At 40.7% G+C, this 134,414-nt stretch overlaps 2 protein-coding genes and 1 long non-coding RNA gene across 4 annotated transcripts; all 3 read right to left on the minus strand.

Annotated features, from left to right (window-relative positions):
• Positions 1-19,825: 19,825 nt before the first annotated feature.
• LOC140278795 (uncharacterized) lies at positions 19,826-27,219 on the minus strand. Of its 2 annotated transcripts, none has more exons than XR_011909219.1 (3): positions 22,820-27,219; positions 21,730-22,423; positions 19,826-21,637 (listed from the first exon to the last, which is right to left on the minus strand). It is a non-coding gene; the product is annotated as an uncharacterized lncRNA (long non-coding RNA). The 2 variants fall into 2 exon arrangements; XR_011909220.1 differs by having other exon boundaries at positions 19,826-20,173; positions 21,424-21,637; positions 21,730-27,209.
• Positions 27,220-27,378: 159 nt separating this feature from the next.
• fmn2b (formin 2b) lies at positions 27,379-62,521 on the minus strand. The gene is made up of 14 exons (XM_072373331.1): positions 61,918-62,521; positions 61,503-61,647; positions 61,122-61,209; positions 59,075-59,136; positions 55,715-55,794; positions 54,305-54,434; positions 44,222-44,368; positions 37,050-37,109; positions 36,578-36,698; positions 36,361-36,453; positions 35,935-35,986; positions 35,552-35,701; positions 33,764-33,845; positions 27,379-32,583 (listed from the first exon to the last, which is right to left on the minus strand). The coding sequence occupies exons 1-14, from the start codon at positions 62,430-62,432 to the stop codon at positions 32,557-32,559; spliced, it is 1,752 nt and encodes a 583-aa protein (XP_072229432.1). The 5' UTR covers positions 62,433-62,521; the 3' UTR covers positions 27,379-32,556.
• Positions 62,522-113,636: 51,115 nt separating this feature from the next.
• Positions 113,637-120,443, minus strand: LOC140278059 (muscarinic acetylcholine receptor M1-like). Its single transcript, XM_072372942.1, has 8 exons — positions 120,341-120,443; positions 119,715-119,879; positions 118,395-118,524; positions 117,300-117,522; positions 115,855-115,938; positions 115,067-115,362; positions 114,242-114,972; positions 113,637-114,034 (listed from the first exon to the last, which is right to left on the minus strand). Exons 1-8 carry the CDS (start codon positions 120,441-120,443, stop codon positions 113,637-113,639), a joined length of 2,130 nt encoding a protein of 709 aa, XP_072229043.1.
• Positions 120,444-134,414: the final 13,971 nt, after the last annotated feature.

Below are 134,414 nucleotides of genomic sequence, written 5' to 3' on the forward strand. Positions count from 1 at the left end.
TTTTATTATAAAATAACTAAAACATACCTACAAATGAGTCCCTGCACAGCTTTGAAATAAACGAAATGCAGGACCTTTTCCAGCACATGAAAGTTACAGAACCAAAACAGATCCCGACTGTTTACACAGCTGTTGCTGCAGCAAGATTCAAAAGAGGACAGAGGTGGAGAGCTTCTCATTCCATAACTGCCACAATAGAGAGATAAACCACTGAGGAGGTGCTTTTATAATCATGGAGCACGATACCATAACCTCTGTTACGGACACCGACACAGTCGATGAAGATGAGGAGTACCTCCCGGGGGCTTCCTCATCCTCCTCCAGCTCCACCGACTTAGCTGACGGTGGGGAAGGGGAGACACAACCGGACCTGTCATGGAGTCCCAGAAATGGAGAGGTCTACTGAGCTTCAACAAATTCTGAGACACAACAGTTTAACCCTCCAGGCACAGGACTAACCCCAGGGCCCACCCACTATGCCGTGGCCAGAGTCAGTGAGCTGACTTACAGTTTACACTTATATCTCACGTAGCGTCCTTGGCCTCCTGGGGCTCTGAGGGGCAACAGGGATCTGAGGGGAAAAACTAGATGGAGGGGAAGACAGCTCCTACTGTGAGTCTAACTGTGCAGGAGCATGGGGGATTTACACACACATCCCTCAAGGAGAGGGTGAAGAGAATTTCCTCTGTAGGGGCCCATTCTGTCTCTGTGTTGGACCACTTTCCTGCCTCTAGGAGGCAACTGCACCCTATAAACCACCTCCACAACTTGTTCCAGGACACTGCAGGGCCCTAACCAGCTGCTACCCAGTTTAGGACACCATTCCTTTTCTCCTCTTCGGGTTGTAGACCCATACCAGCTCTACAGCGAGGAAGAGCCTCCCTTTAGTGGTGACGTAATTTCTCTTTTGGCGCAGTCCCACCTTTGCGAGCTGGTTCTGGGCGTAAGAATGTGACTCCAGCAGGTACGGCAGCTTCCTCACGTAGTCTGGACCTGGTAGTGCCTCCAGTGCATCAGGGGGCTTTCCAAAAGCTAGCTCAGCAAGGGTCCTCAGCTCTCTCCCTAACATGAGCAGGGCAGATGTGCAATGGGTGGAGTCTTGGACCAGTATTGGCCCTGATAGAGGTGGCGCAGGGTCTTGGAGACACCAAAGTGGCCCAAGCCCATGCCTCCATGGCAGGGTTCCAGCACAGCTGACCTTAGTGACCTTGGCACCACAATCTGCCACCTCTCCTCCCCTGTGGCAGGATCTACTCAGGCACGCTGCAACACCCCCTTGTTCAGCCTAAGAGCATTAAACTTGGCCCACAGTTCCTTGGTGGCGAAAAAAAGCCTGGTGACCTCATCCTGGTGGGGTTGCTGTTCCCTCTCGAGCCATTGCAGGACTGGCTACAGGTTGGTATCTTGTTCCTGCTGTGCCCTCCACTCTTCCATCTACCACTTGGAACACTCTGCAGAAGAGCTGTGCTAAACTGTCCATCGCTGTGAGTTCCCTCTCCCTCACTTCTCACTGTAGCAGCAGCCTGCTGGAGCAGACAAAGCATCTGCGTTGGAATGGCATGGCCCTGCTCTGCGCTCCTCAGGCCAATGAGCTACTTGCTCCTCTGGCTCCCTGAAAGACATAAGCCACTGGAAGGCAGTGTGGTCGGTCCTGATGATGAACGGTTTACCACACAGGTAGTGCTTAAAGTGTCAGAGCCAGGAGCGCTCATTATATGACACACACGCGTGACACACTCTTTGTTCACTCTTATTCAGGACCCAGCTGAAGTCGCCACCGCCTTCTCACCATCGGGCCTGACCTGTGGCAGCACAGCTCCCTGTCCCATGTTACTGCCGTGGCGTCTGGTGGGGTCTGGTGGGGCAAGGACTGGAGACTCTGTCAGGGACCTGTGAAGGGTGTTGCATGCCTGCTGAAAGTCCTGGGTCCACCTAAAGTTAGAGTCCTTCTGCTGCAGGCGGAAAAGTGGCGCAGCTATGGAGGAGTACGGTAATAAGAGGCCAGCCCAAGGAAGCTTTTAAGTTGGACCTGGTCTGTGGGAGTGGGCCAGTCTTTAATGGTGTGGACTTTTTCCAACAAAGTGCTGATGTCCTCACGACCCAGCTTGCAGCCCAGAAACTCCACCTCCCTCCTCGTGAAGTGGTACTTGTCGGGGTGCAGCTTCAGGCTTGCAGCAGACACTCTTCCCAGCACCTGCCTCAGGGAATCCAGAGTGGCGTAAAAGGAGCTCCAGTACACCAGGAGGTCATCGAGGTAGACCAAACACTGCTGTCGTGGGACACCAGCCAACACTCTGTCCATAAACGTCTCAAGGGTGGCGGGGGTGTTGCACAGACCGAAGCTCACGGCCCTGGACTTCCACCGTTCCCTGCACTGCCACAATCCCCTGAACTGCCACAGTCCCCTGTTGGTGCAAAAGCTGTCTATGATCTGTAATCTGGGGACAGATGTACCTGCCAGTATCCACTTCACAGGTCCAGGGTGGAGAACCAGGAGGACCCTGCTACCAAGTCCAGAGACTCATAGATTCCAGGGAGGGGGTAAGAGTCCTTTTTTTCTACTTTGTTGAACCTCAGTACATGCACGGCACACATTGAGATTTGCGCAGCACACGCAAACCAACACACGTACACAGAACCAACAGTGCATGTACACAAAGCAAACGGCGCACACACTAGCACACACCCAAGCTCCTGACAAACAGACTTAATGCATGAAAACTCAAACAAAAGCACACACACAAACAGTCAACAGACAGGTAGCTGACACCCAGACGTTCGCACACTTGACACGCAATCCCACTCATATGTGCATATGCAAGGATATTTTTTTTAGCAAGCATCCAGCACTCACTGCGTTAGTCTGAGCATGTCCACGCTAAGGTTTATTTCATGGAATATACATGGAGCTGGGTCCAGGGAGAAGAGATAAAAACCTCCAAGAGATTAAAGGATCGACAGGTAGACATTGTTATATGACAGGAGATTAATTTATCAAAGACAGCATCTGATTTTCTCAGCACAGTTTTCTTGTGTGTACTCTGTTACTGTTACAGACAAAAAAACAAAGCCATTCTGATAAGCAGAAAAGTACATTTCACCATAAATAACACAGTTATTTATTATATTTTATTATATATTCATCCAGAAGGCAGATTTGTAATAGTTCATTTATCTATCTAAAATTGTGAATGTATGCATTGCAAATTTATATGACCCAAATGTTTTCTCACTCCCCTCTCTGATCACTCAGATAATACTTATCGTAGGAGGGGACTTCACCATGGTATTTGACTCAGGAGTGGACAGGCTCAGTACCACATGTCCACAAATATTGTTAAATAGTACATGAGTGATTTTGGTCTTTGTGATGCTTGGTACTCCCATCACCTCACTCTTAGGGAATACACTTTCTTCTCACCAGTACACCACTCATATTAAAGACTAGAATTAAAAAATAGATTATTTCTTAGTTTCAGACCCAAAATCCATCCCATCACTATCAGCGATCACGCACTAATCTATCACGCTGAAGAATAACAGAGGATGAACCATGGCTAAATATAGAACAAGCACTGTGTCATAAACTTGGGAAACCTGACCTGCCACTCCTGAGTGTAAACAAACATATGTTTTAAAAGCATTGACATCAGCACCTCTGTGACGGCCTGGTGGGAATTTCTTCATTTCTCCAATATAAGCTTACACCCATAAAACACAAAGATAAAAACACTATGAAAGAACAAAGGAACAAAGGAATAAAACAACAACAACAACAACTTAAGTCTATAATAACTAAGAAATATATCTTCCACCAACTAGACTTACAACTTCCTATTAGGGTAGCAGAATCTTTGTATTTTTTAAAATTTAGACCACTGCCTTCATCAAGAGCTTGCATCGGTGAGAAGGAGACTATGCTACTGGAGGGGTAGCTTATTCTGATACAGGCTAGGTGTGACTGACCAGGTGAAGGAGTCCCCCCTTGTAGTCAGGAACATTGTGAGAAAGACAGATCTGCAAACAGATTTGAAATAAGTTAATACACAACATTGGCAACAACTGGCAGGGTTCCAATGACCCTGCACTCCTAACGTTTTGACGGTTGTTACCTCCATGGAACACCTTGGATCAAGATAATGGTGCCCAGGGACTGAAGTGATTAGGTGTGGAGGTGAAAACTTGGGCTCCCTAAAGCCACAGTGCATGGCACCATCAGAGGGGACTGAGGCAAATGGACTTGTACTTGTATAGTGCTTTTCTGCAAAGTTGTATGTGGCAACAAGCCGACACTGGTCAGGTGTCCTAATCTTAACAGCTGCTGGATAGTACACATAGACAGCAGATTTGGCTCGAGCTCCTGCATTGGTTGAAGCTGTATTAAGATCCATGACTGAATGCAGGTTGAAATTATTGAGATGGTACAGGGAAGTTGTGGGTCCTGGGTGGGTGTGAAGTCTGTTACTGGAGGCAGGAAAATATTGAGTCGAGTTCTAAATTGAACTTGTGGAAAAGTGGAAAAGTTAAGTTTATTGCCTCTGTTCATCCCAGTCAACATGCCCCTCACATTCTTCATTAGGAGCTTATTTTCCAACTTGTTTCTGCTCTCTCTTATCTTCATTTTTAGCTGTTTATGTAAGGTGACCAGATGTCCCAGATTTCCGGGGACAGTCCCCGTTTTGAGTGACCTGTCCCTGGTCAAAGCTGGCCCCCGAAAATGTCCCCGATTTTGACACTGAATGGGGGGGAAATGCACGCAGACTCAAACACCAGTTATTACAGTAGCCATTTAACGCATCGTCAGAGAAGACGTCGTATAACGTACAGACGCAGCCGCGTCAACAACAACAATCAGAGGCAGCAAAAAGGAAAGAAAAGGAGACCAGCGGCCGCGATAAATGTTGTGTATTAACTTATTTATTTTGTGTGAACTGGCAGTAGACTTGGATGTGTGTGTGTGTGTGTGTGTGAAGTGATGTAACGTCAAAGTAAGTAGGATTGTTTATCTGACTTGAAGACCTAACGTAACGTTATAAAAGTCAGTGAACGTTAACATTATGACACTGTTTTCATATCTGTCATTAGTGAAACTGTAACGTTAACATGAGCATGAGATTACCAGGTGATGACACGTTTTTCTCATGTTCTCCTCAGCTCTTTTTCTATCCAGGCTCCTGAGGTGGAAGTGGATGAATGAGGAGATAACTGTAATGTCACCCCTTTTTTTTATTGCCATCTTTTGTGTCATAAATATCAGTTCAAATTTCTGACCAAAAAAATCCATCTTAACTTATATTGATATTTTTGACATGGGTTTGACTGGGTTTCTCTGTTAAAGCTGCTGCCCCCGCGACCCGACCCTCGGATAAGCGGCAGATGATGGATGGATGGATGGACATATACATGTGCCTTACAAACTGCATTGAAGTCTGTGGTCTTAAACCCCCTCACAATTCAACTATTCATAATCTATTCATAATCTCTTCAGAGTGGATGCCTCAGGAGGAGGGTTAGGGTTATTGTTAGGGAAATTGTTCCTGCAGTGAATTACTGTGAAAAAAGCAGTTGAAAGCTACACATCTTTGGACTATGGGGCAAACACATTGGATATGTTCTCTTGAGTTGAATCATGTTGGGGGTCTCCATTGTGTTGTGGAGAAAAGACCGAGTAGTCAGACTCATCTGGGAAGCCTCTTAGTGGGAATTTATTATCACACATACATGCTACACGGCGGCATACAAGGAATTCAGTAGACTGTAGATTTATGTGATTAATGTAGAAACACAGTGCTAAAAACACTGAACTGAGAAAGATTTAAGTGTAGAGTTAAGGTGTCCAAAATAAGTAGCATTTTCGATAAAATGGCTTGCTATAGAATATTATACATATTACTATGAGTTAAAAAAAGAAAAAAAACAGTGAAGATAATCACAAATTAATAGCCTACTCATTCACCCGACTGATATCATTACCCATCATAAATGTCCTGCTCAAGTTTTTATAAAAAAGACTTATCAATCAACTTATCTAGCCAAAGATACTATGTTCTCTTTTGGTTTGTCTTTATGGCTTGCCACCAGAATTATGAAGTGCTGAGATTATTTATTTTTTCCACACACAATGTTTTCTGGCCATAGATTTTTCTTTTTTTAGGCAGATTATTCCCAACTAACTAGGGTGGGTACATCTATAAGGCAACACATTATCATTGGTGATTTGTAAACTAATGTCTCAAGTTTTGTTTATGTAGCTCATTTAAAGGATGTTGTGGATTGGGTTGGATTTCTGCCTACTCTCATGGATTTTCAATGGCAGAGGACAGTTTTGACTAGTCATATGATTCATACATCTTAATGATATCAGATTTGGCTGAACAATAACTGTCTAATAATGATCAGATTTAAATTAATTTGCAATTGGTCCCCAAAATTATCCTCTGGAACACAAAATTACAATATGTCGACCACTGTGTCGTAGTGTTGACTCAACATGATGTTGTCTTATTGGCCAGTTCTATACTCAAGGATTTTCACGCAATTGGCAGTGTCTTTGGGGAGGCAATATGAAATGGATAGTAGAATGGCTTTAATTTTCTGCCCACCTCCCAGGGAGGGGTTTGTGAAGTCATTTGTGAAAGGTGTTTTACATTACTGCCTGCAGAAAAGGATTTGGACAAAGAGACATTTCGGTGCAATCTGTTGGTTTCCTTGGTGAGGAAATTGTTTTTGAATTGGCTCTGTGTGTATGAATTGGACAAAATTTTAATTCAATGAATTGGATTTGATTGGATTATGATTACAATGAATTGGGCTCTAATTGACTTGAAATGGACTTTAGTTGGCTTGAATTGAACTATATCATTTAAGTACCTTGTTGTCATTTGGCGCTATATAAATAAACTGAATTTATCATGAGCCCTCCTTTGTCATAGTAACTTGATTCTTGACTAATCTAAGCCACATTCTTATGTGCCCTCTTGTCTTTTGCCACAGACCCAATTCTGGTGTGCCTACTCTCGGAGATATCCTGTTGTGCTCACGCCTTCAAGTAACTTTCAGTAACTATGAACTTGTGAATTCACTCGATGACGAGTGACTCACACTCACCTGCACTCAAGATTGAGGATACCCTCACTACCTCCCCAACCCTAAACCCAAGGACTTCAATTAATATTAAAGACATTTATAACCGATTTCTTTGTTTGTCCTGCATTAGAGTCCTTTCGCACCCGTGTTGTGACAGAATTTAATGGAACTGATTTGAAAAGTGATTGCAATGTGCATTTGTTTTATGTACTATCTTTTGTGAACTTATGTTATCTGTCATTTTATTTCTCACCCACATACTATAGACACTATGGTCAGAGTTATAGGTAATAAAGAAAACCATGAGAAATTAGTAGCAGAGGTTTTGCTTTCATTCATAAGCATGGAAAGTTACTTTATCATAATGAAATATTGTTACGGTTCGAAAAAAACAATTCAGTGCAGACTTTGAAGCAGACACCAATGGAGGTAGCAGTAGGTAAAAATTATGTTTTTGGAACTGTGAGAGGGGTAAGGTTGACAGAGGGTTCTAGGTCTGGTCCAGACACAATGTATGAGTCTCTTGAGAATAGAAGAGGTTGGTTATATAGAACCTAATAGGTTCTGGTGAGTCTTGCAAGATTGATCCAAGCTGTGATAAGTGAAAGAAATTGTTAATCTTAAACTTAGTGTCTTGTGTTTTTAAGGAGATCTTCGCTTGGGAGTATCAAAGTAGGAAGAATACAGAAAAGACATATTTTAGACAGTTATTCCTAAACAATTATTTTACATCAGTTTAGAAAAAAAATTATAGTTGTAATCCAATACACTACACTTCCCTTGTCACATAGCTTCCAACAACTGAGAGCTGATGAGAAACCATATACACATGCACACACAATATCAAGTATTATACCACATGTCATTGAACATATAATACAAAAAAAATCAGTTTACAAGGACTTTCTTCTGCCTTACAGTACTGCTGCTGCACAAATAAATTCTGATGTTAAGAGTCAAAGTCTGATTGGATAGTAAGGATGTAGTGTCGATATGGTGGCATGTGAACACCAATGAAGAGAATGCTGCTATTGAGGTGAGACAGTTTACTCCTGCATTTACAAGGATAGGTCCATGGCTCTTGTCTGTAAAACCCATGTTTCTGTTACTTTTTAACATTAAACGTTACAAGACAGTAAGATCTGCACATTAAGAATAATATGCCTTTTAGCAGCAGTCCCTCCTGTTCTTTGTTATTTCAGTACCACTGTCAAGCTGGCTCTGAGTACTTAGTGATATTACAATACCAGAACCAGTTCCATGAGAACAAATAATGATGGTTATAGGGAACAGAACAGTAATTATTGTTCATAATGTTCATGTACTGCTTAATCATGATGACTCTTATTTATATGACTCTTGTTCCAGCCGGCTCTGGTGGTTAACACAGATCTACTCAATTATTATGGATGTTCATTGTATATAAAAAATCTAAACATTCAAAATGTAGCCTGATGTAGTGGAGTAATATGCAATAAGAAAAAGCTTACCTATGCTTAAGCTGATATATTATACATATGTTTCTATATATTATTAGATATATTATACAACATACGGTTGATATGCGCCGGCCTTATCGGCAGCAAGTCTGTGTAGCTCTCAATTTTGTTCGTCGTTTATATACTTATATGCAATTTTTAGTTTTTATCTAAACTTTTTTAGTGAATTTTAGTAATCTCCTTTTCACTTACATTTCATTTTATTTTATTATTTTTTAAAAAAATATTATTTTAGACAATGTGCATTGCTACCAGTACTAGAGCGGTGTACACAAGAGAAGAACTGTTGGCACTGTCAAGGATTGGACGCGGAATTAAACATCCAATTCCGACCGAGCTAAAAAAGTTACCGTGGATGCAGAGCTGGAGCAAAACGAAAGGCAAAGAGGGACAACAGGAGGTGGAGGTACAAGCCTTTTCTGCCCTTGGTGATTATGGGAAATGCTAACTCGCTACCAAACAAGTGTGATGAGCTAGAGGCAAGTCAAAATCAAATTTATTTGTATAGCACATTGTCTATTTGACTGCCAGACTACAGTATGTCAGGATGGGGAGATGTGTTTCTGTAACACCAGAATGCAGTACTGGGGCTCCACAGCGTACCATTTTGACTCCTTTTCTTTTCACCCTGTACACATCAGACTTCAGGTGCAACTCAGAGTCCGGCCACATACAGAAGTATTCTGATGATACGGCTGTTGTGGCATGTGTGCGCGGTGGACAGGTGAAGGAGTACAGGGACCTTGTGGAGTCCTCCTGTGGCTGGACCAAAAAGAACATTTTGCTCCTGAACACTACCAAAACCAAAGAACTGGTGGTGGACTTCAGGAGATCTAAAACTCCATACCAGTTAGTCTGCATTGATGGAGGGGAGATAGAGACTGTTCAGACCTGCAAATACCTGGGGGTGGTGCTGGATAATAAACTGGAGTGGTCGGTCAACATAGAAGCAGTGTACAGGAGGGGCCAGAGCTGTCTCTTCTTCCTGAGACGGCTCAGGTCCTTCAATGTCTGTAGTGATATGATATGCATGTTTTATCACACTATCATTGAAAGTGCACTGTTCTATGTTGTTGTCTGCTGGGAGAGTTGCACTACAGACAAAAACTGTAGGCGCCTGGACAAACTGGTAAAAAAGGCCAGTTCTGTTGTAGAAGACTAGACCCTCTCAGTGCTGTGGTAGTGCAACGGATGAGGAGGACACTGTATTCTGTTTTGGAAAATAATAAACATCCTCTCCACAGCATCCTGGTGGGTCAGAGGAGCAGCTGCAGTGAGAGGCTCATCTCACTGCGCTGCAAGTCTGCGAGGATCAGGAGGTCTTTTGTCCCCACAACCTTAAGGCTTTTTAATAGTGACTACTGACATGTTCTTCTCAAATTTATTTATTTATTTATTTCGTCATTGATTATCATTATTATTATTGTTGTTGTATGCAATCATTGTAAATATAATTTTTTGAGCTACTCGACTAATTTGAATTTCCCCCACTGGGGGATGAATAAAGTATTTTTCTATTCTATTCTATTCTATTCTATTCTATTCTATAAAGAGAGTCCAACCTGTATTATATGCAAAACACAAGTGTCCTTACTTTGAGCCATAGTTTTCACAGCCACAGTTTCCACGAGCCTGCAGTGAAGCGATCCTCCTGCAGAGCCATCTTGTTTTGTAATTTATTCTTATTCTTATTCTTATTCATAGTCATAGTTTATTTATTCAAAACAGTAAGTTTCATAGCCATATTTTGTTCCTCCCGTTTGGAGAGATTTTTGGTTAGGTTAATGTTTCATAGATACCTACGTTAGTGGAGCGATTTGTGTTTGTTCACAAAGATCTTTGTGCTACCGTTAAAGGTGTGCCTAAAGTCATTGTTTAGTTTCATGGTGCCTCTGTTTTTAAGAGTGCCTCTTTCGTTTAAGTCCGCCTCACTAGGAGAGCGTGAGAGTTTATGTTTGCTATTGTTCATAGCGTTTCTGTTTTCCTCCTGAGTTGGAGCGGTTTATGTTTTGTAACTTTCATAGCTGCGCTCGTCCTCCGCCATAGTTACCGAGGAGAGTGCTTAGGACTTCCACAGCCTGATTACTTTGCTCTGTGAGGAGATCCTCATCCTGCCTTGCCTTGCTGTGTTTATCAAATAAACCTTTTTGAATTTGAAAAGACCATGCATCTGTGTCCTGAGTCCTGAAGCCCTGACATGTTGATTCTTTGGTGACACTTAGAGGTGACGTTGGGAAACTGTTATAATAAATAAATGTGAACGTAATTTGTCCTCAAACTGAGTGATGTGCACATTTGAGACACATGAACAATTAATACTGAGAAACAATTAACACACGTGTCTGCAATTACACCAGTGGATATAAAAGCATGCGCAAAGTGGAGCAACGCATACTATTAAAAACAATGGCTGCTTTAGCGGTATTGACAGACATTGCAAATGGTGCAATTGGAAGAAAGCGTGTGTTCAGAGACAGAGAGTATTTGCTGGCACTTGATGGCAACTGGCTCATCAGCTGTTTTGAGGACAATCCTCCTGGAACTGTGCGCAAAGCTGCGGCCGATGTTTGAGCACAACAGTGAGGAGCCATGCGCTGCTTGTGCCCACAGGTGATGACCACACTGGGGTTCCTAGCAACCGGGGCATTCCAGAGGGATGCCAACCAATTGGGACTGTGTCAGTCGACCGTGAGCCAAGCCATGGCAGTCAAGTGGCACACTTCTGCACTAGGTTACTGTATGAACACGTTTGTTGTGACTTACACAAATACATATGTATTTGCACACGCTCTCCCACCCACTCCTATTACGTTTGCTGCTTATGCCAGAGGTTAGCATGCCAACGAGCACATTTTTGCATTCCTCCACTTTAGAAAGCAGCCACTCCATCTCGCTTTCCGTGAAGTTTTTCCTGTCTTACTCATTCTTTTTTCTTTTTTTCTGATCAGGCAGAGAGGGGAATCACAGGTGCTGGGCTCATTTAAGTATGATTTGCATTTTTAAGTAGGGGCATGGACAGGGAGGAGTCAGGTACTCTGACATGTGCGCTCAATTCTACGTTGATTGGGATGTACAAAGGAAATGTGCTTGGATTCAGGCGTTCGCACAGATACATCCGGATATTTTTGTGCGTGGTAGGGCATTTGGGTTTGAGCGTACACCATATTTCAGTAGGAAATCCACGCAAGTCTTTGTACACGAGGCCCCTGAAGTTTGACAATGGCCCAATCCCTTTTAAACGCCCAATCTCATTGCAAGTTACATGCTAAATTTACAATGCAGAATGTAACAGCCATTGGCTGGTTAATAACACCAAAGAAAACTCACATTGTAATGCTTCCATCACATATCAGCTCAATGTCAGCATTAAAAATGTACAGTCACTTAAAATATATGGCCACTTAGACCCCTTCCCTTTTTGCACATTTTACTATATTGTAGACTCACTCTCCAGACATTTGTCCACATGTCAAAATATTGTAGCGCTACAATCCATGGTTATAAATTGTGAGATGGCAACACATCCCTTGGTAGTTTTTTTTTTTTGGTTTGCCAATGTTCAAGTAAAAAGACAGGTGTCAATAACTATGAATCGAACAATAAGTAACCCATAACCAAGTAAATTTTTGGAACTGTCCGAGTTTTTAATTTGTGACAGGTAGACCTAACGATCTACATGAATTCTTACCATTATCATTTGTGGTATTAGACTACATGAAAAAGGAATAGAAACAGGTAGGGAATAAGAAAAGTGCAATGATTATAGAAAACAAAGTGTGGAGTCTTTGACAAGGATGGCTGCTTGAGGGCAAACTGCTCCTATCCTTATGGGTTTGGCCCAGGAAGCATATTCGGCACTGAGTGCGAGTGAGTATATGAGTTATACTAAGGTAAAATCTGCTCTTCTTGAAAGCATATGAGTTGGTCCATGAAGCTTACCGCCAGTAGTTTGTGTACTGGGAGAAAAGTGATAAATAAATTAATGTGGAATTTGCTCGTGATTTGCTGTGATATTTCAACTGCTGGTGTTCCTCTGCAAATGTTGAGAGTTTTGATGGACTTTGTGAGCTGATAGTGTTGCAACAATTTAAAAATACAATTCCTCAGCGTATGTTGCGACGTATGTAAGTGAATAGAAAGCAACCACTGTACTTAGAGTGGCTGAGCTGGCAGACAATTTTGTGTTAACGTACAAAAGTGGTTTTGGTGAGGTGTGTTTGACCCGTGATGGGAGACGTGGAGGTAACAACCTTGGTAGCACTCGTTACGGGGTCCAGTCTTTAGTAGCTAGTCCCACACATGCATTTAAAGTCTCACATGTGAGAGATGATGGTGGCAAGGGTGGCCTATGTCATTATTGTCACTGGAAAGATCAGTGTTCTGTGTTACGGAATAAATGTAAATCCTATCTACCTGCTCCAGCTCTGTCCTGTTCCAGTGTTCAGGGGCCAAGTCCTGAATGTGTCGATCCAGAGAGTGATGATTTTGAGCCTTTCATTGCTGATGCTGTGGTTTCTCTGGTGGGCAGTGAGGAGTATACCTATAAAGCTTTTGAGAGACACAGGCACTTAGAATTCATACATTTTGGAATCAGCATTGCCTTTTTCAGGTTGATCCGTCTCTGTCTGGTTTGTTGACGAGTGTTTTTGGAAGTGAGTTTGGAAATGTGGCTCTTGGATATTTTTTCCAGGATGAGTTGCTTGCGAGGAAATGGGTGATTTTGTTGGTGAGCCAGTGTTTCAAATTGTTGTGCCTGAAAAATTCCGTGTCACAGTATTAAAGATTGCACATGATGAAGCAGACATTAAAGTCCTTGTGGCGTGAATATTGCAGAGAGATAGGGGGAGATTGGGAGGAAGGCCTACCTTGGTTGATGTTGTCAGCCCGAGAAGTTGTGCAGGAGAGCATTGGGTTTAGTCCCAATTACCTTGTTTTGGCCTTACAGTGCGTAGTCCCTTGGCAGTTCTGCAGGATGGCTTGGGTGACATTGATCCACCCAAGATTTTGATAGATTATGTGAATGGTTTCCACCATTGGTTATATAAAGCTGCTGAAAAGGCGTGTGAAAATTAGGAAGTGGCTCAGTCCAAAATGAAAACCGTGTATGACCACCAAGGAGAGCGTCATCAGTTTAGTCCTGGAGACCAGGTTTTGGCTCTCACTACAGTTGTAAGTTCACCGTTTCAAGCGAAGTTCTCAGGCCCGTACACTGTGGAGCGACAAGTTTCAGAGCAACATTACTTAATTTGCACTCCAAAATGTAGGAAGTCTTCTCGCCTCTGTCATGTCAACTTGTTGAAGCCTTATTATTCACATGATGCTACCGTTGCACCTGAGTCCAGTGTACAGAGTTTGAATGTCAGTCCAGTACTTACTGTTGGTTCTGTGTCCTCAGCTTTATAGGCTCCAGGTATGGTGGACAGGGAGGAGGTGGATGTTCAAGCACCTGATGACCCTATGATGTCTGGTAGGCTAAAGAACTCAGAGATGTTGTGTAATTTGGGGAGTTTGTTTGCTCACTTATCTGACGTTCAAAGCAGGGAGTTGACGGAGGTGATCAGGTAGTATCCAGGCCTGTTTGGTGATACACCATCACGCACACACCTGATCAAATACATGCTGGACAACAACATTGCAGTTCCATCATCATCCAGTTGGGCGTCACCCTATGTTGATCGATAAATCTAACAAGTTTCCTAGATTTTGTACTGATTATCGAAAAGTAAACAAGGTCACTAAGTCAGATTCATTCCCGTTACCTCGAATGGAGGATTGCATAGACCAGGTTGATGCAGCAAAATTTGTGAACAAGTTCGACATGCTAAAAGGGTACTGGCAAGTTCTGTCTGCTCGTGCCAGGAAGATTTCTGCGTTCATAATGCCTACTGGACTGTATGAGTACACTGCCCAAGTTTTGGGCTACGGAATGCACCTGCAACTTTTCAGAGCCTGATGAATATGGTTGTGACAGGACTTGAAAGCTGTGTCGTGTATCTGGACGATATAATTATTCTCAGTGACATTGGATGTTCATGTCCAGCGTGTTCGTGCGTTGTTCAGTCGGTTAGCTGAGGCACAACTCACAGTCAATCTGGCGAGGTGGGATTTCGTCAGGGCGATAGTGACATATCTTGGGAGAGTGGTTGGACAAGGGCTTGTGCGTCCAGTCAAGGCTCAAATCAGAGCTGTTGTTGTCCTGCTCCAGCTACAAAAGAGGAGTTGATGCGTTTCCTGGGCTTGGTGGGTTATTACACGAGTTTTTGTAAAAACCTTTCGACTGTAGTCGCACTACTAACTGACCTGTTGAGGGCGAGGTGAAATTTGTGTGGTCTCCTCTTTGTCAAAGTGCATTCGAGAATGTTAAATCCTTCCTGTGCTAGACTCCAGTCCTGGCTGCACCGTGTTTGAATGAGTCGTTTAAGATCCAGACAGATGCCAGTCAAGTGGGCGCAGGTGTAGTGTTGTTGGAGGAGCAGGTATTGATAAACCTGTGTGTTACTTCTCAAACAAGTTCAATTCATATCAAGTTAACTATTCAGAAGGAAGAGCTGGTCCTTGTTTGGGCATCGGTACTGGGGGGAAACCAGTAGTTGTGTATGCGGATCATAACCCACTGACCTTTTTGAGTTCGCTGCACTGCACAAACCAGCATTTGATGCGGTGGACTTTGTTTTTGCAAAGCCATAATTCAGAGGTCAGACACATTATTGGCAAGGACAATATAATGGCAGATGCTTTTTCTCGTGCCCCTGTGAACAACAAGGCAGCTCTGAACTAATAGTACACGTTCATTCATTCATTCATCTTAAAGTATTGGTGAAATAAAGACAGATAGTGCCTTATTTAGAGGATGTATTGTCTATGGCGCGTTCACTCCTGTTATATGGATATACACGGATCTCGAGTGATCTAAATAGTGTCTGAAGGACGCCGACTTTCACTAGAATGTTATCAATGTGTCAGGGCCTCGGGACACAGGACACAAATGCAGGGTCTTTTCAAGGCAAAAGTGTTTTATTAATAAACAACAGGTTGAGGATCTCCAAGCAGAGCAAATGAAAGGGCTGTGAAATCCTGAAGCACGCTCCTCAATAACTATGGCTGAGGAGGGTGCAGCTATGAAAATTATCAAAAAACAAAAACTCTCTCCACTCTAGGAGGAAAACAAAAAGGGCTATTAAAGATAACAAATTAACTCTCATGCTCTCCTACTGAGGCGGACTGAAAGAAAGGACGCTTTCTTAAACAGAGGCACTATGAAACTTGTCAATTAACTATAAGCATGCCTTTAACGGCGGAATAAAGACCTTAAAGAATGAAACACAAATCGCTCCTTTAATGGAGGTTTCTATGAAACATTAACAAATCAAAATCTCTCCAAACGGGAGGAACAAAACGAGGCTGTGAAACTTACCACGAGTAAAACTAAAGCTAGGGATAAAGAAGTGAGGCTCATGATCGGAGGCACAACACACTGGCACAAGACAAGGGAGACGCAGACTATTTAAGCAAGAGGAGCAAGGGGAACAGGTGGAAACACTTTGGAATCAGGGAAGACAATCAGACACTTGACACAAGAGGAAGGGCAAGGTACCTGAAACGAGAGGGAAGTTAGTGATTTTTCAAAATAAATCAGGAAATGACAAGACAAGACATGAAAAAAAACTAAATCGTGACACAATGTGTAGATGAATGTATTTTATGCCAGAAATAAGGTCCAGGTTAAAAAAAAATAAAAATAATAACTTCCCCTTTAAATGTATCAAACAAAGCAGAGATGTTTGTGTTTATGCATTTGGCAGATGCTTTTATCCAAAGCAACTTACAGGGAGGGTAAGGGGGTCTTGCCTAGGGACCCCTACTGGAGGTAATACCTTTCATGGAGAGAATTTGAACCCAGGTCTCCCTTATGAAAGGTGGCAATCATACCACTACACTATCGCAGTCCCAGTCCTTATCCCAGAGATGAAGCAGGTAGAACGTTATTGATATTATGTGAGATTAACTCTCATATTAGCTAATGTGTACACTCCGAATGTTGATGATCCAACTTTTCTTGGACTGCTAGAGAATAAATTAATTGATATGGGGGATTACCCAGTTATCTTGGGCGGTGATTTTAATTAAGTGATGGAATCAGTACTAGACAGAAGCTCTGTAGTGGTATGTATTTCCAGGGCCCATGTAGCACTTAGCGGGTGTCTGCGGCTTGTGCTCTAGTAGATGTTTGGTGGCTACAAAATCCTTCTGGGAGGGTTATACTTTTTTCTCTTCTACTCATCGCTCATTCTCGAGGATAGATTTTTTTCTGGTGTCCCACTCACTTATGCCAATTGTTGCATCCAGTAGTATTGGCAACACTATCCTTTCAGTCCATAGCCCAGTGTATCTTCACATGCTGACTTTTAGTGTTCCTACCAGGTCTCCTTGATGGAGATAAAATTCCAGCCTTTTATTAGATGAATCTTTTGAAGCATTACTGCCCAACCAGTCGATTGGGGTCTACTGGTCAATCACGGACTGATCCAAAGTCTACCGCGAGGGGTGTAGGAAAAAATTTTAAAAATTATTTTAATAAAGAAATGAAAATGTAAATTTCTCTGGCGCACCTCTATCGCTTTGAATGAAGGCAAGAGTGGGGGGGTTGTTGGACGGGTCTTTCAGTACTTATATTATTATTAGTGTTGTTATTATATATTGGTAGATCTCTCTGAATTTTAGAAATGATTTCCTGGAGAATTGGCGCCTTTATTTCTAAATATGTATAATGAATCTTCTGTGAAGGAAGTGCTCCCATCTTCTTTGTCTGAAGCTCTTATTACTCTCATCCTTAAAAAAGATAAAGACCCCTCTGGTTGTAAAAAATACAGACCAATTAGTTTATCCACCTTATGACAGTAAAATCCTGTCTAAACGTCTAGCTAATCGGTTAGACCGAGTCATAACCTCCCTTATCCATCCAGATCAGGTTGGATTTATACGCTCACAATCTTCTTCTGGCAATATGAGGAGACTGGTAGACATTATGTGGGCAGTTCAGGATTGCCACGATCCCCTGGACACTATTTCATTGGATGCCGAAAAGGCATTCAACAGGGTTGAGTGGCAGTACCTGTTCACTACTCTGGAATGCTTTGGCCTCAGCAAAAACTTTATCAAATGGATCAGGCTAATACACACACACCCCAAGGCTGCTGTATTGACAAATGGTATAATATGCCCTCAGTTTGAACTTGGGAGGGGCACAGGGCAGTGGATCCCCTCTGTCCTCTCCTTTTTGTCCTCGCCCTTGAACCGCTGGCGGTTGCGATTTGGAAAGAGCCCACATTCCCCAGTGTTTGCATACAGGACAGTTGCCACAAACTTATGCTGTATGCAGATGACATTCTTCTTTTTGTATCAGACCCACAGCACTCTTTCTCCTCTCTGCTCACATTAATAAATCAATTCTCAGATATTTCTGGCTTTAAGGTAAACTGGGCCAAATCAGAGGCCCGTTAACTGATAACTACCCTAAAACTCTTTTTCCAAATGGAATGCTTGCTTGGCCTAAGCAAGCGTATCTTGGTATTATCAAATCTATCAAAGGGCTGAGGGCCAAATGCAAATACTTCTTTAAGTAATGTTCTTTTATTTTTTATACAGTTCTTTAACCTTCCTTTCTGTATAAAGAACATTACAGAAGACAAAAATATAATAAATAAGTCATATATAGGCATTTAAAAGCAATATCTAAATTTCAGTATCATCAAAACTTTAAAAAGTACATGTCTAACAGGAGAACAAAAATAACAGCAACAATAACATGACACTAGTGAGAAACATGAAGCTGGTCTTTGGCTTTCATCAGTCTCTCAATATCAGGCTGCAGCTGACTCACTGAGAGGTTGAATATATCCTGTAGGTCAGTCAGAGTGCCGTCAGCCTGGACTTGTTAAGGTTCATTATACTAAAAAATCAAGCAGAGTTACAAGACAGTATGAATGTATAATACTGGCTACACTGTGTATTGATATTATGACCAGCGCCTTCTTGTGCACTTCTGTGTGCCTGCAGTGCATGGCTGCCTTTGTAAGCATAGTTAATGTCTTTCTGACAGAGACTGCACCGTGTTTATTGATCTTCCTGAACACATCTGACAGATGAAATGACAGCTCTTGTCCTTTCAGTGTAACTTTGCCTTCTAGTTTGAGCCAAGACCAGTTCTAACTACACTTAATACCTGCATCCAGCTGTTTGACCACCATAGCACATTTCTATCCCAACACACTCATTCTGGAAATACACTGTTAGCATTAGGATTAATCTATAGCTTAATTAGTAGAACGGTGGTTGTTCACACTTGGTTCAGACGTTATGTTATACAGATATCTGTTCACTTGAAAAATCTGATTTCAAAAAACACATTTATGCCATGTGTAGAAAAGAAGTGTTTCACAAGTTCAGGGAAATAAACTACAAGCCTCCCCTAACCCACAGAGTAAAACTGTGAATTGTTTTAACCATAATATCAGTCCCACATACATAGTTGGATTTCAGATTGAAAGGCAAATGTATTTGCTGTTACAACATAGTACCGTATTTTCCGGACCATAAATCGCTCTGGAGTATAAATCACATTAGTCAAAAAATGCACCATGAAGACAAAAAAAAACATATACAAATTGCACCGCACAATAAGTCGCATTTCCCGGCAGTAGGTTGTTCAAGCACCCACCTGTGGACTCCTCCAGCTCTGACCATCTCGCTTTCAGTCCGCGATTAGCTTTCGTCGTTTTCTTCATTGCAGTAAAAAACCTTCTGGGAAACTAGTGTGGTGAGGTCTGTTTTCCTCACAACCATGACAGGTCCGTCCGTCGTTATACCAACCATTTTCTCCCTGCTCAGCCCATTCATATTCATGGGGTGGCTGTAGCTCAGGAGGAAGAACAGTTGCCCACCAATCGGAAGGTCGGTGGTTCGACTCTGGCTTCCTTGGGCTACATGTCGAAGCGTCCTTGGGCAAGACACTGAGCACGTAGTTATGTATCTTAAGATGTGCTGTGTGTGTGAATGCGGCATGTAGTGAAGCTTTTTGTTGTGCTGTGCAGTATCTCAAGCCCAACCAGCTCCTGCGTAATTTCCATGTTCTCACTCACTCCCCAAATAAAAAACAAAGGTTGTGAGGTGTCTGAAATGTCCATGCTCTCGTCACACGCCAAAGAAAATGCAATGGGGGGGGGGGGGGGGGGGGGGGGGGGGGGGGGGGGAATATGGCAAAGAGAGTTTTTCTTTAATGTTGCAGGATTTGTCAGTGTGAGCATAGCAGGCACACCGGAGTTGGTTCTGTGGCAGAGGAGAACAGGAAACATAAAAAACAGCCAAGATCTGGGCCGTTCCTCAATATGTTTACTTGTCTGTACTTGTGTACTCGTGTACTTGTGAAACGTCATCACTCAAGGACCAAGTACTGTTCCAATTCAAAGTAGGCAAGCATGCTCCACATTCCCAGAAGTGTACTTGCTCCGCCCATTTTATCGAGGATGTTTCTGTGGTGACTTGTGTGGACTTCAGACAGCTTGCTATCCCAGAAAGCAGTGCGGCACAAGCTAAGATGGCAGAGGAGAAAGCACATAACTGTAAGTTCTGTTTAGAAAATTACTCTTATTTCTGATTTATGTAATCTTATTTACACAACAATGTTTTTTGTTTGGTGTTTTACTTAAATTTTGTGGTCGCTTGATAAAGCTTAAGCTGTTTCTAAAAACGGCTTTAGCATTTTCAGAAAATACGAGCTGAACTTTAGCTGAACAGCTAACAGTTATATTTAAATTATTAGATTTAGAAGTTAGATGCAGGGGTACATCTATTACATACATATACATTACACTTTTAATTTTTTTGTGGATACGAATTCAATAAATTTTTTTTTTTAAGGGACAAATGATGAAACTCAGGCCAACAAGAGCCTTTTCACGGGGCGCCGCAACTCCTGTAAAGGCAGGTGGGAGTGAGTATTCATCTTTGTATATCTGTATCTTTACAGGGGGCTTGGAAGCACTTTTGACATGTAGAATGATGAATGCTTTACTGAAATTACTGTTTGTTTGAATATAGTTTATATTTCAGGGACTTTCTTGCTAACAGTAGGCTCAAAGTCACCTGCAAACAAACAAGAAAAAAGGTAACCTGGTTAATTAAGTTATCTTATTCTGTCTACAGAATCTTCATCTTCTTATTTACAGCCAGTATATTAAACTGTTTTCACAATCATTTTCATGTTGAAATCATTTTTCAGGAACTTAGGGACCAACCGACAGGCAGAGGGGTAGAGGCCAGTGGTGTGACTGCTGCCAACTGGCAGTGGTATAGTCTCATGGATGCTGCACTCCAGGGGCAGCACTCAATCAGTCTGCCTCTGGTTGTGGCATCAAATCTGACTTCTACGTCAGGTGGCACAGTCACTACCCTGACCTCTTGCCCATCATCCAGCTGCTCTTCTGTGGCTGTGAGTCCAGGCAGAGAACAGGGCAGGAAGAACAGGAGTTTTTGAGGGAGGAAACTCAGAGAGAGAGAGAGAGTATCTCCTCCTTCCTGTGGAGGTAATTTATAAATTGTCTTTATATGAAGTCATACAAATACCTATATATACATGAGACAGAGTAGTGTTATTAACTATTTTATAACATATATAACAACAATATATAACCAACATGTTTATCTTAAATGTAGTCATGTTCACTGAGACACACAGGCTGCTCTGCAGGGGCAGAGACTTGGGCTGCAAGCCTGGCTCGGAAGAAACTGCCTGACAAATGGCCAGCATCTTTATTTTGATCCTCTCCTCCATCATCATCACCTCTGTCCTCCTCTTCCTCCACTTCTGGATCCCAAATGTCATCTGCTGATACACAGGATGCAACAGGCTGCTACAACTTTTGGAGCAAAGATGGGCCGAATCTCCAGCGCACAAAGGAAAATGGATCTCCAGCGTCTCTTTAGCATTCCAAAGGTGCGCTCGATGATTTTTCTGGCCTTTGCATGAGACCTGTTGAACCTTTCCTCCACTTGGCCTGAATGTAAAAAAAATAAGTTGAATATATCTGAGTCACAATAATCAATGTAGCAGTATCTTGTGTGTGATTGGACCAAAATGTCCACTTACTTGCTACAGGCCTTCGGTATGGGGTGATGACACAGACAGGATGCTGTAAGCAGGGGTATCCACTGTCTCCCAGCAGAAAGAACCCAGATGGTGGATAAAGGGCCTTTTTGTACATGGGCGATTGTCGTAGGACAAGCGTATCGTGCACTGATCCTGGGTTGCCGATGTACACATCAAGAAAGGTTCCTTTAGTATCAGACACACCCTGCATTATTATGGAGTGGAAAAGCTTTCTGTTTTTGTAGCTTTTCTTTTGTGGCTCTGCAGGAGGAACAATTCTGATGTGACATCTATCAATGGCACCAACAGCATGGCGGAACCCCTCATGGCCCGCAAGGCGTGCAAATCCACCTCCTCCAGCTCTTCTGGTTTGGGAAAATGAATGACTCTGTGGAGGATGGTCATCATTTCTTCCACAACATTGTGGACAATCCAGCAGACAGTGGCAGTAGACATAGAAAAAATTTCTGCCGTTACCCTGTAGGAGGCCCCATAGGCAAGCCAGTGGTGACCAGGACCTCAATCTCATGGCTCCATCCATGCATTTTTTTTCTGGGCAACATTTGGACGAACATATTAATGCTGGTCCTAGATAACCTAAAAGCTAGCTCTAGGTCAGCACCAGAAAAAAAAACAGATCCAGGACTGGCACATTCATGTTCAGACCGCAGTACCTCTGTGAAGGGTCTTGCTCCTGTTGGAAGGAAAAAATTGAGAGACAAAGAATAATACTAATTTTACAACTAAAAGATTCATTTATTTAATTTCTGTGTTACCACACCACATTTATTGTACGGTGTGGTAAGACAGATATTTTTGACAATATGTTTTTCTGATAGCTGATGTGATATGTGTTCATGTATTCATGTTTGTGTATTAAATAATTTAATTTAAATGTCGTGCTTGTTCATTATTACATCAAACTGATTGTATTGAAGGTATTTTTCTGTTTAAATCCATCTAAAGCTGGACTGATTATCCTGACATGTAAAGATGTAAAAGTATACAAACAGTACAAAAAGTACTTGATTTCTACTGTTTGTATAATTATTAAATACTAAAAAAGAGATGTTGGGGAGGGGGGACGTACCAAAGTTGGCAAGTATGCTATTAGCCTCCTGCTCCTCCGCATCCTGGCTCTTTGCTCCCGTATCTCCCTCCTCACCCTCACCGCTTCCTCTTCAGCTTTAAAATAAAGCATTCCAACAGCAACTGCAACTGCAAGCACAGCTCGGTCCATTTTCATTGTATCCTCAATGTTTTGATTATTCTTTGCTGTTGCGCACACGAGCATCAAGCAGAGATGCTGAGATGAACAGAAAAATAAAAAATTATCGTTTTTTATATTTTTGTCGGCAACGTCAACGTATTTGACGTAATCAAGTACGCTTCTGTTCCAAATGCACAATGAGTGTACTTGCGTACTCGCATCCACAGAAGTCCGTACTTCCGACAAGTCCAGACTGGCAAGTACACAAGTACGTACTTGGCGTACTTGGTATTGAGAAATGGTCCTGGTCAAAAGGCAAGTTCAAAAGTTTGAGGGCCTTGATCACAGTATCATACAGAGTAGATTAACAATTAGGTGATGAGTGGAAGAAGAGTCCAGATTAAGTACTGTGGTAGATGAATGATGATGGTCAGGTGTGCAGGAGAAACTGGGAAAGCCACGCCTGCTTCTGGAAAAAGTACATAGAGTTGGTGCTCCTGCCCACAGACACACAAGACACAGAGAGGAAAGAGCAGGAAAGATGAGGAAGAAGGAGGGTCAGCACCTAAGAGAGCAAGGGGACCATAACAGTACTCCCCCCCCTCCAAGCTTGTTGGGATGCCGAGCATAAAAGTCCCATATCCAAGAGCGCGGGACCCAAGAGTGCTCCTCTGGACCATATCCCTCCCAGTCCACCAGATACTGTAAACCACGGCCTCGACGATGAACATCCAAGAGCTTCTTCACAGTGTAGGCAGGTTGACTGTCAATGAGCTGGGTGGGTGGTGGGGAATTGGATGGAGGGCATAGGGGGCTGGTGGAAACAGGCTTCAACTGGGACAGATGGAACACATTGTGAACCCTCATAGTTTTGGGCAACTCCAGGCGGCGAACAGACTTTACGAGACTGATGATTTTGAAGGGATCCAATATATCTGGGAGAGAGTTTCTTGGATTCATACTTTAAGGGAATGTTCTTAGCAGAGAGCCAAACTGACTGACCTGGGTGGAACTCAGAGGCCAGGATGTGTTGTCGATCTGTCAGGCGTTTATTTTGGTCTATGATCCATGATAATTGAGAGTTCCAAGTAGGATTAGATGAAGAGACACAGCGAAGGGCGGCCTCCAGATCCTGGTTCATGCGCTCAGTCTGGCCATTAGTCTGGGGATGAAAACCTGAAGACCGACTAACTTGTGCTCCCAGGTAGGTACAGAATGCTCTCCAGACTTGTGAAGTGAATTGTGGACCACGATCAGAAACGATATCTGAGGGTATTCCATGGAGCCGGAACACTTGTTGAACTAGGATTACAGCAGTCTGAAGGGCAGTTGGGAGTTTCTAGATAGGCACGAAGTGAGCAGCCTTAGAAAACCTATTCACCACTGTTAGTATCACAGTGTTACCATGGGAAGGAGGTAATCCTGACACAAAATCGAGAGCTATATGTCAGGATGGTACCGGGAGAGGTCTGAGTAAACCAGAGGTTGGAGAGTTGGATGACTTACTTTGAGCGCAGACAGAGCAGGCAGCGGAATAGGAACGAACATCCTTATGCAACAAAGGCCACCAAAAATTCCACCTGACAAGACTAATCATCCACTGCGTGCCAGGGTGACAGGTGAATTTGGCTGTATGGAATATACAGTAAGTTGGGAGGACCCCCTCCCCATCCCTGTTCCAATGCTTGTTGGATGGCTGACTCTATTTCCCAGGTAAGACTACCAATAATGCAAGTCGGTGGTAGGATGGATTCTGGTTCCTCAGGGGCGTCTGTGGGAGAAAATAGTCTCGACAAGGCGTCAGGTTTGACATTTCGGGTACCTGGGCGGTAGGTGATAGTGAATCTGAATCTCCTGCAGAAGAGGGACTAACGAGCCTGTCGGGCGTTCAAACGTTTGGCGGACTGAATGTAGGTCAGGTTCTTGTGGTCTGTCAAACAATAAAAGGATGTTCTGCCCCTTCCAGCAAATGTCTCCATTCCTCCAGGGCCAACTTGACTGCCAGCAATTCTCTATCTCCAATGTCGTAATTCTGTTCAGCTGGCGAGACACGGCGGGAAAAGAAAGTACATGGATGCATCTTGTTATCAAATACTTGTGATAGGACAGCACCTACCCTTGAATCAGAAGCGTCAACTTCCACAATGAACTGCTGGTTGAGCAAGGACTAGAGCTGCGGTAAATTTTCTTTTGAGTGTGATGGAAGCCTCTTCAGCTGTGGGGTTCCAACAAAAGGGTCTTTTGATGAAGGTGAGTTGAGTTAATAGTGCCACCCTCCTGCTGAAGTCCCAAATGAGTCTTCTGTAAAAATGAGCAAATCCAAGGAATCTCTGAAGCTGCTTGCGGTTGGATGGGCGAGGCCATTCAACAGCGGCTCTCACTTTTTCAGGATCTGTTTTAATCTGTCCATTCTCTATGATGTAGCCAAGGAAACTAACAGAAGAGACATGAAATTCACACTTTTCCACTTTTACAAATGAAGACAAACCTGTTTAACCAGTCACGCAATATATCATTCACAAGAGCCTGAAACCCAGCAGGGGCATTAGTGAGACCAAAAGGCATTACCAAATACTTGAAGTGGCCCAAGGGAGTATTGAAAGCCGTCTTCCATTCATATCCTTCTCTTATCCTAACCAAATGGTAAGCATTGTGTAGATCCAGTTTGGAGAAAATGGTAGCACCCTGTAAGAGTTTAAAAGCTGAGTTAATAAGTGGCAGAGGGTATTTGTTCTTTTCAGTGATGTTATTTAATTCCCTATAGTGTTTTGTCCTTTTTCTCAACAAAGAAAAAAACAGCACCGACTGGGGAGGACGAAGGATGAATGATTCCAGCTGCTAACGAGTCTGAGATGTATTCTTCCATGGATTCTCTTTCAGTCCATGACACCTTGTACAGGCGACTGGAGGGGAGAGGAGCACAAGGGAGGAGATCTATGGCGCAATCATAGGGCTGATGAGGTGGGAGAGACAGTGCACGATCTTTACAAAAAACTTCTGCTAGGTCATGATATTCAAAGAGCACAGAAGAAAGATTAGGAGGTTCAGGCTGGTACAGAATTGACTCCAACCAGTAAGTTTACCCGTGGATCAAGGTTAGGGTTATGTTTATTTAACCAGGGGTGGCCAAGGACTATGGGTGTGTTGGGTGCTTCAAAAACAAAGAACTGAGAACTGATTCTCATGATGACTACCTGAAATGATGTAGTGCACGAGATGGGTTGTGTGAGTTACTTGTGCACGGGATGAGTTTGTTGGGTACTTGTGCAAGGATCATCCCATTTAAAGCAAATGCAGGTATAGGAGTTGGGAGAGGTTCAGTGGGGATCTTTAACTGAGAGACAAGATGGATATCTAGGAAACTTTGCTCTGCCCCAGAATCACTGAGTGCTTGAAAGTCCAGGGTTTCTTGGGCCTAACAGATTTTAGCAGGTAACATGAGTCTACATAGAGGATTTGTGTCTGCAGTGCCCACCAGTACCCCTAAAGAAACCAGTGGGCAGACTCTTTTGGGCGAGAAAGACACAGTAAAAACTTTCCACAGTAAAAACATTCATCAGCTTGTCTCCGTCTCCTCCGTTCTTCATCTGAAAGTCTTGTTCTGCCGATTTGCATGGGCTCCGGTTGTTGCTCTGGCAGCAAGTCTTATCCTTTCTCTACCCCGTAGCTCTTCGAGCCACCCAGGCCAGGAAGCGGCAGTGACTTGGCTTTCCTTGCAATGAAACACGCTGGGAAGAGGATCTAATCTCAGGCATTCTCTCTCAAGAGCCCTGTTTTCCCAACCAGCTTCAGCTGCTACAATTCGGAAGTCCGTGGAGTCGTCCGCTACACTTCGCTGCCCTTGTCATATCCTCAATAGCCGGTTAGAAGCATCATCACGACTTACAGAAAAATCAAAGGCTGAGGAAAACTCCTTCTCAAACTAAGAATAGGCACAGTGTCTGTCTTTCATAAGCACAGCCCATGTTAAGGCTCTTCCCCGCAGCAGGTTAACCATAAAAGCTATTTTAGCTATTTTAGCTTGATCAGTGGAGTACGAATGAGTTAAGTGATCAAACACCAGGTTGCACTGGAGTAGGAATCCCTTTCCAAACTCAACAGAGTAGGCCTCTGGGTTTGGCATTGATGGTTCTCTGACAGGGATCCACTGCGAGAGGGGTGGACGTGGAGTGGGTGTTCAAGGTAGATCTCTCCCAGTTTGGAGAGATTTATGTTTGTAACTTTCATAGCTGCGCTCCTTCTCCGCTTAGTTACTGAGGAGAGTGCTTAGGTTTTTCATAGCCTTTTCTTTGAGCTGCTTGGAAATCGCCCTGCCTTGCTGTGCTGTGTGTGCTCTGTGTGCTGTGTAATAAACCCTCTTGGAACCCATACGACCCTGCGTCTGTGTCCTGAGTCCCCTGGTAAACTGACATAGATAGTCAGAGATAGTTGATTCATTAATGCTAACATGATCTTCCTGCTGCAGCCAGGTTTCTGTAAGGTATGTTGCAGACTGAAGCTGTCTGCAACATACCTCCAAGTTGCTGTAGCTGTTTCACGGCTGTTCCAGGTTCTGTTCGGATAGTGCTTTGAGGGCGTGTTCGTGTGAGCCTAACAGGTTTCCCTGAGTTGCAAGTGCCCTTAGCACAGAGTCTGTGTCTGCAGGGTCCATGTCCTGGCCTGATTGTTCTGTCACAGGGGGTGGTGCAAAAGACTCAATTTCAGGACACACACACACTGGAATATGGCAAAGAGAGTTTTTCTTTAATGTTGCTAGAAGGCGAGAGCACAGCAGGATTTGACAGTGTGAGCGTAGCAGGCACACCAGAGTTGGTTCTGTGGCAGAGGAGAACAGGACACATGAAAAACAGACAAGATCTGGTCAAAAGGCAAGTTCAAAAGTTTGAGGGCCTTGATCACGCTATCGTACAGAGTAGATTAATAATCAGGAGATGAATGGAAAGAGAGTCCAGGTTAAATATGGTCAAGTGTGCAGGGGAAACTGGGGCAGCCACACCGGCTTCTGGGAGGGCACATAGAGTTGGTGCTCCCACCCACAGACACACAAGACAGAAGGAGGAAAGAGCAGGAAAGACAAGGAAGAAGAGGGTCAGCACCTAAGAGAGCAAGGGGACCATAACAAAACACAAGAGGAGCAAATCCAGAAAACTTAAAAACAAACAATTAAATAAAAAACTTTAACTGAACCAAAACATCAAACTATTAAATGTGGTTTGTTGAATATCTCTGTCAGTGAATGACTTGATCATCATATTAATATATTTTGTCTTACAAAAACCTGGCTGCAGCAGGAAGATGATGTTAGCATTAATGAATCAACTACCTCTGACTATCTATGTCAGTTTACCAGGGGACTCAGGACACAGACGCAGGGTCATATGGGTTCCAAGAGGGTTTATTACACAGCACACAGAGCACACACAGCACAGCAAGGCAGGGCGATCTCCAAGCAGCGCAAAGAAAAGGCTATGAAAAACCTAAGCACTCTCCTTAGTAACTAAGCGGAGAAGGAGCGCAGCTATGAAAGTTACAAACATAAATCTCTCCAAACTGGGAGGAAAACAGAAAAGCTATGAACACTAAACAAAACAAAGACACGCTCTCAAAACGAGGCGGAATAAAACAAAAGACGTACTCTTAATAAAACAGAGGCTCTATGAACTTTAACAATAAACTTAAAACTCTCCTTTAACGGAGGTGACTATGAAAAGTTACATAAAAAAACCACTCCTTGCAAATGGAGGAAAAAACAAGGCTATGAAACTTACCGTGTCGAATAAATAAACAAAGGCTAGTTGTAAGAATAAATTACAACACAAGATAGCACTGCAGGAGGATCGCACACTGCAGGCTCGTGGAACTGTGGATCAAGGAACAAGACAAAGGGCTGGTAATAATGCTTGTGTGGAGAGACAACATACTGGCACAAGACAAGGGAAATGCAGACTATTTGAACACATGAGGGACCAAGGGGAACAGGTGGAAACACTTGGGATTCAGGGAAGACAATGAGACGCTTGACACGGGAGGAAGGGCAAGATACCTGAAACGAGAGGAGAAGGTCAGTGCTTTCAAAATAAAACAGGAAATGACAAGACAAGACATGGAATAGAACATAAACCGTGACAATCTAAATGTTCACAATCCTCGAACACAGGCAGAGGAGGAGGAGTGGCAGCTATCTTCAGATTATGGTTAACAGTTAACAGTATTCCTTCATAACCCTGTCTTATCTGACCATTTTTTGATTATTTTCAAGTTTACATTACTTGATTATATACAGCTTCTGAGAAGAAATTTACATATAGAAGGTGTCTATTAGAGAATGCTGAAACCAGATTTAAAGGGTTAATTCCATAATCCGTTTCTTCACTGTCATGAGCAAATATGACAGAGGACGGCTACCTACATTTTATTCCAGCAATACTTGACGCTCTTCTTGACAGCACTACAGTTTCAATGCATACAACACTGGACAATGTTGCCCCTCTGAAAAGGAAGGTAATCAGTCAGGTTGGCTCCTTGGAATAAGGAATAATTCACAGCTTTAAAGAAGACTGCAAGAAAGCTGGAGAGAGAACTGCTTATTATTCATCATTGATAGAAGAGAATAAGAATAATCCCAGGTTTCTTTTCAGCACTGTAGCCAGGCTGACAACAAGTCTGAGCTCCGTTGAGCCATGTATTCCTTTAACTCTCAGCAGTGATGATTTCATGAGATTCTTTATCAATAAAATTCATTCTATCAGAGAGAAGATTAATGGAATCCTACCCACTACTATCACTGATATATCAAGTACAGCAGCTTTAGAAGTATCTTAAGAACCTGATTTGTATGTAGACAGCTTCTGCCCAGTTGATCTCTCTGAGCTGACAACAGCAATAGTCTCTTCTAAACCATCAACTTGTATGTTAGACCCAATCCCAACCAGACTGTTCAAGGAGATTTTCCCCTTAATCAACACTTCTATATGGGATTTGATCAATCTGTCTTTGTTGACAGGCTATGTACCTCTGACTTTTAAGGATGCTCCCTTTTTTGTCTAAAGTTCTTGAAAAACTAGTTGCAGCTCACCTTTGTGATCATTTACATAGAAATAATCTGTTTGTACAGTTTCAGTTAGGATTAAGAGTGCATCATAGCACAGAATCTGCACTGGTGAAAGTAACCAGTGACCTCCTTTTAGCCTCTGATAGCGGACTTGTTTCTGTGCTTGTCCTGTTGGATCTCAGTGCTGTATTTGATACGATCAGTCACAGCATTCTTTTACAGAGATTTGAACCCCATGTTATTGGGAGTAAAAGAACTGCATTAGGCTGGTTTAAGTCATAGTTATCTGATAGATTCCAGTTTGTTCTTGTAAATGAAGAATCTTCCTCACACACTAGAGTAAGTCATGAAGTTCCACAGGGTTCTGTGGTTGGACTGATTCTTTTCACTTTATACATGCTTCCATTTGGTAACATTATTAGACAGCAAGGCATAAATTTCCATGGCTATGTTGATGATATATCAGCTGTAATTATCTATGAAACCAGATGAAACCAGGTTGGTCAGACTACAAGCATGTCTTATTGACATAAAGACATGGATGATTCAGAACTTTCTACTTCTAAATTCAGAAAAAACTGAAGTTGTCATCGTTGGCTTCAGGGAGAAATTGTCTACCTACATAGTTACTCTAGATGGCATTTCCTTGGCTTATCGTACTACAACCTTAAAGTTATTTTTTACCCTTACCCTAACCCTTACCCAGATTTGATATACAATTTGACCAGATTTGATTTACAATTTGACGGACATATAAAACAGGTTTCTTGGACTGCCAATCTTTCACCTCTGGAAATATTGCCAAAATCAGGAACATCCTGTCTATTGAAGTATATTACTATCTGTAGGCATGTTACACTGTTTGTTTGAAGCATACCTCATTGGGCATTCTTTTGATGTGTTGTGGCAAGGACAAATGTTCACATCTAATCGCCTCTCTATAGGGGGTGCCCAATGTCTCAGTACTGGACCCTCAGTACAATCTTCTTGGCAATCATTTTTCTCCAGAACAAAGGTTGAAAAACGCTTGATGACCAGATGTCCCTCTTTGAACTTGCTGTATTTTACTGTCAGTCATGTTATTTTCACTTTACAACATAGGAAAGACCATGGTGTATTTGACTCAGTATGACACTCAAATACTAGTACTATCATGGACTAGTTAATGAGGTTTGTTTATCTCCTGGTTTAGTTTGATTGGTATTGTTTTTCTCATTTTCATTTCTTTTGTGTTTGGGTCCTATTCATCTGTACACCACACTGTGATAGGTACAAGCTGTGATTAACTTTAGCCTTTAACCACTGCAATGGTCTTCGAGCACGTCTCCCAGTTTGCACTGTGAAATCCCTAGAGATGGCCCAAAACATGGCAGCACTCTGGTGTTTGCTCAGACAAAACAGACACATATCATTCCACAACTCATTGAACTTCAGCAGTAACCCATGGCTGCCTGAATCAGATTGAAGTCTTTTTTGCTTATCTATACAGTGACTGTGGGGTCTACACTTACCTTTTCAAGCTCTCTTTCTGAAGTCATACAGGCCGATACTCCTTATTGACCACTCCCATTAAAGTAATCTGGCACTGGCTACATTACCCTACACACAAGACAGTATCAATCCAGACTGGTCTGATTTGTGGATCCATGATGGTGGAGCAAGCTACCAAATGCTATCCCAGTATATGCATCCTTCACTACCTATCTTCAAGACTCACCTCCTCTGAGAATACCTACTCTCTTAACATTTGTAAAAACCTAAACCTAATCCTGCTACTGCGTTGCAATTTGTAAATGTTCTACTTTTACTGCCATTTGAATAGATTGTATTCTTAAAGAATATGCCAAAGCTTGAATGTTGTTCGTCTCTTGTAAATTGCTTCCAGTAAAATCATTTTGTAAATCACTTTACATAAAAGTAATGTCATTTCATAGAGTGGAGGATTGTAAGGTTTGGGGCCAGACAAGGGAAAAATATTCATTTGAACAGCTTAAAAATGACATCTGCAGCAACAACACTGTGAATTAAAGGCATTCAATTTTTCCTCAGACTGCTTTATTACTAAGCCATCTCAATGCTGGTTTTGGCAGTCAGAAAAAAATCCTAAATTACATCTCACTGAACTAGTGCTCACACATCTTTATTGCTCCTCACACTGCACACTTCCTGTAGATTTTACCATTTGGCTGAATAGTCTCGGTAGCGAGACTTTACATTATTTTACACTGTAAATATAGAGCAACAGTATAGGCTGTACAGACAATATGCTGATATTAGAGCTGATGTACTGTATACTTTATGTTATGTATCCTCTGAACAGAAAAATCCTTCCATGACTAAGTAAGATTCATAAATCATGTAAGGAAACAGCCTAATTAGTCAGACAAAAATGTTCAAACCAAACAATAACTGAATGACATACAATGTCCAGAGTGGTGTCTTCATATACATTCCATCCACATGATGCTCTGTCTACTATTTGTCTCCTGTCCCAGCCTCAAACTTCATAGTTTAACTCATTGCTGGTGATCAATGATAGGAAAACAAACATGCCAAGTCCATTGAGTTATATCTTCATGCCCAGCTTGGCTTTCTGTTGAAAAGACACATCACAGAGATTAAATGAATTACACAACCTCAGAAAAACATAATTAATTTTACTAAAAGACAAGCAGCAGGAACAACAGTAGAGAACCCCAAAGAAATACATATTTAACCACAATTTCTTCCATTACTTTGAACATAATTAAATGACAAGGGCCTCAGCACAAAGATGGAGTCTTACCAAGTTTACCTAAGAAGTGAGTGGATGTGCATGTACTGAGCTAATTTTCCACTATTTTAACACTTTCTACAATATTTTTTTCTTTTTAATTTTACAGATTTATTCAACAATATTTTTTCTCCCTTTTTTCCTTTTCATGCACAACATAAATATAATGTCTCTGATGATTGAAACTCCCCAACATTATAGATAACTAGGGCTATTTAGATATGTATATATACAGAATATATGTATATCCGTCATAGAACAGCTGTTTTTGTAATGAGATTAGATTACAAACAGGTGTACTTTATTTAGTCATTAGGTCAACATTCGACCATTCAGCAATCATCAGGCAACATATGAATGCAATTGGTTGCACTCAGAGAAAAGGGGGCTGAATACTTTAGAACACGGCACTTTTCAGTTTTTTATTTGTAAATTTTTTTTAAATCATGTATAATTTTCTTTGTACTTCACAATTGTGTGCCAGTTTGTGTTGGTCTTTCACATAAAATTCCAATAAAATATATTTATGTTCACGGTCGTAATGTGACAAAATGTGAAAAAGTTCAAACGGTATGAAAATTTTTGCAAGCCACTGTATCTCTGGGGAATGGTGCTCTTGTTGACAATGTACAGTTGCTTGTTTCTGAAGAATGCCACCACCATGTTTCAGTGTGGGTTCAATACACTGCAGTATCCTTCCTTGTGAAAAGAAATCAATAGATAGGACTTCTCACCATTATCAACTATGTTAGACCACTAGTAGATGGCCTTTCTGTGACTGTACTGACTGATTGGAAACATGTACACAGGATTTTTGCAGCATTTACCTACAATTGACCAGTTAATGCAGCATTTATGACAAGATCTTTCTTTGAAGATGATTATCAGCTATATTTTGTGTTGAAGGAGCAATCGAAATACTTCATTAATTTTCTGATAGCTTTAGTTCTTTAGCTCAACACTCAACTTCTTAAAGCAACAGATAACAAAATAAACTTACAATGCCAGAAGCATGTTTGGGCTTAACACTGAAGGAAGCCTTTTCCTTGGCCTGGCGGAAAGACTCTTCTGCTACTTTTAATCTGCAAAAGACAACATTTTAATTTTGAATATTTGTATGAAATTCAGTGTGAATTAAACAAAACCCAAGACTTAGTGACACCCTGACATTCACCTGTGGATATATGTACTCACACCCACATGTTTACACAGATGTGGCAAATGATTTCACCATTCAAGGGGAGACACACACACATGACTAGAACCCTACACCCTGGTTCTAGTCAGACCAACAGACCTTTAAATTTTATGTTATCATCTTGAATGTAGAACGACCCAGCTGGAATTTGAAGAGGAGGGGTTTAGGACCACAGATACCTTTGATTCTTTCTTCCCCCCCAGAAAAACTTGTAAATTATGGATTCCTTGACACAACACCTTCCTCCTCTAATGGGGAGATCAAGGTGACAAAAGGCCCTCCTTACTCCTCTCCATTATCTACCACCAAGAGGACAACAAAAGAAAAAAAAGGGGGGGCACTCATTCTGGATTATATTAAACGTGCTTATTAATTTGAGATCCAGGAAAGTATTTGAGAACCATGGAAGTAGAGAAATTAAAAAAAAAAATCAGAAATTAAGTTATAATGGAAAAATGTTTGTGTTTCTTTGTGACTGGTTCATTTGATGTTTTTATTTTCATTTTTTATTCAACTACTTTTTATTTGAACTGAAGTTAACCTTTCAAACTAACTCAAAACACTCAGGTGAATGCACCTATAGTTCTTTTTAATACCAGGTCTTGCAACATCAGCTGAAGCCTGTCTCCTTGGCTACGGGAGCCGAGAGAGGGAGAGAGTACCAACAACTTGCTGACATGGTGAAAGCACACAGGTGACAGACAACTGACTGCAGACTCAAAAACCCCAGGCAACAGAAGAGAGCCACTTGGACACAGCAACCAGCAACCTGCGGTATTCAGTCTGTCCAACCAAAAGGAGCCCCGTGTGAGACAACCTCAACCTCGACCAAAGTAAGATCCGTGCTTTTCCTTTTTATTGTTATAGTTGGTGTCAAGAGATGCAGCATTATAGCCATTAATTACTAAGTTGCTGGACCTTAACCCATATATAGCGGTTAGAATTAGGACCCCAAATTTAACTCAGCTGGAATGCTCTTTTTCTATTCTCTTTCGCTTTTGAAGAACTTCCACATATCCATATGGTTGAATATCATGACTCATCTCACTACACATAGTCATTAGTTGTTTACACACCTTTTTCCTGTATTGTAATTTAAGGCTTATTTTTTTTGGTTTAAGCTTTTAATAAATATTCATTATCTATATCTATTTTTAGGAGTGACTGTTGGACTCTTTTTTAAAAACTGTGGTCAATTCAAGCAAGAACTACTGAGTAGCCCTGTTAGACTGATTAAAATCAATTATAACGACAAAGATAGTACACTTTTTATCAAGGTTTTTTTTTTCCTTAATCAAATAGTGAGTATGCTACAGTTGGCAACTTAGTTTATTGTTATGATGGCAATGATTTGATTGTCTTCACGTTTAAAAAATCTGTCTTATGAGTAAATTTGAAGAAGGAACTTTGTTGTGACTAAAATAAATAAAGTTAAGTTATATTTTGGTTGAAAGAGGGAAATATGAAGAAAGATGAGGGCAATAAAAGACATTCAAGGTAGAAAATGACAGAAAGGGATAGGTGAAAGAACGGGGCAAAGAGTAAGAAGAGAAAATAAAGGTATCACAGAAGTAGTATGTGTTATTGTACCTCTCTTTAAGGATAGCTTTGTTTTCTTTTTTCCACTGGTCCTTAAAATCAGAGGAGAACTCATGCCAGATGGAAAAGAATGTGTTGGGTGAAACTTCCTTCTCTCCTGCCTTGGGCTTCACTGAGAAGAACACCGTGAGCTCCAGGAAGCTGATTGGACAGTGACAGATTCACATACTCGTTCATCAAAAGATTTGCACATGACAAAAGGAAAGAGTATAACTGTACAGCTGTAGTTACTAGCAACAGATTAAGATTTCAGTTTAAGATTGTCCACAGTAATACACAAAGAACTCTACTGTCCTTAGTGTTCACTCCTACTCAAGTGCTGTCCAGGATTGTCAAAGAGCAGAAACAAATCAGATAAAGGAGGTTGGTCTTACAGTTTGTGAGTGCTGCTTAGTTGAACATCCAAGGTCTCCAGTTCACTTTTTGCTAAGAAAGAATAATTAATTTAAAGGGTTAGAAACACATGAAAAAATTAAACGGTGCTTGAGTTTGCTAACAGGACCTGTAGTCAATCCTCTCAGTGAAAAGTATTTTGATGAAAAGGAAATATCGTCCCTTCCACTGTCGTTTGTGGACTGCACAACTGTATATGCTAATCAAAGTCACAGTGAGCCCGCCTTCTCACTTTATGATCACTATGATGATATTTTAATTACCTTATAGTCTCAAGAGAAAGATATTATAGACTTTATCTATGGCAGGGTCTGTGGGAAACACACAGAAGTAGGATTTCCGCTGATAAATTAGAAGAAAGCCTGATTTTGCTGTGCCCTAATCAGCCCTGTGGCTTTCTCATTTACCTTCTTCAAGGAAGTCCTCCATCTTGTCTTTGAAAGGTTGTAGATTGTCTTCATCTGACACTTTACAAACCTTTTCCACTTCTGATGTACATGCTGATTAGATAAATGAAGGAAATTTAACGGTTGCACTTTGGGTTAGATTAAAGTTAGGCTTAAGGTAAAGGTTAGAGAGATACAAATAGAGAAGATCTCCAGCTCATATGCTTTCGTGTCTTACCTCTTAGGTCTTTCCGGTGCTGAGTCAGGTCTTTCTGAAAATCTTCAAACTTCATCTGTGAAGCCTGGAACAGGTCATGGGGCTCAGGGAGAGGATATATACAGGTTTCCTTGCCAGCATCCTTGTGATGTTCAACCCCCCCACATAAACACGCACACACACACATACAACATATTTTAAAGCAATGAGTAAATTAAATTGAAATGTCTGAATTACGTGATGTAGCACCTCTATTGTCAAAAATATGTAACTGATTGAAAATTTGACTCCCAAGATGTTTATATTATGAAGTAAGCACATTATGTAGAAATTAGTTCATACATTGTACATGTTGACTTTTCTTTTCTATGCTGTAGATAGCTACTTTGATGATGTACATATGACATAAAGATGTGTTTGAGATTTACAGGAGGAAAAGATGACAGTGTGAGTCTAAACATTTGAAAAAGCGAGTAAATGGGACGAAGCCTACCTCATCAAAGCGTCTGAGGTAGTAGGCAACGATGTAAGACAGAAGACTTTTTACACTGTCCTACATGTGGAGAGAACAAACAAATACTAGTTTACAGGAGTGGAGCAAACATTGTTACAGGGACTTCTTAAGTAGTTTAATTGAATCAAGAATGTCCTCAGCAAAATGTTTTTTCAATTGTACGTTTTTTGGTCGTACAACGTTTTTTGGTCGCTCTGGGCTGAATTTAATTTACTTATTCAAATTAATTTATTTTAGGATAATAAATAGGATAATAAAACATGTGTAGGAAATACTACAGTTTTTCATATGCAATAAAACAGTTATATACCTTTTCTTATAACAACATCTTTAATGACTAATGCTACACATGGTCAATGTGATGACATACTCTACTTGTTTGTAGTGGGCAGGACTGTAGCTACCACCACTACGCATGGTGGCGACACAGTCAAAAACTGTTACACTGTAACTGTGGTCCTCCAAATGAAGAGACTATCGTTCCACCTGGCGACAAATTTCATACAAAGTGCTTCACAAAATAACAAAATCACATAAACTGTAATAAACAAACAAATAAAATAAATAAATAAAATAGAACAGATAAAATCAAAGAAAATACAAAAAGATCGAGTAAAAAAAGAAAAGGGTCTTCGATGGAAATTGGTTTTAAGGAGTGATTTAAAATAGATCACTGAATCTTCTGAACTAATCTCTTCAGACAGCTCATTTTCCAACTTTTGTGACCTTACAGCAAAATTGCTGAAACCTATGTATTTTTTAGCAAAGTTTCAGAAACAAATAAGAGTTCTTTGCTAGAGGATCTCAGAATGCAGGCAGGTAGCTAGGTTAGATCCTATTCAGATCCCTAAAACTCAACAGTAAATTCCTGAAATTAATCTGAAAACATACTGGAAACAAGTGCAGGGTTGCTAAAACTGGTGTAATATTTAATTGTTTATGTTAGAGGTCTTGTGTTCTGTACAATATGGATTTAAACTATAAATGTATTAATGAGACAGATAAAAAATGAAGGTCCTCCAAATGAAGAGACTATCGCTCCACCTGGCGACAAATTTCATACAAAGTGCTTCACAAAATAACAAAAAAAATATTCATAATTAAATTATTAATAGGTAAATAGACAAAAAAAATTGTTTCTGTAATCAAGGTTGAAAGAAGTGAGAGGACGCATATTTGTATGATTTAAAGATTACGATACAAATATGTTAAAATATTTCTAACCATGTAAAAACATGACTAGACAAGTTTATGGGCTTGGCGGTCAAAGCTTAGACTTCTATTACAGTTTTCCCAATTGTAAACACATATATTGTAAACACACTATACTAAGGTGACCAGATTTCTGAAATGAAAATCGGGGAAATTTTCAATGTGCCGGTAAAAAATCATTAAATATTATCATTATGAAATAAAAAACAGGGACAAGTACTTTTTCATGTATTTTAACCAGCTTTTATTACACAAAAGGTTGCAATCAAACAAATCGGTGACGTCACAAACCGTCCATCCACTGAGGAAGACAAAAATATCAATATAAGTTAAGATTTTTTTGGTCAGAAGTTATTACAGTTATCTCCTCATTCATCCACTTCCACCTCAGGAGCCTAGGTAGAAAAAGAGCAGAGGAGAACATGAGATAAACGTGTCATTACCTGGTAATTTCATGCTTATGTTAACGTTACAGCTTCACTAATGACAGATATGAAAACAGTGTCATAATGTTAACGTTCACTGACTTTTATAACGCTACGTTAGGTCTTCAATTCAGATAAACAATCCTACTTACTTTGACGTTACATCACTTCACACTCACTTACAGCCAAGTCTACTGCCAGTTCACGCAAAATAAATAAGTTATTACACAACATACCATTTATCGCGGCCGCTGGTCTCCTTTTCTTTCCTTTTTGCCGCCTCTGATTGTTGTTGTTGACGCGGCTGCGTCTTGTACGTTATACGACGTCTACTCTGGCGATGCGTTAAATGGCTACCGTAATAACTGGTGTTTGAGTCTGCATGCATTTCGAGTAAGGTCTAGCTGCAGCCAGAGCCAATACAAACCACGCCCCTACAAACTACGCCCCCAGCTGGCTGTAGAGGCCCATGGCGCTTACAACGTAAACAAAAGGGAAACAAAGCAATTATGGGGGCAATTTTAACAACTTTAACGATTGATTCACAACATTAAATGTCTTTCAATGCAAACAGTGCATTTGAAACAATAAATTTATACAAAAATATAAAGTAATGTAATTAAAAATATTAGTTGTTGTTTCCACCGTCCATTTTTCTAAGAGCCACACTATCACAGAGCTTGGCCTACTACATCATATGCCGTAAATATCACTCTAAGGTGATGATTTCTTATGGGTCAACAGAAAAGATTGCTGGACCTTTAACACAAATAAAATGTATTTATTTAGAACTAAATAAAATATTTTGGATTAAGTATACAATTCACAAGACGAATAAAATAAATATGACCATACACAAATCTTTAAAATATGTACCGTAAAAGAGAAAAAAGTTCAGACAAATGAAACAGCCAGCAACAACGTTTTTTGGTAATAAAATAAAACAAATATTCTCACTTCAACATATTTATAATTCTACAGCCTCTTCAAAAACTCCTCCGAGTCCAGAGCTCTTCTGAGTTGTTCTGCATGTGTCCATTTTCTGTTGTGCCTCATCGCTCATGTTTTTGGACATAAAATGGGGTAGCATTTTTTTCTCACTGATGAGACAAAATGAAATACCAATTAGTAAAAGGACATTCATGCCGAGAGGCTGTCATAAACAATGTACAAACAATAAAATTTTCACCCTGTCCTTTGATGTTCACCAGGAGGATGAAACTTTTCCTGCGATGATCGCCTGTCCATATATATATTATTTAGGAGGATGCTGAAAGTAAATGTACAAACTAGGCTAACAGAAAATTATTCACTTAAATAATTAATTTATCATGTGTTGACCAAAATTACAGAATGCGACTCAAATTTAAATTTCAAACTCACTTCAAGATGTTGCAGTAGGCCTTTATCCTGAGTGATGGACATTAATAGAAGGTCACTGGAGACTCTTCTTTGGTGTTCAGCTTGCTGAGCCCTTTCCTAAAATTTGATTAAACAGCATTTAAATGTTAAACGTAATTATTCTGGTTAAGTATATTAAATAAGATTTGTTGTTTCTTGATCCTTTGCACGTTCTTACCACAAGCCTGTCGGAAGACGAGTCTTCACTCAGGATCCCAACATCTCTGCTTGTGGTGACCACATCATGTTGGTCCATGCTGTCATTATTGTCCTTAATCAAAACACACAAAGACATGACTTAGTGCACAGCTGTAAACACGGGATATTTTGTTCTAATGCAATAATCTTCACTCACTCATCTTCAACCTGCTTTCTGGGTGGAAAGCTATAAGGCTGTACATGTGGTCAGTGGCAGGGCCTGTGGACTCTGCAGAAAGCAAACCATAATTGTGTCGTTTTGTTTTATGGGGATCCAGAGAGGATTGACATTTGCACTTATTGCAGTACATACTTAAAAAAAAAAGTAGTGATATCATTTTTTAGGATACTTACGACACTGAAGTCAAAACAAGTATCCATGGCAAAGTACCAGACATACTGTAATGATGATAAATTCTCAATCAATACATGCAAGACACAGGGAATATCTGACAGTTGACTAAAAGTGGGCACATATTTACACTGAAATATGTAGTGCAGATCATTACAATAAATTGCATATTAGAAAATACATGACATACTGCATAGATAGAAAACAGAGCACTGTCTAAAATCCATTTATTTACTTCATAGTAACACTGGTTTAATTTTAAAAAAAAAAATTACTGTATTGATTTCAAGTCATTGAATTGTGTTGTGTTGTATTGCTCTACATGAGCCCAAACGTCATTCTTGAATTGTATTGGAACCATGGAATATACTACATATAATCCAATGTATAATTAAATCAGTACTTCCAGCTTCTATAGCTGGAACAAAATTGACTTAAGATTGAAATAATTCTTGGCTTAAAGATGCAATTAGAAATTAATTATCAAAAAAAGAAAGAAAAAAAACCCCAATCATGTGCCACATTACTTTATAAGGCATTATGCTCACTCATAATTATCATGAAAACACCACAATCATTGCCATGTGTCTGCTTAGGAACACCCTGTATGACAGACAGTTACAGTCAACGAATAGTAGATCATTACAAATCAATTTGATAGTGATATTGCAGGCAATACCTCCAAATCCACAGCAGTCTTCTCCGTCCAGGCTCCCACAGCAATCTGCTGTGCAACACCTCTGAGTAACAAAATGTAAAACGTACATCAATGTAAAACATATACACTGCTATGATTCTGTTGGGGAGACAAAAACAAACTGATGGTATGTCATAATATCAACAGTATCCAAATCTGTAATCCACAGAACAGGGAACATGTCCAAGAATTGGACCATGCAAATAGGTAAATATTTATTATTTCCTAAAGTTCAACAAGGAGGATTTCTTTCTGTCTCCCTTTCCTTTTGATTGCAATTTGTCTATTTTAGTCCATTTCAGCTCTCTAGAAGCAAATCTTGTCTGACCCTATTATAATCTTTCAGTGCTTGGTTCATTTATTGTCACATTGCCTCCTGACTGAACTTATGGATTACTTTAGATGGAATATCATGCCTATTATGTCTACGTGCCGTGTTCCCCCACTGCTTCTGTCAACATCCCTTGCTCACTCATTAATTTGATTTTCATAACACATGTAACAGACACAAAATGGGTTTGAGTTTCAAGAAATGTGTTTTTTTACAAATAGAGTCCGCTGTCTTTGAAAAACAGTCATTAATGCTCTTTCTGACTAACAAAAGATGTCTTAAACATTACATTAAACGTTAACATCTTCCTAAAATATAAATAAATATAAATGTATATAAATATAAATGTGTCTTACCGGAATCGCCATTGCCGTCACGTCTTGCAGGCGTCAATTATAGGGGCGTGGTTTGTATGGGGCGTGGTTTACAGGGGTGGTGGTTTGTACGGCTGCGGTGGCTGCAGTTGGGTATTATTGTGCATTTCCCCCCATTCAATGTCAAAATCGGGGACATTTTCGGGGACAGCTTTGACCAGGGACAGGTCACTCAAAACGGGGACTGTCTAGTCACCTTACACTATATACACAATTCTGAAAAAGTGAAGCTCATTTATGAACACAATGACTCCAAACTACTAAATTCTAAGCACAACCATTGTTCTCTCTCAAATATCATTCTAAACCATAATTTTGCAAAGCTCTAAAAAAACACTCCATTATTTTGCACACTTTGTTCATCTATGAACACAGGCCTTCAAACTGCAACACCCTGATTATCAGTTAGTCCTACTCATGTTGCGCCTGTGCGTTGGAAAATCAGTTAAATCATGTGTCAGTAGAAAAAAAAACCTCAGGTGACTTATACACATGTTAGGCAAGAAGATGGAACAGCAAGAAGGCAGAGGGGTATAAGAGGAGGTCTAGCAGGTGGTGGAGCTCATCTAGAATGAGGAAGAGGAAGACAAAGGCGAGCAAATATATCTAATGAAATGCCTACAACTTCAGTGGACAATGTACTTAATCATGGTCTAACCATCATTGAAGCCAGGAAGTGAGTCCAGTCAAATTTGAGCCGCTTCACAGTACCCTCAGTTATCTGTGCCTTTAGAGAAGACAATAGGTGAGTAACGACTGAGAAATATCTTTTGTCTTACACATATGTAGCTTTACAGTAAAATGTGTATCCTATAAAATGTCACCATACTTTCCACAGAACAGAAAAACGGCCAGCAAGAGGTGGCAGAGGTAAATACAGTAAATACTATTATGAGACAAAAATTCCTACAATTGAAACTCAAATGAAACTCATTTCCACACACCTGTATGTATTTAACATTTATAACATGATCTCATGAGGCCAAAACATGCATAAACAATTCCGATGGTTGTGTTTTGAATTTATTACTGTAGTGTTTAGTTGATGCACTGTCAGACGACCAGTAGGAGGCAAGTGAACAGCATTTAAAATTTGACCAAGAACTGAGCCCTGACGACACAGTATTTAGAAACAATAATTATTCAAAGAAACAGAACCTCTTCTCAGACAGATAAGACGAGAACAATGCTAGAGCAAATTTTGACAAGCCCACCCAGTAGTGTCTTAATCTATCCAACAGAAAGCCATTGTCCACAGTATCAAAAGCAGCACTGAGGTCCATAGGAACCAAGATTGATCTTATCCCCTCATCTGCAGATATTTCTTAAAAAGTCATTGATCATCTTGACAATGTCTGTCTTAGTACTATGATACTTTCAGAACCAAGCTTTTTCAAAGATGTTGTTTGTTACAGCTGCCATTAGTAATTGCAAAGATACACATTTTTCTTTTCTCTTTTCCTTCATAAAGATAATTTGGAAATTAGCCTGTCATTTTTAATGAGGGAAGCAGCAGGATCTAATTTCTTTGAAAGAGGTTGTACACATAAAATTTTGAAATGATCAGTGACGTAACAACTAAGATGTCATATGTTAAAATGTTAAAATGTATATACAATAACTGGACTGCAGAAAGCTTTCATTTGCATGACTATATCTGAACATTCAGGCTTTTTTCAGCACAAGTTCAGATCTTGTTTTAAAAGGGGCAATAACATTCAATATGGATGTACAGACAGAGTTAAAGCAGTTTGTAAGATCATTGGTGTTGCGTTTGACACAGGACCAATAGACTAATTTCTTTAAACAGCAGACAGAAAAGTAATTCCTGCCTATAACTCTGTAACATAAAGTAATTATTTTGAATAGGTTTTAGGTTCAGTAGAATGGCTTCCCAGCCTTGCATGTGCTGGTAGGTATAGATGATATTCAACTGTAGAGGTGAGATGTCAAATAGTCATTTAGGGAGTAGTGGTGAGACAAATTACTTTTTGACTTTCTCTACACATTACACTTACAATAAGGCACATTTGTGTAGACTGCTATGAAACTAAACTGAAAAGGGACAAACATTTTAATTAGGGCTAAGATCCCTTAGTTCGAAGATGGAATAAAAACATTTAAAAAAATGTAACTTTGTTTCAGCTACTTCTTCACTTACGCTGCTCTTGACATCTTTGAGTTTTGGCAGGATGTCAAGGGTGAAGCCATCAGCTTGACCTCTAGTTCGATTACCACCATTCATGAAATTACCAAATGCCAGAACCAGACCTAGAATCTTCTTCACTGTATCAGTTTCCTGCAATGCCTGCAAAAAGATAAAGAAGTATTTAGAGCCTTTCCTTAGCCTTATATGCAGTTGTGAAAAAGTAGAGTTTCACCAAAGTTTTTATGTATCAGCGCAGAATAAAAAAAGTGTCAAGTCCTTGCTAGGTATTGAAATAAAGCAAAGACAGCTTCTGATAAATTTCAACATATTACACATTGTCATTATTTATTCTACAAAAACAAAGCCAAAATGCAGAAGCAGTGTGTAAAAACCTACAAACGCCCCACGATTCAGAAGATCGAAGTATCGATATAAGTAATCTGAACGATTTTGTTAAGCTTGAACAGTGTTATACTGAGTGTGCCTGAGTGAACCCTGAGGTCTGGACTTTGACTGTGAACCCTGCTGGAGCAAGCTCCCACAGAACCACCAGAGTTTGTGACTTTTTCTGCAGCAGAAGCATAAGTGACTGTCGTCACTTCTGGTCTGTTTTCTTAGCAAATTTTCTAAGCAACTTTTTAAAGCAACTGCTGTGCTGAGCATTTATCTGTTGCTCATTTCATATGTTGCATTCTTTCACCTGCTGCTAAAGTTCTTTTCTTACTGATGGTAATTGTGAGACTGAAGTATTTCTTATTGGGCATCTCCTGGTCAATATGCTATAATTAGTGCGGGAAAAGGTAGAGAATGGGAATCAAACCGCCAACTTTCTGGTTAATGGACAACCCACTCTAACCACTGCTTCATGGCCACCCTTATAACGTTAGTTTCATGTCTGAAGGGACCTTGTTAGTGTATAAGAAACAGCAAACAATTGAAACATCAGTTAACTACCAACTCAAGACAGACGCAACATAAAGCAGACAAATATGAAACATGAACCATCCAGCAAGCGTGACTGTTTAAGATCAAGCACCCAGTGTAGTCTTCTGAACAGAACTATATTTAACTGTGTCGGGGTGCTCCTTTGGTGGAGCAAATCTTTCACATACATTTACATTTGGGGATTATTATCTTATCTTTAGTTGTAATTGACACAGACATGTTATAGAACCAGCTAGAAACCTCTGGTCTCTAATTTTCCTATTTCCTTTTATGACATTTCTGATGAAAAAGAAGGTTCTTAATACCAGACATAGTGTCCTTTGTAACATCTTATGAGCTCCCTGGAATTTCAATCCTTAATTATAGATAAGGCAAAACAAATCTTTAGTAAAACATATTCCATGCACACTTGAAAATGTGTTAATGTTGCTCCTCAGCCTTCAGTCTGGCATATTGCAATATTAGATTCACAAAAATGACTGTTGGGTCTCAAAATGCATTCTGGTAGATTTGAACAAATAAAACATAGCAATGTCCAAAGATCTTAATGTTTTGAATAACTGATTTTGAGTATCTTGATGGTGTAGTGAACTCAAGTGTGGATTAACGTGGAACTTAATCTTTGGGAAGTCCATTAACATTTCTGTGTGGGAATGTTGATTCAAGGACAGATTTGGGACACCAGCAAGAGAGAGACATTACCTTTATTTACAATAACCTTTGTCCTTTGGAGATGATTTGAGGGACTCTCTCCCACCAGGTCTGTGCCATGACTTATCTGAAGATATTAGTTCCCTGGTACCAACCTTTCAGTGTATAAACACAAGAAACCTTTCGTGTCAAGGTAGAGTGACGAGCCTCAGATAAACCAAATATTTCTCCCCCTGTCTGGCCATGTCAATCAAAGAATGCCTTGACATATCTCTCACTTTTATCTAAGACAAGAAACAGACCTCTCACACCTCTACCAACTATTTTCTTCATATTTGTTTCATGAAGTTGAATTATTAATTAATTCTTATTTGAATGATTAAAACTGTGTTAAATGTGTTTGAACAGGTTCTTTGAGGTTTTCTGTGATATCTCAAGCAACATTTTGATACCTTTTTCAAGATTGTACAGAATATAATAAGGAAGAAATCATTATTTAGGAAAATTACCAACTTTTTTATAGAGCCACATTGCCACTTAGTTGTCTGTAGCACTTAGCAGTTAAGCCTAAAGTAATTAAGTAATCAGACATTTATATGAATTAACTCAACTGTTAACCAATGTTCTCTTTTTGTTTCTTTTTGTGCTCCATTGTTAAACACAGTAAGATAATGTATCAGTCTCAAGGATGCTCCAGTAGGGGGAAGACCCATTAACATCCCTGTTGCCTGTGTATGTTGTGTCAAATATACAGATGGGAGATCTCCACCTCCAGTAAGAAACAGATATCACCTTATTTACATTAATCTTTGTCCTGGGAGGAGGATTTGAGAAACTCTCCCACACAACCTTTAGCCATTTCCCCGTTGGTGCCCCAACGCAGGTAATGAATATTAAATTAATTTAATAGTGAGAACACTACAATAACATTGTTTGGTTCTTTATTCATATGTCGTAACTTTATAGATATCCATCTGAATTTGAGAGGTATTCAATATCCACCTATAATCCGTTATTTTAGTTCAGTCTGTTGTGTATTTATGTGATTTATTTAATTTATGTTTTATCAAAATGTGAAGAATGTGAAGTCTGAAAATACATTTGTTCAACTTTGAATAATTTGGGGTATTTTTATTGGGGGGGGGGATGTTGGTTATTAGCTGGTTATTTGACCAAACAAATTAAACCAATTCCAACACTCAGGTAAACACACCTACAATTGTGTTATTTTATCAAAACTCTGTCTCCTTGGCAACAAGAAGCTCCAGTGGACAAAAGAGACCCACAACTTGTCAGGCACGTTGAAAGTCCACAGAAATTCAACCACAAATAGCTGACTACCGAGAAAAGCCCAGAGACAGTGAACCCGAGACAGACCAACATGGATACCGTTGGCCATTGACCTGATATTTTCACAGCTGACTAACTAGGGTAAGTGCCAACCAAAGTAAGGTCTACCATCTTTTTGTCCTTTTTGGACAGTACAGTGTTATAGAGAATGATAAATTACTTCAAAGTTGTTTTTAGTTTTTTTTAGTTGTTTTTTAGTTTAGTTGTTTTTTAAGTTGTTTTTTTTTTGTTGTTTTTTAGTCTTTAAAGCGTAAAATAGCATTTTACGCAAATGTTACAAAACTTTTTTGTAGCATTACTGTCCCAAGTCCCTGGGATGAGGCATCAACAGATATTTTCAGCGGTTTGTTAGGGTCGTACCAGTGAAGCACTGGAGGTGATGAATGTTTATATTTGAAGTTGCAAATATTTGCTGCTCTTTGTCATCCCAACACCACTGGTTCCTTTTAGATGGCAAGTCTCACATTTGTTTTTTTTTGCTAGATTTGGTATGAGCTTTCCTAACTGATTCACTATACTGAGGAACCTCCTAAGTTCACTTCTGCACAGATCTGGAGCCTCATGTAGAAAGACTTGCGTGGATTTCCTACTGAAACATGGCATACGCTCAAACCAAAACGCCCTCCCAAGCACAAAAATATCCGGATGTATGAATCTGTGCATACGCATGAATCCACCACATTACCTTGTACTTACCTACCCCCTCTATCTTTGCATTTTATCTTTCTGCACTTCTTTCTATGCCTGCACCCTATCTCTACTCTGTCACCTCTGACATAGTAAGACTAGTGGGTTCCTTCTATGTAGTTTATTGTTAGCTTTTTATATAGCTTGTTATATCTTCATTTGTAAGTCGCTTTGGATAAAAGCGTCTGCTAAATACATAAACATAGACATAAACATCGCATTCAACGTCGAATTGAGCGCATGTCGGAATACCCGACTCCTCCCTGTCCACGCTCCTACTTGAATATGCAAATCATATTTAAATGAGCCCTGCACCTACGATTCCCCTCTCTGCACGATCAAAAAATTTAAAAAAAGTGTTAGATAGAAAATTGGGGGATAGAAATTGGGGGCACACATGCTCAATGCACGTCACAGGGAATAATATTAGGACGATTACACAAATAAAGTTACTCACCAAGAAGCCACCCATCACGCACAGTGCCACCTTATAGTCTGTTCCCAAAAATGCTGTAACTCAGAATGTATGAATCGTGCGTTGAACCAGGCCACCTCGCCACAATGTTGGTGAATTCCATTTGTGCATCACATATGAATTGATCGAATGAAAATTTTTCCTGTTAACATATACAAATTCATCATGTGATGGCACTTTTATAGCAATGTGTGTGCAGTCGATAGCTCCGATTACATTAGGAAAACCGGCTCTCGGTTCAAATTGCGCTTTAATGTTGGTCTGTTCAGCAATGTATGGGGATTTGATATACCTGACTGAGATGCAGATAATTCCGTCCCACTCAGCTGCCATGGCTCAGCTCAGGGTCGACCGGCACAGTCCCAATCGGTTGGCCAGCTCCCTCTGGAATGCCCCAGTTGCTAGGAACCCCAGTGTGCACATCACCTGTGGGCACAAGCAGCGCATGGCTTCTCCTAACTTTTAATCCCCCATGGCAGAAGAGTAATCTGACCATGGACACACCTTGTACAATTTCAAAAATCTGATCACAACGTTTAATCCCCCATGAGTGAAGAGTAAGCACACCAAGTTTAAAGCCGGTAGCATTAAATCGGTAGGAGGAGTTTGACCAGATGTGAGGGGTGTAACAAGGCAAAAACGGCACAAATTTGCTTGTTCAATTCAAAATGGCTGACTTCCTGTGGCCCAAGTGCCATGATGTCAAGAGGCGTTTTTGTGCGCCTGGGCATGATGAAGGTGTGTACCGAATTTGACCAGCCTCCGCAAAAGTAAGCCCAATGGCAGGGGTATTTTGAAAATTTGTAGGGGGCGCTACAGTGCCATTTTCTTCTGGCCACAAACAATATAATTTACATACGTATGAGGTCGTCCGCGTGGACATGTGTGCCAAGTTTCATGACATTGCGATGATGATATAGCTTTTAATCCACAACCGCCATAACACGATCTTCGCTGGCCTGCCACGGCCACAACTTTCAGACTTTGGAAAAAATCCTCTTAACTTTTAATCCCCCATGGCTTAAGAGTAACCTGACCAAGTTTGAAGCCGGTAGCATTAAATATCTAGTAGCAGTTCGATCATATGCGAGGTGTGGAAACAGAGGGACGTTCCAGTCACCAGCAGGTGGCGCTATAGGTGAGTGTCACTATGCGTATATGACCGCAGTCAGAGCACAGTCCCCGACAAGCCTATGAAGTTTGGTGAAGATCAAACAATGTATGCAAAAGTTATGAGTGACTTTGTGTTTTGTGGCAAGCAGTGGCGAGTCGTCAAAGTTTGAGGATCTGCCACGGACACACCTTGTACTATTTAAAAAATCTGATGACAATGTTTGATCCCCCATGGCTGAAGAGTAAGCACACCGAGTTTGAAGACGTCAACATCAAATCTGTAGGAGGAGTTCGAGCAAATGTGAGGTGTGGAAAAAGGCAAAATGGCACCAATTTGCATGTTCAGGTCAAAATGGCTGACTTCCTGTGGACGTGGCGCTATGATGTCCTGAGGCTTTTTTGTGCGTCTGGGCTTGACGAACGCTTGTACCGAATTTCGTCTGGCTACTCAAAACTAAGTCCCACGTCACAGATATTTATTCATTTTTCTAGGGGGCGCTATCGAGCAATTATGACGCAACTACATTAAGACAAAATGGCGGACCATCCCTGATGCGCACGCCAAAATTGGTGAGTTTTCCCGCACGGCAAAGCCCTCAAAAATTCGATTAAAGTGCAAAGAATAATAATATTCATAACGCCAACAGACGGGCGGCTGTAGCTCAGGAGGAAGAGCAGTCGCCCACCAATCAGAAGGTCGGTGGTTCAACTCTGGCTTCCCCGGGATACATGTCGAAGCGTCCTTGGGCAAGACACTGAACCCCACGTTGCCTCGTGCCACGTGTATCACTGAGTTAGCTTTTGCTAAAACCTGGTGATTTTACCTTGGTTGCGATCTTTAAACATGTGAACATTAAAATTGTGTATGAGCTAAATCACTTCATGGTGTAGATTTAGAAAAGAGCTAAGATCCTAATGTTATTAGCTTAGGTGATATTTTAAGATGCCATTTTATAATTTGACTCTTTCAAATGCTATCTTAAATTTATTTCAATGAAAATATTTAGAGTCTTGAGGCACTGAACATTGCTACCACTTATAATGCCCCTCTCTTGCTCCCCTCCCTATCCATTACTTCTCTCTCCTCCAGGAGTCTATCAGTGATTTCTACTGGTATTATTCTTGGAAAGATATTATTGATGAGCAGGGCCAGAGAAATTTCTCCAAGGCAATAAATGTTGCCAAGCAGGTTTTCAATACACTTACAGAGTACATCCAGGTAGGAGAGCACATTCATTCACCACTGTTTAAATTGCTGTGAGAGAGAGTACGTTTACCTGTAATTCTTAAGATGTGCCAAGTTATTAGAAATGGCAAATGCTTTTCAAAAAGTTATTTACAAGTTTCTTTAGGCATACAATTCACTACAACTCATATACAAATTATTTGTTAATCAGATGCAAAAGGCACAGCATTGGCTTCTTTTTGATAAAAAAAAAAAAGTCAATGAAGTATGTGAGGACATGTATAAAAAAGCAATAGTCATAGAAGTAGATATGGGGACTCATGTTGTGAATATTTGATTTAAGGTATACCATGGAAATTAATAATATGTGTAATTCATAAAACAGTGTTGATAAAATTTTGCTTTTTTCAATGTTACAAACCATAGTAACACTCACATTCTTAAAAAGAATTTCCAGAAAAAATTGAAAAATGTTTAATAAACGGCAGCTGTAGCTCAGGAGGAAGAGCAGTTGCCCACCAATCGGAAGGTCAGTGGTTCGGCTCTGGCTTCCCCGGGCTACATGTCGAAGCGTCCTTGGGCAAGACACTGAACCCCACATTGCCTCCCAGTGTATCCATTGGGGTATGAATGTGTGTATGAATGATTAGAAAAAGCATGTAGTTATGTATCTTAAGACGTGCTGTGTGAGTGGGGTGAATGCGGCATGTAGTGAAGCGCTTTGAGTGGTCAGTTAGACTAGAAAAGCGCTATACAAGTACAAGTCCATTTACCATTTACCATACAATAGGTTCCTTGCTGTTTCACGCCTCGGACCCTAATAATAACGCCAACAGATACAATAGGTTAAAAAAAAAAACAAAGAAATTTAAAGTGTGTGATGAGGCATTTGTCGCCTCTATTTGTATTTTAGAATAATAAGACATGTTCATGTATGTTCATTTGCACAAATTGGCTGTGAATAGTGCAAACTGGGAGTAATACAGCCGCCAGAAGAAAGAGGGGGCTCTAAGTAAGTTTAGGCATTGTAAGTGGCGCGGCATATCTGGTACCATTAGCCCCCGTGCTAACAATGCAAGGTGTCGAACAACAGGAGGACAAAAAGAACATTCACCCCTGTTGGGGAATATACACAAAGAAATGGAACATCACATCATGTAAATAGTATTTAAGGCACCCAGCTTCATGTTTACCAAGTTGCCCTACTGTTAGTTAGCAAGTGAACATAGCTCATGACTAAAGCCTGGCAGTTGAGCTGAGTGTTTGAATGTGCATCATAAATTTACCGTACACATCTTTAGCTTTAGTGTTGTGACGCCAGAAAGTTCTCCGCATCTTTCACCGAAGCAAAGTGTTTCCTCCCACCATCCTCGGTTGTAATTCGGAGCTTCGCTTGGTACAGCCGCGATGATTTGAATCCCCACTGGTAGAGTGCAGACATCCCCTCTCGATAAGCTGTACGCTGCTCCATGATTTCAGGACATTAGTCTTCAAAGATCGCCACTGGGTTCACCGAGTAGAGCAGTTTTCCCCTCCTTTTGCGAGCTTCCTGGATAATCTTCTCCTTGACTCTGTAGTTGTGAACTCGTCCAATTACCAGTCTTGGTTTCCCACTGGGCAGCTCAGCAGTCAGGGCTCTATAGGCATGATCCAACTCTGGGGGTTAACTCAGAACCTCATCCCCGAAGATTTCAAGCAGAAACTTTGAAAAGAAAGTACTGGGTTGTGTGCCTTCAACAGACTCTGGCAATCCTGCTATCCTTATGTTGTTGCGTCGGCTGCGGGATTCAAGATCAATTGTCTTAGCTTTTAGCTTGGTGAAGTTATCCTCCAGAGCAGTGTATTTAGCTTCCATCTACTCAAATAGGTCGCTGATTTGGTTTGCGTTGTCTTCCAGAGAAGTCAGTCTTTGTCCATGGTCAGAGATGGCTGCTTGGACACCATCTAGTTTAGTTTCGAGGGATGTTAAGGCCGACTTAAACTCAGCGGAGAGGGCTGTTTTCTGCTCTGCTAGTAGCTTAGCCAGAGAAGCCATGCTAGCAGCCGGTAACTCGTCGTCCTTTTTTCCGTCCTTCTTAGTTGACTTCGATGCCATTTGGTGTACGGGTATTGGTAGAAGTGACTTCAGCATAAAGGTACAACAAATGTTGTGTTGCAAGTGAAAAGTTCGAGTTAAATCTTAAGTTTTAATGAAATGTTGTGGGAGCTTAGGTGCAACGCGTCTACTCCATTCATGACCCGGAAGTCCTCCGACTTGCCACCGCACATTTCCACGGTCATTTCGCTCTTGATACATCTGATCGTTTGACGTGAAAAAGTGCGAACGCCACTTTTTTGTGCGTACGGACCTTTTGTACATGAGGCCCCTGGTCTTGTTGGGATATGACCTCATGCCATCTACTGAGAGGATGTAACCCATAAACTTTACCTGTTTTTTTTTCCAAACTCAGACTTCAACATGTTCAGCGTGATACCTGACTTTTCTGCTCACTCCAGGACAGCGTGCCCCTTGGCGTCATGTTGTCCTTTGTAGATCCCTAGATAAGGATATTGTCCATGTGGCACACAACTCTGTCAAGGCCTGCAGTATCCTCAGTTATCATTCTGCTCTGAAAATATTTAGGGGCAGAGGAGATGCCAAATGGCAGGTGACTGAAATGGTACCAGTTGAATGATGTGATGAAGGTAGAGTCGAGAGCCAACTCTTTAGACAGGGGGATCTGCGAAAACCCCATGTTCACATCTAGCTTGGTGAAGTTTTTTGCACCCGTGAGCATGCCTAAGGTCTGCTCTTTTGAAGGGAGAATTAACTTTTCACAGCACAATGACTTTTGTAAAGATGTCATGTCCATGCAGATTTTTAAGGCCAACACTATGCCACAACTTGGGTCTGTTGGCTCTTCCATATGACTGATGACATCTAGATTATGCCTCTACAGATATTGCTCTGATTATCAGTTATTAAAGCACCATTTTATGAAAATACAACTCGAGGAACTACCTGGTGCCTGACCCCTCTGGCCTGTTTGATGGCCCCGTGTGGCCTATGTATTGAAACATAAGAGCTACCCTCTTAACTTTGTGTGGAAGCGGTAAAGCTGTGCTTTATTTTTCACACAATGCTTCTGCATTTTGGCCTAGTTTTTGTGTAAATAAGTGACAACATGGTTTGATATGTTAACACATTGTTAACATTAGAGTTGAAAGAGGGTGTATTTTCTATTTGACATGACTGTGAGGACAAAAAAATATCATGCTGTACACATTTTAAAATCTCGTAAGACTAATGTGATTTGTCATTCTAGTCCATATAGAATAAGTTTGAGTTTGACATGTTCATTGTTAAACTGGGCTTTCGAGCAGACAGATTGTAATAAGTCTGTTTTGTCATGTTTATGTCAAGAAAAAAGAGAAAGCTAACTCAAAAGGCTTCAGCTATTAAACCAGAGTCAAACATTTTACCATAAACTTGGTAAGTATGACACAAGTAGACTTTGACAGATAGATATACTGTAGATAACCAAATTTGCTGTTGGACTTCTCTGGAGCTGTTAAAGTTATTTTCAAAAATGTTTTAAGTTCCATGTAATAACTTGAACTTTAACTTTAATAATTTGTCTTCAGCTGTACTGCTTTAAAGAACAGTAACAATTTTGGATTCTGTGTTGTGGTGTGTTGTTTTACTCACCTTGCATACCCTCTGCAGTGTATCTAGTTTTCTTGTAATAGATGACATGCACTCAGAGAAGCTGGATTGAAATAGGATGCAAAAGACTCTACCAGAGAAATTTGGGATCAGGGACAGTTGGTAGAGAAATCTGTAGCACAGACAAGACACATAGCATTTAAGAACTTTTAAACTTGGCATCGATTTGATTTTGGAAAACACTTTTAATTCAAAGGGGACATATAATGCAAAAATCACTTTTGCAGTTCTTCTACACTAATATATTTGAATTTGCACTGCATACAAAACAACAACCGCGTCCATTTCACGTGCACTGCCATGGCCACGGCCACTCACTCTCTTGTCCCTCTTGTCTGGGCGAACCATTCAGATTCCGCTCCCCTCCCTACGTAGAAAGGGGAGCGGAATCTGAACTCTCCCGCAGCGGCCAACACCCAGTCTCCACCCACCATGCCCTACAGGTTATAAAAGAGCGAAGCTCAGGTGAGGCGCCCATATTTCATTCGTCACACTGGTGAAAAATGAAAAATGAAATGAAAAATGGTTGGCAGTATGGCGAATTTGAGAGATAAGCATGTAAGCTGCTCTGTTGTTAGCTGCAGTGACCAGCACAAGACCCTGCATAAGACCCCAGTCTCAGAGGACAAAGTTTATTCTTGACGGCAATGTTCCAGCCATGGTCGGCAAAACCCTATCTGTGTGTGCCAACCATTTTGACAAGGACAGCTTCCACAATTTGGGTCAGTACAACATAAGACTGGCAGCACAACTTTACCTAAAAGAGGGATTGAGACCGACCATCCATGGGCAAAGACAGACGACGTAAGTGTGCTTTGTGTTTCTTTTGTCCGATTACCACGAGCTAATGCTAACCGCTAGTTCATGCAGCCATGACCAGTGCTTGTGCTCAACTGTTGTCATAGCAGCCTGACGCCGAACTGAGGTCGGTACGCTGGGCAAAGGTCGGGCGGAGTGAGCAGCAGCAGCGGCACGAAAACCGACACACCTGAGCACAGAGTGCTACAGTGTACAGAGAGGGCAGCTGTGCTTGATCCATGAGGAATTTGTCTAAATGATTTCACAGACATGTCATTAAGGCGCCTGGCACCTGTGTGAACTGGTGGAAAAGGGGTATAGTTGCTCTCCTTTAAGACTTTACTTAATATGCTAAAATTTATCATTGATATTTATTTATTTTTCATTATACCGATAGGAAAAACTGAGTGGACTGAGTGTTTATAGGGCTCTTCCCCTGTTCAATGCCAAAGTAATCATATAAAGCTTTTGGATAGTTTAACTTGATGTTGGTCTTTTACTCCTTTGTGGGCTGGGCATGTCTGTGTTCAGGAGAGACCAATTAACTATCAATTAAACTTGTTCATTGAGTTGAAGTGGTGGGGGATAACTTACTGTTCAGGTTTGTCCAGAGGCTTGTCTTTAGAGGACTTTATGTGTTTTTCAATCTTGTCCAGCTCCTCCTGTTGTGCCCTCTATGGGAAAGACAGAAGAGACTGATTTCACATGTTACATGAATAATATAAACCGTCATAACAACAAAAATAAATACATTCTACTGCTAGCAGTTTGGTCACTGAGAAAGACATTGATTTAGTTAAGTCTTCATAGATCCTCATTCATCGAAGTTTTGGTAACCCTGAGTGCGTGAATAGAAGGAAATTGGACTTTCCTGGTTACTGAAGACGTTTCACTTCTAATTCAAATGGCCTCTACAGTTCTAATCAAATAGTGGTGAGTTTTAAGCTTATAAACTGTTGGTGGAACACTCACACTTGCGCTAATTTCACACGTGTACACCCAAGATTTTCTTCCTATCAATTTGTCAGGTCTTTTTCCACATGTCTTTTTAAACACACAGCTCACAGCAGGAGGTATTCTGCAGGAGGTTCTCTGCTGGAAATGAGAGAAAGGGAGTGTGGGGAACGGTTCTCTAGAGCAGTGGTTCCCAACTGGTAAGGCTTCAGTACCCACCATCATTTGCTATAGACGACCTGTGACCCAGGAAAATTTTTAACATCTCAAATTTCTTTAATGAAAACATGTTGCAGTTTGAACGTGACATAAAATAAGATATCACAGTGTGTCAACAGACACAAAATTCAAGTTCAATGATAAATAAAAGCAAACAAGAGTGTGACGGTAGAGAGAAAAAAAATTCCCTTTAACACTCAAGTGGCTGCATTTTAATTCAAAATCAAAAAGTGCACTGAGGTCGTCGTCGTCTGTTGTTTAAGGTAAAATATGTTTCTAAGTGCAACAAGTGGCATGAAATAATAGCTGTTGGCCTGTTAGAAATAATTCATGACCATGTTTTTGTAAAGTGTTTTGTACTGATGTCTCTGTATTTCGTTGATGCATAGCAGATTCACAGGTCTGTTTCCCGTAATGGCGTAAAGCCTCGTCTCTGCAGTGTCTGGTGTTGCGGACGGATAACCATGTCAGCACATTCACATGTTTGACTGGGAATTTGTGTGCTGTTGGTGTTACAGAGATCAGCCATTATAGTTAATTTTGCACTCTTGTTATATTTTGTTTGTACTTTTATACTGACTTCTGTTGCCAGAACTTACGATCAATCACCAGTTAAGTGTTGATGAAACCTTTGCTTTGCCAAAGAGCAAGTATATAGAGGAGAGTTCTCTGAAAGTAATTTATTTTGTTTTGTTTTCTGTGATAAGGATTATACCAGATATTATTGAAAACAATGGTGTGGTATTTTATTCTTTCTTTTTTTTTTTTTTTTTTGTCAAGTGAACACCAATTTTTCTGCCTTTCGATTAGCATTACAGAGTATTGTCGCCACCTACTGTCTAGGAGTGTGAATAGCATGCATTCTGAGCCCTTTCTTAACTTTTTTTCCCCAGTCAGTCTGGTGACCCATTGAAAATGGGTCCACGACCCACCAGTTGGGAACTGCTCCAGAGCATGCAGGAGGCAGCAAGTGATGCAGAAATTATACTGTGAAAACCATTATCTTTTTTAAACAATCCATTGAGAATAGCAAATGTAGCTCCTTATTGTGTTAATATGAGTATTACATTTATCTGTACATGTTCAAAATAGCCAGGAGCAAATGGAAAGCAGCATATGGGTCAGCAGAGAGATCAACCCTCAGCAGCACACACACACTCACTTGCATCATGACAGTAGCTGCAAATCCTCCAAAATCGTTTATGCATTGTCCCACTTGCTGACGCTCCAGAAAATTTACAAGGTCACTGTCACCTCTGAATTGTCAAACATGCGCACCGACATGTTTTGGTCACAAGAAGGGGTGCTGGCAGCTTTTTAAGCTAGTATGGTTACATGTACAGTTGAGTGGAGCTCCAGTTAGAGTTAAAACAAGCCATTTAATTTAACTGCCGTCTTTATCCCAATGCACTGAAAGGGAATTGAGTAATTGAACAAAGTATGTCAGACACTGCAGTAGTGTAAGAAAATGTTGAAGTCTGCTTAGCTTTCTCTGTAGGAGATCATCATATATGTCTGTATAGCTGAATTCACTGCCCAGATGTTGACACTATTACTTGAATGGTCATTTTGTTAGATGATTCTGTGTTTATAAAACTCAAAATACTTTAAGTGACCACAAGTTGACACATTTTTTTTCTTGTAAGGATTTTTGGGCACTAGAGGTTTTTCTTCAAACATACGTAGACAGGAAAGGTTTTTATTCAAAGTTCTGCCTCGACGGAGCCACCATGCTGCTAGAGGGGTGTTGCTGTGCGTCAGGGGTTATAGCCAAATCCTTGCTTTTTCTTTTTCCCGGTCATAGTTAACAACGGTAAACAATGACAACCAAGGTGGAGCAGCTACGCCGTCGAAATGACGGAGAAGCATGAACTATGCTTAAATGAAACATAGCCTTAATGGGCTGCTTTTTGTTCACAATTTCAGACTCATTTTGCCATCTGACAAAAGTAATACCCAGTAGTATGATGACACTTTTATCTTATCTTATTCAATTTTGTTTTATTTTATTGCTTTTACTGTTCTTTTATTGTTTTTAATTGTTTTTACTTCTACTTTTCTTTATTTATTATTAGCTGTAAAGCACTTTGGTACACCAAAAGGATTGTTGTAAAGGGCTGTATAAATAAAGTACACTCACATTTACAAAAGAAACAGAAAAAAAATGTCAAAGAGAGCTTCTTTTTTTTTTGGTAATCCAGCACTGTCAATATATACTCATGCTTGACTGTTACTCTACTGATCCATCCAACCATGCAGTTTTACCACCCACTTAATACAATAATACAAATCGGGGGTGGGGGTTGTATGGATGCCTATTCTACCCGCCGTTGAGCAAAAGGCATTGATCATCAGTCCAGGGCCAACAAAGAGACAAACAACCATGCACACTCACTGCAGCATGTTTTTGGATGGTGGAAGGAAGCTGGAGAACATGCAAGTTCCACACAGAAATGCCCCTGCTTATCTATTTTAGTCCATTTGAGTATACACATGCAAGGATGATTTCGATCCACAACAGCATTATCTGGGTTTGTTAGTCCAGTTTTGACAAGCTAATTTTCTGTTGGAATAAAATATTTATATGTGTTTTAAAAGTTCATTTATTGATTTTTTTTTTTTCTCGTGTCATGTACAGTACATGTGCTTACTGTGTAATGTATTGCAAATGACTTACTGTCAAAGCTGCCCCAATAAGTCAACATAGACACAGGACTATTGAAGCTTTAAGGGCCAACCTGACAAACATTATAAACTGACTGTGGAGAGTCTGTAGCTCACATTTTCATACAGCGCCTGTAGGGTCTCTAGGTCAACTACAGTGTTGTCCAAGTTTAGGATGGCTAAAAAACAGACAGAAAGAGACAGAGAGAAAGAGGTAAATGATCAAAACTGTGCTCTCTGATAATTCTATCTAATAGTACACACTTTTATAGTAACTAAGAATGAGATTGTGAATTTTGATTGCTTTCTTTTGTCAGTTTGTAATTCCAAGCTGCTGTCAATCTATTTGACAAATAGATAATTAATTAAACATTGAAATTCACAATAGCAGAAGCTCCTGGCAAGTGACCCTCAGAGAGCAGGATGGACAGCATTGGGGACCATCTCAGAGATATAAGGACGAGACATTCTCAATATCGTAAATAGCGCCTTGCACTAAGATTGACATCACAATAACTGCAATGCTAGGTATATTATATAAATCTTCCTGATTTATAAAAATACTGGAAAGAGTGGAATGTGTTAGGTCTGTTTATTCAGGTATTAGTACAACCCATCAAAACACAAGAAAATACAATTATTGTAACTGTTGGAAAAAGTATGACAGAACAGTTTAAATGTATAGTTATGTTTAGTTTGTGCATTATACTTCCTGTATAACTTCATCTTGTGCTATTCCTGAGGTGTATCAGTATCACTCTCTCTGCAACAACACTTACTGTTTAGATCAGATCTACAGTAAGACCTGTATACCACGAATAAACCTATATAGATACATATGCTGCTGTATTGCTATCCCTGTTCGGCCAAGCAATGAGCAGGGTAGCAAGCATAATCCCAGAAATACATTTTCAGTTATTGTGGTTATTTAACTTTATCTTGAATGACAAATCAGAAAGAGTTTTGACATTTAAAGAAACATACAGTAATTTTTCATTTCTGGAGTGCAACACATTCCAAAAAAAGTTGGAACACTAAAGACTTGTTGCAACTTTTGGACCAAATCATTATTGTTATCACTGTATAACACCTGTTTAATTTTTTACAATATTATTAGCCCTTACTTGCTTTTGTCTTTTTGGAATATGTTTCTTGTAGGGTAAATTGATTTAAATTAACAAATAAAAATTAGGTTGATAAGAAAACATCAAATATCATGAGTTCATATTGTCTGCAAAGAAAAATAAGTAAATGTGAAAATAATTCTAATTCTAATAATGTCATAAAGCTTTTTATGACATGGGGTCACCAAGTCACCAGTGTCAGTATGAAATGTTATTTGGATCAATGTAATATTATATTTTAATTATATATATATATACATATATATATTTAGAATTATAGTTGGAAAATTATGAGAAATACAAAATGGAAGAAACTAGAGTTTTTGAAGGCAAAGAATAATATACAGTAAAATATACTGCAGTCGAGTATAACCTGATCACAACATTATTGAGTATGTATGTCACTTGTTGAACACAACTGGTAGAAAGACCCATGAACAAAAACTGAGGTGAGTTGCAGTAAACCCTGAACCGCATCATAAAAAAGGAACCTATTCTTTAATGATGCCCATGTGTTCAAAACTTGAGACAGTTACTGCCAGGAAAGAATGTGATAAAGAATTACATTTTATTTATGGTTATTTTCCAATGTCAAATAACCTTTGTGCCCCTCAAAAAGGAAGTTCTATATATTAAGAAGCTGTTATTGACATGAACACAAATCAAACTAAAGCTGAGAGTCGTCTCTTTCAGCCCTAACTGTAACTTAAATATGTCATCGTAAAAGGTGGAAAAATAACTATTTTTATATTATTGTCAAAATATCAACCAACATGTCTTTATTTAAAAGAGTGTCTGAGTGGACGCTGAATTAACATCTTGCCTGACCATTGTCATCATATGCACCAAACGTGAAATCAAATGTGGTACCAACATGTTTAACCCTCCACTTCCTGTACAACATACAGCTTTGAAATCTTTTTCAGCAGTTAGCAGTATTTTATATCCAGATGATATATCTCCCCACACATCAATCTTGTTAATTCGGAAACAATTATGCAGTTATTTAATGAATGACTACATAAAAAAGGAACACTCACCATGCTGGATGTCTTTCATATCAAGGTGCAGGGAGGACATGAGGATTCCAACTGCCTGAAATCGCTTATTGTTGAGGAGCTTTGTAACCTAAAAAAGAGAAAGAGAATCAGATCCTGGAACAGTTAATAGCAGAACATTTCCTTCAATGATATTTAGAGTGAGTAACTATTGTTTTACTGGAAGGTGACTGGAAGGTGACAGGAATTCAAAGGTAAATGGCCAAACCCAAGGGGAAAATTCTGGATAATTTTAATGACTGATTTATTGCCATTGTTAAAATAAATGCATTCAAGCTCATTTCAAGATAAGGCAACACCTTTTTAGTATTTTACTTTATGGAACTTAAAGGATATTAAAGACGATTAAAAAAACAGACATACCTGCTTTGCCTTGGACTTTGTTATAGTATCAGAGAGTGGCTTCTTCTTCTCCTTCACAGCTATTTTGGAGAATAATTCCACAAACTCATCAAAGTCCATATCAGGTTCCTCAATTGTCTCCCATACAAGTGAAGAAGAAGACTCCCTGAGAAACACATCAATACTCATATTGCCAAGACCAGGGCCCCCAATACACCTTATTTAATAATGAATGTATGTATTATTTACAAATATTTATGCTATCTAATGGGTCTGAGCCACAGGCACAGAGGAGAAATCGAACATTATGAGAGATTGACATACATACTTTTTATGGGTTATCAACACATGGAACTGGCATATAATCATTCAGGTTTATTTAAACTCGTGGGTATCATGGTGTCACCCTTAGGAAATTAAATGTTACCATCATTACTTTTTGGTGTTGAGCTGTATTCTGGTCCAGTAGAGAGGCTTCATTGGTCTGGGTGGCTCCACCGCCGATTTCCTAGGTGGTTTCTCCTGAGTTAGACCCAGAGAATACAGACCAAATGGCAATGGAGGAGGCAGAGGACCCAGTGCTCCTGGAATACCTGGAGGAACACAGATAGGTCCTGGTGGAGGAGGCGGAGGAGGAGGCCCACAGCTGGAAGGGGGTGGTGGTGGTGGAAGAGGGCCTTTAAGTTCTGGTAATGGAGGAGGAGGGGGTGGAGCATGGCCACCAGGGAGAGGGGGGGGGTGGGGGAGGGGCAAGGCCTCCATGAAGGGGAGGTAGAGGTGGAGGTGGGGGTAGAGTAAAACCACCAGGAAGAGCAGGTGGGGTAGGAATCGGGACATCAGGTAGTGGAGGAGGAGGAGGAGGAGGAGGAGGAGGAGGAGGAGGAGGAGGAGGAGGAGGAGGAGGAGGAGGAGGAGGAGGAGGAGGAGGAGGAGGAGGAACTCCAGAACCATGTTGTGAAGGAGGTAGAGGCATTGAGCAACCAGGTAAGGGTGGAGGAGGAGGTGGCCGGGGAGGCAATGCCTCAGTTTTCCCTAAATGAAACGATACAGCATCTCCTTGAAGCAGATGTGGAGGAGGATGCGGAAACTTACTACAACACTGGAAGCCAGACTGACTGAGCAAGAGTCCACCCAGCTCACTACAAGGCACCTGAAACTTAAAGCTATTGTCCATGGGTGAGGTCTGTACTGACTTGGCCTCCACACAGCCCAGAGTGGAAGCTGCTTCTGTTTGCAGATGAGCATCACACAAAGCCCCAGGAAGGCCCTCCTCTCCTCCACACTCTTGGTCTGCGGTGGAGGTTGTTGGCTTCATACTATCATTGTCCAGCAGAAGAGGGGGGTGTCGCTCCAGCTCAGCAATCTTAGTCCTAAGGTCTTCTATGGTTTGTTCCAGCTGTTGAATGACATTAACATGTTTTTCCTTGAGTTTTCCTGAGGGGAGAACAGATTCATCCTGCAGAAAAGACCATAAGATATAACCAAAATCATAAAAAGACAAACAACCAACACAAAGTCATTCTGTACATTTAAAAGAAATAAATGTTGATAAGACATTGAACAAAGCCTCTGTGGATGGTTGGTCTTAAAGAAATTAAATTTGAAAGAACTGTGTCACAGAAACATTACAATATTTTTTTTTTCTCAAAGGCATAAACATGGATAAAAAGACAGGGAGAACCAACATAAAAGTAATTGGGCTGTAATTCTAGCACAGTAAATTTTACTTGCCCAGTTACGAATTAAAGTTTTTCTTGGAACCTTTTGTTCAGCAATAACTATATCTAAATATTAAAACTATCGATCATTCGTGCATGTCAGCTTTTCAGTGCATCCCCTCAAACAGAGCTGCTGTGACTCTGCTGTGATTATACCATGTTTTCTGACTTGAACAGGACAGGAAACATAAAGTGGTACAAATTAAAGCAACTGACCTCTGACCTCTCCTCCTTCTCTCGTTCCAAGATGACTGCATGGTGTTCTGGAAAAAAATATATGACAGCATAACACAGTGCAATAGTAACTGTTGGGGACACCACCACCTGAAATCATTAATCTGTGGAGGAAACTGGATTTTATTCTGAATGTCCATTGCCTCCTTTCCAGATAGCCACATTTCCTGATCCACTCAATAAAACACCCTAAGACTGCTTGCCCACTCTCTTTCGGCCATACTTCTGAGGACAGAGGTCACACAGCTCCTTCTCCTGCAGCAGACCTCTCTCCATGGGGGAGACAGCAAAGGCCTACTAACCTCTGCTGAATTTGTTCTCACTGCCAATAAGATCAGAGTGACCTGCATTTGGCCCTGGTCCCTCTATGTCTCTCTCCCTTTCCGCACTACATGGACTTCTCAGCTGGCAAAGACAAGGTGAGTGCATGGCTGAGAATCCATGAGAGATGACCCAGGGTTTGCTTGAGCGTTAACTCCAACAGGACCACAAGAAGTTACCAGAATCCTTCTGCTAGAGAGTACAAGGGATTTATATCAAAGACTGGACTTGAACTGGACACACGACTGTTTCCAGCCCTATTTCCTGAAGAACGAAACATTTCCAACGACTGTGTTAGCAACTGAACACACTGGGCATTAGCATCAGTGCCACATGGCTAAACATACAAAATCTTTTGTGTTAAAGTTTGTATTGACTTTTTTTTCTAAGTGTAGCTTTCTTACATTGAACTAATTTAATATTGAATTACCTTCCTTGGGGCACCACCTCTCGTTCATTTTGAGAGGAAACAGAATCAGGAGTTTTCAATCTCACAGTTTGTTACTGAAGAAAAGAGTTCTCGTCTGAATTTACAGAAATTACTTTTACTCTATATGGGTTATTTATTGAACATTAAACAGAAACCTTAAAGTTGCACTCAGAAAATGAGGTGATAACGACTTAAGATACAGGAGATGGTTCATGATTTAAAGCAACAGGTAAAGAATAGAGAGAGATGGGGACTTATTTCTAATCTTAGTTTTAATCCTTATGATGGTCTATGGCTGTGTACAGATAGGAGTTTGTTACGGTGGATAAATTGATGGTTATTTTAATTCAACATTTGCTTAGACACCAACTACAGTACGCATCACTTCGAGACGGGCAGGTGTCGATCTTAGTTTGAGCTGCGGCTTCTTGGTTGAACAGCTTTCTTTTCCTTTCTTTCACCAGTCGTCTGAAAAAGCAATGCCCGAGTGTTTATTCCCGGTCCTCACTTCTTAGGTGACGTGGTTGTCTCATTGGTTCAGCTGAGGACTCTCAGGATTGCAGGTAAGATGGAAGAAACATCATAAAAGGAAAACTTAATGAAATGAAATTGCGTGGTCTACCAAGAGTTTACTTTGTCTGAGTGACAGCTGCGGATACAAAGCGGGACATAAAGTACAAAAAAGAGACAGCGCCAAACAAAACAAAAGCACAAAACTTCGATCCTTTCTTCTGAATTTTCATTCAGTCTGTCACAAATAGTTTCTTTGTAAGTAAGTGTAAAAGCGTCAGCAAAAGCAAGAAAACAAGAGTACAAGAGGATGAAACATGCCTTGTTTTAGAGTTTTATTAGTGAGGGCAGAGTAACGCTCTGAACTCTCAGCCAGTGATATGTCCGCAATCCGATATTTACGATTCTGGGCGTAGAAAATGGCTTTATTCTAAATTAACTTTTTATCAAAGTAAAGATTAATCTCTCTTATTCTTTTATCCCAGCGCACATTCAAAGAGTACATAGTACAATGATTATAACACAGGCATGAAAGACATGGAGAGACAGTGGCGTTCCTCTGATTTAAAAGAGTCTCAATTAGTCTGGAAAGGTAGTTTCATAACGTATAAGAAAGCCCTTCATAAAGCTAGAACTGCTTATTATTCATCATTGATAGAAGAGAATAAGAATAATCCCAGGTTTCTTTTCAGCACTGTTGCCAGGCTGACAAAGAGTTCGAGCTCTGTTGAGCCATGTATTCCTTTAACTCTCAGCAGTGATGATTTCATGAGATTCTTTATCAATAAAATTGTCACTCCGGACTCTTCTTCCACCCCTGATGATCTTGTCACCCAATACAACAATGGTCTTACTTACATTCTTACATTTCTTTACTCGGGCTGCTCCCTGGTTCACTCCTCATCTCCACTCCATGAAATCCATTTCAACAGCTTGAAATACTCTACAGGAAATCTGATCTCATCATCCGTAAAGACATTTATACAGCTGAGCTCTCTCTCTACAAGGATTCCATCTCACATGCTACAATACAATATTACTCCAGACTTATCTGCTCCAATGCAGGCAACACTAAGACTCTCTTTTCCGTATTTAACAGCAACTTTCAACCCCCTGACTCTCTACCCCCCACCTCTACTCTTCCAAAACCTGTAACTCTCTCCTCCTGTTTTTCAATGAGAAGGTCAGCAAACCAGCACCTATTCAATTTCTGCATACATTGTCCGATCTTCACCAAACTTCATAGGCTTGCCCGGGACTCTACCCTGACTGTGTATATATGTGCTTACAGACATTCACCTATATTGGAAACGTCACATTGTATCCATATGTTGAATATGCTCGAACTTCTCCTGCAGATGTAATGTTAATGGATTCAAACTTGGCCAGGACATGCGCACGTGCTTGGGCCCGATCATAGTCACTTTGTTTCCACACCTCGCATATCATCGAACTCTTCCTACAGATTTAATGGTTCCGGCTTCAAACTTGGTCAAGTTACTCGTCAGCCATGGGGGATTAAAAGTTGTGAACAACTTTTCCAAAGTCTGAAGGGTGCGTCCATGGCAGACCCACAAACTTTGACAACTCGCTACTACTGCTCGCCACAAAACACAAATTCACTTATAACTTGTGCATACATTATTCGATCTTCACCAAACTTCGCAGACTTGCCCGGGACTCTGCCCTGATTTTGACATATGCCCACACTCAAACACACCTATAGCGCCACCTGCTGGTGGTTGGAAACTTCACTTTGTTTCCACACCTCACATATGATCGAACTTCTCCTACAGATTTAATGGTTACTGTTTCAAAATTGCTCTGGTTATTCTTCAGCCATGAGGGATTAAAAGCTGTGATCAACCTTTTCAAAGTATAAATGGTGTGTCCGTGGCCAGGCGCCTAAGATTGTGTTATGGCGTTTGTGGGTTGAAAGCCATATCTTCATCTCAAGATCATGAAACTTGGCACACACGTCCACGCTGATGACCTCATACATATGTAAAGAATATCGTGTGTGGCCAGAAAGAAATGGCTTAGTGTTGACCCCTAAAAATTTTCTAAATACCCCTGCCATTGGGGTTAGTTTTGAGAAGGCGGACGAAATTTGGTACACGCCTTTTTCATGCCCATGCGCACAAAAAAGCCTAGGCCGTCATGGCGCCGGGTCCTCAGGAAGTCGGCCATTTTGAGTAGAAGATGCAAATTGGTGCCGTTTTGCATGTTTCCACACCTCGCATATGATCAAACTCCTCCTACAAATTCAATGGTTACGGCTTCAAACTTGGTCAGGTTACTCTTCAGCCATGGGCGATTAAAAGTTGTGATCAACTTTTCCAAAGTCTGAAGGGTGTGTCCGTGGCTAAATGGCTCAGTGGCACCCCCTACAAATTTTCAAAAACCCTGATGATGATGTCTTGATATACATGGGATTCTCACTGCCTGCACTACACTTGCCAGACAGCTGTGCTGTGTAATGCGCGTCGCCTGGCGCCCCACGCCTACCCCAACGTGCGCACGTGCTCGGTCCCGATCATCGCTGCTTGCAGCTTTAATTATTATTAAAATCATATTCCAAACACTGAATAAAACAGGGACTAAAGAACATGTTCCATTAACAGTCAAGATTCTATCACATCCCTCATTAATCCACCATCCCCTCCTGCCTCTGTATCTTGACTTTTGTCAGTATTTATATACTATCTCTGTCAAAGAGGAAATGCATGCGTCCATCACAACAACAGCGATTCTAAATTATTTTCCACTGGCATTGTTTCACCACATCACATATCACCACCACATAGTCGGTAGACTGTATAAAAGTAGACTGATATAAAAGTAGTAATTTAATTTATCTCTGTGAACCCAGATTAACAATATACCTCTGCATGAATTTCTCCCAGTGATATAAAGTACACTTTAAATTGTTGACCTGACTGTGTCAGACCAGTACTGTGTTTTTTTAATATCACCAGTTTTATCCAACAGGAGACCCCGGTGAGAACTGTGAGGGAGAGGTATATTACTTCCGAAGTGGCTGCAAATTTTTTTGACATTTTACATCTTACCCCAGCGCAGTTTATATCTGCATCATGTGATTTTGTAGTTCATTATTTTAACAGCAAAGTGAAGTCAGCCATTGATGCTGCAGCTTCACTTAAAACTAAATCAGTAAAAGTTAAAACTATACCACCGTGAAGAATTGAGAGAATCAAACAAATGAAAAAGAACAACAGGAGAGCAGAAAGAAAATCGGGGAAAACAAAATTAACGTTCACTTTGAGATTTTTCAGGAACAACTAAAAATTTACAATAGTGCAGTAAAACAGGAAAGAACCCTCCATTTTTCTAATCTTATCACACAGGTGATCACCTTGATTGTCTTAAAAGATGCCAAAACCGGCAAATAAAATTCAATAACCTCTCTTAGCCTGTATATGAGGTGAGGAGCAGCACTCACGTCTCAAACATACAAAAAAAGAGCACCACTTTTGGTAATGAAGACGAGACTTAAAGGGGAACTTTAAGACCTTATTTCTGGCATGAAATACGTTTATCTACTCACTGAAAACAGTTTGGTGAAAGTCCGCGTCCTTTGGAAGCTATTTAGATAACTCGCGATCGGCGTATATCCATATAACGGAGTGAACAGAGCAATGACGATGCAGCCTCTAAATTAGGCATTATCTGTCTTTATTTCACCAATAATTTAAGACGAATGAATGAACGAACGCGTACTATGTGCTTCTCACAATAGTGTCTGACACGATGTTTTGTAGCCTCACATACTATGGGTGGCCTGTGAGGTAGTTGGTAATCCAGGCCATCCACCTGCCTGTTCAGTAGCTTGTTCCTGAGCAGCTTCTCCCTGAGCACTGGAAAAGTCAAAGAGCATGACTCTCACAGTGCTGTCTGAGTATAAGCCCTGTGCTGCAGAATGTGATGGCATCTTCCACTCCAATATGGGGCTGGTATGCGAACTGCAGGGGGTCCAATGATTGCTCAACGACTGAACGAAGATGCTTCAGGACGACCCTCTCCAGTGACTTCATGGCATGTGATGTCAAAGCCACCGGTCTGTGATGTCAAACACATCATCTGTGTGTGTTTCAGTGGTTTTTCTTTGGCACAGGGACCAAGCAGGTTTAACACAGGTCAGGGACAACCATCATGGCGGAATATATTTTGAAAAACAGCATACAGCTGAGTAGCACATCCTTTAAGCACTCTGGTACTAAGGCCGTCAGGGCCCGAGGACTTTCTTGGCCGAACTCTCTTCTATCAACCTCTGTGGTGATGGCAAGAGAGGCCAGCAGGTTGTTAGAGAGCCCCGGTGGGAGAAGGGGGCAGGGCTGAGGTGAATAGATGGGAGCCAGGAGGATCATTGAGGTGGATGTGTGAGGTGGTTAAATCCCCACTAGCTATAGTTGAGGTCACGTCCACACACAGCAAGAACTCAAGAACTTTCTCTCTCATACTCTGATATTGCTCGGGGGAGACGGGCATGTCTGGGGATACTCACAAACCCTCGGTTGAGTTTTGGACTTCTCTTCAATGAGTGAGAGGTGGCTTTGCTGTGGCTGAAAGTTACAGGATAGAAGGTTCTGACTGTGGTTTGTGAGTATGCACCACACACCAGCTCAGACCAGCCTTCTAGGAGTCTAGAAGTAGGTGCCACCTGGGGCACCATTATTCTCCACATCATTGTTCTCAATGACAGAGAGACCTGGAGAGACATGATTGGGAGGTACAGCCCTTCTGATCTGAACCTGAATAGTGTTATGCTTTGAGACTTCTGAGAAAAAAAACAGACAGAAAAAAAGTTGCACACTCAACAGTACTGCTACTGTGGTCCACATCCTGGTTACTTCCCACCTTGATTATTACAACATCCTTCTTTTTGGTTTACCTGACGAGTCCATCCATAAACTGCAATTGGTTCAAAACTCTGCCCTGAGATTTATTTCCAGAACCTCCTCCTTCAGTCAAATTACATATGTCCTGTGGCAACTACATTGGGTTCCTATTAAATTTGGCATCATTTATAAAATCTTACCTCACACCTTTAAGGCCATCAACAACCTCCCCTCTGTATCTTACTGAGCTCATTCACACTAAAATACCCACCCATCCTCTCCATCTCCATCCTACTCAACCACTCATCTGCTCACTTGTCCAACATGGGGTCGAGAGCTTTCAGTCACTCTGCCCCCTGCCTCTGGAACTCTCTGCATGACATAAAAGATTATTTTACCTCCTTCAAATCCTGCCTTAAAACTAATCTTTTCAGACAAGTATATTCCCTTTAATCCTGTGCCTTGAATGACCTTACTGTTGCATTTTATTGCTGTTCTTTTATGTTTTTTATTATTATTTTGACTGATTTATTGATTCTTTTTATCTTGTCTTTTTGTACGGTGAGCTTGAGTGTGTTGAAAGAGGCCTATAAATAAAATGTAGTCTTTATTATTCTGTCCTATTCATGGATTGTTGATTACAAACACCATGTTCGACAGCCGGACAGACCTGGTAAGCCTAAATGGTTAGGGAGGGTGAACTAGGAACATCTGACGGAGACCCTTGTCTGTGAGGTCTTCAACTCACACCTCGAGTAGAGTTTTTCTCACCTAGGAAGTTGAGGAGAATCTGAATGGACCATGTCAAAGACCACCATTGTGGATGCGGTTTCCAGGAGCTCTTGCAAGAAGGTTGTAAGTGCTTGTTGTGGTGGTAACCAGAGGAACCACTGGTGGTCGCCATTGGTAAAGCAGCTGACAGTGGCTAAAAAGGCTACAGCATTCGTGGCTGTGGAAGCTAAAACTTGGGTGTGGTAGGATTTCGCCAAGGCTATGGAGAGGGACTTCTGGTTGGCATCAAGGATGCTCTGGCAAACCATTTGGTTTGCTTTCAAAGGGGAAAGCAGGGCCCATTCCAGGTTGTGCTCGGCCTAGGTGGAGAACTGTTGACCAAACTGAGGGGATTGCTGGGCAGTGAAATGAAGACTTTGAGGGTCTCCTTAATCTGGTCAGCATGTACTTGGCATAAAGGGTCTTTGGGGAAGACTCATCCATCACCTTTGCAAAGGTAGATGAGGTAGTTAAAAAGCTTCCTGGTAGCTTCTGGGAGTGTGATGCTGTAGTGTCGCGAGATTGTGTGAGACTATCGGCAGATTCAAACAAGGCGCGCCTCAAATAGAGCAAACAATATAGTAAGATTATAATTACGCCAATAACTACTGTTTAAATAAATATATTATCGGGTGAAACAAAAACAAAACACTGGAGTACAGTGAAGAAAGCCTGGAGAGCCTCACGGATTTCATCGACGAGTGTTTTGACAGGATCGTCATGGGGAAAACTAACCAAACCCCATCTGCTAGCACCAAGGCTTCAACCTCAAAGAGAAGTCGTAAGGAAGAGTCACCCGGAGCGACGTCTCCAGCTGGTAATGATTTGACGGACATTTTAACATCGATCGATAACAAATTATCCAGCTTCGACGCCCGTATGTCTCTGTTAGAAATTCTACACAGAGAGTTCCAGGCATTACGGGAGTCGTTGGAGTTCAGCCAGCAACAGGTGCAGACGCTGGCTGCAGAAAACGCAGACCTCAGAGGATCGGTGAAATCACTCACTGAAGGAATGAGCCGGATCTCTGATGAGAACAAGAGGATAAAAGAATCAATTATTGATCTCCAGGCTCGTAGTATGAGGGACAATCTGGTGTTTTCTGGAATCCCGGAGCAGGCAGACGAGGATCCTGAACTCGCAGTGAAAAACTTCATCCAAAATCAACTTAAACTTCCAGTAGATGTAGTGAAAAACATTACTTTTCACCGAGTCCACCGCCTGGGAGGGAAGAGACCTGATGCCCGCCGACCGAGACCGATTGTGGCCAAGTTCGAGCATTACCAACAGAAGGTCCGGGTGAGGGGACGCGGCAGGGAGCTGAGAGGAACGGACATCAGCGTCAACGACCAGTTTCCCAAAGAAATCCTGGAAAGACGCAGGGTTCTGTTCCCCATCCGGAGAAAGTTCATGGAAGGAGGCTCCCGAGCTGTCATCGCGGTGGATAAGTTATTCATCAACGGGCAGCTGTACCGCGACCAGGAAACCACTCCTTGGCTCTTCTAAACTCCAGGTGATCTGTATTCGTTAACTTGTATGAATCATTTCACTGTAGATGACATAAGTAAGATGAAATAATCTATCCAATTCACAGTTATCTATCAAGACAAAATATATAGCTCACTGCCAGTCTCACCAGCATAGGATATATGCAGTTCATATTTGTTTATTTGGGTATGTTTTTTTGTTTTTGTTTTTTCTATCTCACACTTCCACTCTTTTGCACTGTTTTTCTATTCTGTCTTTCTTCCCCAACCCGCTGCGTTTCCACCTTAATAAGTAATGTTAACAAGCACGGCGCACATGGAGTTTTGAGCAGAGCACATAATCAAGTTCCACACAGCATCGACAGCGCAAGTACATATTGTAGCAAGCTCATATTGACAACTGAAACACCAACAATGGCATGTTCATGGAAGCATATATGCACACACACGCACGGGATGCTTTTAGCAAGCATCCAGCACTCACTGCGTTAGTCTGAGCATGGAGCTGGGTCCAGGGAGAAGAGATTAAAAATCTCCAATAAATTGAAGGATTTACAGGCGGACATTGTTTTATTACAGGAGATTCATTTATCAAAGACTGTAGCTGATGTTCTCACCACAGCACAGTTTCCTCATGTGTACTCAGCCTGTTACAACTCCAGACAAAGAGGTGTAGCCATTCTGATAAATAGAAGAGTAAATTTCACCGTAAACAACACAGTTATAGATCCAGAAGGTAGATTTCTAATAGTTAATTTATCTATTCAAAATATGAATTTATGCATTGCAAATATATATGGTCCAAATGTGGATGACCCCTCATTTTTTCACTCCTTTTTCACTTCACTCTCTGATCACTCAGATAACACACTCATCATAGGAGGGGACTTTAACATGGTATTAGACTCAGGAGTAGACAGACTCAGTACTTCAGGAAGTCAGCGGAACTGGCAGTCCACGAATATTGTTAAACATGAAAGAACATGAAAGATTTTGGTCTTTGTGATGCTTGGCGCTCCCACCACCCCACTCTTAGAGAATACACCTTCTTCTCACCGGTACACCACTCATATTCAAGAATAGATTATTTCTTAGTTAGCAGTTCCTTGATGAGGGATATTTCAGACACCAAAATCCACCCCATCACTATCAGTGATCACGCTCCAGTTTCTATCGCACTGAAGAATAACAGAGTTACACCACCAGCTAGGAATTGGAGATTTAATACATCATTACTAAAAGACCCTGATTTTATTAATTATTTCAAAAGGGAATGGTCTGTATATTTAGAAAATAATGACCTACCAGGAATGTCAGCTTGTACTCTTTGGGAAGCCAGAAAAGCAGTTATGAGAGGCAAAATAATCTCTTTTTCATCCAATAAGAAAAAGAGGGAAAGTTCAAGGATATCAGATTTAGAACTCAGGATTAAATCATTAGAAATTGTCTACAGTACCTCCAAAGAGGAACACACACTGAATGAACTAAGAAAAGCTAAACTTGAATTAAACAAAATTATTGATAAACAAACACAGTTTCTGATACAAAGACTTCGCTTGGAGAACTTTGAGCACGGCAATAAATCTGGAAGGTTCCTAGCTAACCAACTAAAGAGAAACAAAGAGAAAACAACAATCACTTCTGTTAAAGACTCAAAAGGAAATTTCACCCATGACCCCGATGTAATCAACAATGCTTTTAGGGACTTCTATAAAACCTTATATTCATCACAAAATGATCCATTAGACAGTAACATAGATCAGTTTCTTAGTAATATCAACCTTCCAAAATTACAAACCGAACAGGCAATGGCTCTGGATTCACCTCTTTCAATAGGAGAACTCCATGAAGCCCTTCAACATATGCCTAGTAACAAAGCCCCGGGACCAGATGGTTTTCCAGCAGAGTTCTACAAAGAATTTTGGACTGTTTTGGCACCTGCATTTCACAAAATGGTATTACAAGTTAAGCAGAATGGCAGAGTACCCCCACACATGAACTCTGCTAACATTATTTTACTACAGAAACCAGGAAAAGACCCCATACTTCCATCCAGCTACCGCCCAATATCTCTAATAAATGCAGACCTCAAAATAATTTGTAAAGCCCTTGCCAAAAGAATGGAAAAAATAACTCCACTTATAATACATCCTGACCAGACAGGTTAACACTTGCAGGCTAATTAATCTCATAGACTATCCTAACATCAACAACCTGGAAACCACAATAGTCTCTCTAGATGCAGAAAAAGCATTTGATCGAGTGAACTGGAAATTTTTATTCGCAGCATTAAACAAATTTGGGTTTGGGTCACACATATTATATAGCTCCCCAAATGCTTGTGTCAGGACAAATGATCAAACCTCTCCAAGCTTCAGTCTGCAGAGAGGTACAAGACAGGGTTGCCTACTTTCTCCCTCACTTTTTGCTATTTTCATCAAACCTTTAGCAGCTGCTATCAGACAAGATAGAAATATTAAAGGCATCCAACCCCAAAATATTGAGCAGAAAATAAGTCTTAATGCTGATGATGTTTTACTTTTCCTTCACTCTCAAACGTCTCTCACTCACACGATCACACTCATAAATAAATTCTCAGCACTTTCTGACTACTCTATCAATTGGTCTAAGACCACAGTTCTGCCCATTAACTGCAGAGTCCAGAATATACCTGCGATCACTTTACAGTCAGGAAATATTAGATATTTAGGCATAAACATTTCCTCCAGGCTCTCAGAGCTAACAAAGCTAAATTATGTGCAATTATCAAAGACCGTAGAGGACGATCTCTCTCGTTGGAAGTCCTTACCTATATCACTTATGGGGAGAGTTACAACCATTAAAATGATGATACTACCAAAAGTTAATCATTTGTTCTCAATGATCCCCATAAAACCATCTGCTACTTGGTTTAAGTCACTAGATTCATGCATCTCCAAATTTCTGTGGAAAAACAAACCACCACCTATTAGTTTAAAAACCCTACAGAAGGACTGTGGTGGATTAGATTTACCTAATTTTCAGCACTATTCCTTAGCCAATAGGTTACAGTATATATCAAAATGGTTTAAACCTAGCCCAATAGATTAACCATGGATAAATATAGAACAAGCATTGTGTGATAATCTGGAAATCTCTGACCTGCCACTTATTAGTCAAAACGTAAAAAATCACAAATGTTTCAAAAGCATTAACATCAGCACCTCTCTGACAGCCTGGTGGGAATTTCTTAAAATAACAAAGTCTTCAATTGTCCCATGTAAGCTTACACCCATCTGGAACAATCCCGACATACTGCAAAACAAAAAAATGGTAAACTTTACTCTGTGGAAGATCAAAGGAATCAAACATCTGGAACATATAATCCAAAATGGAAATTTTATTTCATTTGATGAGCTCATATCACAACACGAGATAGGCAGCAATAAATTCCTAGAATATCAACAACTTAAGTCTATAATAACAAAGAAATATATCCTCCACCAACCACACTTACAACTCCCGACTAGGGTAGCAGAATTTCTAAGCATCTGCACCCCAAAACTACTATCAAAAATATATAAATTATTGTCTAAAATAGATGACACAATGTCTCTTCCATCCTCAAAATGGGAGGCAGATTTATCCATCAGTTCTAGTCATAGCTTCTGGCCTCAAATATGTTTGAACACCTTCAGAATGACTCAGAATTCTAATTTACAGCTCATACAATACAAAATCCTTCATAGAACACACTATACAGGACAAAGGATGTTCAGGATGGGTCTAACACACTCAAACATCTGCTCACATTGCACAGATAACACACCTGATGATTATGCACACGCTTTGTGGTTCTGTGCGCCTGTCCAGAAGTTCTGGCTTGAAGTCTGTGAGGACCTATCAACATGGCTAAAGTGTAGCATCCCTGCATGCCCCACACTGTGCATACTGGATGACTTAGACAACATCAACATGGAAATTAACTCAGCACACATGGTTCTCACAGTGTTATGTATCACAAAGAAAACTATTCTCATGAACTTTAAAGCGAAGAACAATCTGTGTATTAACTAGTTTAGAAATTTTCTTTTAGACTATATTAGCATGGAAACAATGTCTGCCTCCTCAAAACATCAATTGGCTGAATTTCATTCTCTCTGGTCCCCTCTGATTAGCTTTATGACATAGTGGTGGTGGTGGGTTGCTGTCCCGTCGCTCTGGGGTGGTGGCTGCTGGCTCTATGCCGGGTGGCCGGGCCGCTCTGGCGTGGGTGGTGGTGCTGGGCCCTGGTGGCTGGGCGCTGCCTTGCGCCCGGGGGGGGGGCCCTGCCTGTGCCTGGGTAGTCTGGGTTGCCCTGGACGCGCCACAGTATGGGTGGGTTGGTGCAGGTCCTGGTGCCGGGCTTGTTGCTCTGGGACCTCCAAGGTGGCCGCAGATAGTGTTTCTTTTTTCAGGGTGTTGGGGCGTGCGTTTGGGGGGGGGGGGGGGGGGGGGTGGGTGCTGCTTTTCCCCTGTTGGGGGGGGCCTGGGTGATGGTGGGTCTCAGGCCCGGGCTGCTGTGACTGGTGTGACCGGGTGGTTTGTTTGGTTGTTTTTTGTTGTTGTTTGTTTGTTTTTTGTAGAGGTCTTCCGGGGTGGGGTGGGGCGGGATGGGTACCTTCTGGGGGTACAGTAGCTCCCGGAATATGGTCGCTGCAGGCCCCGAGCCTGGTGGACATCAGCCCCTCCTGCCCTGGGTTGGCTCCCAGGTAGCGGGGATGCCTATTGCAGCCAGTCCCTGGCTGCCCTCTCTGGGGGAGAGTAGCTCCCCCGGTGTATATCCCCATACCCCTCTCCCTTCTGGCTCCTGTACACAGCACACACTCACACATGAAGGGTTTTGGGGGCGTGTGTGTTCGGTGGGGTGTAGTGGATGGGGCCACGTAGGTGGTCCCCTTTGGTTGCACTCTGCAGTTCCCCGCCCCTGTTTTAATTACACCTTAGACATTACTACTTATCAAACACACTCACACACACACATTAGGTCTTGGGGGGTGGTTACACTGAGTGGCATCTGGTGGGCGGGGCTCTTTGGGTATGTAGGCTGCCCAGAGGGCCGCGCTCCCAGTTCTACAAGTTTGGCTGCCCCTCAATTTTAATCGCTCACTATTAGAAAATATTGAAGAGCCAGAAGGGTGAGGGGAGGGGTCTTCTTCCCACACCCCTGCTTCCTGGTTGCTGCTCGGGGCGGGAAGGGCCAAGAGGATTAATTAATTGTTCTGCTGGTTCGGGGTCTGTGGTGGCTGGGGGGCTGCTGGCCCCCTGGTGTGCCCGCTGCACTACACAACAGTGGAGTCGAGGGAGGGAGGACGTGTGGATGTATGGGACGTGAAAGTGTGTGTGGTAATGATTGGGCCTGGATCTGGGACTTGCTGTCGCCTGGCCTGCCTGTGCTTCTCCTGATGGGGGGGCGGCGTTGCCTCTCCCCGCTGCTCGCGACTTCACCCACCTGTGGGCACGTCTTGACTCCCAGGGCACTTGGCCAGGGGCGCTGGGGCAGGCCCACTGTGTGGCTGTCTGGGGCACTTGGCCCTCCTGGGTATTGGGTGGGGCCTCTGCCGGGGGGTTTGGGGGCGCTCTGGCTCCTGGGGCCCGGGTCCAGTGCACGGCCCGTGTCTGGGCGGCTGGGGCCTGGCGGGGTCGGTGGGCTGTTGCCCCTGGCTCTCGGAGGGCCTCTGCCCTATGCTTATGGGGGCTCTGTCCGGGGGCTTCCTCTGCAGTCTTCTGGGTGGATGCGTGGTTGTCCCTGTGGTGGGCTTCCTGGGTTCTGTGCTCCGTGGGGGCTGCTGGTGGCCTGGGTCTTGTGGCCCTCTCTGCCTGCTTCTGATTGCTTGGGGGAGCTGTGGACTGTGGCCCTGTACACTTATACACTCATAACTAAGCACAGTTATCATGTAGGACCTGTGTCATGGGTGTTGCATGGTCTCACACACACACACACATTTATTAGCCCAGTAGCATGCTCGCTAAGCAGTTGATGTATTATCATGTCGTCTCAGGTCATCTATATCCACAGCTGTGTTGTATGCGATTACCGCTTCTTGTGCTTGTTTTTGTTTGTTTGTGTGTTTGTTTTTTCTCTGCTTGTCTGCTTTCAGGTGCTCCTGGTGGCGCTAAGGCTGGATTCCCCTCAGAGGCCATGGATTGTTGTCTGTTTTGTTTTTTACAGGTGTAGCAGCTGGTTGTCTGGTTTTTGTTTCTATTTTTGTTCTGTTTCCTCTTCTTTCTTCTTTTTCTTTCCTTGTCCCCTGGTCCGGTTCAGTTCTATTACATGTCATATATTGTCAACAGAAATAAATAAATGGGCATCAAGGGGAGCTTTACATTTATAAAACTTCCCTTGGCAAAGCAAATCTGGCATCAAAGGTATTCAGACTACAATTCTGCTGCCATAATGCTGAACAGGACAAGGGGGAAAAAAAAGGCACCAGGCTTCCTGGTAAGGCACCAGAGATGGATGAAATTCGGCCTGAGATACTGAAGGCTCTGGACATTGTGGGGCTGTCTTGGCTGACATGCCTCTTTAATGTCACATGGAGGTCTGGAAAACGCCTATGGAGTGGCAGACGAGAGTGGTGGTTCCCATCAATAAAAAAAGAAGTCTGGAGAATGTGCTCCAACTATAAGTGGACACACTACTCAGCCTGCCCGGGAAAGTTTACCCTAGGGTGCTGGAGAGGAGATTCTGACCAATTGTCAACAGTGGACCAAAGTTTCACCCCCTTGCAGAATTACTGAAATGGTCATATGAGTTTGACTATCCAGTCTACATGTGTTTTGTGTTTTTGTGGAAGAAGTCATGTCCCCATAGGAATTCTGTAGGGGGTGCTGTAGGAGTATGGTTACATTAGTAATTTTTGTGGGCTTTTCGGTCCCTGTATGACCAAAGTGATTAGATGGCTGCCCCTTGTCACTGATCCTGTTTGCAATTTTCATTAATATAATTTCAAGGCGTAGTTGGATGAGAGAAGGGTGTGTGGTTTAGGAACGCGAGGGTTGCATCTCTGCTTTTGCAGATGATGTGGTTCTGTTGGCTTCCTCAAGCCATGACCTTCGGCGTGCACTGGAGCAGTTTGCAGTGTGTGTAGTGAGTGTGAGGCTGCCAGGATGAAGGTCAGCTCCTACAAGGTCATGGTTCTTAATTGAAAAAATATAGAGTGCTCCCTCTGGGTCAGGAATGAGTCTCAACCTCAAACACAAGAGTTTATGTATCTTGGCATCTTGTTCACAAGTTGGAGTGAGAGATGAATTAGGGATTTGTCAGCAGTTATGAGGGTAATGCTCTGGTCCATCGGGGTGAAGTGGAACTAAGCCAAAAGGCAAAGCTTTGATTTACTGGTCCATCTCCGTTCCAACCCTCACCTACAGTCATAAGATCTGGGTTGTGATCGATAGAATAAGGTCACGGATGCAAGTGGCTGAAATGAGTTTCCTTCGAGGTGGATGGGCTTAGCCGCTAAAATAGGATGAGGAGCTCAAACATCCAGAAGGAGCATAGGATAAAACCTGCTCCTCCGCATCAAAAGCAGTCAGCTGAGGTAGTTCAAGAATCTGATTTGGAAGCCTCCCTTTGGAGATATTCCATGCACATCCAACTAGGTGTGTTGTTCATCCAACACGCTGGAGAGCATGCTGGTGGGATTATGTGTCCCATCTGGCCTGGGAATGCCTCAGGATCCCCCAGAAGGACCTAGAAATTCCCTCCAGGACCTGTTGCCTCAATGACACGACCTCGGATGATTGGAAGAAGATTCAGCACGGCCGATTTTATTTTAAAATAACTTCAGCTATCAGCCGCGCTCAAAGTTGAATATACCCCCTGCGCCTTACCAGTGACCATCCTCATCAGACCAACCCCTTGCTGCGGAAACACACTCAAACAACACAAAAAACAAGTCAGGACAGTCAACAGTCCACTTGCCATCCTTACCCAGGGACAGACGATAACCCTGGTGAAAACCTTGTGTGAATTGGAAACTAAAAAAAAATTGAGCTGGTGGTTATGCACCAGCAGAATTTGTTTTTTAGTTTCCAATTCACACAAGTTTTTCATGCTCTATCTGCTACAAGAGAAGCTCTCTTTGCTGCTCAAAAGTCAGCCCCTGAGTCTGGGCAGGCACGCTTATGGCAGGTGGAGAAGCTGGCGACGGGCCAGATATAAGGACTCCCAGTTCACCAAGCTTTAATTTCAACGCAGCTTTAATATCGTCTTTACGCTTCCTATCCATCACGGTCACCGAATAATGCCCAGCCAATTTCAACAACTGTGTCTTAGTACAGTTCTCCAAGGCCTCCTCTGACGGAGCCGTCATGAATGCCTCACATTCAACCATCCCAACACCACCTGCTTACCACTAGGACTGGCCAAACAAAACATACCTTTATTCCCCAACAGGACCAGCAAGACAGCGAGGTATCCGCATGCACACTAATATCCCGGTTTGGAGTTTCCCCTCTATCTAACATCAACCTGCCTAACTAAACACCCTGCTAGTCATCGTGCAGTGGGCAGTGGTGGGTATTTATGGACTAGAGACCTCTGCCTCGGGAAGCGACTAGCAAGCCAGCAACTCTCCCAAAGCCACAGACATGCTCCCAAGACAATGCTTTAACCACTATGCCACCACAACACTACCACGACCCAAGCAACGAACCCAAAGGGGAACGCCATTAAACCTACAAGGGAAAACTCCACCCCACACTATGAACTTCATGCATGCTGAGGACCAGCACTTGGCCCCTGGCCACCGTTTACTCGCATAAACTAAAACATATCAGGGACTGTGGTGAGGTAGGACCCAGATGCAGCTCTTTATGTTCAACAAAAAGGTTTATTCCAAAAAACAGGGAGCAAAAGCAAGAACAAAAAGCGCAGCAAAGCCGGATTCAAAAATACTTAAAAACTATGGAAAACAATAAACAGGCTATGAAAACCAAACTATGAATAAATACTTTGAACAAGACTGTGGTAACAAGACTATGAACAAATAACTATGACAGGACTATGAGGCATAACCAGACTTATCTCTCTGTGGCAAGGCATGAAGGGATAGTGAGGATTCTGCAGTGAATGAAAGGAAACCAGGAGACTAAATACTGTGGAGGGAGTGATCAGTGAATGCGGTGTAGCTGTTAACAATGAAGCAGGTGACGTGAGTAAAACTAGGTGGCAGGGGAAAAACATGACCAGAACAGAACCTGAAAACGTGACTAATAAAACATAAACTGTGACACGAACATAGACTGTGACAAAACAACTGGCCCCAAAGGAAACACGCTCCCCCTCACCCAGCTAAAGGTAAGAAAATCCACACAAACTCATGCGCAAACAAATATATAGAAAGACCACACGAAATCCGATACTCTGCCTGATCAGTCGGCCCACGTACATCTAATTACTACAAACACAAATAAATGAGAAACAAATGTTTACCCTCAAGGTAAACACAAACAAAAGCACTTGGGGCCTCATGTACAAAGACTTGCATGGATTTCCTACTGAAACATTGCATACGCTCAAACCTCCTATGGCCTCCTATGCACAAAAATATCCGGATCTCCGGCAAAACTATGAGTGACACTGCTCACTCAGGGGTGGTGGGAGCACATGTGGGTGACTCCGATTACCCCCCAAGTTAAATACATATGTTTTTGTGTAACTCACAATAAACATGTTCATACAGTAACCTATAGTGAAGAAGTGTGCCGGGGAAAAGGTGAGGCTGATTAAGACATTTCACACTTTACGTGCTGGGTTATTAACATTTGCACACAGAGACAATCAGGGGCTTGTTAGAAAGATCTTTAACCACCACCTATGATGCTGTAAAGACGGGACAGAAATTGTGGACGCACATGTTCAATGCACGTCACAGGGAATAATATTAGGACAATTACACGAATAAAGTTACTCACCAAGAAGCCACCCAACACGCACAATGCCACCTTGTTGTCTGTTCCCAACAATGCTGTTACTCAGAATGTATGAATCGTGCATTGAACTAGGCCACCTCGCCACAATGTTCGTTAATTGCATTTGTGCATCACATATAATCTGTACATTGATCGAATGAAAATGTTTCCCTTATTGACATATACAAATTCATCATGTGATGGCGCTTTTATAGCAATGTGTGTGCAGTGATAGCTCCGATTACATTAGGAAAAACGGCTCTCGCTTCGAATTGCGCTGTAATGTTGGTCTGTTCAACTGCATTGTATGGGAATTTGATATACCTGCTGAGATGCAGATAATTCCGTTCCACTCAGCTGGCATGGCTCGGCTCAGGGTCGACTGGTGGGCCAGCTCCCTCTGGAATGCCCTGGTTGCTAGGAACCCCAGTGTGCACATCACCTGCGGTCACAAGCAGGGCATGGCTCCTCGCTGTTGCTCCAACGCCGGCTGCCGTTCCAGAAGGATTGCCCTCAAAACAGCTGATTAGCCAGTTGTCAGCAAATACTCTCTGTCTCTGAACACACACTCTCTTCCAGTTGCACCATTTTGCAATGTCTTCCAATACTGCTAAAGCAGCCATTGTTTTTGATTGTATGCATTGCACCACTTTGCGCATGCTTATATATCCACTCATGTAATTGCAGACACATTAGTGTGTTAATTGTTTATCAGTGTTAATTGTTCATGTGTCTCAAATGTGCACATCCCTCAGTCTGAGGACAAATTGTGTTCACATTTATTTATTATAACAGTTTCCCAACATCATCTCTAAGTGTTGCCAAAGAATTAACAGCTGTAGAAAAGTACGTACGCCGGCCCTGAAGTTGACAACTTAAACAGTAGGCCTATAGGCAGGGCCGTCACATTCGTTAGTGCAAAGTTTGATTAGATGCTACCGGCAAATGGAAGTGAAAATAAAAAATCCACATGATAACTTTTGTGTGGCTTGGTAGGAAGATTCTATGTGTCAAGTCCCGTGGAAATCGGACAATCTGCGTGAGCTGAAATGGTTTTTGAAGGTTTTTTATAACATTTAAAATGGTGGAAAATCCAATATGGTGCAAATGACATCATAGGGTTAGTTGAATTCGACTTCATCAGGGATTCCAACGGTACCTCACTTGTGAAATTTAGACCAACAAGTCCAAAGATATGAGCAAAAAAGCCTTTTTGCTACATATAGCACCCCCTAAAGGTCGAAGGTCATCAAAATTCTTGGCCCTCACAGAAATGATCATGAGTCTGTGTTAGAAGTTTGAAGTCAAAACATCAAATGGTTGCCGAGATATGGCCTCACTTCTTGTTTGGTTTTGTAGCCACCTAGTTTGATAAGCGAAATTGAAAAATTGGACAATCTGCATAAACTGAAATGCTTTCTGAAGGTTTTTGATAAAATTCAAAATGGCGGAAAATCCAATTTGGCGGAAATTGATGGAATTAGACTCATCTTGATCCAGGGATTCAAACGGTAACTCATTTGTGAAATTTGGACCAACAACTCCAAATCTGAATGCACTTCAAACTTTGAGGTGTTGGTAGCGCTAGAGAGTTCACTGTACGGGCATTATAATTCTTGACGTTGACCATGGGACTGTCCTGAATACGTGTGCCAAGTTTCAAAACTTTCCATTATAGCATTCTAGGGGCTGCCATTGCTGCTCAGCGCCTAATAATAGGAAAAGCTACTAACACAATGGGTGCCTTCGCAGCTTCGCTGTTAGGCCCCTAAATACCCAGCCATAGCAGTGATGGTCAATCGTGTTTTCTAACACACACACACGAACACACAAAAATATAAATAATATCGACATGTTAACAAGGTTACACACTCGATTTTTATTAGAGAGCATTAGAGTCCAGTACACATTACAAGTTTAGGCACCCTGTCACGATTTACGTTGTTTCATGTCTTGTCTCGTCATTTCCTGTTTTATTTTGAAATATTAACTTCTCTCGTTTCAGATATCTTGCCCTTCCTCTCGTGTCAAGCGTCTGATTGTCTTCCCTGATTACCAAAGTGTTTCCACCTATTCTCCTTGATCCCTTATGTTAAAACAAAACAGAGACAACCAAAAGGGAATTTTGGAGCTCTCAAGCAAACTGTAGTCTGTTTTAGAAGCTCAAGAGCAATGTTTACTCTGATCTTAAACATTATTTATTTATGGACCATTTATGGAGAGGAAGAAAATTTGGTGGTTGAATTGCTCTGCATTTCATGGCATGGACCACAACACTACATACATGACAGCAGATTACAAGACTCCAAATGGGAAGGTGAGTTAATTCTCTGGTAAGAATATCCCCTTGCAATTAAATATTCAAAAACAACCAGTTGTTTGCTGCTGTTTTAGAATAGTGTCAATAGCCTTTGAATAAATATCCATAAAGCAGAACAACAATACTGTCATTCAGTGGACAGTAAGTCTTGTATTCACAAGTAAGAAAGAAGTTCTATCACTATTAACACCATTAATTTATATGTATAATATATCTATTCCAGAGGTTTTGATGATTAAATTATGCTAGATATCTTAATGAATAATAATACTTTTTTTTTCTTTTTTGCCTTAGTAAAATATGTGATGCTTTGATCTGATTAAGTTACATACATACACATAGACACTATATTGCAAAAAGTATTCGTTCATCTGCCTTTACATCAGTATTTCTTAATTCCGGTCCTCATGATCCACTGCCCTGCATGTTTTTGATCTCTCCCTCCTCCACTACACCTGATGCAAATGATCAGCTGGTCATCAAGCTCTGCAGTGGCCTGATAAGGAGCCATTAATTTGAATCAGGTGTGGTGGAAGAGGGAAATGTCGAAAACATGCAGGGCAGTGGGTCATGAGGACCGGAATTGAGAAACACTGCTTTACATGCATATGAGCTTAAGTGACATCCCATTCTTAATTCATCGGGTTTAATATGACGTTGGCCCACCTTTTGCAGCTATAACAGCTTCAATTCTTATGGGTAAGCTTTCCACAAGGTTTAGGAGTGTGTTTATGTGAATTTATGACCATTCTTCCAGAAACGCATTTGTGAGGTCAGACACTGATGCTGGACGAGAAGGCCTGGCCCACATCCGCTCTAATTTATCCCAAAGATGGTCTATTGGGTTGAGGTCAGGCCAGCCAGGATCTTCCATTCCAGATTCACTCATCCATGTCTTTATGAACCTTGCTTTGTGCACTGGTGCACAGTGATATTGGAACAGGAAGGGGCCATCCCCAAACTGTTTCCACAAAGTTGGGAGCATGAAATTGTCCAAAATCTCTTGCTATGCTAAAGCATTCAGAGTTCCTTTCACTGGAACTAAGGGGCCAAGCCCAGCTCCTGAAAAACAACCCCACACCATAATCCCCCCTCCACCATACTTTACACTTGGCACAATGCAATCAGACAAGTACTGTTCTCCTGGTAACCGCCAAACCCAAAATAGTCCATCAGATTGCCAGATGGAGAAACAGTCCATTGACGGCTTGCTTTACACCACTGCATCTGACGCTTTGCATTGCACTTGGTGATGTATGGTTTAGATGCAGCTGCTCAGCCATGGAAACCTATTCCATGAAGCTCTCTACGCACTGTTCTTGAGCTAATCTGAAGGCCAATCTGAAGGTCTGTAGCAAATGACTGTGCATAAAGTTGGTGACCTCTGCTCTCTGTGCGCCTCAGCACCCGCTGACCCCGCTCTTTAATTTTTTTTACATGGCCTACCACTTTGTGGCTGAGTTGCTGTCATTCCCAATCGCTTTGACTTTGTTATACTACCGCTGACAGTTGACTATGGAACATTTAGTGGCGAGGAAATTTCACGATTGGACTTGTTGCACAGGTGGCATCCTATCATGGTACCACGCTGTAATTCACTGAGCTCCTGAGAGCAACCCATTATTTCACAAATGTTTGTGGAAGCAGTCTGCATGCCCAGGGGCTTGAATTTATACACGTGGCCATGGAAGTGCTTAGAACACCTGAATTTAATCATTTGTATGGGTGAGTGAATACTTTTGGCAATATAGTGTATGTTCCGGGTAAATTTATAAATGTTTTTATATGAAGATTTTCCAACTTTTTAGCTAAAGTTAAGTATTGTTCTTACCTGCCCCTGTGGATTTAAGTTCATTTCTGCTTTCTCCACCTGGTCTGGCTGGAGGCCAGAGTCCCTTGATGTAACTTGGTAGTTTCCCCTCTGGAGGATCCAGGGAATGTAGCGGCTGGTTGACAGCTGCCCATGTATACAACTGGTCATGCTGCAGAGACAAAACTCTTTTATATACATTTCTTTTTCAAATATGCAGTGTCGATTCTCATACCAACCCCAAATGTCCCCACAGCTTATAATACAAAGTATGGAAAATGTTCTCAATTATGGATAGTCTAACCAAATACAATCACATTTCAAATCTTTGAGGTCTACCATACAAGTAAAAAAACAATCGGAAAATATGCTTATCCTTAGATAGTACATTTTGAATCCTCCAGTAACAATTAGTGCTTGAAGCCTGGAACAAATGGACATCATCAAAAAAATAATTTCCTCCTTTTTTGTGCTTTGCAAAACTTTACTGCAGCTGTCATCCATTGTTCTTTGTGAGCTGTGAGCAGAATATTGATTTTCTTTACTTTAAAAAAATCCTGGCTTGCTTTGGCAGATTCCTTATTGTCCATCTGTATTGTGAAGTGTCATCAAATTGCTGTTGCTACATTTGGCAGACAATATATATCTCTATAGACTTTAGGATTTATCTGTAAAATCATCAATAAAATCCAGTTACCCAATGTCAATGTGCCCATGCAATGGTACAGAGTACCACAGATCACAAAGTGTTCCAAGTCAAAACATTATGTCACACCGGTATGTCAAGTTGAGTGTTCGTCCTGTCTCCACGTTTGTTTTGTGATTTCCTGTTTTGATATTAACTCTCATCTCGTTTCAGATTCCTTGTCCTTCCTCATGTGTCACCACTCTGATTGTCCTCCCTGATTCCTGATTGTGTCCACCTGTTCCCCACTTCTCTCATCTGGATTTATAGTCTGCGTCTCCCTTTGTCCTGTGCCAGTGTGTCATGTCTGATCGTCCTGCACATCAGCCCGTTGTCCATAGTCAAGTCTTTTCTCATAGTCAAGTCTGTCTAGTTCCTCGTATTTTTGGTTGGCTTATTGCTATTTCTCATAGACTAGTTTTGTTTTTATTTTCTGATTCCTTGTTATGAATGACTTTTTGGTTGGCCTTTTTCCGTTTTGTATTTTATAGCTCTTTAAGTTATATCAGAGCTTTTCTAGTTTTTGTTGTTATTTCTTATTTCCTCGCTAAGAGAGATTTTTGGTTGGCCTTTTGCTATTTTGTATTTCATAGCTCCTTTAGTATAGTTAGAGCTTTTACCCGATCATCCCTCTTTTGAGGTGTTTTTTGTTCCAAGAATAAAGTTTGTCAGCTGAACCTGTACTCTGCGCCCGAGTCCTCTTCGAGAGTTCCCTCCATGACACTTTCAATGCCACAAATTAACCAAAATTCCTTCATGAATGTTTTTGTGGAATTTTTTCCACAAAAGTCTTATTACTATATGGCAAATTTCAAGTCAGTCAGACTTATTGTGTGTAGAGCATGGACGAATATTTACTTTCGTAACTGTTAATCATAGCACCCCCATAATGCTGATTCGGTTTCCTTTTTTAAAAAAATCTAGTAATGCTGACAAACTTCAAATTTCTATGTTGTTCTAGAGATCTTCAAACAATTAAAAAGCTAAAGAGGTAAAGGTAAAGATGAATAAGCCTTTCCCACATGCACATGAACAAGGTACTTCTTATTTGGTTGACACTTGCTCCTAATGTTACATACCAAATTTGGTGCATCTCTTTTCAGCATATCTTGAAGTACATATGTTATAGTACATATGTGGTAACATATTTCAAAAGATTAAGTCCCCCTTTTTCTACACACGAGCCCAACATATCTAAAGAAAAGTGTGATGACTGAACTAAGGATTCAATGAGCTATGGCCAATTTCCTCTGAAGCTCCTCTTATAACAGACTTTTCTAGAAAAATCTAGGTCATTTGTTGTAGAATTATGTATTTATTATATATTTGTATCATGTAGTTCCACGATACTATTACTAAATTTAGTGTTGATAAAGTAAAAAACAAAAGTAATTTTGCTGTTCATGGATTCTGCACAGAAGCTAAAATTCATATTTGATATCTTCATATTTGCATGGATTGTTCAAGAGGCTTTCCTGTACAGTGCATTCAGCTAAAATTGTGTGTCAAATTTCAAGTTGATCTAAGTAACTTTGTAGGCCCTGTGGTCTTCAATATGCTCTTTCGAGCATTTAGTTAGACCAGCGTGTCACATTTGAAATCAATTGGACTTCTGTGAGGTGTATGGTTGACTTTCTTGACCTTGCATGCTTTGTCATGTGCAAAAGCTGACATCACAAAGTCCTGTCATTGTTGTCCTACACCTCTTGCTTTTTGCAATTTGTGTGCAAACATATCCATCTGTACAAGCATGTGTACAACCTATTGAGCCTATTATTTAAAAGAAAAACTGCAGTGAGCTCAACAGTCCTAAAGCATTGCTACAAACAGTTATGGCGTTGACTTCACAGTTCACTCAAACAATGACCAATGCATGAGTATAATTGTAGTCTTATGACGTGCAGTGTGGCCTTTCAAAAGCTGTATTTTTAAGCCTTAATAACAACACCACCATGTGGCTTGTTGAGCTCATACAATAATGCATGCACTTTCCAGTTGTTGGGCCCAATTTCATGTCTGTAGCTCATTAAAGCCCATGGCAATTTGAGCTGCATCATAAGAACAGCAATTAAATTAAATTCAGTTTTACTTATACAGCACCAAATTCCAACAAATGTAATCTTAAGGTCTTTCAAAGATATAGTCCAATTTCAGCCAAATATAATCCAAATAATTGCAATAAAATCATGTCCTAGTTAAAATCAAATTAACTAAAATCCAAATTGTTTTATTTTGTGGCTTCTTAAAGAAAATATTAGACAATGTTGTCTACTCTGGTGTGGAAATGCTTGAATTTATTTCCATCCTGTTTATTATAGAGGTGATATTTTACAGAACATTGTGATTTATTATTTAAGGGACTTGTTTTGTTATCAGTTTTGCTCTTGGCATAATAATTAATCAGAAAAGATATTAAAAATCAAATCGTGCACTTATTACATGTCATGTCACTTGTTATAACTATGCATAATTTTGTCAATGTTTTGTGGTATTTTTGGGAATGTAAAATGACAGGATAACATGTTGGCCTGTGCCCTTACACTTAATCTAAATACATAAAGAATTACATGCAAAAGTGTATCCAAATAGACTGTACGATGCAAAGAGATCACATTGTCTCTGCTTTACCAATCTGAGCAATCTACTGTTTGTTTGTGATGTCCAAGTCAAGACTGAATTCAATAATCATTTGAGGAGGAAATTTCAAAAAGTACCCTAATACTTAAAGGAGTATATTAACATCACAGTGAACTGTTTGTATTGATTACCTAATGATATATGAGTGATTTCAATGTTAAATGTTATAGGTAAGAAGATTTTGAAAATGGCAAAAGGCTCCGTTTTTGTAATTTGTGAATGACAAATAATTGTTAAAAAAAATTATTCTTTGTGGACCTAGGGGCATACAGGTTTGTGTCATGATTGACAAAATCTACTGCTGTGCAATTTTGTGAATATGGACCTAGGACATATTACTATAATGACATATAATGACCACAACAACATAAAACTACTTTGTGAAGATTCACAGAAACTAACAATATTCACATTCAAATATGTTATATTATATATATTATGTATATATGAGATTAGATGACAATAAAGCATGCTTTCTAATCATAAACAAGACACAATAGACAATATATAAAGAAGTCACAACAAGTACAAGAGAAATAAAGTGTGTCAAGTGCAACTACATACATCAAATTTAGTTGATGCAATGGGAGTGATATGAGCAGTGCTGCCTTCTAACTGCTCTCTGAAGCAGTCTGTGAAAGGCTGGAGGAGGCCCATGGCCAAGATCCTGGAGCAGAGCCTCTCAGCCTCCTCCGGCTCCTCCTGCTGCTTCTGTTGCAGAAACAGCTTCTCCAAAAGAGTACGACCTGGACATCCAGTGATGAAGCAGAGAAAGACACTAGTATGACTTGTGCATTAACAGATCTGGAAACCAAAAGTCCTTCAAAAATACTTAAATTAAAAAAAAAAAGATCTTTCACAGAAATTTTCTGAAATCCCTCAGTTTCTATAAAGATGTTTGTTTAATTCCAATCACTGATGTCAATAGCAAGTCAAGTTTGTGCACATATTCTTCCTGTTGAAATGGTGCTTATTCCTGTCTTTCAGACAGTGTCTCAGGCAGAGTTTTTTCGAGTACACTAGAGTCTTTGGTGAGCTCAATGACGTCTGAAAGTTCATTATATGTAAGACAAGCTCATATACATTAAATGCTGTAGTTGCTAATACTTTTGGGAATTACATAAACTGACAGTGCTGTTAGACATGATTTAGAGACTGACATCAGTCAGGATCAATAAAATATCCATCACAACAGGGAAAAAATTACATGTAATATTCGTGAACAAAAGCTCCTGAGGCTCTTGGCTGAAAGAGTGGTGGAAAAGGAAGACCTCGGGTGTGCTCAAGAGTGAGCTCTTATAACAGATTGATAGACCCAAGTAGAAAAGAAGAAAGAAATCTCCGAAGTGAACGTTCAGCCCGAATGAAAACATGCAGGAAGATGTTGTATCAAGAGTGCTAGGACTAGAAAGATATAGATATTGAGAAACGATAGGAGTAAGCTAGAGAAGATGCTGCTGATCAAAGGAAAAATTTGGAAGTACATAGAAGCTGACTGGAAAGATGATATCTTGCACCTTCTAAGAAAATATCCAGCTTCAGGTATGCTACTGCCTCAGCTTATCGTTTTGTTTCTAACAATTTATTTCAGAAGACTTGCCACTTTTGGAAGACAAATAAAACATGTTGTTTGATTAAACGACCCATAACTCTTTTGTGAGTGATAAGGAGATAGGATTGAATGTGAGTGCTAATGTCATGTAAGAAGAGGGCTTTCTAGTAATCATGTTTAAATGTTATGTCATGTGTTATCATGAGTCCTTTCTGATTTTATATGACTTAATGTGTGATATTTGCCTTTAGATTTTAGTGTAGGACAATTCCAAAGTCTGCTAACCCTGTCTAAAGGCCTTTTGCTGTCAGGGTGTGCTTTATAAATTCAAATTTTTTTTGCAATCTCATAAAAAAATATTTTTATATCTCTTAGACCTGATCTTTAACTCCACCATTTTAAATGTTGAAGAATGTTTCATCATTTAGTTTGACCTTTTCAAGATCTAATTATCTTCTATTCATCAAACTACTTATAGTAACACACATTTAATACACTTTACTTCCTGCTTCTGAAGAGTGCAGACATGTCTCTGCTTCCTCCTGCTGCTTACTGCTTTATCATTCTACTTCTTTCACCTAGTCTTTGATAAAATTGTATTCTTTTACTGGTATTCTTTTTCTTTTAAGTGTATATTTGTAAACGGTATTAGCCCTCCTGTTTGCAAAGAGAATCGGACAGAACAATGTCTCCTGACCCTGCATTATCAGTGAGCTGCACAGAGTGTGAGCGACTCTCTGTGAGGATAACACAGTTTGAGAAGAGGATTGAAACGCTGCAAGAAATTCGTGCGAGTGAGGAATTCATTGACTCTATTATAGCTCCTGTACAGGCTGTGGAGCCTTCATGTGCCAAAGGACTAACTCAGACTTTTCTACACAGGATAACAGTTGATGTGGAGCCTCACACTGCAGACCTGGCTGACACACTTCCCTGGATGTGTCCAAATGACACTGGAATATCTAGTGAAGCTCCCAAATCGGCCGGTCCGACTGATATCTCTTACTGGAACAGTGTTGGTGCCAAACCAAAATCATCAACCCCAGTCAGGACCTGGTCTCATGTTGTCCGTCGCAGAGGTAAACCCAGCATGAAACCTAAACCTCCAGAACTCACTCCACCACCTGAAGTACCATTGCATAATAGATACGACCCGTTGATTCCAAATACAATGTGCAATGATTAATATAATACAAAAATTAATAAAAACAAGAGAAATAGCCCCAAAACTCAGCCAAGGGCTATCCAGAATATCAGGAGAAGCCCAAATGCTACAACCAAGAAGAGGACTACAGAAGCAATTGATACCACACAAAAAGGAAATAGATACCATTCTGATTGGGGACTCTATAACACAGCTTGTCAGAATGGGAAAGACAGAAAATATAACTTTTTCTGATACATCAGTCAGGGAACTGATAGATATCTTGCCGACCATTCTGTCTACACATCCAGATGGCATGAAGATCATTGTCCACACGGGGTCTTTTGATATTCTGAGAAGGAAGACTGGCTCTGAGATCCTGACGAAAGACTTTTCTCTGCTGTTGGAGAGACTGTGTCACTATGGTGCACACACCATGTCTCCATTTTAGGCCCCATTCCTACGGTGGGTAAAGCAATTGAACTTTTCAGCAGACTTCTTGGCCTGAACACATGGTTATCAAATGCATGCATCACCCATGGGATTAAGTTCATAGATAACTTTAATATATTTTTGAACTGTAAGGAGCGTTTCAGACCTGATGGCGTGCATCCAAATCGAACTGGATGCAGATTATTTGGTCCACACTTACATCATGCTGTTGGGACGGCAAACCCAAACATGAGCGTACAGATAAGGGTGAAGGACACAGCAGCGAGGCAAACAACCCCCAGCCCTCCCCTCTCACCAGACCCCTTACTCAACATCACCCAAGGTCTCCAAAGGATGTCTCTATCCCAGCCAGGACTCCAGCGACCACCATCTACGAAGAAACGCAGGGGGTACCCTGCATTTCCCTCCTCTTACATCATTTGTCCTGGCAGAGCAGGGCACAAGGGGATATGCAGGATGTTCAAGGAGCAGCAGCATAGTTCAAAACAAAGATTACATGCCACGATGCGTTCAGGGTCCCTGCTATTGTAGTCTTACTACTGACAGCTGTTCTGAGAACAAGATGGGACCCAGTAGGATTCCTATATTAGTTAGTAAAAGAAGGAATCGAAAACAGTGAACTTGCTGGGTGAATAAATCTAATCCGTTAATGGTACCACGTACAACTCAGAATACAACAGAGACCAGTGTAAACTCCACAAAGCTCGCTCTACTTAATATTAGATCTCTGTCCAATAAGTCACTGTTAGTTAATGACTTCATAATTTCACACAATTTAGATTTTCTTTTCCTGACAGAAACATGGTTAACAGAGAGCACAAGTGCTACTGTTCTTAATGAAACAGCACCTAAAATTCTGTTCTTAATCATTTTATTGTTTTATTTTATTGTTTAATCATTTTATCGTTTTATTGATGAATTTTCTAAATTATTGTCTGTTATCTCGACTGATTTTAACCATTTTATCTTGACTGGGGATTTTAACATTCACATAGATAATATGACGGATGGTAATGCCAAATAATTTTATTCTGTGCTGGACTTGTTTGGTTTGTGGCAACATATAACAGAACCTACCCACCTTCGAGGTCACACTCTGGACCTGGTCATTTCTAAAAGGTGTTGATTTTTCTTCTGTTGCGGTTATCGATTTGGCCTTGTCTGATCATTTCTGTATTTTATTTGATTTATTGATTACTCAGAATGTTCAAACAACCAGCTTCTCAGTTAAGAAGAGGTACATTAATGAGAAAACAAGTGCTCAGTTTAGGGAGGCCATAGCTATGTCACCAACAGTGAGCGTACATGTCGGTTGACAGACTGCTGGATCGTTTCAACTTAAGAATTTTGAATGTAATGGAAGCTGTTGCACTGACAAGAATCAAGAGCACCTTAAGCAAACAGAAAACACCATGGAGAAACACCACAACGGTCAAAAACCGGAAGAGAATGCAGGAAAGCTGAACATAAGTAGAGGAAAACAAAGCTTCAGATTCACTATGAGCTGTACAAACAAAGCCTGCGTAGTTGTAACAATGAGCTGTGCAAGGCCAGAGAGCTGCATTTATCTGAATTGATTAATAAGAATGCCAACAATTCTCGAAGTCTGTTTGCTATGGTTGGAAAAACTCACAAATCCTCCTAAACAGTTAAACACAGACCTCCACTGAGAAATGCAACAAATTTGCCAACTTTTTTAGCCAAAAAATCAAAACAATTAGACAAAACATTCACGCCACACAGACCAACAAGAAAACTAATCTGTGTCTAAAACCTAGAAGTAACTCTGATGTTATGTCACAATTTAATATTATTGATTTAAAAATCCTGGAGGAAACAGTTTGGCATCTGAAATCAACAACTTGCACTCTGGACATAATACCATCTGACTTTTTAAAAACTGTTTTTACCTCAGTAGAAAGTAATCTCCTACAAATAGTTAAAAGCTCACTGGCATCAGGCATTTTTCCCAAGTCACTAAAGACAGCTACCATTAAGCCACTCCTAAAGAAGAGAACTCTAGATGCTTCTATGATGAACAACTACAGACCTGTCTCTAATCTCTCTTTTATATCCAAGATTATTGAGAAAGTTGTATTTAAGCAGCTCAACGACATTCTGAATGAAAGTGGAAGTCTCGATAACTTTCAATCAGGCTTCCGACGTCATCACAGCACTGAAACAGCTCTGGTTAGAGTGTTAAATGACATTAGGTTGAATACTGATTCTGGTTATGTTTCAGTCCTGGTTCTGTTGGATCTCAGTGCTGCGTTTGACTGAAGATCACAGAATCCTGTTGCACAGGCTGGAAAACTGGGTTGGACTTTCTGGAGCGGTCCTTAACTGTTTAGGTCCTATTTAGAAGGCCAGAGTTATTTTGTTACAATTGGCAGCTATGAATCTGAGCGAGTGGCCATGACTCGTGGAGTCCCCCAGGGGTCAATTCTTGGACCTCTTCTGTTTAACTTGTTTTTGCTCCCTTTGGGTCAGATATTGAAGAACTTTCACATCAATTATCACAGTTATGCAGACGATACACAACTTTATGTGTCTGTCACCAGACGACTGCAGCCCAGCAGACATACTGTGTCAGTGTCTGGAGGAAAAAGAAACTCCTGGATGAGAGAGAATTTTCTACAATTAAATTAAGACAAAACTGAGATCATTCTGTTTGGTAGCAAAGAGAAGAGGGTCAGCATTGGTAAATACCTTGAGATTCAGGCCTTACAATCACTGACCAAGTTTCTAACCTTGGAGTGTTGATAGGCTCAGATCTGACTTTCAGCAGCCACATCAAAGCTGTCACCAAGGCAGCTTTTTACCAACTCAGAAACATTAACAGAATTAAACATTTTCTCTCCCAAAAAGACCAGGAGAAACTTATCCATGCATTTATCTCCAGTGGACTCGATTACTGTAATGGTCTTTTAACTGGACTTTCCAAAAAGAGCATTAAACATCTGCAGCTCATCCAGAATGCTGCTGCAAGAGTTTTAACCAGGACTAAGAGATCTGAACACATCACACCAGTTTTAATATCTTTACACTGGCTTCCAGTCAGTCACAGAATATATTTTAAAAGCCTACTGATGGTTTACAAATCCCAGAACGGTTTAGGCCCAAAATACATCTGTGATATGTTCAGAGAATATAAACCCAGCAGAGCTCTTAGATCCAAGGACTCAGGTCAGCTGGTCCAGTCCAGAGTCCAGACTAAACATGGAGAAGCAGCATTTAGCTGTTATGCTGCAAACAAGTGGAACAAACTGCAAGTGGAGATTAAACTGTCACCAAATGTAGACATTTCCAAATCCAGGTTAAAAACATTTCTTTTCTCATGTGTCTATGCATGAAATCTGCACGGTATCTTTTGACTTATCTAGACTGTTGCTTGTTTTTATTAATTTAATTTCTTTCTATTTATATTCTATATATATATTTTTAAAGCTTTTTCCGCTCCCTTCTGCAATGCTTTTATTTTAGGTAAAGCACTTTGAATTGTTTTGTACATGAAATGTGCTATACAAATAAATTTGACTTTGACTTTGACGTTTTGGCCAGAATCTTTCCAACAATTATACAGTATGTTTCAAAATACAACTAAGTAATTTTCCTAATTCTAAGATTGACCTTTAAATGGTAAATGCACGGTATATATAGCACTTTTCTAATCTAGTTGACAACTAAGAGTTTTACACTAAAATACACATACACCCATTCACAAACACACTAATACATATGCAGTATTAATGGCTATGCAATACTTTTTCTCTATCACATTCATCAGAGGCAACATGCAACATGGAGTTGAGTGTCTTGACTGAGGACACTTTGACATCTAGTCCAGGGAGTTATGAATTGAACTACTTACCTTCTGAGTTGCATAGGACTGCTCTTCTGTCTTAAACGCTAAGTGGATTAATGCTTAAAATGCTACATTTGAGTCCTCTGTGATCTACTCGTGGACAGCTGTAAATGCTTTAGTATTTGGTATTAAAATACGTCTCCCTGTGCATTTTGGGTGACCCTTTGGGACTGGATGTCTCTTCTTTCCTCTAGATTATATGCAAAAAACACATAGCCTACATCACACACAATCAGTTGTGGACAACAAATATAGCTTCAAAAGTGTACTAATGAGTGTGTTTAGGTTTCTGATGTACCACAAATACATTAATTTACCTTAAAATATACATAACCATGTTTAAGTTTGGCCTGAGTCACACTAATAGCCGTATTTTAGCAAACTTTCCATTGTAGTGTAATGTATGATCTGAGAATTAAAAGGACATTTTTCAGCATGACAGATTTGTTATGTAGCAGAGTACAGCGTCAGCAATTCATTGCTGACTGAAGAAATGCAAACATGAGCTTTTAAACTATTTGCAGTTTTGCTGTTTTAAACTATTTGCTGGTGCATTCTGCACCAGTCTCTACACAGAAATGTGTAGAAAAGCTTGAAAAACTGAAAGCCACTGTGCTTACAATGAAAAATTATTTAACTGCCTTCCAGCGACATCCAAGCTTGAACAACAAGAAGAAAGCCTTTATAGATGGAGTGCACGACTTATCTTATCTTATATTATCTGTATGTGTCTTGTTGTACCCCGAGTCAAATTATGCTACGTAACATTGAAAAATAAATATTTGCAGTTTGGCTCTATACATTCTAGGTTGAGGAGCAAGAGGTGGCTCATGGGACTTAGAGGATGGACTTAGGTTTAGGGTTACATTCTCAGCTGTTTTACTCACTGCCCCTGTACAAACAGACAAAACAGTTTCTATGAATGATACAACTTGTGTGTTTGAGCTCTTCAGAATAATTTTGTTTGGACTCTAGATCAACTATAGAAAAATCTTAGCTGAAACAAGTCAAATAAGGAAATGATTCTTTATTGCAGGCCCGTGCACATTTGGTCTTTACTATGTTAAAATAACATAACCGGTTGTGTCTTATATCACCTCTGAAAGTTGTCAGAGAAATCAGAATGTATCCTCAGTTCTGTAAGTGTGATCACCATTGAGACCTGTTTATACTAATAATAAATAATAATAGTAGTTTTTACAGCAACTGAAACATAACTCAGTTCATAACATTGTTTGCTGGGACTTACCTGTATAAAAATGTAATTTTCATCAAACAGGGTTGAATGTTGATGCAGTTTATAAGACAAAAGACCAATCACATTAATGTGACGTTAAAGAACTGCAAAGAAACAACATAAGATACAAAATTATAGCCTCCCCTATGTCCCCAGTCAGAACAGGCCTGCTATAAGCGATGGCAAACTTTTGCTTTGTAGCAGGTGCCAAAGCTCCCTGGAGTTAGTTTTAGAATGTTTTTAATGTGCACCAACAGATCGAGTTATGGATTGTATCTTTAATCTAAATCCCTGCAAGTGTTCTCAGGTATTTAGAGACTTGATTAGATGTATACAACACTAACATCTTTAAATCCACAGAACCATCAACAAATTCATACAATTGCTTTATTACTCTTTCCCTCTAATTGACAATTGAGGCTGGGGTCAGTAAAGCTGGAGACCAGTTTACTGACTCCCGTTCTTTGCTTACCTGAGAAAACATCCTGAAAGCCGCAAAGAGAGACTTGTCCACAGGAGGATCTTCTGGTTGCACAGATGGGCTGACTGCCTCCTCCTATGTAGCCCAACAGATTATCTCCTGCACCCTCTTCTCTGCTCTTAAGCCTCCTCTCAAGCTCCTCTGTCCAGTCAGCTGAACGACTCAGAGAGCTAGCAAGGCTCTTAGAGCGCTGTCTGCGGGCTTGTTGACATTCTGCCATTGTCCTGTTGGCATTTACATTTGCATTTTACTTTCAAATGAATATCCAGATCATTAAAGTATGGCAATTTGCAAATGCATTTTGTACATATTTCCTGGTTTATATTTCATTGAACCCCCTTTTTCCATAAATGAAAATTAACTTTTCAAGTTTAAAACATTTCAGTTAGGTAAACATGTTTCATATAGAATCCAAAGACAAATCCAAGATGGCAGCTACCTGAACTCCTTGTCTGTGTGGTCTGAGAATTTTAATGTTTTAAGTTGTGTTTTAAGTTGGTGTCAGTCATACATAGGTTTGAATATGGGACACTTTGCAAGCTATTTTTGATTTCCCCATTCCGATATATCTGGGACTTATTTTTGAGACATATTTGTGCCAGTTGTCTCAGGACTGTTTGAGGCCTAGTTTGCCTTTGAATTGTTTGAAGCCTGGGCCTTTTTGGGATCTACTAGCTCTGCAGTAGCTAGTCATCAGCCACCAGCACTGAAGAAGTTAGCCCTTCACCAGGCTATCAGTCCTCAGCTCTGCAACAGCTGGCCTCCAGTTCCACAATGGCTAGCCTCCACCAGGCTACTAGACTCCAGCTCTGCAACTGCTAGCCTCCACCAGGCCATCAACGCCCAGCTCTGTAACAGCGAACTGACTTCCAGCAGACCTTCGGCCTCCAACTCTGCAACAGCTCGCCTCCAACAGAATACCAGCCTCCAGCTGTGCAACAGCTTGCCCCCACCAGGCTACCAGCCTCGAGATCTGCAACAGCTAGCCTCCATCAGGCTACCAGCTCTGCTACAACTAGCCTCTATCAAATTACCAGCCTACAGCTCTGCAATAACGAGCCTTCACCAGAATACCATTCTCCAAAAATGCAACATATAGCCCCTACTAGGCTAACTAGCCTCCAGCTCTACTCAATCTACCCTGCTCCACAGCCTGAGGCCCAATAAATCTACCCTGTTCTGCAGTCCACTGCACCCACCCTGCGCTGAAGCGTACTTCTGTCACCCTGCTCTGCTGCCTGAGGTCTATTTTTCTTCCACCCTGGCCATCAAACTAGCCTCCACTAGCCTTGCAGCAGATAGCCGCCATCAGCTTTGCAGCAGGTGGCCTTCACCAACCTTTGAGCAGCTAACTCCCACTAGCCTGTGGCTGCAAGCGGCATTTTGCTGCTGATTTCATCATGACAATTGTGGTAATCGCCCTCCTGGCATTTTTCTCTCAGTTTATCATATTCAACCCTGAAGTGGTCAAAAACAGTTGGGATTCTCATAAACACGGAGGAGTCTCTACAATTCCTGAACATTATGTATCCCAGAAAAGGCACAAGCTGGATCATCTTCTCGGTTAAGTCCTGTCTCATACGATCTGGGCATATAATTGATGTCATTCCATATCTTGTTTCATTATTTAGTGCTTATGACTGGTTGCTTTCATTTGATCCTTATCCCTTAAGCCATAGTAGACTGTGGTCTAGGCACAAGTTTAACCAGTCTGTATCTACACACTCAATAAGAAGGAAATGTATTATTGCTCTTTTGCTTTTACTGTCTGGTAATATTGAACTTAACCCTGGCCCAAATATTGATTGTCTCAGTATTCCAAGTGACTTTAAATCTAGATCAGGGTTTGGAGTTATACACCTTGATTTCAGGAGGTTACTGCTCAAACTAGATCAAGTGAAAATTTGGACTAATTCATCCGACACTGGTATTTTGGTCTTATCGGAAACTTGGCGAAAGAAATCCACCACAGACAGAGAGATTGCCATCAAAGGTTACAATGTATTTTGATGTGACCATCCTAAAAAAGGTGGTGGCATTGCGATATATGTCAAACAGAAATGTCATGTTACTGTCCAGTCATGTCTTTCCTTAAGCAACTTGAATTTTTTGCTTTGAAGTTGGAGCTTTTTTTGGGTCACTTTATCACTGTTGTGGGTTGCTATATGCTGCTGTCAGCTAATAGTGAGACCCTGTCAGCCTTGAATAATCAGCTTTTAAATGTAGATTTCAATGAGATCCCTCTTACTGGAGATTTGAATTGGGACTGGCTATCCCCAGTCATTATTGCACAAAATGTTCAGCTCTTTCTGGAGATGCTGGCAATGACTTTTGGTGTTTCTTACTTTTATACTTTTTAAAATATTAAGGTTTCTGTGCAATTTTTTCTCCCTTTAAAAGTAATGGTAAATCCTTTCGGATGGCAACACTCATTCCGACATCCCACCAGACCGACATCTCGCTATTCCGACATGCAAATGTCCCACCATTCCGACAAGACTTTCCGTATAAGGAAATGTACGTTACTCAGCAGGTGAGTCCCTTCTTTCTGTTCATGCATTTTACGTGTCTTAACACGTTTACAGATAAGCGTAATTAAAAACACAAAGCCTCGGTAACTAGAGGAGAAGCAGACCGTGGTGGTTTTCAATCACACACTCCAATGCCACTTGTTTCAACTTCCGAAAATTTAATCCAGGAAAAAAAGGCTTACAAAGATGGACCAAAACGGCTCCATGATATGCACAAAAATTCAAAAGAAACAAAAGTTAACTTAAAAAAAGCAACTAAACAGCAGGAAGTGGTCAAAATTGGTGTTTTACGCATGCCTCTGTGCATCTGGCACATGTGTCTTCGGGCTCTCTCACGTAGGTTTGTGGATGAAAGCTATATATTCAGCTCCCCTACCATGTAAAAACAATCTCTACATGATATTTACTCCCTGGTGTGACCAGTTAGGTTCTTAAGACATCAACAGGCTGTATAAAACCTTGCGCAACTGCTGTGTGTTTGTGCCAAACGCGCAAAGCCCATCCGCGCTTCCCAATATTGGAGCGAGTACTCATAAATCCCGTGAATAACATAAATAAAAGTTTTTACTGCATTTTGTTGCCAAACTTTAGGGCGTATTTGCGCCGGCATATCATTAGTGTAAAATGTTTTGGGTAAAAAAAATAGGCTATTAAAAGGAACTGTAGGAAAGGCGGTATGTTAAAAAAAAGCTTCCTCCTCTTTCAAACTTAACTACTTCAGCATACCTTCAGCTATAGACACCATTCAAACTTTAAAATATTCACAAGACATTCGGCTATTACCAAATGGTTCAGCTTCTCCAAATATTAAGCCAATTTTGAAATATGACAGTTTCAAAAACATGAACATTTTTGCTCATTCTTGATTTTTATGAATGAGAGGCCAGCAGAGTGACACACTGATCATTTTCAGCTTTTTCTGATATTCAAAAAAATTCCTCTAACTTTCATACAATTTAACTTACAGAAACAGCCAATGTAACTACTAAAGAGCTCACATTTACATAATTTCAGCTATGAGCCTTGAAACGAGAGAAACCTTTAAAATTCTCTCGCTAACTCCAATGGAGAGTTTGGTATGACACCAGAGACCGGTTCAACTCGGGGCCGTTTAAAAAATCTTTTACTTCATTAAAATAAAAACTACATTGTTGCGTTCCTCTAACCCTTCTGGTTCTTACAGTCTTCAAATTATTTTCCTCACTCTTACAGTTTTCTCACAGGAGGTCATAGTATCCCTTCAGCCATTTCTGCTGGTTCTACTGGGTGTCAGCTCGTTAAGCTGAAGCTGCTTACACACATCTCTCTTCCACTCCCCTGCTACATATTACACTGCAGCCATTTTAACTATTACTCAGTTGACTTTTGACGTTCTTTATCGAATATTGTGCTAATTAAGAATCCAGCAAATGCTTTTCCAGTAAAATTCCACTTTTCTTTTGCTACTTTGTCATCTTCAGGTGTCTTCATTACTTCAACCCATTTCAATCCAGTCCATTGTCTCTTTTCTCCAGTTTTCTGCCTTCATCCAGCTCCTTTCAAAAATACCTTTTAGGCCTTTTGAAACTACAGCAAATGAGTTTCTGCTAATTTTTCACATTTTCTACATTGTTTCTCTTCTTTCTGATTTTTTTTACTTTGTTTTACATTTTTCTTATCTTTTCTGTAGTTTTCTTCCTTCATCTAGCTCTAGGTCGTTTCAAAAATACCTTTCAGGCATTTTGAAGCTTCAGCTAATAACTTCCTGCTAAATTGTCACTATTTTCAGCTTTTTTAGCTTGGTCAGCTATCCCCATTCGGCTTTGCAGCATTATCACTGCTGTTTCACAGGAACAGCTCTATCTAGTTATTATATTAACAAATATGCTCCTTTCATGCAAATTTCGAGTAAAGGGTAGAAACAACCTCTGGTTCACTGCTGAGCTGTCTAGTTCTTTCTGTAATTCTGTAATTCTTTCTGAAAATTAGATACCCTGTATATGGAAGTCCGCCTATGTAATTCCTCTGCTGAAAGGTGGTAATCCGTCTGTAATCAACAACTGCAGGCCGATCTCTAAACTGTGTGTACTTTCAAAAGTTCTTGAAAAATTGGTTGGGGAACAACTCAAAATGTTTTTAGATTCAACTGGTCTGCTCTCTGTAGCGTACTCGTGATGACCAGTAAAAGATACCCTTTTTCTTTGATCTGTTAGGAGTGGTTTCAAAATAACAAACCCCCTAATTTACAATCATGGGAAACTGAGTGAAAAAACATTCCAAACAAGGACCTTCATCGTTTGAAAGATTCTGGAGTTAGATTAACATCTGCTCGGCCGGCCAGAGCTGAGTTGGATAAACACAGACCCACCTTTTGGTACCAGATAGGTCAGTGGGGTGCGTACCAAGAGCGAGCATTACCATCCTTATCTAAAGAGCTGTAAATTAAGAATTGACACTCACCATCAAAACGAAACGAAAAAGGACAGCTCAAGCATTATTTTAAGACTTTCCACGACGCTGTACGTGAAACACCGGGAAAGTTAATATTACGCCGTAGGACCCGACCGTCGTGCTGTGGAACCACAGTGCCATCTACAGATCGCGACAGCGAATCTTGGGATTAAAATCATTCTGTATTTTTATTCTCCTGTTTATAATGTGGTGACTACTGCATTAGTGCCAATTAAATGTGTGTGTGTTACTAGGAACTGGAGGTCCAACCGATGGAATAACCGTCAGTCAATGAACCGTGTGAATAATACATTTTCAGTTTTATTGGTCACTCACTATAATCCATCGTCATCTCTTGTTTGAACATGTCTACTGATTCATGTTTACATTGCTTATATTTAATACCTGTGTGATAAGTATGGTATTAATGTATTCTTTGAATGTGCTTTGGGATGCCGGGATAAGAGAGATTAACTTTTCTTTTATAAAAAGTTCATTTAAGAATCAAAGCCCCTCTGTGACGCCCAAAGGCAAACCCGCCATTTCATTGGATGTAAACCAGTGACGAAACTCCGCCTCGCCAGTGAAAGCGAAGCGCGCTGCCGTTTAAGTTTTAGTCTTTAGTTTTCTTTTCGAGAGTTTTTAGTTTTCTTTTCAGTCTAGTAGTTTTGAGTCTTTTTCTCCTCATTCTTTAGTTTTTGTTTAATTTAGTTTTATTTTATTTGGTTTGTTTCAGTTATAGTTTATTTGACACTTTCAGACTCTAGACTCCTTTTCCCTTTTTGTCACTTATTTACCCTCTACTTAGACTATTTCACTTCTCTCATTTTTGTTACCTTTTTGAGATGCTCATTTCCTAAGCAAAATCCACGGGGCAGACTCAACCAATAATCCCTCTTTTTGACCAAGTTTACTTGAAAACCCTATTTTTGTTGGGGTTATTTTGACTCGACCCCGCTCAAAAGCCACTCAGCCACCTGCCCGCACCCGTCGGCAAGAAGAGGAGACGAGATACCGCATCAGGTGCCTTCAAGCCGAACCAGAACCAGAGACTGGACCGCATGCTCCAAGGATCCTGAGCTGCTCCAACGGCCACCATTCCATCGGAAAAAGAGAATCTACCAGCTTCCGCTCGTGTACTCGCTTATCCGATGATCCAAACTCTTGGGAAGGCGGCGGCCAAATTCTCTGGATTCTGATCAAAGTAAGGTCCACCCTTGTCTACCTCTCAAGGAGCATCGGCTGTGGTTTGGTAATAAATAGGGTCGAGTTAAAATAACCAAGTTTTCATTCACGCAGTAAACTCATCCCTATAATTAGCCAGAGGCCGCTATAGAAATATTAAGCCCCATGTCTCTCTTATCCTCGGGCTCTTGAATTGAATCTTTGGTGTTATGTCCTCATTACCATACGTACTGTCTTACCCCCATGTTAAATAAATGACCATATATATGTAATCGATCCGTGTTTCATGTTTCTTAAGTAATTCCGGTCAATTCGGAGAGAATTCTAACCTTCAGTAACAACTCTTAATGTAAATATTTTCATACGTTCCTGCCAGCATAAATGGTAGGTGGTGCCCTATTTCTAAACGAGGTCTTAAGAATTAGTGTCATAGCTAGAACGCTACATCTCACAGCACCAGTCATGTTTTCTTTTCAGTCTAGTAGTTTTGAGTCTTTTTCTCCTCATTCTTTAGTTTTTGTTTAATTTAGTTTTATTTTATTTGGTTTGTTTCAGTTATAGTTTATTTGACACTTTCAGACTCTAGACTCCTTTTCCATTTTTGTCACTTATTTACCCTCTACTTAGACTATTTCACTTCTCTCATTTTTGTTACCTTTTTGAGATGCTCATTTCCTAAGCAAAATCCACGGGGCAGACTCAACCAATAATCCCTCTTTTTGACCAAGTTTATTTGAAAACCCTATTTTTGTTGGGGTTATTTTTGACTCGACCCCGCTCAAAAGCCACTCAGCCACCTGCCCGCACCCGTCGGCAAGAAGGGGAGACGAGATACCGCATCAGGTGCCTTCAAGCCGAACCAGAACCAGAGACTGGACCGCATGCTCCAAGGATCCTGAGCTGCTCCAACGGCCACCATTCCATCGGAAAAAGAGAATCTACCAGCTTCCGCTCGTGTACTCGCTTATCCGATGATCCAAACTCTTGGGAAGGCGGCGGTCAAATTCTCTGGATTCTGCTCAAAGTAAGGTCCACCCTTGTCTACCTCTCAAGGAGCATCGGCTGTGGTTTGGTAATAAATAGGGCCGAGTTAAAATAACCAAGTTTTCATTCACGCAGTAAACTCATCCCTATAATTAGCCAGAGACCGCTCTAGAAATATTAAGTCCCATGTCTTTCTTATCCTTGGGCTATTGAATTGAATCTTTGGTGTTATGTCCTCATTACCATACGTACTGTCTTACCCCCATGTTAAATAAATGACCATATATATGTAATCGATCCGTGTTTCATGTTTCTTAAGTAATTCCGGTCAATTCGGAGAGAATTCTAACCTTCAGTAACAACTCTTAATGTAAATATTTTCATACGTTCCTGCCAGCATAAATGGTAGGTGGTGCCCTATTTCTAAACGAGGTCTTAAGAATTAGTGTCATAGCTAGAACGCTACATCTCACAGCACCAGTCATGTTTTTTGTAAAAAAGCACCGTACAATAACTGCAGCTCTTAAAGTGGTAAATGACATCATCGACGCCTGAGATCAGTGTTCTTCAACCCTGGTCCTCGGGACCCACTGCCCTGCATGTTTTCGATGTTCCCCTCCTCCAACACACCTGATTCAAATGAATGTCTCCTTATCAGGCCACTGCAGAGCTTGATGACGACCTGATCATTTAAATCATGTGTGGCAAAGCTGTTGTTTCAGCTCTGCTCACACCTGTTTTTTTTAAGAACCTGTTTTTAAGAGTCCTGGGCTCTAACCTAACTGGTGTTATCGCCGTCTTTTAATGATTTAACTTAAGCTGGAAAAACAAAACCTCAATCCATTCATGTTTGCCTCACACTTTTTTCAACTGATTTTTCTCAATTACATTTTTTTTTTTACTTAAAATGTATTTTTCTTTGAAAAAAAGACATTAATTAACATTAATTATAATAATAATCCATATTGAGATATTTAATTAAATTTGAATAAAGTTTTATCAAAATACATTTATTTGAATTGGAGTGAAAAAGTGTTTCATTAACATTGACTTATGTGGCACGAGGTTGAATACCTTCACATGAGACAAGAAGTCCCATTTTTTTTATTTTTTTTATTTGAGAAAATAATGTTGTTTCCATTTAGTGAGTTGTGTTGATGTGATGTTATCATCTTGAATACTTTTACAGATCTATTGACAGAATTTGTCAACATGATAGCATCTCAACTGTGCAATATGTCCTCACAAGACTTATTGGTTCTAGGTGACATCAAAATGAGAATTAGGAAATTGTGTGGTCCAACTCCCAGGTATTTAGCACATATACATATACATATATATATATATGAAAACATATAATCTGAGTAATAATTTGAGTGTTTATTTTTATTTTCAAAATTAATCTGGCTAATTTGAAAACTTGTTTATCTAATCATGTCACAGTTTTTTATACACAATTTTACTTTTTTAGAAACTTTGCTTTGTGTGATAATCTCAACAATCAACTTGGAGAGTGCAATGTCATTATTACCAAAATAAAATAACAAAGACAGAGGACTGAAGACGTATAAAATGAAATTACACCTTATCCATTATGAATTTAAAATGCAGTCTATCTACCATACCTTGAGTGCTGTCAAACATGCCAAAGGTGAATGATCAAAAAAGACCAAGTGCAGTCAAGTACCTGTGGAGGTTATGTTGGGTTCTGCGTGGTGACAGAGGGCTGTGGGAGGGAGACAGGGCTGGGGAGTGCCCAGGGGAGCTAAGCTGTCTGGTAGTGGTCTTAATGTAAGATGGGAAGATAGGAGGGTAGGGTTTCACCACATGGCTAGTGGAGTTGGAGGAGTGGGTGGACCTGAGGAGTTCTTTGGCCAACTTGGGGCTCTCGTTGTGGTTCACTGTAGTGAGGCTAATGCTGCTTCTCCTACACGGCTGGTTGGAGGGGGAGGCATTGATGCAAGCAGCAGAGTAGTTAAGCTCAGAGCCAGCACTCAGGCATGTGACTTCAGGGGAGCTGTTAATACAGGTTGTCATGGTGACAGGGCTGACTGCTGCCCCCCCTGCTGTAGCCATGGAGATGACTGCGAGAGGGTGCTGCTGCAGCAAAGCATTCTCGTCTTTTGTGCCTGTGACAAAACAAAGATAGGTTTCTCTCTCCTTCTGCCCCTTTCCATTTAGCTCTGGGTACCCCACCTCCTCCATGTCCTCCACCTTCTGCTGCATCGCTGTATGGAAGGATAGGTGTGGTTGTGAAGGCATGTTTGTGTGCTTGACAGAGCCAGAGGGAGTTCCTGTTTCTAGGAGTGACAGGGCATCAGACCCCAACTCTAATTCTGGAGCCAGGTCAAGCACCAACCCATTACTATGCTTTTCTTTCCCCTCTTCTGCTCCACAGCTCAGATCCCCTCCTCCTTCTGCATGTGCCTCCATGACTGCGTTAACCCCACTATCATGCTGCTGATGCTGAAGCCTAATAGCAAGCTGGATGTCTGCAAGCAAATCCTCATGGTCAGCTGCAGAGTGGAAGCTGTAGATATCTGTATCCGACTCTGAGCTGCCTCCCTTCTGTCCTCCTTCTTCTGTAGGAGAGGCTATTGCTGTCGAGGCTTTCCTGTGTACTGCTTGGTCTTGCTCTCCTCCCCTGTTCCCTTGTTGTGGTTTCTTTTTGACGTCGGGAAATGCAACCTCAGTGTCTGATTGTCCTAACTCATCCACAGACACATCACGTATTTTGGTACTATCCAACTCATCATTTTGAGATTGTAAAACATCCTCCTTTGAGCCTGTTACTGATGAGCATATGTCTCCTTTCCCTTTCATATTGCTCTTTCTTTTCCGGATGGAAAAAACAGAGGACTTGGACTCTGATTTGTTTTTCTTTTTGCCTGGTCCTGTGCCATGCATTCCCCCTCCTCCTCCACCACTGCATGCTCCTTTACCTCCATACTTAACATAGAGTTTCTTTCCCTCTTTTTTTGTCAAATCACTTCCTCCTTCTTTCCATCCTTCATCCAATGAAGGGTAACTTCCAGATGATGCCGCAGCCTTTTTGCTTGCCTTTTGCTTTGCCTCCTGATTTCCCATGATCAAGCAGATGGTGCAATGGCTGCCTTCTTCTTCTTTTAGGTCATGTCCTGGAACGCTCCTCCTGTCTGAGGAAGGTTTTTTATGTCTTTGCCTATTAGAGTTTGAGCCGCTGCGGCCTAATCTGTGGATGTGTGCCCAGTGGTGTTGGAGGATCTGCTGCGGTTGCTGACGATGGTGTTTCTTTCTTTCCTTTTTCTTTCTGTTTTTAGGCTGTGGTGCGATGATCTTCCTTGTTTTCCGGTGACGAAGGCAGTGATGTATTACTGATGCTGGAGAGACATACAGCACCCTCCTCTTTCTCTCTCCCTGCCGTACCCTCCACCCCTCCCTTCTTCCTTCTCTCCATTTGCTGAAAGAGATGACGCAAGCACTATGTGCTCATTGGAACTCTAACAGGGAGGAAGACTGGGAGAAATGGACAGCAACTGGGAGGGGGACAAAGCCACGTCCTGAGAGGAGTAAAGATGCTGATGAGAAGGTTGTTGAGGGGATAGGATGTGCACTCTCCACTTAGTTGGACTTTCTCTTATGCTTTGTTACTGCAAATAATGATACAGTTTATAACTACATTTCCCATGATCCTCAGACTCCTGTATACATCACCCATGGTGCTAGTACACCCATACAGCTCTTAGGGCCTGGATATTGGATTATCTGTTCAAAAAAATATATTCTAATGGAAATGCTTAGAATTATATAGAAAGGTAAAATATGTGTTCAATTCCAATGTTCATAGAACTCACAACAAAGTAAGAATGGTATTTGTTCTTTTGATCACAACATAATTTTCCTCGGGAGATAAATTTTACCGCAATATAATGGAAATGTGCCTTATCCTTGGGCCTAGTCCCACCAGTAAATGCTTCAGGAATATACTTTAAGGTTCTATTACACAATGACCTCAGTTGATTTTTGTGTCTTGTTGCTTTCAAGATTTCTCTTGGATCATTTTTAGCACTAATATTAAACCAAAGTATGCCAGTTGTTTGTCTTTATTTCATGATATGCTCCTAAAATTGTGTAAATCTCTGAGATAAAGTATGCATTTATTAGTATTTGCTGATATGTTCTTGATCCTGTGGCAGCTGAATCAACTCATTGTGTTGTTACTGTTTATAGGACACCATCTGCTCGCTGGATGTAATGTAATGCAATGTATAGAAGGTAAAAAGGAAGTACAGCTCACTGAAAGTGAAGTACAGTGTAAGCTCAGGTTTCATGATTAATCTGTTTGTAAAAGTCTGAATACCGAATGTACGAACACTGAAGCAATATTTCCCATAAGAAATCATGTAAATCCAATTAATCTGTTCAAGACACCCAAAAATATTAACAAAATGCTATACATGTGATAGGGAATAACTATACTTTTACATACAGAAAACAATGAGAAATAAATATAAATGAAATGGAAAAATGAACATTTAACATCACTTTCACCTTTTATGAATACTCTTGTTGGCGTATAGAAGATGGCGAGGAGGGGGAGGAAGGAGGAGAGGTTATTGTTTGGAAGGGGAATCCCTTTGGAGTGGCCAAGTCACACAGGCAGGCGGATGAGTTTGGTACGGACTATTTTCAACTGTACGAAAACCGAGCCGATGTACAAAAACTGGCACCAAATTTTGACAAAAAAAGTCGTCGAAAACCGAATCGTAGAAAAACTAGGGCAAATAAAAACTGAGGTTTGACTGGATGTAGTTTATTTGCTCTAAGAAAAGAAAGGTCATTAGAAACAACAATTAGAAATATAACTTATCATCTTCAGCTATAGGTTTGTTTGACTGAAACCCTACACAATAATTATGTGCTGTAAATTTGCTTTAAACAGCGTTTCATAATAATTCTAAATCACTGTTAACTATTTATTACTTTATGTAAACAGTTAAAATATGTGGATTAACCAACAACACTAGATAAGTAAATTCTCAGCAGAAAACTGCACTTGCTGCCAGGTTATCCATACACAAAGCCATTAGACTGAGAGGAAGGAGGGATGAAATGATTCCCATTCACAGGAATCTAGCTAAAACATTTAGCATATTCTACCCGTGTGATGGAATAGTGACTTGTCTCGCACTATGTCTCTTGCCCCATAATAGTAGGGATAGGCTTTAGCCCCCCTCTATGATTGCTCTACGATTCTGCTGAATCCTCCCACAAATCAACTTTGAAGCTCTTCCTCAATGACAGTGCTACAATAATGCATTAGCACCTATATTTTTTGTCTTAAGAATTGAATTTTGAAATAAAATAATGTGAGTACAGTATTTACTACCCAGCAATTTCCCTTGAAAGCACTTGATGGCATTATTATTGCACCACGTTTACATATTGATTATTACTCAACATGTAAATTACATAAAATGTTTGTATCTTTAAAAAGATTTTCTGGAGTCCTGATTTTTATATTTCACTTTTATTGTATTGCTCTTGAGCTAATTAAAACAGGTTAAAACAGCAGTTTTCTATTACATAGGTTTGCACACAATACTGAACACTCAAGCGTAAGATATTATTTTTTTCACAACAGTTAACACATGATCTCACAATTGTATACAGCAAAATGTGCACTGTGAAAACAACAGAGAAGTAAAACTGTTTTGTAATATGAAGAAGAAGAAGGAGGAGTGTGCCTTGCGATTCTTTCCGTTGAGGACATCAAGGATCTTTACATATTCAGAACCATGATAACGGGCTATCTGCTAATTGGATTAGGCATTGCCCTGGTGTATCGCAAAATTCAGAAGTTGAAGACAGCGGTCAAAGGCCCCAAGCTGCCCCGACATGACTGAAGCAGTGGGCAGACCTGTTGGCACTCAGACTGTGGTCATTAACCGCAACATGGAAAACATCTTGGAGAAGCTTGTGGCTTTGCAAAGGCGTATGGATCATTTTTGTGACCAGAATGGACAAACAGAGTAAGTTGTGTCCATTGAAATATGACTACTCGCCCTAACACAACAATCATAATCTAATCTGCATTCTGGCTCTCCTGTCTCTTGCCTTGGCCAAGGCCGCTGCTGAAACAACCCCCCCATGAGATCGCTGCTGTGAGACGCTCTGAACTACTTTTCCTCCCTCCCTTTTTTCACAGACACCTGGTGATTGTTGATAGAGTCAGTACTCCAAATGTGTACTTCTAATCCATATTTACAGTTTCATGCTACTCTGTTATATTTTATTGATGTTCACACTGCAAGGGTCACACAATACTAAGAGCTGCTTTATAAAATACATAGAACAGAAAATTATATTCAGTCAATAGTAAATACTACAATCAAGCAACCATCTGCTATCACTGCTGATTTGTATTCATACAAAACTTTCTCATAAGCTATTGATTTTGTTTATTAGGGCCTGAGCAGTGAACTGCGAAGGCCCTATTGTTTCTGAAGGCGTTATTATTATTTGTTTACGAAACCTCCTCCAAACCACGCCAATTTTGGCAAGGACGCCAGTCATGGGGGGAAACGGAGCAATTTGGCGTTCGCGAACATTGACGGCACAAAATGGCTCTGTAGTGCCACCTACAACATTGCAATTACGCCAAACGAATGGGGTCATTTTGCCGTACCCTGACAAAACTTGGGACTCACCTTTGTCATGCCCAGACGCACAAAAACACCTATGGACACCATGGTGCCAGGTCCACAGGAAGTCGGCCATTTTGAGTGGAACATGCGTTTTGGCGCCATTTTTGCCCGTTTCCACACCTCGCATTTGATCGAACTCCTCCTACACATTTCATGCTACAGGCTTCAAACTTGGCTATGTTACTCCATGGGGGACTAAAAGTTATCGACATCTTTCTCAAACCTCAAAGTTTGATGACTGGCCATTACTCGCCATGAAAAACAAAGAAGCTTATAACTCCCACATGCATTAACCAATCTACCCCAGACTTCATATGTTGTTGCAGTTAGGCTCCAACCAGAACGCATACATATAACCAAATTTACACAGGCTTATAGCATCACCTACTGGTGGCCAAAAACGTCACTTTTTACGCCTGGTGGTAATACACCTGGTGAGGATTCTCACATCCTGCTCTACACTTGATGGACGGCTGTGCGGTGCACATCGGACGGACTCCAGCGCATACCCCGATGTGCACACCTGCGAGGGCCCGTTCATGGCTGCTTGCAGCTTTAATTCCATTTAAGTCTCTGAAACCATGTTCATTAAACTGAATCTGAATCAAGTTACACACACTAACACTCATTTTTTTTGCTGTGATGGAAATAGGGGTATTTTTATGATAGGCTACATATTTTACATCCAGCTGTCAGTTTATTTACTAACAAAAAACTATTTCACCTTCTTTATATCACTCATGATAGTGTACACCTCTCATTATAAAACATTATAAATCTGAACAAACTAAAGCACATTGAATTAAACTATTTCAACATAATTGGAACTTTTATGAAGGTAGGACTTGTCTCAGGACTGATGTTATCAGCCAGATATACGTAAGACTGGCAACTTTGAGTATTACAGTCATTATAAATTATGTCAAACAAAGGTCTCAACATCTAGAAAACTGGCTGTCAAATCTTTATTCAAAGTTTTCAGCTTGAAAAAGAATATGCACACCTGTTTAGTTGCACTATGGTTTGAAAGGACTAAAAGAAGGTGATTGTTACATGCATGTTTTCACTATTGGCGCACAATAGGACAATAAAAAATATTTCTGTCTCTATTTAGATGGAAGCAGCCAAAGTCTAAAATCCCTACTTTGACAAACAACATTGATAGCTTTATGCTTTTTTTTTTTTTGCTTGTTTATCTTTTTCTCCTTGACCAGGATCAGGGGGGGCAAATGTGCAGTTGCTCCTTTGCCAGGCAAAGGCTATACTTAAGAGATCACAGTTAAAACAACTTTATCAACTTCTTAATGGGGTTTATGTAGAATTTTTATATGTCTTTTTAAATGTGACTATCAATTTTTTTTCCTGAATTGAATACTTGGCCAAGGGGTAGAATTTCTGTTATTAGATGTAGAAACATTAGATTTTCTGGAATAATGAATATTCTAAGTACATTTCTTATGAACATATCAAGTATACTGAAAGATTTTTTCAATGTTAATAATATTATGCATGTGTCTCTATGAAAAAGTCATGTAGTTCATGATACAGTATTTTGTTTGTGAAATATGAAATAATTCATGGTGAGTTTGTAAACCTATTACAAAATGATTAGGAATTATTTTTTTGCAGCCGTCTGTGGCATTGCACTGGCTTGACATCTGACTCTGATTACTATTTTCATTGGTATATACATTCTATGTGTAGACAAACAAAATGGCCTTGGCCACTTCTTGGTAAAATAAACCAGGTTAGAATAGGTTTGGATAGAAAAAAGTTATATTAGCGTCCTTTCCATAAGACATATGTTTGTTTGATCCAGTACAACTCTCCCACTCTATATGCTGAATATGTAAGAGGAAATTAAGTTTTAAAAATTAATCCATGTAATGGATCTACAATGGATCTTTCATCCGAAATGCAACAGCCTGCCTCTGATGAAGACAAGTCTTGTTCTTTCTGTGATTTAACTTGCACATTAAAATATCTCTGAACGTCGTCTGGAAGGTCTTGTTACACAGTGCATAGCACATGGGGTTGACTGTGCTGTTAACATAACACAACCAGTAGCCAAGAGCCCAGAGATTTTCAGGGATACAGTCCTGACAGAAAGTGTTGACCAACACCATGATATTGTATGGTAACCATGTTGTAATGAATGCAAACAGGATGGCACTTAGTGTTTGAGCTGCTTTCTTCTCATTTGCCTTTTTGTCATTCCTGCACATGTTTATCTCTATTTTTGCTTTAGAAGCAAAGGATTTGGCCAGTGCAGTATCTTTCATGATCATGACTGCATGTGATTGGTCAAGTGAAGAGGCGGTAACAGGATTTGACCTTGTTTGATTTTTGGTGGTTGATTGTGGTTGTTCATTCATCTTTCCAGATGTATGATGGTCTAGATAGATAGATAGATAGATAGCATTAAAATAATTTTATATCATAAATACATTTTTATATGTCATGCCAACAAATAACAGTTAATAGGGCTGTCTCCAACCTGTTGAAGTCTGTGATGGGTCTGCAACATCAGCTTCCACCTCTGAACCTCTTTGGCCCCCTGAAGCACAAACCTCATTATTGTCAAAGCAGGTACAACTGCTGTGCTCTGCCTTATCCACTATATTTGTGTTGTTGAAGGACCTCTTGGATGCATGACAACCTGCCAGAAGAGATGAAAACTGGAGACAGAATGTGCTGCATCTCCCTCTGCTTCCTACTCCTCCTGGCAAGATGGCATCCTTTTTGTTGTTTCTCTCTGAAGATGGCAGATAAAGTTCATAGCTGCTTTGGGAGTTTTGGGAGCTCATCTGGTGTAGAATAGCTGTTAAATTCTTCTGAGTATTAGTTTTGCTTTCTCCACTTACACTGCCATTTCCTTGACTCTGAGTCTGCTTTTGGTTGGTGCCTGACGCAGATGCTTTGAGGCCTTGTACATCTTTAGCTCGTTTCTCTGTCTCCTGGTAAATCTTCCAAAACAGAATTGCCATAATAGTCATTGGTAAGTAGAATGCAGCAATAGCAGTGCAAAATGTAATGATCGGCTCAGACAAGAACTGGATGTAGCACTCATCTGGCTGAACGGTCCGCTCACCCACAACATACTGCCAAAATAATATGGCTGGGGCCCAAAGAATAAAAGAGATGGACCAGGCTAATCCAATCATAACCATTGCTCGCTTTGTTGTACGTTTGGCCCGGTATGTCAAAGGTCTGGTCACAGAGAAATATCTAAGAGGACAGGGGAAAAAAATAAACAGTATTAACATAGACAATAAGTGTAACTGTGCTTTGCATTTTTGTCAACAATAAAGATTTCCGCTACCTGTCAAAGCTGATGACAAGCAGGTTCATTACTGAGGCATTACTGGCCACATAGTCTGTTGCAAGCCATAAGTCACACATCATTGGCCCCAGTGCCCACTGATTCATTATGATGTAGGTAGTATACAGGTTCATTGACAAGGTGCCAATGGTCAGGTCAGCAAATGCCAGGCTGAGGAGGTAGTAGTTGTTCACCGTCTTCAGTGCCTTATTTATCTTAAATGAAACCAACACTAGGATGTTCCCAACAACAGTGACAAGAGAAAGTGTTCCAGTGAGGAAGGTAATTATGATGACCTGAGGATGAAGACATAAGAGGAGAAAGACGTAAACACAGTAAATGTGTGTGTTTTGGTGTGATTTCCTTGTATTGATTCATAATCCCAAAATATAGTTGTTGGAAACAGAGCCATGTGTTATTGAAAAAGCAGTGAAGCAGAAAATGTCATTGTTTTTGGAAAATGTCAGTAAGTGTCTCAAAATATACTATGTGATATCATTTGGATAAACTGTAAAAAATATTGATAGATGATTTTCTTTTCCAGATTTACTTAAAAAAAAAAAGAAAGTAGGTAATGTCTGACAAACACATACATTTAGAAAGCTTGAACAACAATTGTCACCAGTCTAAAAAAAAAGCTATGAATTTATTGGAGCTTAGTAGAAACTATGTAAAGAATGGAGCCAATTGTTTGTCTTGTATATAGACTAACTTGCTGCTAAAGCCATGTAATTCTTATAGAAGGGTCTGAAAATTATGTACTGAGAAAATGTTGCAAACATTGTTACCTGCCAGACAGTATGCCCTCCTAAGGGATCAAAATCCTCTGTAGACAGCTTTAATGTCCTGTTAAGAGTTGAGTTCTCCATCTCCTGGAGGTTAGGTTTGAGAGCAGGTAGGTGTCTCAGAATCCACAGAAAAAAGCAAGATCCTTGGCTTAGAAATCCAAAGTAAGGTGAGCAATGAAGGAATTGGCACTGAGAAGACAGGAGAACAAGATAAATACATGAAAGAAGATTCTAAGCATGAAGCATGGAATTCGGTTGAATTACCACTGAAGTTGTAGAAAAGGCCCCAAAGTCATGAGTTATAGTATTCAGTCGTTGTTTAAATGCCTTTAATTAATTGTGAATCACTGTTAATTTAAGTGTTAATCTTGCAGGGTGTGTATGTTAGTCTATGGTGGACTACAGTTGTGTGGGACCGAATTCCAGTTTAAGTAACATGTGCATGAATGACAAGTGTATGACCTGTTATATTTCTGGGTTGATGTGGCTATCCTTTGTTAGTCGCTGCAGACGAGAGTGCGGAACTTTAATTACTAGCCTGCTAATTAACCACCTCGCTCACCGGTACCTGCAGCTTGAGTGTAAATGCGTCAAGTTCATGTTGAATTATGCTTGTATGTTCATTGTCCAATTTCAGTACAGTTAACAGAGTGTTATCACTGCACTAAAATGTGGAGTGATTAGTATAAAGTAATGTTTTATTGGCCGATGTTCAAAGCTAACGCTAATTAGTCACCGGAAATGGCATGCTAGGACTTTCACAATAAGAGCGCTGTGCCAGTTCCGTTACAGGAAGTGTTGCGTTAATACCAATGGTGACTTGACAAGTTTGAGATATCTGTCCACAGATTGTTTAGTACTATGCTTACTGGTGTAATGGGAAAGATTGTAATCTTTGATTACCAACTTTATTTGATTCCTGCTGTTTATATCAGTCTGGTGACAGTAACAGAGTAACTTAGTTTATGGATATGTTTATTTGTCCTAACCTAAATTGTGTTTGTTATTATTTCTTATTGGAAACCACACACATACATACACACAATAGAGAGAAGATGAAATATCAGCCTCCAGTCTTTTCTTGACCTATACTCTGATTGGCTTTGAGAAGTGCTCTGGCCGGCACCCCCTGTGTAAACTTGATAACTTGGGTCCCAGTCAGAATCAACAATCACCGGGTGTCCGTGAAGAAAGGGAGGAGGAGAAGTAGTTCAGAGTGTCTCGCAGCAGCTGTCTCAGGGAGAGTTGTTTCAGCAGCAGCCTTGGCCAAGGCCGGTGCCAGGAGAGCAGGAATGCAGATTAGATGATTGTTGGGTTAGGGCGAGTAGTTGCATTTCAATGGACATGACTTACTCTGTTTGTCCATTCTGGTCACAAAAATGATCCATACGCCTTTGCAAAGCCACCAGCTTCTCCAAGATGTTATCCATATTGCGGTTAATGACCACAGTCTGAGCGCCAATAGCTCTGCCCAATGCTTCAAACATGTCGGGCCGCTTGGGGCCTTTGACTGCTGTCTCTGACTTCCGAATTTTGCGATACACCAGGGCAATGCCTAATCCAATCAGCAGATGGCCCGTTTTCATGGTTCCGAATATGTAAAGCTCCTCAATGGAAAGGATCGCCAGGCACACGACTCTCCAATGCTCCCATGAGTCCCTCATGTATCTAGCGGCAAACGTTCCATCAGGACTCCAGTCTTTTGAGAAATTCGCACTCCAGGTACAGTTGCTGGTGGGAATGTTGAGGACCTTAGGCTCTGAAAGAGAAGCAGAGTTGCAGTCGATAGAGTAATCGCCCCACTACTGTTCTCCATGGTGGGAAGGACATTGATAAGAAGTCAGAGGTTCAAGGCTCAGGCAGCCCCCCTTGAGGGAAACCAGTGTAGGCCATTGTGCAATAACGAGGAGCACTATCTCAATCAGTGTACTGCAGTATCCAGGCTGACCAAGGATCAGTTAACTGAGTGGATAAAGAGCTACAAGAGGTGTTAGCGTTGTGCGTGGTCACATCAAGCTGCACAGTGCAATCTGAAAAAGCCAAGTAGTGTCTGCCAAGGTAAATACCTCCAGGTGCTGCATGAGGTCAACTTGAGGCCACCAAGAGTGCTAACAACAACGAGGTGCTGTATGTAGACTGACCAACAGAAAGTAGCCGTGTCCTCAAGGTATTCACTATGGCAATAGGACACTCAACACCTATGCCATATTGGATGATGGCTGCAAGAGGACAATGCTGCTGCCAGAGGCAGCAGAGAAGTTAGGGTTGCAAGGGACCCCTGAAGAATTACCATTACCCACGATTTGGCAGGAGGTACATACTCTCCGTGGGGCATCAGTGTCATTCTTCATTTCCTCTCCTGCATAGCCAAAGACCAGATTGGGGATTACAGATGCATTCACCACAGCACTCATTGGACTGGCTAGCCATACATATCCCATGAAACAGCTCAGGAAGAATAACAGCACCTTGTTGGTCTTCCTATCCAAATCCTCCTTGGTGTAAAGCCTTTGCATCTCTTTGGGAGTGATCATCCCCACCTTATCACTCCCATTAACCCGTCAGGTTGGGACCTCGAAGAGGACTTGCTGCCCTCTGCATGAGGCTGGACTGGATACTGCAGGGCCCAGCTAGTGTCGTCCGTAACCTTGCTCAACACTGCAGCAGTGTCTATTCACAACAGTAGCACCTCAGGTGAGCGAGCTGATGAAGCACATTGAGAGACTATGACAAGTCGATACTGTCCCATGCCGAAGTAAGAAACTTGTCACTTGCTCAAAGTAGGATCAGGAGGCCATCAACATCCTCGAGACTAAGACCAGAGTAGAGGTCGACGGCATACTCCGTTATGCCACCCTGCTGCTCTGCCAGAGGGACATTCCACTTCTGCAAGCCATCAGAGAAACTGTCATGCCCAACCTACGAGTTTTGGAGCAGTGACTGACAAGATATTCTGTGCGGGCTGTGGTCTACAAAGTGGAGATGGAGAAACTGATCTAGGCAGGTCCTTCACGGAAGTGCCTTTCTCAGATGTGTGGCCCTGAAGTATCTGTTCAGGAAGGTTGTGAGGCATGGTACATCCCACACCATATGGTCAGCCACAATGGCTAGAACGGACTGGTCTTCAGATGCTCCTACCAGTACCTAGGACAAAGCCTTAATGCCTTCTTACTGCCTGGGCCAATGTTGGGAGAATCGCTTCTGGGAGTACTGCTAGGTTTCAGAGAGTATGCAATAGCCATCAGCGGAGACATTAAGGGCATGTTTCACCAGGTTTGCCTCCTCCCAGAAGATCATTCCCTTCTCAGATTCCTCTGGCGGGATGTTACTACAGGTGAACCTCTGACAGTCTGAGTGGCAGGTACTACCGTTTGGAATAACATGTAGCCCCTGCTGTGCCACGTTTGCCTTACAGCTCCAAGGTCAGTGGAGAGGTGCTTTTACGTGGACAATTGCCTCCAGAGTGTCCCTATCATCACTGAGGCAAGGCACTTGGTTGACAAGTTGTGAACCCTCTTAGCATTTGATGGATTTTAGCAACGTCAGTGGGCCAGCAATGAAACTGAGGTCATAAGGCATCTGCCAGAAGAGAGCTGCTCAGCTAATGTGGAGCTATGGCTAGCACAGCACAAGACAGATACCCCTGAATCCACTCTAGGGCTAAGCTGGCTTTTCCACACTGATGTCGTCTGCTACAAGCGTAGTCCAGTGTAGTGAGTATAGTGTTCCCACAATGCGCAACATCTACAAAGTCCAGACTCCTCAGTCGCTCCCAGGCGGTCCCACTCGATGCCCAGATTAGAACTTTGTGCTGCCCTCACTGGGGCACAACTTGCACAGGTTCTAAAAGGAGAACTTACGATCAACATCGACTGGCTGATCCTGTCGTCTGACTCGACGACAGTGCTGATCTAGTTGGTATCTGAATCCTGCCCATTCAAGGTCTTTGTTGGTTCTGTACTCATATGGCACAGATTCAGGAGTTGACCGAAGGACATGTGTGGAGATATGTTGATTCTGGAATTCTGGAAACAACCCAGCTGATGATGTGACCCGTGAGAAAAGGCTGAGGGAGCTGGTTCAGCCAAACAGAGTCTGAGTCCTCCTTTCTCCTGCAAAGTACAAACACATGGCCAGAGAACCCTTCAACTGATCAAGCACAAGAGTCTGGAGCCAGCACCTTATGGTCTCTCCGCTACAGAAGTAGTGAGACAATTTGGCAAAGACTGGTTACTCCTGCAGATCCTTAAGAAGGCGTCTTGACAAGTGCAGATGAGAAACAGGTGAGAGAGCAGGAGCTGAACCAGACTCCACTCCCGGCTTCCTGAAAAAAACTGCTCAACCCCACCTAAGACCCAGAAACCAAACAAACACCACAGCCAAGCATGATCGTGACAGTACTAGATGTCTACTGAAGCTTTGAAAAATAATCTCAAATGTGCACATGATAAACATAATCTGCATAATCTGCATTGATTCATAGTACTCATGGCAGACTCAGTTATAATGGTGCTTGCTGGTTGGTCTCTCACACCAGGAGAGCTGCTGGTAAAGAATTGGACAAGATCAGAGCTGGAGGTCAAGTTCATAGTAATCAAAGAAACAACTGGAAGAAAAAAGAAGAAACATCAGTTAAAAGAAATTAAGAATTAAAGTCAAGCTTTTTCCATTTCAGGCAGCTTGCCAAAATAAAGCCATTTCTGTCTAGGCAGAATTTTGAGAGAGCAATCCACGCCTTTGTCACAACTCAACACAAAGGCATGGATTACTGTAATGCACATTTTATTGGGGTTAGTGTTTCCTCCTTTACTTCAAATGGTGCAAAATGTTGCTGCAAATCTTTTAACTGGCATGTAATATAGCACATTTCCCATATTGAAGCCCTTTTTTCCAATTAGCCTCTCTGATGAGTGGCTTTCCTAAGGCTACACAGTTGTTTAGTCCCAATCCCTTGAGTTCCCTTCACATCATGCTTGTGGAAATCCTCTTACTTTCACTAATAATATTGTTGAGACAATGGCAAAGCAGATTGGTCTCTACACAACAGTTTTATAGAAGATACATAACATTTTTGGTGCAAAAATTGAAGGACCTTAGCTTCAACTGTACAGTACAACTTCCTGACTCATGCATAGCTTGTAGGGGGAGGCAGAGGAGGTTTCAGTGGTATCAGAGGGGAAATGTAACTTCAGCCACTGATTAAGTAGTGTGAGTAGTAGTCCATTTCAGCCTTGTGATTTGTTGTCACAATAGCCCACTTAACGTTTGATTTGATGTGCGAACATTATTTGTGACCTGTTCTGGTTCTGGGGTATTTATTTACCAAGCTATTTTAAGTTGTGGCAGATTGTTTTTCCTCCTTTTTTAGTCCTGAGAAGTCTACTAGTTCTAAGCATGTTGCTGAGACTTTGAAATAAAACAAATGTTAAGTAAGGGCATGAGGAAAAGTTATATTTAAAAAAAAAAACTGTATGAAACAATAGATACTATTGATTGACGCTTAACTACTTCCGCATACTTTAAGAAAATTAAACCATTTTTGCACAAAATGTTCAGCTTCTTTTAAGTGTGCAGCTGTCAGTCCCTGCCTCAAAAAACCTGGTTCAGACCCCAACGACTTCAATAACCTTCGCCCCATTTCTCATCTTCCTTTCATTTCCAAAATCATAGAAAAAAGTGTTGCTTCCTAACTTCACTCCCATCTCACCAATAACAGCCTTTACGAACAATTACAGTCCGGTTTCCGTCCCCGCCACTGCACAGAAACAGCCCTCATAAAGATCACCAACGACGACCTCATGGCAGCTGACTCCGGCTTCATCTCCATCCTCATCTTCCTTGATCTGAGTGCGGCCTTTGACACCATTTCTCACCCCATTCTCCTCAATAGACTTTCTTTCTTAGGCATCATCAGCACCACCCTGCACTGGTTTCATTCGTACATCACAGGCCGCACTCAGTTCATACAGCTCAAATCATTCTCCTCTCAGCCCTCCCCCGTCACTTCAGGTGTTCCCCAGGAAATATGACAGCTTCAAAAACATGAACAAATTTAAACTTTTTCTCCTCTTTTGAACGAACTACATCTACATACTTACACCGATTTCAACCATTTTGGTCTCAAAAAGTTCAGCTCTTTCATGAGATTACGGCTTTCACTTTTTGTGTTTTTAACTTTTATACTGTTTTAAATATTTAACATTTTATTCAAATTTTAGGCAAATTTCAACTCTATCTCTTCTTATCAACTTAACTACTGCTACATACTTTCAGCTAGAGACACCAAAGTTTAAACGGCTCACAAGACATTCAGATATTACCAAAATGGGTCACTTTTTCAAATATTAAGCCAATTTTGAAATATGACTGTTTCAAAAACATGAAAAAACCTATTTTTTCGGCCCTTTCATCAAATCTTCTGCTTTTCCAATAGAAGTGAAAATCATTCCACTATTGTTGTTTCAACTTCAAATTCCTTCAACCAAGACTTCAGCAACTGGTTTTTCAGTAATTGAAAGATTTTTCTCAGGATATGGTGGTGAAAGGTAGGACCCAGATGCAGTACTTCTCAAAAATCAAAAGGTTTATTCCAAAAAATACAAAGGCACAAACAGAGGACGCGGCTGAGCCGGATAATCAAAAACACGTAACGGTAGCAAAACAAAACATGACTGTGGATAAACAAGGCTATGGAAAACAAGACTATAATATAACTGTGTCTATGGCACTGTGAAAAACTATGTCTATGAGGCAAAACCAGACTTAACCAGACTTAACCAAACAAACTGTGGCATAAGAGAGTAAGTGAGGATTCTGCAATGAGTGAGGGAAACCAGGAAACTATATACTGTGGGGAGGTGATTTGTGATGAAGTGCAGCTGTGAAACGGAAAACAGGTGACATGAGTGAACCTAACGTGACAGGGGAAAAAAACATGACCTGAAACATAACAAAGAACCTGAAAACATGAAGATCAAACATAAAATGTGACAGAACCTGAAACATTACAATAATCAAAACATAAACTGTGACAATTTTCCACTTTTTTAGCATTTTCAGCTATCCCCATTCAACTTCATCAACATTCTCACTGCTGTTTCGCAGTAACGTTTTTTTTTTCTAGTTTTATCTTATTTTATAGAGTCAACAGATGTTCATTCCAGAGTTAAGAGTTTCCTTTTTTTTAAAAAAAAAGTGGACACAATTTTCTGAGGTGTTATGAGTGTTCTTCTCACCCCCACCAAAATAACACTTCAGACAAGGCTGTTTAAGCGTAGGTGAGTTGTAAGTGAGCAGCCTCTCCCCCCCCCCCCCCTTTCTGGGGATGTGACCGCTGTCTTCTTCATATCATAACAACTGCTGAGCAAAGTGAGGGAGAAAGTTTGCCAACACGAACACTCTGCAACCATATAAATTTGAATTGGAGTCAGACGTTGAACAAGAAGGATCTCACAAAGAAATAAAAACATCAATGCTTCAACAGCATGTTGGTGAATGGTTTGTATGTTCATATGTTGTGAAAGGACACACTGTCATACTGATGCCATATTATGCATTATACATACTATAGTGTGTTTCAATATGTTACCTGCTATCAAAACATGCATCTGGTGGACAGTTTCGTTCAATAAATGCAAACATGATGAAGCTATTCCTTCAGTCACCTCAATAACACTCAAGCTCTATCTCTAAATATAGGTATAGTTTGTTTATTGATATGAGGGAAACTGTTTCGCACTCTAGGCTTTAAGTCATCAGTACCAGCACTGATTATGCCAGTGTCATTAAATAATTGTACTTGGAGACCTAAATAGTAAATGGGAAATAAATCTTACATAGATTGCACTTTTCTAGTCTAGTTGACCACACAGTGTGCTTTTACAACACAGGTGTAGCAAACTCAAGTGTGGATTTAATATGGAACTTAATCTTTGGTGGGCACCATCAACATTCCTGTGTGGTAATGTTGATTTAAAGACCCAGATGGGAGATATCCACAGAAGAGACAGACAGTATACTCTATTTACGACAACCTTTGTCCTTTGGAGATGATTTGAAGGACTCTCTCCCACCAGACCTGTCTCATAACTTATCTGGGGGACATTAAAATAAAACCTAGCAAAAGGTTTCCCGTGAACAAACAAAGAAACCTTTTTGGAAATGGAAGGAAAATCAATACCAAATGTTTCTTCCCCCTCATCTGGACATGTAAATCAAAGGTGATGCCTATCCGCCTTTTGTTTCTTGTCTAACAAGCTCTGCTTCTTTTCTGTGAGAGGTCTGTTTCTTGTCTAACAAGACAAGAAACCAGCAACTATTTTCTTCAGATTCACTCTCAGTTGGATTTTTGAAACTGTGTTAAATGTGTTTTATACCTTTATACCTTTAAGGTTTTCAGTGATATCTCAAGCTACATTTTGATACCCTTTTCAAGATTGTACTTGGTATAATAAGGAAGAAATCATTATTTAGGAAAATTGCAAACTTTTCTATAGAGCCATATTGCCACCTACTGGTCTGTAGCAGTAGATAGTTAAACCTAAATTAATGAATCAGTAATCAGATATTTATATGAATTAACTTAACTGTCAAATGATGTCACCTGTTGTTCCTTTTTGTACTCTATTGTTAAACACAGGAAGATAACATTGTTTGGTTCTTTATTCTTGTCTCGTAACTTTATAGATATCCATCTGAATTTGAGAGTCTGGGGTATACAGTGTGAAGAGAAATGGTGAGAATATAGTTCCCTGTGGTGCTCTGGTGCTGCAGATTACCTTTTCAGAATCACAACTTCTCAGTCTAACAAACTCCAGCCTTTTTGTTAGTTATTCAATAATCTAGGGCAGTTGAAATGGCATCCACTTGTATTTTTCTGCAAATAACAATAATACATAACAGTGCAGGCTGAATTGTATCAAAATAAATCAAAGAACATTATCCTCACTATGCTGTCTGCTTTGTCCAGATTAAAATATTTTAGCTGAAACAGGTCGTTGATGACGTTTTAAATCCCAGGCCCAAGATGATAAGCAAACTGTTGTGTGTTTGAAAAAAATGTTCATTACCTAATGAGGTGAGCCAATAACATTCTTTCCATGACTTTCATTATGTGGAATATTAGTGCAACTGTTGGATAACAGATGGATGACATTCTTTTTGAGGTACCTGAGCAAGGCAGCATAACCTCCACAGTACTGAAACTTTATTTTGATTCAGGCTAAAGTTAAAGAGCTGTTGTAAAATTTTACCTAACTGTTTCTCATAGGCCTTCAGGACCCTTGGGCTCACATATTTTGGACAAACAACCTCGTTGCAGTTCAGTCTTTCAGAATGCTTTTTCACCTGATTTCTGGAAACAACTGAGTTGGAGAGGGAGGCACTGGAGGTCAAACACAATTTGTCCTCAGACTGAGTGATCTGCACATTTGAGAAACATGAACAATTAACACGGATGAACAATTAACACGTGTCTGCAATTACACGAGTGGATATAAAAGCATGCGCAAAGTGGTGCAATGCATTCCATTAAAAACAATGTCTGCTTTCGCGACATTGGAATTCCATGTCTTAAGACATTGCAAATGGTGCAATTGTGTGGTTAGCGATAGAGAGGGTTTGATGGCACATGATGACAACTGGCTCATCAGCCGTTTTGAGGGCAATCCCGGACCTATGCGTAGACCTGCGGCCGGCGTTGGAGTGTAACAGCAAGGAGCCGCTGCTTGTGCCCACAGGTGATGTGTACACTGGGGTTCCTAGCAACCAGGGCATTCCAGAGGGAGCTGGCCAAGCGATTAGGACTGTGCCAGTCGACCCTGAGTCGAGCCATGCCAGCCGTGTGGGACGGAATTATCTGCATCTCAGCCAGGTATATCAAACTCCTATACAATGCAGTTGAACAGGTCAACATTAAAGCGCAATTTGAAGCGAGAGACGGTATTCCTAATGTAATCAGAGCTAACGACTGCACACACATTGCTATAAAAGGGCCATCACATCATGAATTTGTATATGTCAACAGGAAACATTTTCATTCGATCAATGCACAGATCATATGCGATGGCCACATGCAATTAACCAACATTGTGGCGAGATAGCCTGGTTGAACGCAATATTCATATAATGTGAGTAACAGCATTGTGGGGGAACAGACTACAAGGTGGCACTGTGCGCGATGGGTGGCTTCTTGATGAGTAACTTTATATTTGAGTAACTTTTTATTCGTGTAATTGTCCTAATATTATTCCCTGTGACGTACACTGGGCCTGTGTGCCCCCAATTTATATCCCGTCTTCACAGCGTCATAGTTTGTGGTTAAAGTTAAAGTAACTTGCTTTTTTTTTGCTATTTAAACTACAGCTTAAGATCTGTCTAACAAGCCCCTGATTGTGTGCAAATGTTAATAACCCTGTGCATAAAGTGTAAAATGTCCTAATCAGCCTCACCTTTTCCCCAGCGCACTTCTCCGTTTATTGTGAGTTACACGAAAACATAGTGTAACCCACGTTAAAACATGATATAAATAACTTTGAAAGTTGCGTAAGTATGTTTTTAAAAAATGTATTTACTATTCATTAGAGTTAATTAAAAATGTTAATACAATAATTTCATGTTAAAAGATTAAAAGTGTGCTTATGTAAATTCATGTCGCTGCCACTTTAAGGGCCTAGTCCAGCACCTCAGTGACGTTGCAGGGGCAGAGACCTGAGGGGGAAAGCAGAGAAGAGATTGGAGCGAACGAACAGTGATAAATTAACAGCAGAAGCAGTGAAAAAGGTTTATAAAAGTTGATTTTAGAACCTGTGATTGATTTATTGCCTGGTCGAGAACTGTCAGTGACAAGATAAGAAATAAACTATACTGGTTTTGGTGAGTTTGTGTTTACTTTATTACATTTTTAACTGTTAGTGGATCGCTAATGCTAACAACGTCGCTGTAACATTACATCTCCAGAGACTGTGAAACATTCATTGCATAATTTAAGGAGTTTTATTTTGTTTATGGCCTGTTGAACAGGTCAGGTTTTTTGAACGTTCGGAAGCTTGGTCGGGATTAGGATCGATCTGCAGTGTGTGCAGGCGTGCACATCCACATGTCCATGGACGGGATTCAAGATGTCAAGCCAGACCCGGACTTCAATCTCATCTTTTCCATAGCTTCAGTGAGGAAATCTTATTCGCTGCTGGAGTGGTAGAAGTATCAGGATTTCACATAACTGGGAACTGATATTTTCTTTATTGGACTGAGACATTTCGTTAGGCTGAATACGGTTTAACCACATTTAAACTTTAAATTATTGAAAGTGTCATGCTTTTATTTGAATACTGTGGATTTTGAATGTGACCTGAAATTATTGTGGTGTGGTGTGGTGCGGTGCGGTGCGGTGCGGTGCGGTGCGGTGCGGTGCGGTGCGGTGCGGTTCGATCCGATCCCTGCCTGGGGCCTTTCTGTGTGGAGTTTGCATGTTCTCCCCGTGTATGCGTGGGTTCTCTCCGGGTACTCCGGCTTCCTCCCACCATCCATGTCAGGTTAATTGACAGGTTAATTGATGACTCCAAATTGTCCGTAGGAGTGAGCGTGCATGGTTGTTTGTCTCGTTTGTCTCTATGTGGCCCTGTGACGGACTGGCGACCTGTCCAGGGTGTACCCCGCCTTTCGCCCGATGACTGCTGGGATAGGCTCCAGCCCACCCGCTACCCGATTAACGGACTGTCGGTATAGAAAATGGATGGATGGATGGAAAAAAAAGTTAACTCAAGATAAAAAATAGGAGATTTAAAATAGGTTTAACTCACCTGTTGAAAGTTATTGAAAGACTGGTCTAATTTAACAAAAATAGGCTGCTCAAAAACAGTTCTTAACCTAGGTTGGTTTTTCTACTTACCTCAACCCTTGCAGGGTATTTTATTTGTACTGTGACTTATATTTTTGCATGTTGTCAGTAAATTTCCTTTTTATCCCCACTCCTTAGAGCTTAGAACTGGTCCAGTGGCGCAGTAAGTGGTGTGACACCAGTGCTACAATATGCATTTACCTTTGGGGTACTCCGAGTCACCCACATGTGCTCCCACCGCCCCTGAGAGGAATTGCAGGTGCACGGCTTATTTAAATGACTTGCATATTTAAGTAGGAGCATGAACAGGGACGGGTCTGGTACTTCAACACATGCGCTCAATTCGACGTTGATTGGGATGTACAAAGGAAATGTGCCTGGATTCATGCATACACACAGATTCATACATCCGGATATTTTCATGCGTGGGAGGGCATTTGGGTTTGTGCATATGCCATGTTTGAGTAGGAAATCCACGCAAGTCTTTGTTCCCTTGCAGATTATTTACCTAAGTAAAGAAAGCTACTGCTGTAAACATCAAGTGTTTTGATTAAAACTTATTATTATAGCTTATAAAGATCTGAGACAATAATACAAAGTAAGAGCACTCTCCTTTCTAATGGAAGAACCTTCTTTTATAAATGCCTCCAAATTTACAATTCCTCAGCTTGCTTACGAGTCTCAAAATGTGTGCTATATTTTGATCTTTAATATCTAGAAAGATGTAGTACTAAATTGAAAATGTAAAGTCACGTTTTTTGTTTTACTTTGAAAAATTCAATTGCAAAAAAAAATCTGTCTAATTATAGTATGCCAAGCAAATTTCAGTCAATTCCACCTGTGCCATTGAAGGTAAAATCTAAAACACTGAAATTTATAAAATTTCTGAGCATGCCTCAGAAACAATGAAAATGTCAGAGTTTAAGGCTTAAATTGGCTGTTTGGAACTTCTGGGTATGCCCATTTCCCCCAATGACTGCACTGTAAGAAGAGACAAAATAGAAGAGACATCAGGCACTATCCCTGCCTTAGTTGAGCAAACTCATATTGAAGCGTTGAGAGTGCTCATTAAAGCAGTGTGCTTGTAGAACCACATTACTGCACACAGTGAAGGTATTTGTCCTTGCAAATATACGTCTCTGCTATTGTACACTTTTCTGTGCACTTGCAGAGTAGAAATGCTCTTATGTAGTAATAGTTTTCACTACTGGGTACTATTTTACACATTCATACCACGTTGGTGTGCTCAGTGTTTGCTCTGTGCAAATTCGCACACTGTTTTCACATGCACAGGATTTGCAATGAATTAAATGCTATAGCACTCTGACGACCGTAAGGTAATAGAATAGAACAGAAAAATACTTTATTCATCCCCCAGAGGGTGTCACGTGTTATGTTTTGATTATCTTGTTTTCAGGGCTTTTATCATGTTTTCAGGTTCTTGTGTTTTCAGGTTTCTGGGCTTCTTGTCAGTCACCTGTTTTCTGTTTCACAGCTGCACTTCGTCACCAATCACCTCCCACAGTATTTAGTTTCCAGGTTCACTCACAATCATTGCGAAATCCTCACTTCACGCTACCTTTCATGTTCCATGCCACAGTATTGTCAAGTCAGGTTTTTGCCTCATAGCCACAGCAATTCATAGTCTTGTTATTTATAAGTCATAGTCTAGTAAGTCTAGTATTCAAGTATTTTTGATAACTGGCTCAGCTGAGCTTTTTGGTCTTGCCTTGCTTTTGGAATAAACCTTTTTGAGTTTTTTGAAGTCTGCATCTGGGTCCTCCAATAAACAGGAACTGATTCCCTGTGAAAACTATATTTTTATGTATTTTCTATGTGCTTTCACAGCTTTTAACTCTTCATTCTTCAGCCTGTACATGGATCATATAGCCTAATGTTAGCCAATTAGAAAATAAACAGGAAATACTAACCTGGTATTCGACATAAATCTGGGTGATGACACTGCAGGTGTTTTATGAGGTTGGGTGTATTCCCTTCTTTGGCTCCTATGGCTTAGTGGCAGCGTCTGCACATTGGATGGCCATCGTCTATTGCTTTGTTCCTTGTTTAAACCCAAAATAGTTCCAAATGTGGCTTTTGGAGTTTGTTTTTAGTGGTGCCACTAGCACGCTGCGGCAGGCTCGCCGCTCGGGCCCGGTGCTTCTGCCATGGTGAGTGTGTGTGTGTGTGTTTGTGACCGCTGTGCGCGCGTCTGGGCGAGACAGAACTTTAGTTTTGAAGCGAATTTCTATAGAAGCGGAGCTGCCTACAAGGAGTTCGTTCTACTGTCAGAAACACACAAACAGCCAATATGGGATATGATATGATAGGGTGTTTTCCGTGCGGAAACACCCTATCATATCCCGGAGGCCACCAGTAACAGACAAACAGCAGCGGTGTCGTTCGGTTGCAGTGGTTGCCGTGTGGGTTTGTTTGCAAGGGAGTAGCAAGCGTGAGAAGTCGGGAGGATGGTCGGGGCGGCCGCTGTGTAGCGGGAACTGGCACCGTTAGTATAGTAATCCACGGTAGTACCATCGTGTAGAATTTCTAGTATAGTGGGAACCGTAACGATTTGGCACCGCGGGGTTCCGTGGGTATCGTGCAACTCTAATAATGACAATAAAGATTATTATCAGTCTTTAGTTTGTTTAAAAACACTGGAGAACTATTTCTTTGTCATAGTTATCAATGCAGCATTTTGATCATTGTGTAGTTTTGATTGACATCTATGATCCCAAATATGAATACTTTTCCCAATTATTTTGATCCCCAAAATGATTTTCTTTACTGACACTGAAGTACATTCATAATTTCATCAAAATAGCGTTGCACTCTTATTATTTGAAAGTCACAAAGTGAAAAAACATGAGTTGTGTATCAACTGCTTTCATTGCATTGCTGACTCTGGCAAAGATTAGCACAGCCTGTCAAGGACAGATAACATTACTTATACAGGCTGTTCTAATTAAAGTCACAACCATCATATTTTCCCCAAAAAATTCTTCAGTCTTTGCCTTTAGATGGATGTATAATGTTGAAGAAAAAACTTTTAAAGGTTTATAGGTTCGACATGATATACTTTTAACGATTTATATATTTATACACAAATTAACCACATAGACCAAAAATAATACAAAAATGACTCAATTGCAAAGATTAGAAAATATGCTTTCAAAATAAGGATGTATCCAGGATACTTGATATTGGCAAAAAAATAAAACTTTCATATGCTCTTAAAGTGTTAATAATAAATCAAATAAAGTATAAAGTCTTTATTTCTCTTTGGAAAAAACAAGTAGAATAAGAAAATTCTGTGTTTTTGTATGTTAAAGGAAAGGAATATTTACAGTAACAGTCAAAAGTCTGCATATAGTGCATCCATTTCAGACAAAATACATCATAGCTTGTATGACATCGTTTAGACTTCACGTCTTGATACTTAATCCCAACCATCACAGTAGATTTCTGACAATGTATTTCCATATACATCGTAAACTGTGGAAACCAAAATGTATTTAATTTAATTCTTGAAATCTAATTAACATATTAATTGGAAAATACAGTTTTGGAAATGGAGAATTTAGCTTATTTTTGTAATTAGTTCTTTAGTCCATTTAACGCTCCTCACTGTCTGTGCCCACAACAATCTTGATTCACTGTATCTAAGACTTATTTAAAAAAAATAAAAATTATAACCAGTAAGTTACTGAAAATTAAACTTACCAGTCCTCCAGTCTCCAGTGCAATAGAATGTTGGAAAATTCTTCTTCACTGGTGTAGATTTCAGCTCTGGCTCAGACTTGCTCATCTGATGTATGACATAAACCTCAAGCTCCGCCTTTGACAAAAAGCTTTGCCTGTCTGCAGAGGAACATCTCTGAACTCTGCAGTCACAAGACATAAGATTCATTAAGGGACTGTGGGGCAATTAAGTAAATAACCCCTCTATCTTTGCACTTTATCTTTCTGCACTTCCTTCTATGCCTGCACCCTACCTCTACTCTGTCACCTCTGACAGAGTCGGACTTGTGGGTTCCTTCTATGTAGTTTATTGTTAGCTTTTTATATAGCTTGTTATATCCTCATTTGTAAGTCGCTTTGGATAAAAGCGTCTGCTAAATACATAAACGTAAACAGTGTTTGTCAACAACAGAATTTGATACTGGACATGTTACTATGAAGAAACATCTACGTATCGCAGATATTAAACTGTTGGCTGAGAGTTTCCATCCATTTTGTTTACAGAAAGTTTGTCTGTGTAACATTCCTACACTGCATGTGATGTCTTACATTCAATTGCTGCCAAGCTATGAACACAATACTACAATGCATTAACAGTGATCACTGTATATTTCAACCAATAGTGTTTCATTCAATTTACATGCACTCTGTACACATTATGCAGCACTTCTCTTCACAATACTCTAACAATCAGAGTATTATGGGGTTCAGTGTCCTCACTCACTCACTCACTCACTCACTCACTCACTCACTCACTCACTCACTCACTCATTCATAGACAGACAGACAGACAGGAATTGAATTGCATTGACCACCAGTTTCATAATATGATTAAATTTGAGAAGTTTAGCAGCCCCCCTGCGACCCGACCAATGGATTAATCGGGTATAGAAAATAGATGGATGGATGGATAGATTCATTCAATTGAATTAAATTAAAATTTTATCTATATAGCACCATATTACAACAAATCTAATCTCAAGGCATGGTGGGGCCCAGCTGGGGCCTTTCTATATGGAGTTTGCATGTTCTTCCCATGTATGCGTTGGTTCTCTCTGGGTACTCCAGCTTCCTCCCACCATCCAAAAACATGCATGTTAGGTTAATTGGTGTCTCGAAAATTGTGCTTAGGAGTGAGTGTGAGCATGTGTTAGTTGTTTGTCTCTGTGTGGCCCTGTGTGGGATAGGCTCCAGCTTCCCACACAACCTGACCGACGAAGTAAGCGGGTATAGAAAATGGATGGATGGACAATATTAATACAATCAAATTAAATTCATAAATACAAAAGCAATTAAAAAATGATTAAATGAAACCAACAGATTGCACCAAAACTTCTCTTCAATCCAATCTCCTATCCTAAGCATGCACAAGGCTGTGGAAAGAAAAACTCCTTTTTAACAGGAAGAAACCTCTGGCAGAACCACACTCAGGAACATTCCACTTTTCATTTCACAGCCATAGCAGAGAAAGGGTTAGGGTAAACTTTCCACAACTAGTTAGAGTATGGTGCAGATCCTATCCTAGCTACCATTGGGCTACCACTCACTATCAGCTCTGCAATCAATTTAGAAGTACAAATGAACCCAACATGTATGGTTTTGGATTGTGGAAGGGAGCTTGATAACTGAGGACACCCCATGCTTGAATGGGAGAACATGTGAACTCTACAAAGGAAGGTCCTAGATGTGATTTAAACTGGGAACTCTCTTGCTGTGAGGTGACAGTGCTAACCTCCACAACACATTACACCCCCTGTCAGGAAACATTTCCAGTCAAATATGTTGCTCCACTGATGCAAGTGCAAAACTAGGCTTCAAGCCAGAAGAAACCAATCTGGCCATTTGGGTTCAGGAGGTCAACATCCTCTCTGCCTGTAAGATTATAATTCAACGAATAGTTATTTTATTTTTCCTTTTTTAAGTGGGACTTTGTTATGTACTTATGAGTAGTTAGTACCTTACCTGGATCAGTCAGAGCACTGTCTTCTCAGAGAAGCAGGACTTAATTCTCATGGGAAGCCAAGGTAAATGCTACAGAGAGCAGGGCCAAAAGAAGATCAAATTTTAACCATCTAAAATCTAGAAAAACCTAAAACCCTTGATGACTTCTGTTGTTAAATTGTATAAATAAAATTTAATTGAACTGAATTATCTTTAGCTAACCCTTTCCCTTAATTTATGATCAGATTAATTTACTTTTTATTATGGTTTAATTGTTCTCTCCTGTTCAGCCATCCAAACTAACAATAGCTTAATCTAAACCAACAAATTGTCCTGTAGATCTTATTGCAACCAGACTTTAAGGAAGTTAATTAACACTTCTTTAGTAGATTTGATTTATGTGTTTTTATTGACAGGTTATCTATCATTTGCTTTTAAATTGGCGTAATTACACCTTTCGTTTAAAAGAAAAAGAAAAAAACACAAACTACTCTTTATCTATGTTAACCAATTGTAGACCTATATCCATCCATCCATTTTCTATACCCGCTTAATCCGTCGGTCGGGTCGCGGGGGGCTGGAGCTTATCCCTGCAGTCATCAGGCGAGAGGTGGGATAGACCTATATCAGTTTCTCTTAATCCAACGTCCCCTTAACTGGGGAAATGACAGTTGTGTGATATTTAGTTAACGAAATTAAATGATGCGGTGTATATATCCACATCATGTCTCTTATTGGAACTGCTATGACAATTTTGAAGTTTGAGTTATTTTAGATTGCAAAATTTCCCTCTTCTTATGGCCCCTTTCTAAGCAACTTTCAGGTTTAACTAAGCTGTCACTGTGATTCCCCAAACTGACACTGAATATAAGTACTACTCATACACGCAACCACACATGAAATAAATAAATAAATAGATAAATAAAAGAAATTGCTCTAACAACAGGCCCTTGCCTCTTCTGACTTGAAGTATCTCATGAGTTTCACAGTGAAGGTGATTAATACCGTGTGTTAAAGATTTTTTTCATCAGTATGAAACAAC

The sequence above is a fragment of the Leuresthes tenuis genome, unplaced genomic scaffold, assembly GCF_036924035.1.
Source record: "Leuresthes tenuis unplaced genomic scaffold, fLeuTen1.0.hap1 SCAF_20, whole genome shotgun sequence".
Classification (NCBI taxonomy): domain Eukaryota; kingdom Metazoa; phylum Chordata; class Actinopteri; order Atheriniformes; family Atherinopsidae; genus Leuresthes; species Leuresthes tenuis.

What these genes read in the sequence shown, in the direction of transcription:
- fmn2b (XM_072373331.1), bottom strand. Translation starts at nt 62,432, where the DNA reads ATGGTTCTGGAGTTCCTCCTCCTCCTCCTCCTCCTCCTCCTCCTCCTC. An exon ending in ATACAGCTCAACACCAAAAA is followed by an intron (nt 61,648 to 61,917) that starts GTAATGATGGTA and finishes TGTGTTTCTCAG; the next exon opens with GGAGTCTTCTTCTTCACTTG. An exon ending in CACTGCAGAGGGTATGCAAG is followed by an intron (nt 44,369 to 54,304) that starts GTGAGTAAAACA and finishes ATCTTTTTGCAG; the next exon opens with GCATTGCAGGAAACTGATAC.
- LOC140278059 (XM_072372942.1), bottom strand. Translation starts at nt 120,443, where the DNA reads ATGAACTTGACCTCCAGCTCTGATCTTGTCCAATTCTTTACCAGCAGC. An exon ending in TATAACTGAGTCTGCCATGA is followed by an intron (nt 119,880 to 120,340) that starts GTACTATGAATC and finishes GGTTGTTTCCAG; the next exon opens with AATTCCAGAATCAACATATC. An exon ending in GAGGGCATACTGTCTGGCAG is followed by an intron (nt 115,363 to 115,854) that starts GTAACAATGTTT and finishes CTTCATCCTCAG; the next exon opens with GTCATCATAATTACCTTCCT.